This window comes from Homarus americanus, unplaced genomic scaffold (assembly GCF_018991925.1).
Source record: "Homarus americanus isolate GMGI-L3 unplaced genomic scaffold, GMGI_Hamer_2.0 scaffold32929, whole genome shotgun sequence".
In the NCBI taxonomy this organism is placed as follows: domain Eukaryota; kingdom Metazoa; phylum Arthropoda; class Malacostraca; order Decapoda; family Nephropidae; genus Homarus; species Homarus americanus.
Genome location: NW_024737097.1, coordinates 58,321 through 201,570, shown reverse-complemented (window position 1 = coordinate 201,570; position 143,250 = coordinate 58,321). Strand labels below are relative to the sequence as shown.

Sequence of the window (143,250 nt, the reverse complement as noted above, 5' to 3'; positions counted from 1 at the left end):
GACTCCTTTCTCTTGTCTTAGTTTGTAATTGGCCATCCTGTCATCCTGGCTAGGCCTGAAATAAAGAGTCCCGATGGTCACACACTTGTCTAGCAGGCGTGATTGAGACAGGTGGGATGTGCAAGTCATGAAATGTACTACAGACTGACCTCGCAAATTCTTGTCTTAGAAGTCTGTTTTACCACAAATCCATGCATTTTCATAAGCATTCCCCAATTACTGTGTTTATCGGTTGTCCATGCTCATTTAAGAAAAAAATATAATTGTTTTAAAATTCAAACGCTCATGAAAATACAGGGGCCCCCCAAATTCGCAGGGTTAGGTTCTCAAAATGGCTTTGAATCATCAAATCCGCGAATAACATTTGCTGACCGGTGGGGGAGGGGGGGGGTACATTTTTACTTGTGTACATTGAAATGTATATTCCCTTTGTGTTTGCCCTTAGGGCAATTACAGTGAACCCTCACTTTACACGGTTAATTCAACCCACGGCGGCCAGCGTAAAGTGAGACACGCGTAAAGTGAACAACATAACATATGGGATTAATTGAAAAAGAGACCAGGCCGACCTCCAAACTCCACTTTTTCAGACACAATACCTACGTTGTAGTAAAAATAACTTCTTAATTTTATGATGGTATGCACACACAATTAATAATTAAGAGAAATATCAATAATATTAGGTTTTTTAACACTTACATTAGTAGAAATGATGGCTGGGCACACAGGGATGGGGGGTTGGTTCCGAGGCAGAGGGCAGATTATTGGCCCTCACTTGTATCAATTGTATCACTATCCACCACAGAGGCTTGCAGGGCCTCTTTGTCAAACCACTCAAAGTCCATATAAGTCCATATCCTCACTATCATTATCACTATCACTGACTTGGGCCGGCTGTGGTGGGTGGCGGGTGAAGAACTCGGTAATGTTTTGATGACTGGGCGACCTTGTGAGCACCCTGCTCATGCCGCTCTCCGCGTAAAAGGGTACACACACCGCGGAAAGTGAGCATTCCGGTTTCGGCAGGGTACCGTTTGTAGAAACGCGCAAAGTGGGACCTTTTAAAGCAAGGGTTGACTGTATTTCTTTTACCTGTATTGTATATATGTTTGTGTGTGTGTGTGTAGACACACACATATAAATAAATAATAATGAGAAAATACTCTCACAAATAATCAGAAACAAATTTATTAAAAATGTGACATACCCAGAGTGACACCAACATTATCTGATGCGGCCAACGCTTGACCCACTCAGGTGTGAGGCGTCAGTTGTGTCTCAGCAGAATATAACTTGCATTGCTAGAATCCTTGCAAGACAGCGAATAATTTGAATATAGACATCATATATTTTGCGCAGGAGATAAAAATTTTAGTCCCATAGTGTAGTCCATTTATATTAACGTTTTTCAACTCATATTTTTGGGTTGATATATGTAACTTTCTTCATTTATTTTTACTCATTTACATGCACAAACCATCCTAAATTCATATTGTATTGTGAAAAAAGTAAAAGAAATAATGGACGAGTTGACGGTTCTGGGTAAACACAAAAATACACTCTGCCACGTTCGTACAGTGATACAGTATATATACAGTAGTACCCGATTTACGCGGTCAATTGAACCCACAGGGTACCACGGAAAGTGAAAACCGCGTAAAGTGAACAACAGAACATATGGGATTAATTCCAATAGAGACTGGCCCGACCCCAAACTCCACTTTTTCCGACACAGTACCTATGTTGTAGTAAAAATAACATCTTAATTTTATGATGGTATGCTCACACAATTAATATTTAAGAGAAATACAGTCACCAGGTTAATGTCCATTCAAATAATGGGCTCACTCCCCCCCCCCTCTTCCCAGCTCACTGGCTCCTACCTCTCTGAGAAATGTTTGGGTGAAAACACTAGATTTTAACGTTTAGTAATAAATAATACCTCAGACTAAAGTTAGGATAATATAATTGACATTTCTGGATTCCTTGCAGGTCAGGGAATATTTTGAATGTAAACTTCATATATTTTGCACAAAAGATAAATTATTTGCTTTGTGTAAACCAAATTATTACATTAGATCTAAAATTTGTATGTCTAATGCAAAATCCATGATGTTTATATTCAAAATGATCATCATATTGTAAGAATTCCAGCACTGTAAATTATATTCTGGCCGGGTAATTTGTATGAATTTTATGAGCTAAATAAAAAAATAATAATAAAAAAAAAATAATACTTCACGCGTATATGAGTAGATGCACCGCGAAAAGTGAAAGTCCGGTTCTGGCAAGGTACCGCGTAAATGAGAAATCGCGGAAAGTGAAACCGTGTAAAGCGGGGCAATACTGTGTGTGTATATATGTATATATATTGTCCCAATTATACACATGCAAATAATGAATACCATGATATATGTGGCCATCCTTCTCCCTCTTCTCATGTTTATTCACGAAACTTTTCGGGCTTCCACCCTGGGTTTTCTGATCACTCTCAGCATGCAGGACAGAGATAAGTTTTTTCTTCATAACTCTATTTTATTCATGTCCTCAGTTCAGCCTTTCCAGGCGAACTTTAGCGAGGCTGCTAGTCTTAGTGTTCCTTCCGGACGCTGACCTTCCGGTCTTACTAGCAATCTAGAGTTATGTTGAGATGAACCTTGTATCCTCAGTATGGGTTATATGAGAACCATTCAGGGGGGGAATTCTCAACCCAATACATCTTGCTCGAGTAATGGTGAACGATGTTAGCCAATGGAGCGCTATGGTAGCAGCTCAGCACTGTCAACCCTTCCGGGTGACTTGATGCTCACTCAGGCATTATCGCTCAAGCATGATTAATTTAAGTTGTGATGTCTGTGCACCGGGAGTAGCAACAAATAAAGAACTTGGTGATCCCTCAAAATATGAGGGACATTTGAGATAAGAGAAGGGAGAGGTGTATAATATACAGTAGGTTCTCAAATTTTGCGAGTTTTTAATTCAACGATTTTTAGTTGGACATAAAAAAACTACACAATTTAAATTTTGATGGCAGAAACTTGAATTTTGATGGGTTTGAGCGGCCCGCCAGTTAGTTCTTAGTTGTTTGTGGCGCTAGCAGCACCATTAGTTCCTTCCCGCCCACGCACTGAGACAGTCAGAACTTTATCTCTTGGTGATCTCGTGTTCAGACGCTCATTTCGCGGCATTGATATGGCAGATGTTGAACTAGTAGGTGGTGGGGGTCAACCTGGTGTGAATGGGAACCCTCCTAAGCACCCATAACCGCCAAAGGCAAAAATGGAGTACAGAGTTGGCAAGAAACATGCAAAATATAGTTTGGCTGACAAGGCAAAAATTGTGGAATATATCAAGGAAGGCATGAAGACCAGTGAAATTCGGCGACCAACAGGTGCACATGAAAGTACAATAAGAACACTGAAGCAAAAGAAAGGGACTATTAAACAACAAATGGACATTGGAAAGAAGTATTTTGCCACCCATGAACGAATGAGTGTAGACACAAGTGAATATCGCAAAATCATTGCAATAACCGAGGCGTACCTTAGCAAGTGGTTGAGCAGGAGAGTGAAGGAGGATGCCAGCGTGTCCGGGCCAGAGCTGCGTAAGAAGGCTAGAGTGATTTAAAGTGCAGTGTGCAAAAAGAAAAAAATTTCATCTCCCCCAAGTTTCAAGGCGTGTTGGCTGGCTTGCTAATTTTAAGAAGTGGTGTCAAGTGAAGTTGGCAAAGTATCGTGGTGAAATTGCCCCTGCAAGCATTAGTGGAGTTTACTCATTTCCAGTGATTGCAAAGCAGATTGTTGAAGATGGTGGTTATCCCTACAAACAAATATACAACTGTGACGGAACTGGTTTTTTCTGGAAAAAGTCCCCTACTACCACATACATGCACAAAACAGAGAAACAGCAAAAGGCACCAACTCGCAAGGGATAGATTCAGTATGTTATTCACTTGCAATGCGTCTGGTTCGCATAAAATGAAACCTCTTGTTATTCACAAGTATCAGAAACTGCATGCGTACAGGAATCAAGATATGAATAAGCTTAATGTGTAATGGGAGAAGACTACCAAAGGTTACATGGACAAAAATCTGTCAAAGAAGTGGTTTGAGAAGTATTTTATCCCTGACGCAAGGGCACATTGTAGACGTAAGAACCTAGATTTCAAGGTGTTGTTATTCATGAACAATGTGCCTGGTCATGCTAGGTATTTGGTAGACTTCCAGCCCAACGTACAACTGTGCTTCCTTCCAGCGCACACAACTTTAAAGGTACAGCTGTTGGATCAAGAACTGATAGCCAATGTTAAGCTCATGTACTACCACACCGTTCGCAACCAAATGCACCATGAAACTGACAGCCAAGTTGAACTGCTACAAATTGCTACAGTTAGTGATATTGAGAGTGAAGATGAGAACGAGTCTGCCACCCTTGAACCGTCTGCCACACCTGGACCATCTTCTGCCACCCATATCCTAACTGTTAAGCAATTTTGGAAAAATTTAATATTCGCAATGCTGTTGACACAATGGTTGATTCGTGTCTTGAGATCCATGTTCCAATAATCACACACGTTTGGACACCACTCTTCCCTCATTTCAAGGTGGAGGTGCCTCAGGTGTTCAGCAGCTAAACAACGGTTCACTGTTAGCAGAGACAGTTGAGTCAGTAAGGCGTGTAGGTGGTGAATTTGCTGAGGTCACTGAGGACACTGTTATGAACCTTGTGACTTTTAAGTCTGAGGAAAACATAACTGAGATGCTTGAAAATGATTCTGATTCTAGCTCAGACAAAGAAGGACAACCGGAAGTGATTGAAAAATTGACCACTGCCAAGCTGGCAAAGATTCTCGCAGAGTACAGTGACATGAAAGAATCACTTCAGAAATTCACTCAAGACGCCCCTGAACTACAAAATGCATTGCCTCACCTTGACAGTCTCAATGATATTCTCATGGCAATTTACTACTATAAATCAGGGAAAAACATCAGTCTGTGATAAGACTCTTCCGACACCGCCAGGATGTAGCCGACACAATCCAGAACATTTGCGTAATAGATGGGGCCGTGGATGCTGCAACGGCAGATGTTGAACCACTCAAGAATGACTTAGACTTTGAAGGATTTCTGGATGTGGCCCAGGATGGGCCCATATCCAACTAACCCACCTCTAGCCTCGGAATCAACCCACCATCCACTTAAGCCCATCATTGCTGTGTCTTCGTTTTTTTTTTAATAAACTTTTTCTGTGTTGTTTTTAGTTTTTATTTAAATTTATCTGTGTTATTTTCGTTGGTTTATTAGGATGTTGCTTTATTACAGTTAGTAAGTAGTAGGCACCTACCAAACAGGGTGGTACTATCGCCTGGGAAGATATTGGAAGGATAATGTGTTGTCTAATGGTAGACCCTGCTGCCATATGGCACCACGAAAATTGTGACCAAGTCCCAGGTTGCTGATCTGACTTTCTGCCTCATTTACACACAATTGCAGGGTCTCAATTGTTCCTCTTACTATTGACAACACAACATACATACAGTACAAGTACGTATATCGTTTCTCACGTTTGATCTTTTTTTTTCATTATTATTATTATTATTATTATTATTATTATTATTATTATTATTATTATTACAGAGTTATTATATCATTATTATTTAATTTTAAATTTTTTATTATCAATTTTGTTTACTATGAATTATTATTACTATTTTTATTATTTATTATTATTTATTATTATTTTTACATTTTCGCCCCCCAGGCCCCGATGTGGGTCAGTGACCTGTGCCCGGTGGGCTAATCCCCGTAAAAAAAAATAATAAATAAAATATCGCCCAAAAAGTAGGGTAAATAAGGCAAAATTTAACCAAACATCGAAAGTACCAGACTCAAATTAATTTTCTCCATAGGAAATTGTATTTAAATTTGGACGATTTGAATTTCATCAGGTTTTACAGTCTGAATACAGGTAGGTGTCCAAATATGAGAGCCTACTAGGTTATTGTTTATGATTGTCACACAGGTGACTCATATAACAATAAGAGATATTAAATGAAATAACTTATTAAATTATCACAGTTATGAGTAATATTGATTATGCTTGATTGAAAATTTAATCTCCCTTGTATTACTATTATGATACAATGTGATTCATGGTGTTCCTCCTAGTTTAGATGAGTGATGTGCAACTGGAGGATGAAGGACAGTTGTCTAAACAGCTATATGATGGAGGAGACCATGGAACTGTCCCTGGGGAACTAGTGTTGAGTGAGGAGCTACAAGGACTGGAGAGCTCAGCTCATACACTACATACAAGGAAATGTCCATCAGTAGAGGATGTGAATTCAGTAGTAGTAGTTTCACCCAGGACCCAAGGGGACCATACTACATGTAATTATCAAGGACGTAGAGCCACTTGGATTACCAAGTTAGATCCTCATTTGGCTTACATAATTCATAGCAGCTGTGTCTCAGACAACCTGTTTTCACCATTGGATTGTGCAGTTTGTTTGGATCAAATTTTTAAAATTAATCAAGCTGCAGGAGATAAGAAAGAATTATTGAAGATCCAAATTAAAAATAGATGGAATAAGGCCTTGAAGAGTAAATTTCTAAATGTAAAACACTGGAAAGATCCCAAGTTGGCAGAAAGTTTAGAATTATAGGTGATAGGTAAGAGATTTAATCCCCAGTTAGACCAACCTGCTTCTGCTAAGAAAAGTAGGTTATTGGATATTCTAGATAATGAGGCAGTAGAAAGATTACAAGAAGCTCTACCTAGTCAGCCCGATTTTAGTGGAATCCAGGATCAGGAAAAGGTTGCTGGCTCTAATCATAGTGTTCAGTTACCAGAGCAGGGAGAACCTGTTGAGACTGACTTCATTCTGTCCCCATTTTGGCAACCACATCCACCTGGAGCTAAAGTGTTGGTTGCTATGAGTGGAAACAGGCTGCTGTCGACTGCCACACAGCTGATGGATAACATTGAGTGTAAGGATGATCCAAACAGGCCTTGGGTAACATTGGTAAGATCTAAGTTTTCTTTGTTTTCAACCACATCTGAGTCTGTGGATTCCTTATTCAAGGTATTTTATGAAAATGTTTCCAAACTTCCTGATCTCTCAGCACTTACAAAGAGACGGGAAGGCCAAGCAACTGTGGGTCATTGTTTTTAGAAGGTTATACTACAATTTCTTCGCCTGATATTTGCCCCAAAATGATCTCTGAATTAGATGAAGTCTGGGCTAATATACTGAAAGACTTAACATTCATTCCTGCAGATAGGAATGCTCACAAATTTAGTTTTTTGAAGTTCCAATTTAATGACAAAAACAGTTCCTTATATGAACTTTCCCAGTATTTGTCGGCTCCAAAATAATGCTGATATAAGTTATGAAATAAATTTGAAACCAGTTGCTTCTGCACTGTTGCTTGAAGAGTTCAAATTTAGGAAGTTGGCAGCAGATATTTGGTCTGCAATTATGATGTGTCAGTTATTGACTCAGTTTGTGCTGGACTATGAGGACAGTTCAGAAGTAGACACATGTTTTGCTGCTGCTATACAAGGGAATCCATATTCCCTGTACAACTCATTTATCGAAATGTTGTTGAAAGCCCTAAAACTAAAAGCCCAGCTAAGGAAGCAAGCCACTAATAATGCTTCAAGTGGTAGTGCTTATTTATTGCTATGTTCTTCCCCTCTTTCTCCTGCCTTGTTTGATGAACAAACATTAGTTAATTATAGATCAGCTTTTGAGCAAGCTATTAATATTACTGTTCCCAGGAGTCCTAAGACCTTTCGGAAATTTTAAAGAGGAAGGTCTAACGGGAACAGGACCAGCTGCTAGGTTCAGTTATCAACCTAGAGGAAACTTTGGAGGAGGAAACAATTCAAGACGTAGTAAGGGTGGTGCTTGTTCAGAAGTGGAAGGAGACCACATCAGCGACCACTCCCTTCCAATGAAGCCAGACAGCTGGGTCGTCTAGGGGGTTGGGAAAAGAGGTGGACTTCTTCTATATGGACTTGGTTGAGGCGCCCTCCCCGAGTGTTACCAAAAAGGAGTAAAAAACCAACCCCCTTACTCACAGAATTTGTAATTCAATTGTTAAACAGAGGTGTGATAGAACTGTTGCAGTCAGAGAAATGTTTTATGTCTCTCCAGTTCCCAGTCCCCAAGAAAGGTAGCGACAAATTGAGGTGGATTTTAGATCTTTCTGTCCTGAACAAGTTCATTACCAAAACAAGTTTTAAAATGCTCACTTACTTTCATCTGAGGCATCTACTTCCGCCCAATGCTTGGATCTCGAAGATGCCTATTATCACGTGCCTGTTGCTCCCAGGTACAGAAAGTTTCTAGTGTTTGCATTGGGAGATGTAAGTTATCAATTCACAGTGATGCCATTCGGCCTGACAATTGCGCCAAAAGTGTTTACAAAACTGGCAAACATCCCCAGCGAGATCCTTGCGAAGGAGGGCGTAAGAACTTTTGCTTATCTAGATGATTGGCTGATAGTGGGAAACTCTTTCGAAGACTGTCAAAGGGCGACCCAACGTACACTAGTACTATTTCAAAACCTAGGATTAAAGATAAACCAGGTCAAATCCAATATCATACCATGTCAGAAATTGAGTTGGTTACGTCTCCATTGGGATACCAATCAGCAGTCAGTCAGTCTACCAGAAGCAAAAGTAACAGATGTGGTAAACCAAGTAGAAAACTTTTGTGTAAGGCAAGAGGTTTCTTGGCACGATTGGGAAAAACTACTGGTTCTATTGAATTTTGCCACCATAGTAGTTCCTTTGGGCAAGTTAAGGAAGAAGCAACTAACTCATCTGGGGTCGAAGTTCCTTCACAGAAGCAGAAATATTGCTTCTTCTCTCCCTATTCAGATCAAGAATCATCTGTCATGGTGGACAAATTTTGACAATCTAATCAGTTCATCTCCCTGGGTTCCCCTCAAGCAGACTTGGTCGTTTGTACGGACGCGTTCGAAATAGGATGGGGATACCATTCCTCAAAAGGAGAGTTCCATCAAGGGAAGTGGAGCAACTCCTTTTTGGGACAAACGCATAAACTTTAAAGAATTAGCAGTAGTCCTATTCTTTTTGTTTGCAAACCCAAATTTAAAAATCATGACCTTTCTGTTTGTCTTGGACAACAGAACGGCAGTGTTTTGTCTCAATCATCATGGCTCAAGTAGATTTTGGCCCCTTCTAAAACTGTCAGGAAATTTTTTCCAAGTTTGTGTAACACAAACACTTTACCTCAAAGCAACTCACATACCGGGAGTCCAAAACAATTGGGCAGATGCGTTGTCCCGTCTCAGGCCAGTATCGACAGAAACAGAATGGTCCCTAAAGATATCCAAGTTCAAGAGTCTAGTGAGGAGGTTTGGGACGCCACAAATAGATCTCTTTGCCTCACAAAACAATCACAAGATGCCAACTTAAGCATCTCTGGAACGATCGGAACCGTTGGAATTCAATCTATCTGTTCCCACCTGTGAAAATGTTGCCCAAAGTGGTTCACAAACTCAGATCCTTCCAAGGAAAGGTCCTTAATTCAACCAAACAGTCTCTTCTCGAATTACGACGGGGTTCTGGACCGACGACCAGGTCGTAAGTCGAATTGGTTGTAAGTCGAAAAGGCGAAAATAATACATAGAAAATCTAAAATGGGTGTCTCTTTTTCTTCTCAGCACCACGAGAACTCTCACTTTTACGCTTGCCAGCCATTTTAAAGGGAATTAAAAAAAAAAATTGTCCCTACACAGTGCGATCACTAACGTCGGGACTCGAAAATATATAATTTGAAAGATATTTTATACGACTGCGGCTGTCGTATGTCCGGGTGGTCATGAGTCGAGTAGGTCGCAAGTCGAGGAGTACCTGTATTTTATCCTATAACCGTGTAGTCTGGATCTGTTGGTCTGGTGTCCGCATCCACTACAATTGCAACAAGGATGTCCAGACCAGGTACTGCACCCTCAATTAGAGATATCCTTGGCACTTCACGCTTGGAGTTTCTCGAAAGATGTTTAAATAGATTGTTGAGTAATTCCAATATAGTTAACCAAGTGATAGCAGGTCATAGACCTCAAACTTCTATGCAATATGAGAAAGCTTGGAAACTTTTCCACAATTTATCATGTTAACGACTCCAATCACATTGTCGGAAACAGTGATGATAGAATTTTTAGATTTTCTGTTCAGAGTTAAAGGCCTTCAAGGATCTACAATTGTATCTTATAAATCAGCGTTGGTTGACCCTCTGGCGTGGGGTTTTATTATTACTTTGAACCCAAGAATTTATCAAATGCTCATATCATCCTCTTTCATTCAGAGACCCCCTCGGCCTAAGAGAATCCCACCTTGGTCTGTAGATACAGTTACTAAATTTCTTATGGGGCCTAATTACAATATAAATCTGAACCGGGACAGATTGCTGCAGAAGGCAGCCTTCCTTCTAGCAATAGCAACAGGTATGAGAATCAGTGAGCTGATTTCAATTTCCAATAATCTATCATTATTGGTATTTTCTGAGGAAGATGTCACCCTTTTTCCTTGGGAAAGCCTTAGAAAAAATGAAAGGGAGGATTTATGAGCTCAACCCATCAGGATAAAACGGCTGATGGAGGAGACAAGGGTTCCTCATATATTGTGCCCAGTTAGGAATCTTCAAGAATGGCTCAACCAGATTCCCTAATCGATGCCTGTGAGAGGTTTGAATAATAGACCAGGTTCTTTGTAGACTTTACTCTTGCAGCGTCAGACAGTGACTGGCAACCCAGCGCTGCCACAGACAAACTCCCGCCTCCACACATGGGAAAACATATCGTACGATGATACTCCATCTCACAATCTCGCATCTCCCCCCAAGTTAAAAGGAAATGACAATGCACATTTGAACTAACAAAAGGAAAACAATGTAGTCATAAAAAACAGTAATGCAAGAAAATCCAGTCAAACAAAGACACACACACAAAAAAAAACCTTTAAACTAATTTTACACCACATACATTACACCATGTAGTCAGCCAACCAACCCGGGGGCCTCCGGCCTCTCCCGGGCCTGGCTACACCCGACTGGGGAGGGGCCGGGGGTGCGAGCGAGGGTGAGGGTACGGAGGGCACCGCAGAAGGGGGGTCAGAAGGCATAGCGTGATGCACCACCGGAGTGGTAGGCACAGGGGTGGCGCCGCATCGCAGGTGGCGTCTGTTGCGGATGGACACCCTGCCACTGCCAGTCAACCTGACGGCATACTGCCTGTGAGGGCGGGCTTCCACCACTATGCCTGTCCTGTCCCAGAGCTTGGTAGCTGCGTCCTGCACATGCACCTGCGCGCCCACGGCTGGGGGAGCCAGCTGGTGGAACACTTCCCCCCACGACAGAGGGATCCTGTCCTGGGTTTCAGCCAAGCGCACCTCCCTCATACGATGTGCCAGCCGCCAGTGCTGGTCTACCTTATAGTGCTGTCTGGCCACGGGAATGCCGTCACGGAGCTGGCGGCCGGTGGCAAGTTGGGCAGGCGACTTGTGACTTGTGGGGGCGCCAGTCGCCCGCCAGCACCCTCGACACTAGAATCTGGTATACTGGGTCATCTGCAGCTGCTTTGCACACGGTGTCTTCGTCCATAGTGATGCACCCATCCTGATCCAGTTCTGCAATTGTGACCGCACACACTGCAGCGCACAGATCCTCCTCTTGGTCCATGTCCTCCGCGTCGGGTGCCGCCCTGAGGGAGGAGAAGAGGGATAGGGCGTCAGCTGCACAGTCCCACTTCCCTGGCAAGTACTTGACCTTGAACAGGAACTGCAGCGTCTTCCCCTTGAGCCTGAACAGACGCGGTTTCGCCACATCCGTGAGGGCTCTGTCCCCTAGCAAGCCAACTAAGGGGCGGTGGACCGTCACTAGAATGAGGTTCGGGCAGCCAAGGAGGAACAGCCTGGCCTTGCGCAGGCACCATACCACCACCAAAGCCTCTCCTTCTACTGCAGCGTAGCCGGCCTTGGCCGTGCTCAGATGTTGACTACCGCACAGAGCCAACCGCCACCCTCCCCGCACAGAGCCAACCACCACCCTCCCTTGCAGCAGAAGGGCGTCTCTGGAGAGGCACAGGCACAGTATTGCTGGAGGACGACGAAGCCGATGCCCTCCCTGCTCCAATCCGTGACAGCTGCCATAGGCCTGGGTTTGTCGTAGTACACCAAGCCATCCCTGGCCAACTGACAGATGGTGTCCTGGGCCTGGCGAAACTTGAGCCACAGCTGGTCGTCCCAATACACCCGCTTGCCCACTGGCTTCTTGAGGAGCTCACGGAAGGGCTCCATCACAGGTGCAGTGGCAAGGAAGGGAACCAACTGGTTAACCAGGCCATGCCAGGACCTGATGTCAGTGATTGATGGCTGATCAGGCATGGGAAAGTCCTTGATGGCTGACAGACGTTGGGCAGTAGGCTGATAGAGGTCCCACCCCAAGAGGAAACCCACAAACTCGGTTTCTTTCCTACAGAACAAGAATTGTTCTGGTTTCAGTGTGATGCCTGTGCGAGTGCAGGTCTCCAGAAAATCGTAGGTGTGCCAGGACGCCCCCTTCACACTGGAGTCATAGAGGAGAGTGTCATCCACGCACTTGTACTTGCGGGGCACATCCTGAATAGCATCGTCAAACCTCTTGGTGTAGGCATCTGACGCTGAACAATGTCCCATGGGCGTCCTGCAGTATCAAAAATGGCCCCACGGCATGATGAACATGGTCAGGCGTCTACTGTCCTCCTCCAACTCCACCTGATGAAATCCCCAGAAGGCTTCGGTAACGATTTTGAACGAGTGCACTGGCACCCCAGACACCAAGTCGAATGGTGCAGATGTGTGGTGCATCTCCCTCAGACAGCTTGCATTGAGGCGTTGGAAGTCTACAATGTGCCAGGCTGACCGTTTTTCTTGGCCACCATGACCATCCTGGTGCACTGCTCCGTAGCCTCACCAGCAAGCACTGACTGAATGACGCCTCTCCTGACATCCTCCTCCAACTGGGCCTTCACCTCCACTTCCCAGTGTTTCGGAATGGGAGCAGGTGTGTGACAGGTGTAGGGGGTCGTGCCGGGCGTCAGGTGGATATGGTGAGGGGGACCAGTCATGACTGGCAGTGGGGACCTGCTGGTGTTGAATGCGGTGGATGAAAAGTGCATGAGCAGCCATGCCTCCAACCTGGCCACATTCTCCTCCAAAGGAGGCAAGGGTATTTCAACTGGCCTAGGAGGGACACGACTGTTACCAGGTCCAGGGTTTGGAGGTAGGTCGTCGGCAGTGTGCTGCCCCCATCCATCGCCCACGGCAGCCACAGCACGCCTATGGAGAGGGAAGTCGACAGGCACCAAGTTGAGGCACTTGCAAGCCTCCAATAGGTAGAGGGCCTTGGTTGTCTGCACAAAGTAGACCTCCTGGATGGTGGTCCCCTCGCCCACACTGAGGCGGCAGGGGGCGGACCCCAGACACTTGAACTGTTTGTTCGCTACGTCCATCAGGCCATTACGGGCCCGAAGTTGCCCTGGACACAAACCGATGTCCTGAAGCAGGTATAGCCATTTCACACTCACCACAGCACCTGTGTTATGTCAGCCACAGCCAGCACAGGGGTGGTGGGGGAATTGCCCCCAGCCTGGGTCACAAACACTTGTAACCTGAGGTGGCGGGATAGCTGGGCTGTTGCCACTGTGACAGCACCTGACACATCCACAGAAGCGCTTAGGGCTGTCTTACTCCTACAACACCTTTTGAAGTGATCAACCTTAGAGCAATTGCGACATGTGGCCCCAGTAGCAGGGCAGTTGCTTTTTCCCGAGACATGTGTCATGCCGCAGTTCCCACAGTGCGCACGACTGCGGTGTCCAGGTTGGGCGGCAGCTACCTCAGACTCACCCGTGACGTCATCACCAACCACCGCTGCCTCTGTGGCTGTTCCCGCCACCTTGTTTGCTGTTGAAAAACTCGTTCCATTTCACAGCTTGGTTTGACAATTGAAGAACCACTCCACTGATGGTGTCTAGGGCTTCCTTGGGCGAGAGTTGCTCCCACTGACCGCTGGGATATCTCGAGTTAATCACCCCTTGGAGTGCAGGGACGCAGTTCAGGCGAATGTGGAGTGTGGCCACCAGTTGTGACCATCCGTTCAACATCACCCATGACTCCACGGACCACCTCCATGTCCTAAACGCCGCTGCTGGCATTTCTGCCTCGCACTTCTCTGGAGCGACCGCTGCTGAGGGCTTCATGACCGGCATAGGAGCATGACCGTGGCCACCAGTAGCTAGAGACTCCATCTGACCCATCAATGCACTCATGGTCTGCTGCTGGGCGCACGTGGTGTTCCCCGCCGGTGTAGAGATGCTCTGGCGCCCCCTTGAGGGAGTCGAGAATCGTGGATGTGTAGGGGCCATGTTGGCGTCCTCGTCAGGGCTGTTATGGCGTGTCGGGCCCTGGCATCCTACTCACTGCACCATGTGAGAGGTTTGAATAATTAATAGACCAGGTTCTTTGTAGACTTTACTCTTGCAGCGTCAGACAGTGACTGGCAACCCAGCGCTGCCACAGACAAACTCCCGCCTCCACACATGGGAAAACATATCATACGATGGTACGCCATCTCACAATCTCACAAGGCCCCTATGTATTCTCATCACAGGATGGTAAGAAATTGTCTCCTAGTCAAATGACAAAATATTTATCTCAGTTAGTGAGTAAAGCAGACCCTGGCAAGAAATTTTTGGCACATGACACCAGGAAATATGCAGGGTCTGTGGCCTTTCTGCCGCATATGAGCCTCAATCAGATCAAAGAAGTGGGCTTTTGGAATCTTCATAAACCTTTCAAAACAGCTATCTTTATCTATCTCTGAAAGATGCTTCACATGTGGTAGTACTGGGGTCCCCTCCCCCACCTAGTTAATCTCCACAACCAGGACCTTCTTCTTCCTCATCAGAATAAAGTGAGTATCCTAATTGGGATATGTAAATTAACATTTTACCTTCTGGTAAATGTTCCTAATATTGGAAAATATTCCAGAAAGTTTATACAGTGGGGTATGCTATAACGAACGGCTATATATAACAATTTACTAATTTATTGTTTTTTTATTACAAGTATTAATGATGTTCTTTATTTCAGGGGTTTAGATGCATATTTATGCACTTTTTTACAATTTTTGCAATTTTATATTATATTTTTCAGTGTTAAGTGGTTGTATTTGGGGGCCTGGAACGAATTAATCCTATAACGAACGAATGCTATAACGAACAAGGTTCTAGAACCAATTAGATTCGTTATAGCATACCCCACTGAAATTATAATCTGGACCTAAGCTAGCGGAGCCTTATACGCAATGTCACCTCCCTCTCCACCTCCTGCTCGAGTAATCACAGCTAGACGTCGTATTCTGGATTGAAGAAAAATACTTTTTTTCTAAAAACCAGTTTTTGTGATTAAGTCCAGAATGCGACATCGACATCCCACCCATGTTCACCCCTCGAGAGTTGACTTTTGTTTACTGCTCGCTCTTAGGTAAGAGATGACGGTAGCAATGCGTGTGATGGAAGGTGCGGAAGGGGGTTTTGAGAATTGCAATTAAATGCCAGGTAGCGACATGTCTTCCTAATATTACATATTAATTAATTATTAGATGTTTTAATTGCCTGTATTTTGGCCTGGCGAGTTAATGCTAGGTACTTATTAAGTGATTATAAATACAGTTGGTCCTCATATTACGCGGTTAATATAACCCGGAGGGTACCGCGGAAAGTGAGAAACGCGTAAAGTGAATAACATAACATATGGGATTAATTGAAATGGAGTCCGGGCCGATCCCCAAACTCCACTTTTTAACGACACACAACTATGTTGTAGTAAAAATATTATCTTAACTTTATGATGGCATGCACACACAATTAATAATTAAGAGAAATATCAATAATATTAGGTTTTTTAACACTTACATTAGTAGAAAAGATGGCTGGGCACACGGGGATGGGCGGTTGGTTCCGAGGCAGAGGGCAGATTATTGGCCCTCACCTGTATCACTTGTATCAATTGTATCACTATCCACCACAGAGGCTTGCAGGGCCTCTTTGTCAAACCCCCCAAAGTTCATATAAGTCCATATCCTCACTATAATTATCACTATCACTGACTTGGGCCGGCTGTAGTGGGTGGCGGGTGAAGAACTGGTCATGTTTTGATGACTGGGCGACCTTGTGCGCACCATTTTCGCGCCTCTTACACAACATGGCGGATGGCGGGAGGTTTGGATCCAAAAATGGCGCGGCTTGCCAGCCGCTCTCCGCGTAATGGGGTTCACGACCGCGGAATGTGAAAATGTTAGGTTCTGGCAAGGCACCGCGTTAACGGTGAAACGCGGAATGCGGGACCGCGTAATATGAGGACCAACTGTACACTACAATACTATTTATTAAGTGATGATAAATACTGTACACTACAATAGTATTTATTAAATAATGATGATAAATACACAACTGTACTGTACTAATTTACTCAGTGTTGAAGACAGACATTGTGGTAAGCCGATCAGCTGTTTGATCTTTGTAAACAAATGAGTATGAAGTGAGTCATGGTGTTTAGTGTGGGATTCTTTTTTTCAGGAAAGCTGATTCTCTTAGGATATAATTTTATCAACCTGACACCAAATGATCCTAAATTATATAAGAATTCTGGTGGAATTGCATAAAGATGTGTTAAAGGAATCATTAGGGAGAGAGGGAAGGAGCCACCCACCCCCTCTCCTCTCTGCCAGCTGCTCCCAGATAAACATTCGTCTTCCACATACAATATACTCTTACACTTATTTGTTCTTATTTTTATCTTTATAGTACTGTACAGTACAGGTTGTACCTCTCTAGTCCGGCATTCTGTGGTCCGGAAACTCCCGTGGTCCAGAACGATTTTAGTTTGTCCAATAGGTAGATAGGCAGTTTTTGTTTTTTTTTCCTTTTTTTTTTATAACTTATCTGAAGTATTATTATTATTATTATTACAAGAGTATTAAATTTTCGCCCGTCAGGCCCCAATGTGGGTCAGTGACCCATGCCCGGGTGGGCTAATCCCCTTAAAAAAAAAACAACAACAAAGCCACGGGAAATTAAAGTTTGTTTACATCTGGCAGTTCGGCTGCTCTCTTTCTCTCTCTCTCTCTCTCTCTCTGCTTGTCTATACAGAGTACAACATTTAACTCTTCAATATATATGAGCAGTAAATAAGTGTTGCTTTCATATTCTTATGTAGAGTAATGACGATATGTTTTCACATGTGCACACTTACATACACACAGTCTCACTTTTTTCTTTACCATTAATGGTTAGCTACTTAAATTGTTCCATTTATTAACATTAAATAACATTACTTCAAACAACCATATTAATTTTTTACATTAATTTTACTACAGCTACAATCAGGGTCTTATTTTCTTCAGTTTTATATGTAGAACCAATCAGTCACTGGTTTTGTAAGCGTTAACGAAAACAATGCCGACAGCCGTCTCGTCTCCTCGTGTGTTTTAATATTCCACGTATTATTATTAATGAATTGTATTGTTCATTTTGCACACAAACATTAATTCAATAAAAAATTCAGAAACATTAATTAAAACATATATGAATGGTAAATAAGTGTTGCTTTCATATTCTTATGTAGAGTAATGACGATATGTTTTCACGTGTGCACACTTACATACGCGATCTCTCTTTTTTTCTTTACCATTATCGTTAGCTACTTCTATTGTTCCATTTATTAACATTAAATAACATTACTTAAAACAACTATATTAATTTTACTACAGCTACAACCAGGGTCTTATTTTCTTCAGTTTTATATGTAGAACCAGTCAGTTACTGGTTTTGTAAACAACGAAAACAAAGCCGTCTCTTCTCATGTGTTTTAATATTCTACGTATTATTAATGAATTACACTGCTCATTTTGCACACATAAACATTAATTCAATCAAAAAGACATTCAGTAATAAACAATAATGAATCCTTTGTACATAAGAGAAATGACGCTGTTTACACGATTGTGCACGTCTGAACGTTGGTGAGCTGTTCAAACCTGTCGAAATTCGAGTTTCCGCCGTCAAAATTTTTAATTGTTTTTTGTGTGTTCCAATAAAAACGTTGAATTAAAAAGGCGCGAAATTTGAGAAGCTACTGTACGACATTTAACCCTTCAATATGTCTTCAAAGAGACCATGAAGCTGAGAAAGTGGTGCTAGTGCTTCCAAGCGTAAGCACAAGTCACTATCTATCCTGGAAACGGGTGAATTTCCATGGTCCGGAAATTTCCATGTACAGTTTTCTCCTTACTCATAAGACATATTTTGTGGTTACTTACATATAACACATTACAGTAAATAACAATCATCTCGGTGACAAAAATTGTTGACAACCAGATTTGCCGATATATGTCTGATTTTTAGCCCATATTTTTTTTATTGTTGATGTATTATTCTTTTAATAACTTTGTTATAAACTTAAAGACCTTATATGTTGAAGTGCAGTAATAACATAACAACAACTGATTTTCTTTAAACAGTTCATATAAGCAGTTTTATCTCCCTTCCTCCCCCCATATATTCACTTTTTTCGAACTTTCGCATTTTTTAGACTGGAGTCTGCCCCAAGTAGTCCAATTTATTCATGTTCTACTGTATTGACAAAATTCATTGTCCATTAGTCAAATGGGAGTGCAGTATTTTTTTTACTCATTTATTGGTTTTATTTTTATTTATTCCTTACACTTGTGGGTATATATTATTTTAAGAAAACTACTACAGTACTTTGCTGTCACTCAGAATCGAGTACAGTCAGTTCTGCTATAAAGCGATAGTTGTGTTCTTGTAAAACATCGTGTTATACAAATTCGCGTAATAGAAATAACAGGGCTTATGGAGAAACTAGGGTTAGGTGCAGATTACTACTCGAAATCGAAAAAAATTTAGTAGTTCGCCTAACACAAAGGTTAGCACAGTCTAAATAAATGTTACATTCATATCTAATAATGAAATCATACAGTAAATGTAACACTTTACCTTGAAAAAATATGAATAAAACTTGATGGGGGAGAAGGGTGATTTTGGGTTGATAACATTGAGCTTCTCTTCAAGTGTTATAGCCTTTCTTTTACGATCATCACCGGGAATGTGATCACCAGAACGCTTCTTGGAGATATTCTTCTTTACCATATTCACAGTTAATACCACAAAATTGGAGAAATAGTAAGCAAAAATCGCGTTACAGCAAACAAGCATTCGCGTTATACAAATATCGTTCCTCTATTCATAAATCGCGTTAGAGCCAATTCGCGTTGTCAAAATACGCGTTACAGCAGAACTCTCTGTATGACAATTATCCAGCTATGATAAAATTAAATGAGTTATTAAGGATGTCACCTTCTTTGGTGAGTTCTGAGGTGAATAGAGAGGCCGATACAGGACCAGCAGGGCTTTTCTCAGATGTTGCACATGTGCGGGAAGGGCGGCTGCAGCGTTTTTTTGGTGTTGGCGCTTGTCTGCCTCAGTGTGCAGTCGGGCCAACTCAAAAATATTGACACCTTCTCATGTGGTGATCCAACAAGCGTTTCGGTGTGGAGTAATCGTCTCCCATGTGAGGAGGTCGATTTGGCACTTTTTCAGGTTTGTCTTAAGACTATCCTTATACCTTTTCAGTTGCCCGCCAGCATTACGTTTACTATTCCTTAGGTGCCTGTAAAATAGCTGCTTTGGCAGTCTACTGTCGTCCATGTAGGTATCATGGCCAGTTGGTGTCAGCGAGAATACTGGTATTTGTTCTCTTGTCTTTCCAGCGAACTGGAAGGCTGGAACATAGACTACGATGGTGAAAGTTTTCAAGTGCGTGGTGCCTCTTGTATATAAACCATGTCTCGCTGCCATATAGCAGGGTGGGGAGGAAAACTGCTTGATATACGTGCAACTTTGTAGATAATTTCAGCTCCCTGCAGCAGATGACATGGGTACGGAGTCTGCCAAAGGATTGAAATGCACATCTCATCCGATGTTGAATCTCTTCATCGATGTCCACGGTGGTGTATAGGTGGGAGCTGAGATAACAAAAGTGGGTAACATTAGAGAGGGTAGTACCGTTAAGCTGGGTGGATGGTGGAGGTGTGGCTGAACCAGGGTAGGCTGAAAGAGAATGAGTCTTACATACATTCACCTCGAGGCCGAAGTGTGCATAAGCATCTACGTAGATGTTCAGGATCTCTTGTAGGTTGCATTCAGTGTGAGTGACAAGGGTGAGGTCGTCTGCATACTGAAGTTAAGTAATGGAAGCTGCGGACACCTTTGTTCCTGCCTGGAGTCGTCTTATGTTGAAAAGATCCTTCATCCGGTACTGGATGTCCACCCCGCGAGCTAAATTGGTACTGGCACAAGTAAAGAAGGTACCCAAGAAAATGGAAAATAAAGATGGTGCCAGTACACACCCCTGTTTGGTTGGGGAAAAATTCAGACTGGGTGCCATTGTACAGGACATTGCCATTCATGCCATTATGGAGTTGCCTCACAATGGCGATGAATTTTGGTGGGCAGCCAAAATGGCTGAGGGTCCGCTCTGTTGACTGAGTCGAAAGGCCTTGGTTAGGTCGATGAAATCCATGTACAGATCATGATGTTGTTCTCTGCACTTTTCCTGTATCTGGCGGGCAACAAAGATCATGTCAGTGGTGCCACGTGATGGTTTAAAGCCACATTGAGATTCTGGGAGGAAGTTTTCCACCTCAAGAAGAAGTCTGTTTAGGAGGACTCGGGCGATAAACTTGCCAGCTATGGACAGCAGCGAGATGGAGGCGTCTTTAAGATCTTGGGGGATTTCCTCCTTTTCCCATATATTCTCCAGGAGAGTGGAGACGGCTGGTAAGCAGAGGTCCTCCTGTTTTATACACCTCGGCTGGGATTCCATCAGGCTTTGTTACTTTTCATCTGTTTGATGACAGTAGCTACCTCAAAAAAGGATGGAGGATAGCTGAGATGGGTCAGCTGTGGATGCTGAGGGACCTGCTGGGTAGTCAGGATATCCACATCGGTGTTTCGGTTGAGCAGCGAATGGTAGTGTTCTTTTCAGCCCTGAAGGATACCTTCTTCATCTTTAATTAGGGAGTTACCGTCGGATGAGTGGAGGGGAGCTACACCATGAGTGATTGGCCCTTAAAATGTTTTAGTGGAATTTAAAAATTTTATCATCTTGTGTTGATCTGCAAGTTTTTTGCATTTTACATTCTTTATTTTTAAACCAGTCATTCTTTAGATTGTGGAGTTCGCGCTGGGCCGCTGCTTTCTTCTTGCGGAAGGTATCAGCTTTGGACCGAGAATGAGGATTGTTCTGCCAGTCAGTTAAAGCAACACATTTATCATTGACAAGTACATTGATTGCCAGGTTATTTTTATCAAACCAGTCCTGGCGTATTCTTTTGATCTGGCCAAGGGTCTCCCTGCAGGTTTTTGTCATGATAGTGACGAGAATACCCCATTCGGCTCTGGGATTTGGGTTGTTTACTGTCAATTTGTTTATCAGCCCTTGTCCGAGCTGCTCTCTGAATCTATGTGTTACCACTGGATCCTCCAGACACTTAGTGCAAAACCTCTTCTGGAGGTTTGTTGCCTTCGCCATTTTGGGGCGACGTGAAATGAGAGCTTGGCTCTGACGACCCGATGATCAGTGTCGCAGTGGGCTGAGCTACACAAGGCACGGGTGATGAGGACATCTCAGCGATCTCTTTCTCTGACAATAATAAAGTTAATGAGATGCCAGTGTTTGGATCGTGAGTGTTGACACGACCCTTGAACTTGTCGGCCTGCCTAAGCAAGGTATTGGTGATAGTTAGGCTGTGTGCAGCACACTTGCTGAGGAGGAGTAGACCATTGGGATTATAATTGCCTTGTCAATTTCTCCCTATGGTTCCCTGCCAAATGTCAGCATCTCTGCCAACTCTGACATTGAAGTCACCAAGGAGCACAGCCTTTTCTTCTCTATCATCCTCTGCATCCAGTGTTGGGGCGTATGCACTGATGAAAAAGGTATGATGTGAGTGATTCAGTGGGACTCTGAGCGTCATGAGGCGCTCATTGATCCCAACAGGCATTTCAGTTAGCCTATGTAGGATGTGTTGGCGGACGGCAAAGCCAACTCCATGAATGCTGTTTCTCCCCAGCAGGCTTACCCTTCTAGGAGAAGGTACCGTATAGCCAGACCCCTATTCTGTGAGTTGACTGTCGTCTGGGAGCCGAGACTCACTAATGGCTGCCATGTCTATGTTATACCTACCGTATATCTCGGCTTATAAGACGGAATTTGAACATTAAAAGAATCTGCCCAAAGTTAGGGGGTCGTCTTAATCACCAAGTACAGTTAACCCTCACTTTACGCGGTTAATGTAACCCGGAGGGTCCCGCGTAAAGTGAGAAACGCGTAAAGTGAATAACATAACATATGGGATTAATTGAAATGGAGTCCGGGCCGATCCCCAAACTCCACTTTTTGACGACACACAACTATGTTGTAGTAAAAATATTATCTTAACTTTATGATGGTATGCACACACAATTAATAATTAAGAGAAATATCAATAATATTAGGTTTTTTAACACTTACATTAGTAGAAAAAATGGCTGGGCACACGGGGATGGGCGGTTGGTTCCGAGGCAGAGGGCAGATTATTGGCCCTCACCTGTGTCACTTGTATCAATTGTATCACTATCCACCACAGAGGCTTGCAGGGCCTCTTTGTCAAACTCCCCAAAGTCCATATAAGTCCATATCCTCACCATAATTATCACTATCACTGACTTGGGCCGGCTGTGGCGGGTGAAGAACTGGTAATGTTTTGATGACTGGGCGACCTTGTGCGCACCATGTTAGCGCAGCTTACACAACATGGCGGATGGCGGGAGGTTTGGATCCAAAAATGGCGCGGCTCGCCAGCCGCTCTCCGCGTAAAGGGGTACACGCACTGCGGAATGTGAGCATCCTGGGTTTCGGCAGGGCACCGCGTAAACGTGGAAACGCGGAATGCGGGACCGCGTAAAGTGAGGGTTAACTGTATAAAATTCTTACCTCTTAAATATTGTGGTTTAGTGTGTCAAGAGTGGTGATGGAAACATCGTAAGCCACTCACAAGGTCCTGCCACTAATTATTTTATACTGAAACTTACGTTTGGCAAGCTGGATTCAAATTAAGATTACCGGTATATTAAAATAATAAAAATGTATTATAAACCTGTCTAACATACCGTAAAAGAACATTATACCCCTGTAATAAACACAGCTATCATCACACACCCCTCCCCACGCCCCCCCCATTTGCCGGTGAGGAGACAAGAAAGGGAAAGTGACCGCGAGATTGGGCTATTTTTAGCCGTGGAGGTGGTCAGTAATGCATATCTGTATATTTACTGATAATAATACTTATCTCCTATAAATAATTAATTTAAAATTTATTTTTTTACAAGGAATATTCAGTAAATGACTGCATTAATTCTTGAAACTACCGACAGTTAAATACAGACGCTTAAGTGACGTCACTAGTGTTTACACTACACCAGCTGGTAACATTTGATGCCATTACTTGAAGTGAATTGGCCTTATTTTAAGTAACTAACCATAAATAAATACAAAAAGTAAAAAAAAGATCAAAAGTGAGAAATAATATACTGTATGTATGTTGTGTTGTCAAAGTTAGAGGAACAATTGAAACTGCAATTGTGTGTAAATGAGGCAGAAAGTCAGGTCAGCGCTGAACCTGGGACTTGGTCACAATTTTTGTGATTCCATATGGCAGCAGGGTCTACCATTAGACAACACATTATGCTTCCAATATCTTCCCAGGCGGTAGTATCTACCTGTTTGGTAGCTGCCTACTACCTACACAATTTTTAGTAATATTACTTTGATACATGATAAATTAGACAAACAATGAAAATAAACATCAAATTTAATTACCAAGACGCTTCCCATTGGCAGCTGTAAGAAGAGGGGGAGATGGGCTATTTTTATCCCGTCTTTGTGTCTGAAGTGGCCAGTAATACCATATATTTACTAATCATAATACTTATCTCCTACAAATAATTAATTTAAAATTTATTTTTTACATAGAATATTCAGTAAATGACTTTTAAATAAATAAACAAATAATTCGGTAAATCTATTTCAAGTAAATGGAAAATAAGCAAACAAATGTTATTTACCACCACCCCTTCCCTCTGGCTCAGGGTGAGATGGAGGGGAGATAAAGAAGGCTATTTATAGCCCGTCTTGTGTCTGAAGTGGCCAGTACGCTAATGCACCATAAATAATTCATTTAACATTTATTTTTTGTACATATATTTTGTTATATACATACATACATATACATATATATATACATATACATATACATATATATATACATATACATATACATATATATATATATATATATATATATATATATATATATATATACTATATATATATATATATATATATATATATATATATATATATATATATATATATATATATATATATATATATATATATATGTATGTATGTATGTATGTATGTAATAATAATAATAAATAATATTTAACGGTTTATTGAAAAAATTCTGCAGCCCGAAGGCTGAAAATATACATTGGACATACATTGGTTGTTTAACAAAAGTCTTCATTTGAGAAAAGTAAAGGAACATACAGTGAACATACAGATTAATGTAGGTGTTGAACAGCAAACTCGTAGTGTAGTAACTCCCTCCCAGATGGTGTTAGGAGGAACTCACTTGGTGTAGTAATTCCCTCACAGATGGTGTTATGAGGGACCTCACGTGGTGTAGTAATTACCTCACAGATGGTGTTATGAGGGACATGTGGTGTAGTAATTCCCTCACAGATGGTGTTATATGAGTGAGGTTTGGTCTTAGGCCTTCCTATCGTAGACGGATTAACACATCGCTGGTTGTTGTTGGGTCTCACGGGCCGTTTTCACTGGGTACCTGGTTAACTTGGGTACGACTATTACTGTTGAGTTGTTCTCACTGGCTTAAGCACTGTTCACCACTGTTCACCTCTGTTTAACACTGGTTCCGATCCTTTCCTAAATGAAATTGTAACTTCTGGCGAGAACTTGTTGATATTCCGGTGGGGAGGAGGGGTTCAGGGGAGGGGGTTGGTATGGGCCAACTTAACAGTTGACCTGGCTGCTCCGAGAGGAGCGCCAGGTACGTCTTGACCCTTCGGTGGTCAAGGATGTAGTGTATGTAGTGTATGTATGTATGTATGTATGTATGTATGTATGTATGTATGTATGTATGTATGTATGTATGTATGTATGTATGTATGTATGTATGTATGTATGTATGTATGTATGTATGTATGTATATATATATATATATATATATATATATATATATATATATATATATATATATATATATATATATATATATATATATATATATATATATATACAAGTAAATCACTGCAGGTCGTGATCTGGGTATATGCTGATAACCACAAGGAAAAGAAACACAAGTTCCCACGCATAATTCACATCTCGTGAGTACAGACTATTTCACATATATATATATATATATATATATATATATATATATATATATATATATATATATATATATATATATATATATATATATATATATATATATATATATATATATATATATATATATATATATATATATATATATATATATATATATATATATATATATATATATATATATATATATATATACTAAGGCAGGTGAACAAAAAAAATCAGCCCAAAGTTAGGGGGTGGCCTTAACAAGAGATAAAATTTACCTCTTAAATTTTAAGGTTTAGCGGTCAAGAGTGGTGATGGAAACATGGTAAACCACTACAAGGTCCTACCACTAATTATTTTATACTGAAACTTACATTTGGCAAGCTGGATTAAAATGAAGATTACCGTATATTAAAATAATAAAATGTATTATAAACCAGTCTAACATACCGTAAAAAGAACAATATACCCCGGTAATAAACACATTGCTATCATCACCCCCATTTGCCAGACGAGAAAGGGAAAGCGACCTTGACAGTGACCGCGGGCTATTTTTAGCCGTCCTTGTTCGGAGGTGGTCAGTAATGCATATTCTGTATATTTACTGATCATAATACTTATCTCCTATAAATAATTAATTTAAAATTAATTTTACAAAAGAATATTCAGTAAATGATCATGCTAATTCTTGAAACTACCGACAGTGGTAAATTTAGGATGAGAATGATTAACAGAAGTCACGCCATGGATTCGGGAGTTTGGTCCTTAATGATCATAAATGTCTGTCAACTTCACCTACCAGGTATAATGGTAGCCTTCCTTTTTCATGAACAAGTATATAATTAAAAATACTTGCAGTGTGTTTAATGTATTACAATATATTATAGCTAAATAAATAAACAAATAAATGCAAAATCTATTTCAAGTAAATGGAAATATTTTACCACACCAACATTAGTTCCAGTTAAATAACTGACTCCATTAAGTAAGTAACTAGTGTACAAACACGGTAAAATTTGATGCCAATACTTGATGAATTGGCATTTTTTTAAATAAACCATAAATAAATGGAAAAAAGATCAAAGGTGAAACATTATATTGTATGTATGTTGTGTTGTCAAAGGAAGAGAAACAATTGAAACTCAGTAAATGAGCAGTAAGATAAATCAGCAACCTAAGACTTGGTCACAATTTTCGTGATGCCATATGGAAGTAGGTCTACCATTAGACAATACTGTACATTATGCTTCCAATATCTTCCCAGGCAGTAGAATCTCCCTGTTTGGTAGCTGCCTAAAACTTTTAGTAATACATTTTGATACAACATGATAAATTAGACAAACAATGAAAAATAAACAAACAAAAGTTATTTACCAAGACCTTCTCTCTGAGAAACAGAGAGAAGATAAGACGGCTATTTATAGCCCCGCCTTTGTGGAGGAAGACCACACTATAAATAATTCATTAAAATTTATATTTTTTACATAGAATATTCAGTACATGACTGCAATTATAAAATATTGTGAATATATATATATATATATATATATATATATATATATATATATATATATATATATATATATATATATTTTGTAATAAATGTATAAATTTTCACCAAATCCTAATGAAACACTATTGAATTAGAATAGCTCGCTGAAGCAAGCTTATAAATTAAAGAAAATACTTCCAGTGTGTTTAATATATTACAGTATGATATAAATAAACAAATAAATCGTAAATCATTTAAGTAAATGAAACAATTGATTTACAACACCACATTAGTTCAAGTTAAATAACAAACTTTTAAGTGAGTACTACTAGTGTTTCACTACATCAACTTGACAACGTTTGATGCCATTACTGAATTGGCTTTATTTTAAAAACCAAGGATATGTAAACAGCACTGGTCAATGGGATGGTTGGTAAGACTACTGGGTCAGTAAGCCCCAATGGTAAGTGTCTTTGGGTTACCGGTCTTATACAGCGAATAGGGCTCAAAAGCTACTTTTTAAATGGAAATTTTGGGGGCGGTCTTATACACCCGTCGCCTTGTAGGCAAGATATCGGATATATATATATATATATATATATATAATAATAATAAATGTATGTAGTAAAAATGCATTAATCTTTTTCACTCAAATCCTAATGAAACACCACAATTAGAATACGGTGGTAGCTGTTGTATAAACAGTGAACACAGTCCCCACAGAGGCAGGGCACTCACACCACCGATCGTCTCGATGCAAAGCAAGCGTATAAATTAAAGAAAATACTTGCAGTGTGTTTAATATGTTACAGTATATTATAAATAAATAAATAAACAAATAATTAGAAATCCATTTCAAGTAAATGGAAAAATTTTCTAAACACCGACATTAGTTCCAGTTACGATAGCAGAGCGCTTCAGTGACGTTACTAGTGTTTACACTACACCAGCGGGTAACATTTGATGACATTACTTGAAGTGAATTGGCCTTATTTTAAAAACCAAGGATGATTGGTAGAGGACTACTGAGTCAGTGGGTAAGTGTCACATTTGGTACTGGTCTTATATAGCTCAACTACTTTTTAAATGGAAATTTGGGGCGTCTTATACCCGACGCCTTATAGGCTGAGATATCGGTAGCCTTTTTTTTTTTTACGGGATTAGCCCACCTGGCACAGGTCACTGACCCACATCGGGGCCTGGGGGGCAAAAATATAATAATAATAATTATAAATACAAAACTGAAAAAAAGGTCAAGAGTGAGAAACGATATACAGTATGTATGTTGTGTTGTCAAAGTAAGAGAAACTATTGAGACCTTGTAGAAAAGCCCAGGTTGCTGCCCTGCAGAAAGTCAGATCAGCAACCTGGGTCTTGGTCACAATTTTCTTCATGCCATATGGCAGCAGGGTCTACCATTAGACAATACATTATGCTTCCAATATCTTCCCAAGAGGTAGTACCTCCCTGTTTGATAGCTGCCTCAAGGGCAGTTCTTCTTTTAGGATGCTCATTTGTGCCAGTATCCAGAAGGGTCCTGACATTCCAAGCAGCGACCATAAAAGGTTGTATATTTTTTTTTTGTGATTATGATTGTGTTTTTGACCGCATAGGGATCACCTTACTGGGTGCGGTTGTTCAGTCAAGTTGGTTCTTTAGGCAGGCTATGTTTAGGGCACCTTTTCTAGTCCCCTCCCCATGTGGGGTGAGCAGAGTGGATCCTCGAGAAGGCTGCTCAGTTACACAGAGAGGACCGGATTGCATTGCTGCCTAGACCCCAGTGCATAAATGACCATCTTATTTATGCCACCCACGCAGAAGTTGTGACTAGAGACTCCCGGCAGGCGGCAGCTATCTCTGCCTGTCCCCGTCAGCATTCGTCTGTCGCCATAGGACTTTTGGGGGTATAGGGGTTTCAATGATGAGGAGGAGTATGATGAACTACAGGAGGAAAATACACACAAAATTATTTCATATTCCCTGCTGAAATGGAGGGCATGTCTTATATGCCTGTACATTTATATGCTGTAAAATACAGTACTGTACTTATTTTGTTAAGTTATTTTTATTATCTCCTGTATGTACTGCACAGTATATGTACAGTATGTGCAAAATCATAAGATATGTGCTGTGATAGCTGGGAATGTTTACATTGGGTTTGTGGTTTAACTGGGGCTTTTGCCAGTTCACACGGCTGTGAGATAGCTGACAGCCCACTCTCATTCTCTCAGTATTTTCATGAGTGGTTTGTGACAGTATCCAAGAATGACATATGAATAGTTTGAGGAGCATCTAATATCATGTAAAGTAACCATTATATGTAATAATAGAGCTCTCCATAACACACTTCACCAGTCATCTGTGAGATAGCTATGCATGTTGCCATTTTTACTTGTAGTGAAACTATAAAAGTTGTGGAAAAATTATTTCAATACTTTAATGTGGCTTAGATTTTGTGTATAAAAAATATAATATAAAAATATAAAATAAGAAAATTAAGAACATGGATGTGTATGTAAGGAGAGTTAATGTATGTGTGGAAGCAGTAGGCATTTGTCAGTAGTGCATCTTGTGACTTATAGTTGAGCCTATTTCTGTTTAAACACATGCACCTCAAACTCACCTTTTATAAAAGTTAACTTTATCCTCTTCACCACTTATTGTCAAGTTAAGTTTAAGTTTAGCTCAAAATAACTATTTTCTTTTATAATGTCTGTATTGTTTGTTGCCTATGTGTCACTAGCCCAACTGGCTGCCTCCTCCCAATGTGACATCAGGGCGTATATACAGTGCATCAGACACTCGTTTGAGTCAGCTGGCTGGATGAACTGCTTGGTTCACTTTTCAGCATAAAATATATGCTTATGTATTTTATTATGTGCTCTGTATCATTTGTATTGTTTATTATAGCAGTTGTTTTTTTCATTTATGGTTCAAGCAAAATACATAAAAACGAAGGACTGGAACCTATTCCCAATTACTCCATATTAAATGATCTACCTCTGGCAACACAATTTCTTTTGTTTACTCGATAACTCTCCTTTCACTCAATGGATTTATATACAGTACTGTATTAGAGGTTCTTGGTTATAGTTCTGACTTAAGTGATTTTGGAGCTAAAACCCTTCACTCAGCTGATTTCAGGTAAAGCATTACAAAAAAAAATTCCACTCAATGGCTTTCATTGAAAGATTTTTATGTGTTACACTATTTCTAGTAGCTCTACTTAACATAGAAATACCTTTTACCAATAATTACAGGTATGCAAGAAATAGGCAGGCATGAATAATATTCAAAAATTAATTTCAGTATATCAACATGTAAGTCCAAAACTGGTTCGACTGCATAATAGTGGAAGTGGGGGTGACTTACCACCACCTGGTCCATACAACTGCCCCCCCAACGTGTCCCAGTCACAGCAGGAACATGACCCTGACCGGGTGGCCCTTATTGCTTTTCCTGATGAGGTAACTATTAATCTTCACCATTTTGTCACTGTAAACTCCCAATTTACAGTATACGTACAGTAGACCCTTGCCATTTGTGAGGGTTGGTTCCAAGAGGTGCGAATTGGCAAAACCGCGAATAGCCACTTATATAATACCTCAGTGCACTAATGTACGGGTATACCTATACTGTGTATGAGAATCTTAAGTCACATTACTGTACTTACATTCATATGTGGAAATCTGGAGCTTGATGAGGTGGTGCACTGTACATAGGGAGACATCTGGTTACTGAAGCACAGGTGGATCATCAGGATCACTGGTGGAAGAGGGTGATGCAGTGGTGGTTGGTGGAGAGGCAGGATGGAGTGGCGCGTTACCGGGAGGTGGCACATGGCCGGGAGGCAGGTGGTGGGTGGCTGGGATGAAGAGGAGGGTGGAGCAGCAGCGGTACTAGCTGGTTCTTTCTTGAAAAATATGGTAATTGGTAGTTGTTTCCTCTTGGCATTGAGTTCTTCAAGCATTTCCTGATAGGAAAACAATACCTGGTTGATTCCTTGGACCATCTTAAGGCTGCATTCCAAGCCAGGTTTAATCATGTGGCCAGCTGCACTGCCACAGAAGATGAGCGTCACTCTGTCCTTGGTTGCCTTAAACCGAGGGGCACGTCTCTCCTGTTTGTTTATATATGTTCTACAAGGCATTTTTTTCCCAATATAAAACAGATTCATCGGAATTAAACACTTGCTCTGGTCTATAGCCTTTCTCTTCTATTATTTTCTTTAACTTGGCGGGAAATGCACCTGCGGCTGTGTGGTATGCTAATGCTGCCTCTCCAGTCAGCTTCACATTATTGAGAGAGAATCTTTTCTTAAAATTCTCAAACCAACCTTTACTGGCACTAAAAATTGGTTCAGTAGCCGAACTAGCCCCTCATAAAAATACGCATAAAGGCTTTTAGCCTTTTCCCAAATCACGCTGCTGTTGATCGGAACATTTTTACGGTGATGATCCTCAATCCAAATGTTCAGTGCTTTCTCAGTTTTCACTACAGCCTCGACTATTTAATTCTACTCGACTTACAATTACTCGCACTTCATTAACGCTCCTCAGTCGCACTCAAAATTTTGTCAAATTACTTATTTTTGAGTCCCAACGTCAGTACACAGACAAAATTTTTGTTTGTAATTCACTTTAAAATGGCTGACAAGCTTAAAAGTGAGAGTTTTGTGGTGCTGAGAAGAAAAAGAGACAACCATTTTAGAGTTTCTATGTATTATTTAAGCATTTTTTACTTACTACCATTTCGACTTACGACCTGGATTTGGGTCCCTAACCCCGTCGTAAGTTGGGGAGGAGCTGTATATTCTTGTCATGAACAACCTGCGCCACTTTAGTACTTGCAGGAGCACTCATTGAACAGAATGACAAATTGCTTGTTCATCTTTTTTATATACCTCACTGTGGATTCTTTCACATCAAACAACCGACCAACCGCAGCAGCACTCATACCCTCCTTTAACTTGTCTAATAATTAAATTTTCTTTGTCAGGGTCATCACTGACTTTTCCCTTTATGTTTCACTCCACTAGCATCACTAGCACTGACACTAGGCAGTCTTTTAGGGGCCATTTTCACAAAGAAACACGAAAGTTTTGAGATTATGACACGAGATGCTTGGTCATGGGTACTGGGTGAAGGCAAACAGAGCGAGATGAGAGGCCATGGGCGCGTGGGGTGACTCGTTGCGCTGCGGGAGAAGGCTCGCACGTTAGCTACCCGAGCCACCAGGTGCCCTGCGAATCGTAAACCCGCGAATGGGAAGGGTCTACTGTACTGTACTCTCAATTTAGCAGAAGTCATTTTTAAAATATTTTTTCGCTCGATTTAGTCAACTAGTTCACTAATCAAAATTAATTCTGTTAATAAGCTTACGCCTACGGAGACACCTCATACACATGATATATTAAAACCTACTTCAGCTTACAGTGAATGTACTAAATGTATAAAAACAATAAATAATGATATAAAGCAATTACCGGAAAATCTGAGAAAATAGCGAGAAAATCACTCCTAACCTTTTACCTCCTGGCCTGGGAACAAAGGTTCCTGCCGTTATGAAAAATTGCATCATGTTTAGCCACATCCTCACATGGTTGGTGCATAGGTGAAAAGACCAACAGCTTGGGTAACGTTGGATTTTTCTGCTCTGGCTCTATTTATAATTGCTGTGCAAACATAAATACAGTAATACCCCGATTTCGCGGTTTCGCTTTACGCGATTCTACGTTTACCGTCGGAGACAAGACGTGCCCCGCGCTCGGTTTTAGCAGCCAGGCCGAGTCTGTTTGGCCCTGCCCCCCTCCCTGCTACTATATCCGCGCCCTACCAGCCTTACTACACGGGATCTATTCAGCAAAACATTCTAGTGATTGATGAGCGATTGATTACCGAGCAGTGTTCTATAGTGCATAAGGAAAAAGCACCGCTTTTAGCAGTGTAATGCTGAAGTGTGTGACTGGACCCGACCCTAACTGACGGGACTTTCTCCAGCAAAAACATTCAAGTCATCAGTGCAATAAAGTGATTATCATACAGTGCTCGATATATGAGTACCCCAAGGAAAAGAATCCAGACAGTGGGCACTTTATGGGGTCACCTTCAAAGTGCCAAGACAAGGACCACCGCGGTGTTTACATATATCATTGAAAACTTTGTGTGGCGACCCCCAAGCACCAGGGACAAAGACCCACGGTCTTTCACGACTGACAAATATTAACAGCTATCTACCGGTGTCCAGTGGCCCTCAAAAGTGCCGTCGGTGACTTTATAGCCACGGAGACAAACTTTACTTCGTCCGCCCACAACAGATATCAACAGATGGCCACCAATCACTTACTCTGACGCCTCTGTACCATCTAAAGCGTGGGAAGGTTATCTGATGGCAGTGTTATCGGCGACTCAAAGTCACTGAACGCATATTCCACATGGCGTAGCCGTAGACAGGACAGTCATACATAAGCCCGTGGGACCGTAACACTCCTTTGAAACCCGGAGAAACCCACTGACAGACCATACTACGCAAAGTTCCACCGGATATGGTATGATCTCCGTCTCTACTGCTATCAGCGTCACTTCCCTAGCTAACAAGTTTGTGGCGAGCTACAACAACTACAGTCAGGTCAGCCGCTTGTGGCGTCGTTGCCATATGTGAGGCTTGACAAATTTATTGCCTGGCGTGTCATATTGGGGATATCTAACTCTTTCATCACCTTCGTTCACATAGGCAGCGGAGAGTGCCCTCTTCTGTCAAAGATGACCCTAAACCCGTCCGCCTGGATGTTCAAGTCAGCAGATGTGGAAAAGCATTATAGATGCGTGTTGTGCCGCAGGCCACCAGCGCCACACTACTTCCATCATGTCTGTTGTACCATCCGCCTGCTCACCACCGAGATATAACTCACTTATCAATCATCTCATTACCACCTCAGACCACCTCAGACCACCTCAGGTTAGGTACCCATGTGCCAAGTTAGTATTATGTGGGGATTATAATGAAATTAACACCACTGATATCCAGGACCATGTCCTGCTATCACAAGTTGTGAACTTTCCACTACCGGTCAAATACACTTGACCTTATCTTAACTGACTTAAGCGGTTCAGTACCAACCACCTCAGCAATGCCTCTAGCGGAATTTGCTTTTACACACTTATCAGTGCTCTGATTCACAGCTACATCACCTCAGTGCCTATCCAGCCTACAGGCCGATTACTGACTCTGCAGTGCGCCTCTTCGGGCAGTGGATAGTTCACCATCCTGGACTGGAAATTATGGCGTGGATAGCGTGGAAACCAAATGGATAAATTATGCCAACACCACCGCGAGCTCACCACCACTTCTTCGAGAAGTCGTCAGATCTCACCCAGCTGACTTGCCCTGGATCACCTCGGATCAAAAGACTTATGCAACAGAGAGACAGAGCCTTTCATCCTCAATGGCCACATCCGCTACAAGGTCCCTTACGCCTTGGCGAGTCATCCATGAAATCACTTTCTGAAAGTCCACTACTAACTAAAGAACTCTGTGGACCTAAACAATAAAGACACACCCCTCCCTTCCTAGCCATCTCACTAATGTTGGCGCGGCGAGCAGTGAAATAGCATTTCGCTACTATATACCCAGACCTCCCCCAGCTTGACACAACCACTCTCCTGCTTACCTACAGCCCCCCTTCCCACTGACAGTAGAAAAAAATTTGAAGTAACAAAACGCCTGGACAAACTAAAATTAAAGCGCTCTGCCACCCCCATTGACTTCAATAGAAAACTCTTCAAGGAGTTCTCCCCAGACTTAACTATTTACTATCTTCCATCATCAGTAGCCTTCTCTCGGTCAAGCCAGATGCCCAGCTGACTGGAAGACCTCTTATGTATCACCAGTGCCCAATCAACATACGATCCTTAAATCAACTCACGACCCTATTGCAATCACCCCCAATACCCAACCTAATCTGTAGAAAGTTTTTGTGTTCGACTGGGCTTATATACTGATATTGCAGAAGTCCGTGAACCCTCGACAATTGTAATATGAAAAACTTCCTCCACCACTCACTGTCTTGTCAGCTTTCGATTACATATACCTGCATCTCGAGAAACGAAAAATGTCTGTAGCTATGCTTCATTGACCTCAGAGCTGGAGAAGTCTTGCCAACCTGAACTTCTCAGCTGTGAGCTCAAGCTGTCTCTTCCTTCCGAGGGGCTGTCTCCACCTTTCAGTCACACCTGTGGCGTCCCCAAAGGCACACCAAGATGGGACCCACTCTGCTTCCTTATGCTCATCAATAATGCCCTAAAGAGGCTTCCTGTTTCGCTGGAAATATGTCTTGACTCCACCATTGGGATAAACGTCCAACAATTCTGCTCCACGACTATACACGCCCTTCAGGATTTATTGAACAGTCTCCCAAAAACTGGGCCACCAACAACCATGTCACCATCAGCCATACCAAGACCATGGTTATGCACATCAACCTCTCCGACATTGTCTCTCCCTTCCATTACTTTAGGTCCAGAACACACTCAGGTTGTAGATTCCACCGAGGCTCCTCGGCGTGCGCCGCAGACAACAAACTCATTGGAAACCGTCAGTGAAGTTGTCAAATCCTCCAGTTTCCGTCTCCACACTCTCTGACTCAAGTCCCTGAGGGGTTCCTGCACCCGGAAGCTCCCTCAGTGTTTACACAACATTCCATACTTCCCAAGCTCACCTATGCCTCCCTACCTGGTCTTCCTCCTAAATGCCACACAACGTAAACACCTAGAAAAAGTGCAAAGAGGGCACTTTGAGATTATTCTCTCCTTCCTACTCATGTCAGAAAGCGCTCAACACACTGACACCTTTCGACTGTCACTGACCATCACCACGACCTCATCTGCAAATTTGGTAAGCTTCTACCATCCTCAACACCCGGCTCTACTACCACCTGAGATCCTTAGCCGAGAATTGCTGTTCGACACCACAGCATCCAGCCCATGCGTTGCGAACTGATGCAGCTATAAGAACAGCCCAGTCCCCGGCCATTGCCTTAAAAATTATCAATAACTTGTAATAAACCAGTGTTCACTCTGATAAATACTACTTCTTGCATCTTTATGTTCAGGGAATGCACTGCTGGTTTGAGCTTTTCCCCATCTAGTTATTATATATCTTATTTGTATCACTTATGTTACTTGTATATTATTTGTAATTCGAAACCCCAAGTAATATAGAAGAAAGAGGTTAGAGTTAGGAAAATAAAAAGGTTATCATAGGAAAAATAAAAGGGTTAGGTTAGGAAAACTAAAAGTTATGTGGAACACTTCGTTGGCAGAAGAGATGGGTCAGCTTATCTCACGGGGATGGAGGCTGGTTCCAGGCAGGGCAGATTACTGGCCCTCAGGTGAATCACCATTACTAGGTATGAATCACCATCACTGTCACTACAATTGTCAAGGCTTCCTGACAAATCCTCAAAAGTCATCTTCACTGTCACTATCACTGGCTTGGGCTGGCGCTGTGGCGGGTTGCTGGCGAAGAACTTCGGTTATGCTTTTTGGCCGGCTGGTGTTTATGTTGTCTTGATACACCGTGATGTACGGCTCCATAGCCTGCCGGCGGATATGGAAGACTTCATAAGGTGTAGTCGTGTCTGGGGCCGGAAGGAAGGACTTGTTTTCTCTGCACACTCCATGGCACCCATAATATCACTATAAGGGATTAAACTGTGTTCTTGAGAATGGCAGCACCTTCTTCCTCCTCTTCACTGTGATCTTCCAACATCTAAGTCGGCAGTCACTTCAGGATCTCCTGATCACCTCCAGGATGTCGTCGTTGGTGGTCTCGGGAGAAGCCTGGAACTGTAACAGTCTGCACCCCAGCTTCTCTGGCAGGGTCCACTGCTACTGCAACAGTCTGAACCTCACCAGTCACAGATTCAGCTCCTGCCTCTCACCTGTGGTATTCCATGCAACATGTCTCCATGCGTGACGAATTGTAGCAATGGACAGCGAATCCCCATGACTCTACCAAGAAGTCCACAGCTTTCTTGATGTTAAATACTCTCAGAAATTGTTTGAACAGTATTTTTGCTGTGCCAACTGTTGATCCTCATCTTCTTCGCTCTTGCTTTACTCGGTGGTGGTGTCACTGGAGTTCGCAACTCTTCCTAGTGTTGGTGTAGTCTTTCAGGAGTTTGAACTTTTTCGTAGAGAATGCTGGCTTTTACATTACAGATTAACTCTCTTGGTCCATAGACTTGTAATATAGGCGTAGTGTTGGGAGGAAGGAAGACCCTTTTCGTTGGGGTGGCGATCTAACAGTAAGGCGAGTGTCTGGTGCGTTGTCAGCAACAACAAAATCTTAGATAACATTTGTAAACTCACGAAATTTCTTTACATCGAGAACAAAACAGTCATCAAACCAGAGAGGACAGTGTAGAGAACATCCGCCTTCACGTCACGGTCAGCCAGTGGACATTTAGCTTGGTCATGTCCATGGTTTTGTGGCGTCGCGGCTTTGCGTGCTGTGTGGATCACCGATAACCCAGGCTTACAGGTGCGGAGGCATTGGTGGTAAACAGGGGCGGTGATGCGTTCCTTCTGCATCTTCGGCCCCAGATCACATAGCATTCTTTGGCGAAGGACTTGGAAGGTAGCTTTCCAGAAAAAGACCAGATTCGTCCATGTTAAGCCTGGTCGTCACTGTACTGTCCTTCATCCATAATCTCACGTAAAAACGGAGAAATTCTAACCCGCCTTTGCGTTCAGCACTGGCTTCTTCACCACCAATGTTTATATTGGTGATCTTTATTCGAGATCTTAAACCTCTGTAACCACCCAGAGGAAGCATTAAAAGGGTTTGGGCTCTGTAATTCCCATCTTTCGTGCCACTCACGGTGTACAGTTCACGTGCGTGATCCTTAACAAGCGGCGTGTCGACCCGCCATGTTCGTCTGGCCTGGCCTTTCAATCACCTCTAGTAATTTTCTGTCTTGAGAAGCACCTGGTTGTGGAAATAAACGATGTGGGAAGCACCTGTAGACTTTGTGATCTTCATGTGCTCCTTTATCTTGGCTGCATCCTTCTTAATTGTTCAGATATTGAATTGATTCACACCATGCTGGCGGCCATATCAGCCTGCCTTGTTCCTTTCTCAACTCTTGGATGATGGTATACTTCACCTCGTGAGCAAGGAGCGTCGTGTGTTCTTTGGCCCAGTGCGCTGGGTCCAGGTAAGAAGGTTTCTCTCTGGTTGTATGGTGGTCTGGAAGCCATTTTAGAAGGAGCAATGGATGCACGTTTACTGCGGTCTGGCGTGGAGGGATGAAACTTGGCGGCGACTGGAGTCAGGGATGATGCTTTCCTCCCTCCCTCCCTCCCGGAGTGGACCACGTCCATAATACTTTAAGCCAATTACAGCTAGCAGCAGAAGGGGGTAGGGATGCTGGCTGTCTACAGTCCGATCGTCGCCTTGACGTCGGTGATAACATAACAAAGACACACACTGCGCGTAACCTTGCAGCGAAAACGCCCAGCGGAGGAGGAGAAGCGAGGAGCACAGGCAGGCGAAGTTGGGACGAATCTAAAAATAATGGCGTGGCGGCGGACCTCTCCCGTAATGGGGGTTCCGCGTGCGGCGTAATGTGAGCTCGTTAGGTTCTGGCAGGCACGGCACCGGCATAGCGTGGAAACGCGGAATGTGGGACCGCGTAAAGTGAGGGTTAACTGTATTATATTATCAATGGTAAAACAAACACCATAGGAAGCTGATCATAAGAGAATATACAGGGTGAGCATGAACTCTTTCCCTGATTATGAAAAATCATATCTCGAAGACCATTCTAGATAGAAACATGAATGTTGTAGCATTGTGTACACGAATTCATAGATTTTTTTATGCATATTTTAAGCTGCAAAAAACTGTATGTTTGTACCTAGCATATGTTTTGTGTAATAAACGTTTGTAATCAGGGAAAGACTTTATGCTCACCCTGCATAATAATAAATGTTGGAGGGTTTGTATTGGTGGTGCTGGAGGATGTGTGTTAGTGGTGTTGGAGGGTGTGTGTCGGTGGTGTTGTATGGTGTTTGTTGGAGGGTGTGTGTTGGTGTTGTTGGAGGGTGTGTCGGTGGTGTTGAAGGGTTTGTGTTGGTGGTGTTGGAGGGTGTGTTGGTGGTGTTGAAGGGTTTGTGTTGGTGGTGTTGGAGGGTGTGGATTGGTGGTGTTGGAGAGTGTGTGTTGGAAGGTGTGTGTTGGTGGTGTTGGAGAGTGTGTGTGTTGGTGGTGATGGAGGGTGTGGGTTGGTGGTGTTTGAAGTGTGTGTTGGTGGTGTTGGAGGGTGGGTGTTGGAAGGTGTGTGTTGGTGTTGGAGGGTGTGTGTAGGTGGTGTTGGAGGGTGTGTGTTGGTGGTGTTGGAAGTGTGTGTTGGTGGTATTGGAGGGCGTGTGTTTGTGGTGTTGAAGGATGTGTGTTGGTGGTGTTGGAGAGTGTGTGTTGGTGGTGTTGGAAGTGTGTGTTGGTGGTGTTGGAGGGCGTGTGTTTGTGGTGTTGGAGGGCGTGTGTTTGTGGTGTTGGAGGGTGTGTGTTGGTGGTGTTGTAGGGTTGAAACGGTTGGTTAATTCCCAATTAATCAGGATGGTTCACATGCAGTATATTTTATTGGGCTTTAGTGCGAAACCCAATTGAAGTTTCTTGTTTTATTAGAAAAGTATTATGTTTATATAATTCCTGAGTGTAGATCAACTGTAAGTTCCACTATTTGTGAGTGTGATGAAAGGAAGGCGTTTATGTAATATAAACGTGAATCAACGTCCGTTCAATATTAGTTGGTGTGAGTGACTGCCTGAAGGCGTCGCCTTGGTGTGCACTTACATAGATGCTGACATATGGGCTTCACCCTCTAGGGAAAGCTACCGTTTACGTGTTCAGTTCATGTCCTCACTGATAGTGGAAAATTACAGGGGGTGAATCTGAATATAAATCAGATGTAAATAACCCATTTATATAATCCTTCTGTTGATGAGACAGGGGCCATTACAGGGTGTGTGTTGGAGGGTGTGTGATGGTGGAGGTGTTAGGTTGTGTGTTGGTGATGTTGAATGGTGTGTGTTGGCGGTGTTGAAGGGTGTGTGTTGGTGGTGTTGGAGGGTGTGTGTTGGTGGTGTTGGAGGGTGTGTGTTGGTGGTGTTGGAGGGTGTGTGTTGATGGTGTTGAAGGGAGTGTGTTGGTGGTGTCAGAGGGTGTGTGTTGGTTGTGTTGGAGGGTGTGTGTTGGTGGTGTTGGAGGTATGTGTTGATGGTGTTGAAGGGTGTGTGTTGGTGGTGTTGGAGGGTGTGTGTGGTGTTGAAAGGTGTGTGTTGGTGGTGTTGGAGGGTGTGTGTTGGTGGTTTTGGAGGGTGTGTGTTGGTGGTGTTGGAGGTGTTCGTTGGTGGTGGTGGAGGGTGTTTAAGGTTGGGTGTTGGTGGTGTTGAAGGTGTGAGTTGGTGGTGTTGGAAGGGGTGTGAGTTGGTGGTGTTGGAGGGTGTGGTGGTGATTTTGGAGGGTGTTGTTGGTGGTGTTGGAGGGTGTACGTTGGTGGTGATGGAGGGTGTTTAAGGTTGTGTGTTGGTGGGTGTGTGTTGGTGGTTTTGGAGGGTGTGTGTTGGTGGTTTTGGAGGGTGTGTGTTGCTGGTTTGGAGGGTGTGTGTTGGTGATTTTGGAGGGTGTGTGTTTATGGTGTTGGTGGTGTTGGAGGGTGTGTGTTGGTGGTTTTGGAGGATGTGTTGGTGGTTTGGAGGGTGTGTGTTGGTGATTTTGGAGGATGTGTGTTGGTGGTTTTGGAGGGTGTATGTTGGTGATTTTGGAGGGTGTGTTTATGGTGTTGGTGGTGGTGGAGGGTGTGTGTGTTGTTGATTTTGGAGGGTGTGTGTTTGTGATTTTGGAGGTGTGTGTTGGTGATTTTGGAGGTGTGTGTTTATGGTGTTGGTGGTGGTGGAGGGTGTGTGTTTGTGATTTTGGAGGGTGTGTGTTTATGGTGTTGGTGGTGGTGGAGGTGTGTTGGTGATTTTGGGAGGTGTGTGTTGGTGATTTTGGAGGGTGTGTGTTAGTGATTTTGGAGGGTGTGTGTTTGTGATTTTGGAGGTGTGTGTTTATGGTGTTGGTGGTGGTGGAGGGTGTGTGTTGGTGATTTTGGAGGGTGTGTGTTGGTGATTTTGGAGGTGTGTTAGTGATTTTGGAGGGTGTGTGTTTGTGATTTTGGAGGGTGTGTGTTTATGGTGTTGGTGGTGGTGGAGGGTGTGTGTTGGTGATTTTTGGAGGGTGTGTGTTGGTGATTTTGGAGGGTGTGTGTTATGATTTTGGAGGGTGTGTGTTTGTGATTTTGGAGGGTGTGTGTTTATGGTGTTGGTGGTGGTGGAGGGTGTGTGTTGGTGATTTTGGAGGTGTGTGTTGGTGATTTTGGAGGAGGTGTGTGTTAGTGATTTTGGAGGGTGTGTTTGTGATTTTTGGAGGGTGTGTGTTTATGGTGTTGGTGGTGGTGGAGGGTGTGTGTTGGTGATTTTGGAGGGTGTGTGTTGGTGGTTTTGGAGGGTGTGTGTTGGTGATTTTGGGTGTGTGTATGGTTTTGGAGGTGTGTGTTGGTGATTTTGGAGGGTGTGTGTTGGTGTTGGAGGTGTGTGTGTTGGTGATGGTGGGGTGTGTGTTGGTGATTTTGGAGGGTGTGTGTTGGTGATTTTGGAGGGTGTGTGTTTGTGATTTTGGAGGTGTGTGTTTATGGTGTTGGTGGTGGTGGAGGGTGTGTGTTGGTGGTTTTGGAGGGTGTGTGTTGGTGATTTTGGAGGGTGTGTGTTGGTGGTTTTGGAGGGTGTGTTGGTGATTTTGGAGGGGTGTGTTGTGGTGGTGTTGGAGGGTGTGTGTTGGTGATGGTGGAGGGTGTGTGTTGGTGGTGTTGAAGGGGTGTGTTGGTGGTGTTGAAGGGTGTGTGGTGGTGTTGAAGGGTGTGTTGGTGGTGTTGGCGGACAGTGTGTTTGTGGTGTTGGTGGGTGGGTGAAGGGTGTGTGTTGGTGGTGGTGAAGGGTGTGTGTTGGTGGTGGTGGTGAAGGTGTGTGTTGGTGGTGTTGGTGGTTTTGGGTGTGTGTGTTGGTGGTGTTGAAGGGTGTGTGTTGGTGGTGTTGAAGGGTGTGTGTTGGTGGTGTTGAAGGGGTGTGTTGGTGGTGTTGGAGAAGGGTGTGTGTTGGTGGTGTTGAAGGGTGTGTGTTAGTGATTTTAGAGGGTGTGTGTTTATGGTGTTGGTGGTGTTGGAGGGTGTGTGTTGGTGGTGCTGAAGGGTGTGTTGGTGGTGTTGGAGGGTGTGTGCTGGTGGTGCTGAAGGTGTGCTGGTGGTGTTGAAGGGTGTGTGTTGGTGGTGTTGAAGGGTGTGTTGGTGGTGTTGGTGGACGGTGTGTTTGTGGTGTTGGTGGGTGTGTGTGTTGGTGGTGTTGTAGGTGTGTGTTGGTGGTGTTGAAGGGTGTGTGCTGGTGGTGTTGAAGGGTGTGTGTTGGTGGTGTTGGAGGGTGTGTGTTGGTGGTGTTGGAGGGTGTGTGTTGGTGATTTTGGAGGGTGTGTTGGTGGATTTTTGGAGGGTGTGTGGTGGTGGTGTTGAGGGTGTGTGTGTTGGTACCTTGGAGGGTGTGTGCTGGTGGTGCTGGTGGTGTTGAGGGTGTGTTGGTGGTGTTGGAGGGTATGTGTTGGTGGTATTGAGGGTGTGTGTTGGTGGTGTTGAAGGGTATAGATGGGTGTCTGTTGGTAAAGATTTTGGAGGGTGTGTTGGTGGTTTTGGGAGGGTGTGTGTGTTGGTGGTGTTGAAGGGGTGTGTGTTGGTGATTTTGGAGGTGTGGTTGGTGGTGTTGGAGGGTGTGTGTTGGTGGTGTTGGAGGGTGTGTTGGTGGTGTTGGAGGGTGTGTGTTGTGGTGTTGAGGGTGTGTTGGTGATTTTGGAGGGTGTGTGTGCTGGTGGTGTTGGAGGGTGTGTTTTGGTGGTGTTGAGGGTGTGTGTTGGTGGTGTTGAGGGTGTGTGTTGGTGGTGTTGAAGGGTGAGTTGGTGGTGTTGGAGGGTGTGTGTTGGTGGTGTTGGAGGTGTTGGTGATTTTGAGGGTGTGTGTTGGTGATTTGGAGGGTGTGTGGTGGTGGTGTTGGAGGGTGTGTGTTGGTGATTTTGGAGGGTGTGTGTTGGTGGTGTTGGTGGTGTTGAGGGTGTGTTGCGGTGTTGGAGTGGGTATGTGTTGGTGGTGTTGGAGGGCATGTGTTGGTGGTGTTGGAGGGTGTGTTGGTGATTTTGGAGGGTGTGTGTTGGTGGTGTTGGAGGGTGTGTGCTGGTGGTGTTTGGCAGGGTGTGTGTTGGTGGTGTTGGAGGATGCGGTTGGTGGTGTTGAAGGGTGTGAGTTGGTGGTGCTTGGAGGGTGTGTGCTGGTGGTGTTGGAGGTGTGTTGGTGATTTTGGAGGGTGTGTAAGCAGGATTTTGAGGGTGTGGTGGCTGGGTGTTGAGGTGTGTTGGGTGATTTTATGCGTGTTGGTGGTGTTGAGGGTGTGTGTTGGTGGTGTTGAGGGTATGTGTTGGTGGTGTTGAGGCAAGGTGGTGGTGGTGCTGGAGGGTGTGTGTTGGTGATTTTGGAGGGTGTGTGTTGGTGGTGTTGGAGGGTATGTGTTGGTGGTGTTGAGGGTATGTGGTGGTGGTGTTGAGGGTGTGTGTTGGTGATTTGAGGGTGTGTGTTGGTGATTTTGGAGGGTGTGTGTGTGGTGGTGGTGTTGGAGGGTGTGTGTTGGTGATTTTGGAGGGTGTGTGTGTTGGCTGTGTTGGAGGGTATGGTGGTGGTGTTGAGGGTGTGGGTGGTTTGGAGAGTTTGTGTTGGTGGTGTTGGAGGAGGGTGTGTCTTGGTAGTGTTGGAGGGTGTGTGATGGTGGTGTTGGAAGGATGTGTGTTGGTGGTGTTGGAGGGTATGTGTTGGTGGGTGTTGGAGGGTGTGTGTTGGTGGTGTTGGAGGGTGTGTTGGTGGTGTTGGAGGTGTGTGTGGTGTGTTGGAGGTGTGTGGTGGTGGTTTTGGAGAGTTTGTGTTGTAGTGTTGGAGGTGTGTCTTGGTAGTGTTGGAGGGTGTGTGATGGTGGTGTTGGGGATGTGTTGGTGGTGTTGGAGGGTGTGTGGTGTTGGAGGTCTATGTTGGTGTTGTTGGATGGTGTGTGGTGGTGTTGGAGGTGTGTGTTGGTGGTGTTGGAGGTGTGTGTTGGTAGTGTTGGAGGGTGTGTGTTGGTGGTGTTGGGGATGTTTGTTGGAGGGTGTGTGTTGGTGGTGTTGGAGGAGGGTGTGTGGTGTTGGAGGTGTGTGTTGGTGGTGTTGGAGGGTGTGTGTTGTTGGTGTTGGAGGTGTGTGTTTGTGGTGCTGTAGGGTGTGTTGGTGGTGTTGGAGGTGTGTGTGTTGAGGTGTTGGAGGGTGTGTGTTGGTGGTGTTGGAGGGTGTGTGTGTTGGTGGTGTTGGAGGTGTATTTTGGTGGTGTGGAGGTGTGTGTTGGTGGTGTTGGAGGTGTGTGTTGGTGGTGTTGGGGGTGTTTGTTGGGTGTGTGTTGGTGGTGTTGGAGGTGTGTGGTGTTGGAGGGTGTGTGGTGTTGGAGGGGGTGTGTGTTGGTGTTGGGTGTGTGTGTTGGTGTTGGATGGTGTGTGTTTGTGGTGCTGTAGGGTGTGTTGGTGGTGTTGGAGGGTGTGTGTGTTGGTGGTGTTGGAGGGTGTGTTTTGGTGGTGTTGGAGGTGTGTGTTGGAGGGTGTGTGTTGGTGGTGTGTGTGTGTTTGATCTTGAGGTGTGTTCCTCACACACACATACACACGGGAATTCGAACAACACACATCCAGTGGGGTTTTTGTTGTGTGACTGCCTGGAGGTGAGATAAACATCAGCTGTTGAGTAGATTATAACTCGGCAACACTGGTGCATGTTACCACTCCTTTCCACTCCAGCTCTCTAATCACCCACACCTTCTCTTTCTCACTCCATATTTTAAAATGTTATGTAATATATTTGTGATGTTGAAGGGATACAACTTTGCTCATTTAAACTTATACTTATCGCAATCTCCCAAAAATACTTTAGGTTTAGTCTTTATTCAAGACATCTTCAGGTCATGAGACCCACTAATCCCCCACCCAAGAAAGAGTGACCTGACATTCCATCCCTGTAAATTCAGTTGCCTCTGAAGATGCCTTGAGTAAAGATGAAGGTTAAGGCGCTCCATTGTAGTTAGTTGATCGAGAGGTAGCAGTGAACAACACACGCAGTGGTGGCAGGACACAGACTGAGTGGATGTAAAGATCGATTTAGCGGTAATTTCGAACTAACGAACAGAGGTGGCTCGAATTAGTTCATTAAATCAAGAAAGTACTGTATATAACTGTATTAAGAAAAAAAAAGTTCCCAGATTGCTTTGAAAGATTGTGGGACACAAGTATAAGTTGCATAGTATAGTTATTTGAAGTGTATGCTGATTGATGGTTGGTAAATGAATGTTTATTTTAGAGCAGTTGAAGGCAGAGAATGAAAAAGAAATTCACATAGGAGTTGAATTGTAGTAGTATTGAAGATATTCAGGTTAAAGAGTGTGTTGGGGGGAAATGCCAATAATACGTCAGGAAACTGCACACATTGAGAAGAGTTGTGGAATAGCAAATGGAAATGGAAGTTTTGCTGCCAAATTACTAAGTGACCAAAGTGTGCACAGTAACACCTAACATAACTAGATCCTTAAAGTAAATGAAAGGTGAAAAAAGTTCATTTGGGCAATGCATAAGAAAAAACTGTCGAAAATTGAAAAATGAGCACTGCTAGTTCAGGAATGCAGAAAAAATACCCATGGACCTTTGGCCTGTAACTCCCATGCTAACCCGTCAAAGTCGTCCTTGACCTCGATCCAACTAGCAATAGCCATGTCCTTTGATGTGTTATTACTTGGATTGATTCTACTTCCCCCTAAAGATTATATTATCCTTAAGGTTCTTTGATCAATATATATATATTTTGGAAAATATTGATTTAGTTGTAGAACTTGTTTGGGAATAACATAGTTGTGTATGAATTTCAACATTACACCATATATCATGTATAGAGCCAAAATTATCATTCAAACACGGATAATCCCGAGATTTGATTGTTCAAAGTTCGTTCAATTCGCCTATTTGACAAATATCAATTACTACTTAGTGTCCTAGTTTCGACTGGACAAACTCACCAATTCAGCAGTGTGTTACCCGGTCGAGGTACTAGGTACAGTAAGCCAAAGTTCCATCGACCCCACCCTGGGTCTCTTACTCTCAATTTTACCTGGTAATACTTGGTAAAATAAGGCTTTATGTAATGAGGATTGTGATTGGTGGATCTATTTTTGGCTGTATCACTGTCATAATAAATATTAAATAATCCAAAATTATCATTTTTATAATAATGAGCTGTTTGTAATCACTCATAGGAGCGATTTTGGTTTGCTCCGGACAATAAGACCCTTGTCGTTGATGCGATGAGTATAATTCGGTCAAAACCTGTTGAATACAATTCAGATATAACAACTACAGTAGGCTCTCTCCAATAACGACTTCCACAATAACGTTTTCGACAATAACGGTAAGTTACAATAGATACCCATTTTCGATCTGGATTCTCTTGAATAACGGAGATTTTGCCGGAAGCGTCCGTGCGCATCAATGATAGTGTTTGTTTGCCGCCATGTTGATGACGTATTTGTCCGCTCCGCCTCACTCTCACACACGCTCCGTGTAATACAGCGCTGCGCCTACGTGTGAGATTTTCGCCTCTGTAATCAGTGGTTGCTAGGGTCGGTGATCAATAATGGCTTCTGCATTTTTGCCTGTGGGGGTTAGGGGAGGTGGTGGAGGGAGTGATTTGCCGCCTGAATGCCCGGGAACTTTTAAAGTGAATGAGAAAAGACCCCAAAACTAAGAGACAAAGCCACAAGAAGCGTGCCTACTCGGTCAAGGATAAAGAACAGATTGTTGAGCTCATTGAAAGTGGTGCACGGAACATTGATATTGTGAGGAAATTGAACTGTCCTGAGTCTACAGTGTGAAATATTAAGAGGAACTTAGAGGAGACCAAGAAGAGTATTGCACTGGCTAAGAAATATTTCGGTAGTGATGGAAATGCGAGGCAAGCTATGAATGATAAAACTGATAGAAGCAGGTTGATAGTGATACCAGAGCATTTTCTTGTGAAATGGTTAGCTTGTAGAATGAAAAACAGTGCAAGTATTAGTGGCCGTCAGATATGGAACATTCATCACACCAAGCACCTCAAAAACTCCCCCAAGCTAAGTTTTATATTACTCAAACTCTTTATTTTGATGATTGAATAACAAATCTTTTTATTTCAGCTAACAAAAAGTGTTAGGCAGGGCTTCAAAGGGGAAAAAATGGGTGAAATTCCTGGGGCGGCGGCACCAATAAACCCTTTTTACATGTATTTTAATGTCACACGAATAACGCTTTCGCTAAAACGGCTTTTTTCAGGCACCTATTAAACATTATTGGTGAGAGCCTACTGTACAGTGGTCCCTCGGTTAACGAACACAATTCGTTCCAGAGGGTCGTTCGTTAACCGAATCCATTATTTCAATGGGATATTGGTTAATTGGTTCCAGCTTATGTAAGTCCTATCTTCAAGAAGGGCGATCGTCACTCCACGAACAACTATAGACCGGTGAGCCTGACCAGCATAATATGTAAAGTATTGAGAGTATTATCAGAGATGCCGCGATGGAACATCTACTACGAAACAACCTTGTAAAAGATTGCCAACACGGTTTTATGTCGGGGCGCTCTTGCTTAACACAATTGCTCAAGGTATTGGATATTTGGACCCATATTCTGGAACGGGGTGGTAATATCGACAATATTTACCTAGATTTTGCCAAGGCTTTCGACAGTGTACCCCACGAAAGGCTGAAAATCAAACTGGAAGGGTACGGAATTCGGGGAAATGTCTTAGCGTGGATAGAAGACTTTCTGCATGACCGCAAGCAGTGTGTGGTGATTAATGGCACGAAATCGTCATCTGTACCTGTAACAAGTGGGGTACCACAGGGCACTGTATTGGGCCCGCTGTTGTTTGTTTGTTTCATAAATGACATGCCTGACGTTGTACACTCCTCCATACAAATGTTTGCCGATGATGCCAAGTTATTACGGGAAATTAAGAACCAAGCGGACTGTGAAGAGCTGCAGAAGGACCTCTGTGGGCTCCAGGAATGGTCCAAGAAATGGCTGCTGAGATTCAATGTCACGAAGTGTAAGAGGATGCACCTGGGGCGTACCAACGGTAAGGAGGCGTATCATATGTCCCAACGGGATGAAGAAACTGCACTAGTTGAGACTGTGTGTGAGAAGGACCTATGTGTGTATGTTGACAATGAGCTGAAGTTCTCGGGCCTTTGTGAGAAAAAGGTAAATCAGGCAAATAAATTATTGGGTCTTATAAGGTCGTTCAGATATCTAGACGGTCCATCCCTCGTAACGATCTTCAGGAGTGACGTGCTTCCCCATCTGGAGTACTGTCACCCCATCTGGTCCCAGAGATATGCTAGGGACTGTCAGTTGGTTGAAAATGTTCAAAGGAGGGCCACCAGACTGGTGCCTGCACTTCGGCACCTCAGCTACCCTGAGAGATTGGAGCGCCTGAACTTGCCTAGCTTATACTACAGACGGGCAAGGGGGGACCTAGTTGAGGTATATAAGCATCTCGGGGGCACTACTCAGTCGAGTGTCCTTACTTGGAGCTGGCGGACGCTCGCCCCACAAGGGGTCACAGCTCAAGTTTGAAGAAGCCGCAAATCCAGAAAACCGTGAGGGCAAACTTTTTCAGAGTGAGGGTTGTAAACTCTTGGAACAATCTACCAGAGAGTGTTGTGACGGCACCGAGTGTGAGCTCTTTCAAGACAAGACTTGACCAACACTGGAGTGGGTTCAGGTATATTCAGGAGCCGGTGCATGCCCAGTATTTGCCAACAGTGCGTGACAGAGACGTGACCGATCGCCCGGGCGGCTAGCGAGCCGATCTTTTGGTGAAGAATATAAATGAAAAGAGACATGACCGATCGCCCAAGCGGCTAACAAGACGATCAGTGGCGAAGAGGATAAAAGAAAAAAGAAAAGTACATACAATGTAAAGCCAAAAACGCATAAAGTCAGAAACACCCCTAAATCGCCCATATATATATATATATATATATATATATATATATATATATATATATATATATATATATATATATATATATATATATATATATATATATATATATATATATATATATATACAGATATATATATATATATATATATATATATATATATATATATATATATATATATATATATATATATATATATATATTATATATATATATATATATATATATATATATATATATATATATATATATATATATATATATATATATATATATATATATATATATATATATATATATATATATATATATATAAATCACTGTAGGTGGCGTGATCTAGGTATATGCTGATACCCACAAGGAAGAAGAAAACAAAGTTCCCTAAGCGCTTTCGTGACAGTATTACCCCCTTCTTGGTTTTTCATATGACGTTTACATATCGCGGTGCCTTTTCATAAAACGGATTTTTTTTCCACATATCGCCCGTGAAGTGTCGGCTCAAGATGCTATTTTAGATTTTGCCCATGGCGCCACCCGCCCGCCCGCCTGCTGCCACCTCTCCCTCCTCCCTCCCTCCCCCTTGGGCAAGCTTGGCGGTAAGGTTGCGCAATTAATGTGTGTTGTTCGTTATCACCTGGCGTCATATGACGTGTCGGACTGTGATTGGCCATCCCTACCCCCTCTGCTGCTAGCTGTAATTGGCAAAGTATTATATGGCGTGACCACCCGGGGGAGGGAGGAGGGAGGAGAGCGGCGCTTGACCTAACGCGTGATTTCATCCCTCAAGGAGACCACCCGGGTTATAGCGCGCCCTCCATTGTTCCCGTAAAATGGCTTCATGTGGTCTACCACCGCCCCCAGAGAGGGGCCTATTTTTCCTTACCTGGACCCGGCACTAAAGCCAAAAGAAACCTGACGTTCATTAAGTTCACGAGATGAAGTACCAAATTGTTCAAGATTTGGAGAAAGGAGAAAACTGACAAGTTGATCTCGCGTAGCATGGCGTCCGCCCGAATCTACGATTAGCGATCAAGAAAAGTGCAGCCAAGATCAAAGAACATAAGAAAATCACAAAAGTCTGCAGGTGCTTCATCTATCTGGTGTTGCCAGAACAGGGTGCTGGCAAAGAGAGTAGAAAAATTGCTGGTGAGTTATTTGGTCGTCGGCGCGGCATAACGCGTAAAGCGGTGGACAGCGCTCTCAGTGCGAAATGCGCCGTGAGCTATACGCCTTGATGACACGTAAACTGGGAATTGCAGAGCCCGACCCTTCAATGCTTCCTCTGGTTGGCTGCATAGGTTTAGAAGAGAACAAGATCACCAACATCAACATTGGTGGTGAGGAAGCGAAATTGCTGACCGTGTGGGCGGCTAAGAGATTTTCCTCCGTTTTTCACGTGAGATTATGGAGGAAGGACAGTACAGTGGCGACCAGGTGTTTAACATGGACGAATCTGGTCTTTTCTGGAAAAAGTTACCTTCAAGACCTTAGTTGCCCAGTCTGCCAGCAAAGGTAAGTGCGGAAGTTGCAGAAGAGCATATCACCGTCCTGTTTACCACCAATGCCTCATTGCCTGTAAGCCAAAGTTATCGGTGATTCACAAAGCCCATAAACCTTGCGCCTACAAGAATATGGACATGAACAAGCTTAATGTCCACTGGCTAACACCGTAAAGGCGTGGATATTCTCTTCTCATCCTCTTCTGGTTTGGCCGACTGTTTTGTTCCTGACGTGCAGAGATTCTCAGAATGTTCATTCAATATTTTGCATTATCATGAATAGCAACACCTGGACACTCGCCCCTACTTATGGATCGTCACCCCAGCGTAAAAGTGGTCTTCCCTTCCTCCCCAACTTTTCGTCATTAATCCAGCCCATGGACCAGGAGTTGAATCTGCAATGTGGCTTGGTACTCTGCAAAGTTCAAGCTCTGGCAGAACTCTACCCAACACCAGGATGAGTTCGTAAGCTGGGTGACGCAGCAGCGGAGCAAAGCGGCGAGGACAAGGAACAAGAGGCGGCGACTCAAGAACTTCTCGTCCAAACAATTTTTGCTGGAAGAAGTTTAGATTAAACAAGCTGTAGACTTCTTGGTGGAGGCATGGGATCTGCTGACTATTACTCTGGTAGATTACGCATGGAGACATGTGTTGCATGGCATACCAGGTGAGAAGGAGAGTGAACCTGCTTGACTGGTCAGGTTCAGACTGTTGCAGTAGCAGTGGACCTTGCCAGAAGAAGCTGCACTCAATATTACAGCTGAAGGCTTCTCCGAGACCTGTGAGAACTCTGGGTGATCAAAGATCCTGGAAGTGACTGCCGGCGAGATGTTGGAAGAAAGAACCGCCAGTGAAGAGGAGGAAGAAGGTCGTCATTCACCCGAAGAACCTAGTTTAAGTCATTGTGATATTAAGTGTGTCATAGAGTTTACAGAAAAAATTAAATTAAAATCCCTTTCCCGCGACAATGACGATGAGCAGCTATGAAGTCTTCCATACCCGACTGGTGCAGGCTATGGAGCCGTACATCAAGGTGTATCACGATAACATCAACACCAGCGTCAGCAAAAGCATAACCCCGAGGTTCTTCCGCCCGCGGCCTACAGCCAGCCCAAGCCAGTGATGGTGAAAGTGAAAGTTGACTTTGAGGGATTTGTCAGGGAAGCCCTGACAGCTGTAAGTGACAGTGATGTTGATTCACCTAGGAATGAGTGATTCACCTGAGGCCAGTAATCTGCCCTCTGCCTCAAGACGGCCTCCATCACGATATGCCGACCCATCTCTTCTACTACCGTAAGTGTTCCACCTTTTAGTTTCTCTTAGGTAACCTTCATTTTCCTATGTTAACCTTTATCTTTCCTCTTTAGTTTTTCTAACCTAACCTTTATTTTTCCTATGTTAACCTTTATTTTCCTAACCTAACCTCTTCTATATTACTTGTTTTTTCATACCATCATAAAGTTAAGATAAAATTTTTACTACAACATAGTTGTGTGTCGCCAAAAGTGGAGTTTGGGGGTTCGAGCCGGACTCTATTTAATTAATCCCATATGTTATGTTATTCACTATCGCGTTTTCACTTTAGGGACCTCTGGGGTTCAATTAACCGTAGTAGTAAAGGGTTATCAGCATATATATATATATATATATATATATATATATATATATATATATATATATATATATATATATATATATATATATATATATATATATATATATATATATATATATATATATATATATATATATATATATATATATATATATATATATATATATATATATATATATATATATATATATATATATATATATATATATATATATATATATATATATATATATATATATATATATATATATATATATATATATATATATATATATATATATATATATATATATATATATGGAATATTCAAGATCCATTGTGAGTGATGTTTAAAGCTTCAACTGTCTTTATGGTTGGTAAAACTTGTCAAGTCTGTCAGTCTGAATGCCAGGTGTGAGGCCTTGTGTTTGTACAACCGCTAAATATATAAATATATAATGTTATGGTAATTATCAGAAACACACATAGACATGACGATGTTTATTACAAAGTGATGAAAAGGATACTGTATAGTGGGTAGTCCACAAAACGTGTGCTAGCCATGTCTCTTTATTTGAGTGCCCCGTCATAGGAGTCTGTTTTTTCTCGATTCAAGGCCGCCTGAGTCGTCCGTTTTCTCTTAATCTTAAGAGTGCACCAGGGACTACTGTTTTATTTTTTAATGATGACACAGAATTTGATATTGCAACTGGGGTTTCAATTGTTGAGGCAACTTAGGTATGTCTGATTACAGATGGAATATTCAAGATCCATTGTGAGTGATGTTTAAAGCTTCAACTGTCTCTATGGTTGGTAAAACTTGTCAAGTCTGTCAGTCTGAATGGCATGTGTGAGGCCTTGTGTTTGTTAAAATTTACCCTAATTTCCGTAAGGGCAGATTTACGGGTCGTAACGCGAAATTATTGGTCATAATTTACAAATTCCGTAAGAGCGAAATTCCGTAACCCGGGCTTCCGTAACGATGGGGATGCCTGTATATATATATATATATATATATATATATATATATATATATATATATATATATATATATATATATATATATATATATATATATATATATATATATATATATATATATATATATATATATATATATATATATATATATATATATATATATATATATATATATATATATATATACTTACTCTTAAATCACTACTGTAATGTGTGACATATGATTAATTTTATCTCTTTTGCAAAATATATGATGTTTATATTCAAATTATTCACTGTCTTGCAAGGATTCCAGCAATGCAAATTATATTCTCCTAACTTTAGTCTGTGATATTATATAAGATAAAAACTTAAAGCCTACTGTATAACCCCCAAACCCTTGCTGGGAGGGGGGGGGAGGGAGGGGTGACAGTGACATGTTTGACAGTTTGCGCCAAGGTCTAGTGAAGTATTTATTTGTTTATTTATGTCCTTCAGATGGAGTTTTTGTTTTTTGCTTATAAAATTTCATAGAAGTGACCGGGGAGAATATAATTTACATTGCTGAAATTCTCATAAGACAGTGATTAATTTGAATGTAAACATGCAATAGTTTGCACTAGACTAAAATTTTAGTAATTCTTTTGTACATTCTTTTCATTACATGTACAGTACAGCTTTGCCCTTAGGACAGTGTGTGCATGTAAATGAGTTTCAATAAATGAATAAAGATACATATATTGAGCCAAAAATAATAGTTGAGAAACTTTACGTAGACAGAGCTTGGATGGCTAAATTTTAGAAAGACCAATAATTTTAATACGTATATAAAATGCACAAATATTAAAAAGCACAATTTTCTTGATATTTACTCCACTGGAAACGAATGTAAACATAGAACAGATTACTGAATTACTGAATTGGCAGACTAGCCCATCAGCTGATGCTCACAACAACACGTGATGTTCGTAAGGATTTCGTTAATCAAATTTTTTTTCATAAACCGAATTGAAGATTCGAAGGTGTTAGTAGTACCTCGCTAACGCGGTCAATAAAACCCACAGGGCACCGTATAAGTGAAACTGCTGCTATGAACAACAGAACATATGGGATTAATTCCACAGAACTGGCTCCGATCTCAAACCCACTTCTTTCCCGCATACAATACCTAAGGTTCTAAAAATAACATCTTAATTTTAAGGGATGGTACATGCACACAATTACTTAAGAACAGAATACAGTCGCTAAGTTAATGTCCATTCAAATAATGTGGACTCAACTCCTCCCCTCTGCTCACACTACACTGCTGGCTCTTCCCTCTCTGAGAAATTTTTTGGGGAAAACCACTAAATTTTAATAAATAATACCTCAAACTAAAGTTAGGATAATACAATTGACATTGCTGGATTCCTTGTAAGACCAGGAATATTTTGAATATAAATGTCATATATTTTGCACAAAAGATAACATATTTACTGAGAGTAAACATTATATCTAAAATTTGTATGTCTAATGCAAAATCTATGATGTTTATATTCAAAATGATCACCAAATTGTAAGAATTCCAGCAATGTAAATTATATTCTGGCCGGGTAATTTGTATGAATTTTATGAGCTAAAACAAATATCTTCAGTTAATAAAAAAAAAAATATTCTTCAAGACACTATCTGTCAATCAAAGTACCCCACCTTGCCTCCCCCCTCTTCCAACCGCGGGGTCAGTCCCAACCCTCCCCCCCACCCCCCACCAATCCTCCCTTCAAGAGATGTTGGGTGAAAAAACTAAATTTTAACATTTTGTATTAAATAATACCTCAGATTAAAGTTAGGATAATATAATTGACATTGCTGGATTCCTTGTAAGACCAGGAATATTTTGAATACAAATGTCATATATTTTGCACACAAAAATAACATATTTACTCAGAGTAAACATTATATCTAAAATTTGTATGTCAAATGCAAAATCTATGATGTTTATATTCAAAATGATCACCAAATTGTAAGAATTCCAGCAATGTAAATTATATTCTGACCAGGTAATTTGTATGAATTTTATGAGCTAAAACAAATATCTTCAGTTAATAAAAAGAAAAAATATTCTTCACACAGTAACAGATGGTCGGTCCCTTCCTCCCCCACCAACCTTGTCCCTACCAGATGTGTGGGAAAACCAGAATATTTACCTTTTTAGTAATAAATAATACCTCAAACTAAAGTTAGGATAATATAATTAACATTGCTGGATTCCTTGTAAGACCAGGAATATTTTGAATACAAATGTCATATGTTTTGCACAAAAGATAACATATTTACTCAGAGTAAACATTATATCTAAAATTTGTATGTCTTATGCAAAATCTATGATGTTTATATTCAAAATGATCATCATATTGTAAGAATTCCAGCAATGTAAATTATATTCTGGCCGGGTAATTTGTATGAATTTTATGAGCTAAAACAGGCAGTCAGGCAGGGTGGCGGGTGGGGGGTGGGGCGAATCTAAAAATAGCTCTCCAGCCGACACTCACTGCGTATATGTGGAAAAAACCGCGTTAAGTGAAAGTTAGGCTCTGGCCAGGCACCGCGTATACGGTAAAACGCGCTAAGCGAAACCGCGTTAAGCGGGGTAATACTGTAATTCGTTAACCGAACCATTCGTTAACCGAGGGACAACTGTACTGGTACATCAGTACGCAGTTTGAATAATACGATCAATATACAGCACATAATTACACTTATTAAAGTTATTTAGAGTTCTCAGAGGATTCAACAGTTCAGAATCACACTCACAGTTTGACCAACAAGAACAAATATAATGTCCTGCAGGAAGATGTTGGCAGATGAGAATCAAGATGTTGCCTCTACAGTAAAAGGCGATAGTCTGTCCCTCAGGCAGTCACACAGCTGCTACCAGCTCTATCTCTCTTAGAAAGCTATTCTGAGTTGTAAACAGTTTCTTTACTTAACATGTGGTCGGCGCACACAATTGTGCATGGCGATAACACTGTTCATCGTAATTTAAAATCATGACAAGTTTCCAAATATTTTTATGTTTGCTTAAATAATGAAGAAATTATATCAATGAATTGGCAACGCAGCTACAACCAGGGCTGCCACGCGATTCTCACATAAAATTTCAAGAATATATGTTCCACATTTAAACTTGAGTGTTTCATGAAGGCATTAATTGTCTTTACAATATGAGCATTATATAATATAACTTGACATAAGTTAGAGAGCAGACACTGTAATAGACTCAACTGACACAATAATGGCATCCCTGCACCTGAGCCGCACGGATATGTGGAGAAGGGAAAACACTGAAGTGGTCATTTTGGTGTTCTACTAACTGCATTTGATGGTATTATTATTAATAACTCAGTGAATGAGAGAGAGAAAAAGAGAGAGAGATAGACAGACAGAGTGTCATTCAAAGTCAGAGTATAGTACTTATAAAGAGTTGGTGAGGACTCAGAGAGGGGTTGAATAGTTCCCAGTTATAATGTAGGTTTTTAGTTCCTCACTTTTTTATTTCCTTTTGAATCATATTGCAACTGGCTTTATTGTCATTGTATAATTTAAATTTAAGGTTTATAATATATTTCTTTCTTTCAAGGATTAAAATATAGACAGGTGTATTATTTACAGTACAGTGAGTTCTGCTATAACGCGTGTTTTGACAACGCGAATTTGCTCTAACGCGATTTATGAATTGAGGAACGATATTTGTAAAACGCGAACTCGTTTGCTCTAACGCGATTCCACTCGAACGGTTGTTATGGCTTCAGTTCACGTTCGACATCACATGTTCAATTGAGTTATGTGTTTTGTTTGTGAAGAATTGCAGAAATAATTTATGTAATATTTATGTATACAGTACAGTGACCCCTCGGTTAACGAACTCAATCCGTTCCAGAAGGTCGTTCGTTAACCGAAAAGTTCATTAACCGAAACCATTGTTTCAATGGGTTTTTGGGTAATTGGTTCCAGCTCACCAAAAATTTCCTAAATTCAACAAAAATGGTAGAAAAGTTCACTTACTTTGAGGTGTGTATGTAGAAGGCTCCTGGATGATGATGATGATGATGATGGGAATTACAATGGGGGTGGAGGAGAAGGAAGAAGAGAAGGCATTGGGGTGGAAGAGAAGTCACCCCATGGCAGCATTTCACCCATAAAATTTTAGTTCTCTTGGTGTATTTCAAGATTTTTTTCTTTAAATCAACACTGTACTGCATTATATATTGTCAATATGTAAAATATATTTCAAAATGACCAATAATTTGCTTGGAAACACAGAAAAAAGCGTTTAGTTAAAGAGTCTCAAGCAAGATGTTACCTCCAGTGAAAACAGAGAGACTAACGCCTGTTTGCTGTGTTAAGAGGCTGGATGCTGCGCTTTAAACTAGTCACTTTACCTTCAATTATGTTCAATAATTGTTAAAATGACTAAAAAATTTAATATTAAACTTTTAAAATTATTGAATAGTATAAACTTCTTGATATTTACTAAAATAGTTAGGAATTTAAGCCCTAGAACCGATTAATGTATTGGCGGACTGATACTAAAGCTGGTTGCCCGGCCAGTGCAAGCAAAAACATGTTGAGGTCGGTTCGTAAGAAATTCGTTAACCGAATTTTTGTTCGTTAACCGAATTGAAGATCCTTATGGAAGGCAGTTCGTTAACCGAAATTTCGTTAATCGAGGCGTTCGTTAAACGAGGGGTCACTGTATACAGTCAACCCTCACTTTACGCGGTCCCACATTCCACGTTTACGCGGTGCCCTGCCAGAACCCAGGATGCTCACATCCGCGGTGGGTGTACCCCTTTACACGGGTGAAGTATAATTTTTTTAATTTAGCTCATAAAATTCATACAAATTATCCGGCCAAAATATAATTTACATTGCTGGAATTCTTACAATTTGATGATCATTTTGAATATAAACATCATAGATTTTGCATTAGACATACAAATTTTAGATGTAATGTTTACTCTTGAGTAAATATGTTACCTTTTGTGCAAAATATATGATATTTATATTAAAAATATTCCTGGTCTTACAAGGAATCCAGCAATGTCAATTATATTATCCTAACTTTAGTTTGAGGTATTATTTATTACTATACCTGGTTTTCCCCAAAAAATTTCTCAGAGGGAAGAGCCAGCAGTGTAGTGTGAGAAGAGGGGGAGGGAGTCGTGTCCATTATTTGAATGGACATTAACTTGGCGACTGTATTTCTCTATTTCTCTTAAGTATTAATTGTGTGCATGTACCATCATAAAATTAAGATGTTATTTTTACTACAACATAGTTATGTGTCGTCAAAACGTGGAGTTTGGGGATCGGCCTGGACTCCATTTCAATTAATCCCATATGTTATGTTATTCACTTTACGTGTTTCTCGCTTTCCGCGGTACCCTCCGGGTTACATTAACCGCGTAAAGTGAGGGTTAACTGTACCTGTACAGTATATGTAAAATGTAAAATTTTAAATAAGAGAAAAACAAAATACATAGCGTTTTAGACCCGCGCGCTCTGTTTACTCCACACTTTGTTTGAAACACGTGTGAAGTTTTTAAGTGTCCTCAGTGAATTCTGATTACTGTTTCTCCAATTTTGTGACTATGGAAAAGAAGAATATCTCTGGGAAGCACTCTGGTGATCGCATTTCCGGTGGTGATTGTAAAAGAAAGGCTATAACACTTGAAGAAAAGCTTGATGTTTCATGACTCCTCAGCCTCAACATCAACCTTCTCCCCCATCAAGTTATATTCATATTTTTTCAAGGTAAAGTGTAACATTTACTGTATGATTTCATTATTAGATATGAATGTAACATTTATTTAGACTGTGCTATCCTTTGTGTTAGGCTAACTACGAAATTTTTTTTCGATTTGGAGTAATCTGCACCTAACCCTATTTTCTCCATAAGCCCTGTTATTTCTATTACACGAATTTCTATAACACGATGTTTTACAAGAACACAACTATCGCGTTATAGCAGAACCACCTGTACTGTATATTGTTTAATAATGGGTCCATCCATCCTCCTTATCAATTACAGCTTGCAGCCTCCACTGCATAGAAGATACGATGTTTGTAAAAAGCTCAGGTTTGTTTCTAAAAATCTCCCACTGTCTTGTCATGTGGTCGAACAGCTGGTTTGGCGTCCTCTCGTACACGGGCTCCCAGGAATTGACGATACTTTTCCAGATATTTTCAATTAGATTCATGTTGCATCCCTTGCTCGGCAATTCCAAGAGCCTGAGCTGTTGTTGCCCGTCAAACACTGACGCCCTGCTCTGGCCGTGTGGATGGGGCATTTATCATGAATAAAAGTGATTGGTCCAGCAGGGAATGGGAAATTACATTCCTGAATTGAAGGGAGGAACTGATTCCACAAGATGTCTAGGTATTTATTTGCCATAAATCTCCCCTTAATTTGGAAAACGTCTCCCATACCGTGCAGGGATATGTAGCACCGCACGTTCAGCATCACATGCCCACTTCTAGCCACCTCGTATATGTGGGCCCTGTCGTATCTGCAGGAACGGAAAATACGATACAAATATAAATATATTGGCCTAATTAAGCTATCACATTTTATATTAAGTTTGTAGTATAATACTTGAAAAGAAATTTTAATGTTATGCAATAATGTTAAAGACATTTATTTGAAAATGTATAATGAGCTGTTTGATGTTTTTCGTCTATACAATATCGACAATTACGGTCTAAATCTTATTTTAATCATTATGGACTTGTTAATATGTTAAGTTTACTTACCTCGTGCGATTTGGCCACCACAAATGAATTTTACCGTGGTTAGTACTGGCAAAAGTCTTCTCATCCGTGAAGACTACTCGTGACCAAAACTCCAGGTCCTCGCCCCCATATTGCTGGGCAAACTGAAGGCGACCAGTGAGGTGTTGTTCAGTTAGCATTTCCTTTATGGCAGGGACTCTGTGATGCATGCCTGCCTCATGCAAACGTGACCTGACAGTCTGTGCACAGATGTCTTAAGTGTAACGCCTCTCTGATGGCAACAGCGTTGGAGAATGGATGGTTTTGGATTCCTTCTAGTATGGCGGCATCCTCATCCCTAGTAGTCAGTCGGGGGCGTGGTCTTCTTTCTGAAAATAGACACAATATTGTTTTTGGATCTCCTGTGTTATAACCTGGTATGCCATTAATGCTATGGTATACACTCATAACCTTTAACAAAAAATCATAACATTTACATTATATTATTTGCATTATCATACCATTTATATAAAAATTAATATCTCGGCTATTGTTTATATCTCGGTTCAGTCTGAAATTTTCATACATACCCAAATCAGTTAAAATACCCGATTTGGCATATCTCCTGATCCACCTCTTCACAGTTGAAGTCAAAACAGCAAGTCGGTCTGCGATGGCACGCACCGTAAGGCCTCCTTCTAGGAGGGTGATAATTTGGCCGCAAGTAGCTAACCCTTAAGCCCCGGATTAGGGTGCTGCTGGCAGTACCCCCCACGGGGGGTTAAATCGAGAAAAAAATCAACATTTCCAAAAAAAAAAAAAAAAAAAGACGGGCAAATAGGCGGACGTTCTGGAACGTCACCAGGGACCTAAGGATTAAGTGCTGTTGTATCATGTTCATGGCGACATAAGTAATCCCTACTGTTGATCCCGTATTCACAACAACACTTCGGTCAAGCTCTTATTGGCTGATTAGACCATGCCAAGTGATATGTGATTGGTGGGCGTAAAACCTGATGCTGACGTCATAAATAAGATGGGTAACTTTTGAAAATGTTGTTATCCAACAATGAGTACACAGACTTTTGCCGAACAATTGTCGATTTTTGGTTGGACAAAGGGGAACCATATATTAAACTCCATACATCAGCTGCCACTTGCATACTTCATTTTCCCAATAGCACACATTTCACATATAATTCGTGATATAATTGCCATAATTACCAATGTAATTTATTTACACACACACACACACACTGACTGATAACTAGAATATACGAAGATACAATGTTGTGACTGACAAGTGAGTCTATCACACACTGTCCTCTACCTTACGTCAAATTATATGATATAATGCCTTACATTGCAAACACAATTAATTCCTTCATGAAACACTCAAGATTAGATGTGGAACATATATTCTTGAAATTTTATGTGAGAATCTCGTGGCAGCCCTGGTTGTAATTGTGTTACCAATTCATTAATATAATTTTTTCATTATTTAAGCAAATACAGTAATATCTCCGTTAGCCAGAATCCCTCAAACCCGGAAATCTCCGATAGCTGGAATTTGAAAAAAATCCTTTGAGGAAAAATTTTCCGAGGTTGAAAATCGAGAGAATTTTCAGAAAATGTCTTGAATAAAGATGAAAGTTAAAGTATTCTTTTTTTGGGGGAGGGGGACTTGACCTGACTTTGCCTGACTCAATGTCATGTGGAGTTAAGGTAGGGGATTAGTGGTCTCATATTACTGACTTTCTGATGGAATGTCAGGTCACCCTTTCTTGGGTGGGATATTAGTGGGTCTCATGACCCGAAGATGTCTTGAATAAACACGAATCCTAAATTAAGTATAAATATAAATGAGCAAAGTTGGATCCCTTCAACATTACATAACATTTTAAAATATGGAGTGAGAAGCAGAAAGGTGTGGGTGATTAGAGAGATGGGGTGGAAAGGAGTGGTCACATGCACCAGTGTTGCCAAGCAATAACTTCCTAAACAGCTGATCTATTAATTCGCCTCCATGCAGTCACACAACAAGACCCTCACTGGATGCTTGTTGTCTTAATTCCCATGTGTGTGTGTGTGTGTATACTCAAATGTATTAAGTTAATTACTAAAATTATTAATCTTCTTGGAAATGTTTTGTAGTAGATAGTAGGCAGCTACCAAACAGGGAGGTACTACCGCCTGGGAAGATATTGGAAGCATAATGTGTTGTCTAATGGTAGACTCTGCTGCCATATGACATTATGAAAATTGTGACTAAGTCCCAGGTTGCTGATCTGACTTTCTGCCTCATTTACACACAATTGCAGGGTCTCATCTGTCTCTCTTATTATTGACAACACAACAAATATAACCGTACTCATTCTTGATCTGTTTTATTCATTCTATTTTATTCTCCTATGTCACTTGATATTAATATTGATGCGGGGCCTTCTCGGATGGGTCCCACTGGTTGGGAAGGTTGTGGACCCCAGGGCCAACCTGATCATCATCAAGCTACTGGGGCCTCGACTGACGCCACCACGGTTGCTGGAGGATCGGCTATTTTCACTTCATTTTTCCAACATTCGCGGCCTGAGATCCAATTTTCCTTCTGTGGAACACCATCTATTAACCTATTCCCCTGACCTCTTACTACTTTCCGAACTTCAACTGTCCAAATCAGCTTCACGCAAATCTTTTCAAGTCTCCAACTACAACCTTTATACCTCCTTCCGTTCTAAGGGAGGTGTATGCGCCTACTGCAACACACCTACACCTATAGCTCAGCTCACGGATCTTGAATCTTCCCTTTATGATGTCATCTGGCTCAAAATATCTCTACCAACTGTGTCTATTTTTCTTTGTTTCCTATACTGATCTCCCAACTCAACCAACTATTTCGAACTCTTTGACTATCTCACTTTTTGCCATGAGTCATTGCTATCCACACACCCTAACACCGAGATCCTCTACCTTGGGGATTTCAATGTACATGTACATCACAGAGAGTAGCTTGGCTCTGCAATGGATGACCCAGCTGGAGCTGAGGCACTCTCTTTTTCCCTACTTAATGATTTGGAACAAATAATCAAATACCCTACACGTGTTCCTGATCGACACGATCAACTTGCTAACATTCTTGATCTTTGTTTTACCTCTAACCCCTAACACTATTCATACTCAATTTCTGCCCCCTTAGGGCATGACCACCACCCCCACCCCCCTCTAAACGTCAACTATGGCACTATCGGAGGGCAAGCTGGCAATCCTTGCGAGAATTCTTCACTGACTTTCCTTGGGATGAATGTTGCTTTTCCCCTCGGGACGCCTCGTTATGTGCTGACAGCATTGCTGGGGGTTATACAGGGCGGTATGAGTGCATTTATCCCGTCTTCTACCAAAACTTTCACATTACAATCATGATTTGATCGCTCCTGCTCATATGCTTGCAGGGTGAGAGATCGGGCATATCGAGCTATAAAACTATCTCCTCCTTTTACCCACACTTCTTTCATTACTTCTAGGAATTGTTGTAAGGCTATTCTTCGTAGGGCCAAGCAGAATTTTATAAAAGGAAAGACCGCTGTCCTGACTAATTCTTCCTCTAGTAAATCCTTCTGGTCCTTAACCAAAAACATCTGTAACAACTTCTGCACTCCTTTTCCTCCTCTCTTCCGACCTGATAACTCTATAGCCAACTCTCCCCCTGACAAAGCCAATCTCTTTGGCACCTTTTTCTCCTCTAATTCCACCTTAGACAATTCCCACTCTATCGCTCCTACCCCTGCACCTCCTACTGAACCTATGCACTTTCCTATAATCTCCACTCGCAGGGTTGCCGGTGTGTTATCCAGGTTGGATGTGAGTAAGGCACATGGACCGGACGGAATACCCTCTCGTGTTCTGAGGGAGTGTGCTGAAGCTCTGGCCCCTGTACTTGCTTGCCTATTTTGCCTCTGCCTTAAAACCCAAACTTTTCCTTCTTCTTGGAAGCATGCCTTTGTTCAGCCCATCCTGAAGAAGGGTGACCATTCTAATCCCTCTAACTATTGCCCCATTGCCCTAACTTCATCCCTCTTTAAAGATTTTCGAAAATATCTCTCTCTCTTTTGTCGAATCACCAGTATAGCTTTCGCCAGGTGAGATCTACTGGTAATCTGCTCTCCTATTGCACCCATCTTTGGTCATCCTCTCTTAGGGATTATGGGGAAACTTTCGTCATGGCCGTCGACATCTCCAAAGCATATGACAGGGTATGGCACAAGTCTTTGCGATCTAAACTTCCCTCTTTTGGTTTCTCTCCCCCACTTTGTTTTCTCAGCTCTAGCTTCTTTGAGAACCGATCCATGGCAGTTGTTGTCGAGGGATCGATCTCTCGCTCTTTTTCTACCAATAGTGATGTCCCACAGAGTTCTTTTCTTTCACCTACTCTTTTCCTTTTTTTTATCAATGATTTACTTCACACTACAACTAATTCTATCCATTCCTATGCTGATGATTCTACTCTTCACTCTTCTTCTTATTTTCCCCTTCCTCCTAACTCTCAAACTAGATCTGTTTCTAGAGCTGATATCATTACTTCTATCAATGCGGATCTGTGCAGCATCTCTGAATGGGGAGGTACAAACTTGGTTAAATTTAAGAGTAATAAAACTCAATATCTATCAATTACACTTTCTAAATTGAACTGTTCTAGGCCTGTTAACTGCTCATTCTGTCTAGTTTAAGGAGGCCGGAACATTTATATTATATAGGGTTTTAGTACCGAAACCCAATTGTCTGTTATCCATTTATTCAGGAACTATCTAGGATATAGTTCCAAGTGTAGATCACCGTAACTTATCACTGTATCTATGAGTGTTAAGAGAAGGACGGAGGCTATGTAAATAGACCTGCTAAATACGTCCGTTCGGTGTGAGGAGTTGAGTAACTATGCCGCAGGCTGCCGGCCTTTTAATGCTGACTTTAACAGTAACTAAGCCACGCCTCAAGGAACCTGCCCATCACGTGATATGATCATGTCACCTCATAGCCAGTGGAAAGTTACAGGGGGTGATATGGTTATATAAAGACAATGTACTGCCCTGACATTTATATAAAGACTAAGGGGCTGATACAGGACGATCTCCCACCAATTACATTTCAGGACGCTATCATTCTGCCAAATTCTGAAAAAAATATGTTAGGCCTCACCATTTCCTCCAATATGTCCTGGAAATCACACATCCTTAATACAGTATAGCTAAAGCTGCCTCCCGAAAGTTGGGAATGCTGTACAGATGCCGTAGCTACTTCACTCCTGAGCAGTTGCTCCAAGTATATAAGGGATTCATTCGTCCTAACTTGGAGTACTGCTCTCATACCTGGGGTGGCTCTTCTTCTGTCCAACTGCTAGATAGGGTGGAATCAAAGGCATTTTGTCTTATTAATTCTCCTCCTTTAGTCGTCAATCTCTCTTCCCTTTCTCTTCGCTGCAATGTTGCTTCACTCTCTTTTACAGGTACTTTAACGGGCAATGTTTGGTGCATTTGGCATCCTGTGTACCGCCGGCAAGGCCTTGGGCTCGTAACACACGTCTTGCCCGCGGTGCTCACCGTTTCTCTGTGGATGTCGGTCACATCCCGTTACAGTGCCTCCTTCTTACCTCACACAGCCAAACTGTGGAATGCTGTGCTTTCTTCTGTGTTTCCATACTTATACATTCTGTCTCACTTTAAAAAGCTGGTTTTCCTGCATTTTCGTGATGTAGATTAACACAGTACAGTATAACCTTTTTCTTCTCTATATTCAATTTCTTTCTCTTCTTATTTTTTCGCCCCCCAGGCCCCGTTGTGGGTCTTTTTACCTGTGCCCGGGTGGAGTAATTCCCGTAAAAAAAAAAAAAAAAAATTAAGGATCATTACGGCATCAAATTCATCTTCCTGTCACAATTAACCACGCTTGAGTGAGAGGAGGGAGGGGGAGACTGACCATGCGACCCTACCCCTTCTACACATCACACACAAACACACCCTCCAACACCCCCCACACCACTCACACACCCCTGTGCGTGTGCTCTGTAGTATATTTTCAGTCTCCTGTTTCCAGAGTGATAACAGCTGATTAGTCCTGCTGACCCTCACTCCCTAATAGTGTTGCCAACACTCACCATCTCTCAAACACTATTGTTGTCACTGCTCAAGAGGGTTGGTGCCTTCCACAGGATCGGTCTTGAGCAGTTAGTAAATAATATTGTAGCATATTTATTAGAACTTAATAAATATTATTGTAGTGTATATTGTTGCTCCATTTGTCCTGGTTTATTCACTGATCAGTTGTCTAATTGCAAAAGCAGCCAAATCAAGCTATCATGTATTAATTAATTTTAAAATTATAAATTAAAATGTGTAAGTGCTTTGTCACATCATGTCACCTACTGCCTCCTCACCTTCTGCCTCGTCTCATCACCCCTCGCAAAGTCAGCTCACCTCTCAGTGTTAAGTTTATTTATTCCTGTATTATTTACTTTATTATTACTGTATGTAGATTGAGAAAATATTTTTGTTTGTACAGTAAATATAAATAGATTATTTTATGTGGCAGCCAGGGCAAGGCACAAAAACTGAACAGAAAACGAATAAATAATTATAGTAACGGCTCATGGCCTGACTGGGGTGAGGTTGGGTTTTGAATGAGATTCGTCCAGTATTTCGCGACAATGTTTATTCGGTCATACCTGGAAATACATGTCCCACTATCAGTTGCAAATACCAAACACACAAAAAATATCCATCATACACGTACCTCGTATTTATCTCATATCTAATAATAATAATAGCAATCAAGTGATTAACTTCTCAAGTTGACTGAATACAATTGCTCAAACTCACTTGTGACGGTTCTGTTGTTATGACACGCATAAGAACAGTAGCAGACGATTTTGGGTGAGTTATCACCATACACTAAACTCTGTAGCTGGGTCACTGACGCTAGATATTGGTTAGAAGTCGGCTCCGGACATGTAACCAGACCACCTCGTGTGCTCACTGCATCTCACACATACACTGCCCTCCTATGCCTCGTCTGCTCACTGTCCTCACACAGTGTCATCCTTTAGCTAAAACCCACAACTGGCCTCCACATCTCATTCTCGTATCGAGTAGCTAATGGACTTGTCGCTGACGCTTCAAAATACAACCTTCATCTCTTTCTCCTCTCTCCCTCTCCCCTTCTCCTCCTACTGCATCTCATGTCCCATAAGATGCGGTAACAATTATCGAACACAAAAATTCGGAAATCGTCGGTAATTTGAGTGACCCAGAGCCCCGTTTTTGTCGAATTAACGAGGGTATAGTGTTGTCTTGTGTTGAAGAAGAAAAACCAAACAGTCCCCCACTTCCATAAATATATTTGTAATCACCTCTACATTATGACTCATCTCTTTGGAAATGGAAGCAATGCAGCAGTTTGTGTAAGTAAACAATTAAGCTTTCTTTACCCTATACCTGTTTTTCATTTAATTTTCTTATAATAATTGCTTATGCAATGTTATATTGATTTTCTAGCAGCCCAGAGTGCTTTAGAGTTACTGTGGGGTGTATAACAGGGTTGGAGGTTATGGGAGTGGTAGCTCCCTCAAGGCTGTAATCACCCATGGTTCTGCAAATTCGGTGATCTGGCATCGATCTGGCCCCGATGGTGCCTGAAAATCAGTGGTCGACCTGTATATTGCATTTATCGACAGAAAGCCTGCAACTCACTGCTGAATTCTACTGAACATACTGAAAGCCTGGAACATTCTGCTGAATTCCACTGAATATACTGAGGTAGTCACTTTTTTCTTCTCCACCAACTTTTCTGTAGTGTTATTATACCATGTTAAAAGGGTGGTCCCTTATAATAGCAATACAGTACGTATAATAATTTTATAATATAATGTAAAAACATGTGATAAATTGGCCAGGTACAAGATGTAAAGAAAGATGCTTATTATACAATTGCACTCATACAATTACAGGTTGACAATCCCTTATCCGAAATCCTTGGGGTCAGGGGCATTTAGGATTTCGGAATTTTTCGGTTTTCAGAATTTTTTTTTTTTTTTTTTTTAAGCTCACCCGGGCATAGATGACTGACCCACTTCAGGTCCTGGGGGGCGAAAATATAATAAAAATTATAATAATAATAATAATTCATAGGTCTAGGTCGTGTTTCTCACTTTTGATCTTTTTTTCATTCTTGTATTTCTTTATTATTATTATTATTTTATTATTACAGTATTATTATTATTATTTTTTTTTTATTATATTTTATTATTATTGTTATTATTGTTTTTATTATTTTATTTTGGTGTATTTTTATTAAAATTTTTATTTACTATGAATAATTATTATTATTATACCGTATATCTCGGCCTATAAGGCGTCGGGGTGCATAAGACGGCCCCCCCAAATTTCCATTTAAAAAGTAGCTTTTGAGCTCTATTCGCTGTATAAGACCAGTACCCCAAATGTGACACTTACCCACTGACTCAGTAGTCCTTTACCAACCATCCTTGGTTTTTTAAAATAAGGCCAATTCACTTCAAGTAATGTCATCAAATGTTACCCGCTGGTGTAGTGTAAACACTAGTGACGTCACTGAAGCGTCTGCTATTTACCGGTAACTGGAACTAATGTATATATATATATATATATATATATATATATATATATATATATATATATATATATATATATATATATATATATATATATATATATATATATATATATATATATATATATATATATATATATATATATATATATATATATATATATATACAACAAAATATATGTACAAAAAATAAATGTTAAATGAATTATTTATGGTGCATTAGGGTACTGGTCACTTCAGACACAAAGACGGGCTATAAATAGCCTTCTTTATCTCCCCTCCATCTCACCCTGAGCCAGAGGGAAGGGTCGTGGTAAATAACATTTGTTTGCTTATTTTCCATTTACTTGAAATAGATTTACCGAATTATTTGTTTATTTATTTAAAAGTCATTTACTGAATATTCTATGGAAAAAATTAATTTTAAATTAATAATTTATACGAGATAAGTATTATGATCAGTAAATATATGGTATTACTGGCCACTTCAGACACAAAGACGGGATAAAAATAGCCCATCTCCTCCTCTTCTTACAGCTGCCAATGGGAAGCGTCTTGGTAATTAAATTTGATGTTTATTTTCATTGTCTAATTTATCATGTATCAAAGTACAGCTTGTACCTCTCTAGTCCGGCAACCTCGGGACCTGACCGGTGCCGGACCATGGAAATTGCCGGACCATGGAAATTCACTCTTTTCCTGGTTAGATAGTGACTTGTGCTTATGCCTGGAAGCACTAGCACCACTTTCTCTGCGTCATGGTCTCTTTGAAGACATATTGAAGGGTTAAATGTCGTATAGTAGCTTCTCAAATTTCGCGAGTTTTTAATTCTTAACGTATTTTATTGGAACACACACAAAAATAAATAAATAAAATTTTGACAGCGGAAACATGAATTTCGACGGGTTTGAACGGCCCTCCAACGTGCAGACGACGTGCATAATCGTGTAAACAGGGTCATTTCTCTTATGTACAAAAGATTCATTATTGTTTATTACTGAATGTCTTTTTTATTGAATTAATGTTTATATGTGCAAAATGAGCAATACAATTCATTAATAATACGTAGAACATTAAAACACATGAGGAAATGACACCGCATTGTTTTCGTTGATTACAAAACCAGTGACTGACTGGTTCTACATATAAAACTGAAGAAAATGACTGACTGGTTCTACATATAAAACTGAAGAAAATAAGACCTTGGTTGTAGCTCTAGTAAAATTAATATGGTTGTTTTAAGTAATGTTATTTAATGTTAATAAATGGAACAATAGAAGTAGCTAACGATAATGGTAAAGAAAAAGAGAGATCGCATATGTAAGTGCGCATGCGCACACGTGAAAACATATCGTCATTACTTTACATAAGAATATGAAAGCAACACTTATTTACTGTTCATATATATTTTAATTAATGTTTCTGAATTTGTTTTTATTGAATTAATGTACGTGTGTGCAAAATTAACAATACAATTTATTAATAATACGTGGAATATTAGAGGAGACGAGACGGCTGCCGGCATTGTTTATGTTAAAGCTTACGAAACCAGTGACTGATTGGTTCTACATATAAAACTGAAGAAAATAAGACCCTGAGTTTAGCTGTAGTAAAATTAATGTAAAGAATGAATATGGTTGCTTGAAGTACCTGTAATGTTATTTAATGTTAATAAATGGAACAATATAAGTAGCTAACCATTAATGGTAAAAAAAAAGTGAGACTGCTCGAATGTAAGTGCGCACATGTGAAAATATATCGTCATTACTCTACATAAGAATATGAAAGCAACACTTATTTACTGCTCATATATATTGAAGGGTTAAATGTTGTACTCTGTATAGACAAGCCGAGAGAGAGAGAGAGAGAGCAGCCGAACTGCCGGATGTAAACAAACCTTAATTTCCCGTGGCTTTTTTTTTTTAAGAGGATTAGCCCACCCAGGCATAGGTCACTGACCCACATTGGGGCCTGAGGAGCAAAAATTTAATACTCCTGTAATAATAATAATAATTCAGATAAAAAAAAAAGCAAGCTGCCTATCTACCTATTGGACAAACTAGAATTGTTCCGGACCACGGGAGTTTCCGGACCACAGAATGCCGGACTAGAGAGGTACAACCTGTAATATTACTAAAAATTGTGTAGGTAGTAGGCAGCTACCAAACAGGTAGATACTACTGCCTGGGAAGATATTGGAAGCATAATGTGTTGTTTAATGGTAGACCCTGCTGCTATATGGCATCACGAAAATTGTGACCAAGTCCCAGGTTCAGCGCTGACCTGACTTTCTGCCTCATTTACACACAATTGCAGTTCAATTGTTCCTCTAACTTTGACAACACAACATACATACAGTATATTATTTCTCACTTTTGATCTTTTTTTTACTTTTTGTATTTATTTATGGTTAGTTACTTAAAATAAGGCCAATTCACTTCAAGTAATGGCATCAAATGTTACCAGCTGGTGTAGTGTAAACACTAGTGACTTCACTTAAGCGTCTGTATTTAACTGTCAGTAGTTTCAAGAATTAATGCAGTCATTTACTGAATATTCCTTGTAAAAAATAAATTTTAAATTAATTATTTATAGGAGATACCGTAAGTATTATTATCAGTAAATATACCGATATGCATTACTGACCACCTCCATGGCTAAAAATAGCCCAATCTCGCGGTCACTTTTCCTTTCTTGTCTCCTCACTGGCAAATGGGGGGGGGGCGTGGGGAGGGGTGTGTGATGATAGCTGTGTTTATTACAGGGGTATAATTCTCTTTTACGGTATGTTAGACAGGTTTATAATACATTTTTATTATTTTAATATACCGGTAATCTTAATTTGAATCCAGCTTGCCAAACGTAAGTTTCAGTATAAAATAATTACTGGTAGGACTTTGTGAGTGGCTTACGATGTTTCCATCACCACTCTTGACACACTAAACCACAATATTTAAGAGGTAAGAATTTTATACTTGGTGGTTTCGACAACCCCCTAACTTTGGGCAGATTTTTTTAATGTTCAAATTCCGTCTTATAAGCCGAGATATACGGTAATTGGTTTTAATTATTATTACATTTTCGCCCCCCAGGCCCTGATGTGGGTCAGTGATCTATGCCCGGGTGGGCTAATCCCTGTTTAAAAAAATATATATATAAAAATAATAAATAAAATTATGCCCCACAAAAAAAACTTTCGGTTTTCAGAGCTTTTCGGTTTTCGGAATTTCGGATAAAGGGTTGTCAACCTGTACTGGTAAATGACTAAATGGTATTATAGTCTGAATTTTGATAATGACAAAGAGTATGACATTGGGAGATTTATTGGTGTTAAAGTTGATGATGCTACGAAAGAGAAGTTGTTGCAGTCCCCATGGACACCTACTCGTTCTTATAAGTTTTCAGTGGACCCCAAGAAACAGTTGAAGTTTTACTTGGTGTGGTTGGAAAGGTTTCTCTGGCTAGCTTATTCTAAAAACTTGAAGGTGGTTTTTGTAAGAGATGTGACCTTTTTGGTAAAGAGTTTTTAGGCAAAGGTATTCATCAGCATGTTTTTGTTTAAAATGTACTGGTTATTTTCTGCTAAAAATTATTCACCTTTAATGCCACAATAAAATGCATATACGGGTAATTAAATTATTTTTGTTTTTATATATTGGGGAGTAAATGTCTCGAGCCACTGTTTAATCCTCTGATCCCCCCTGAACATAATTTCTAGATACGTCCTTGGACTAGTGGGCCATCACACGTCTTTATCAAGAATTTGCCAATAGTCAAATAAGAGGTGAGGCTTGATTGTGAAACCATAAAGAAACAAACCCCTGCCTCTAGTGGTCACAACATGCAGGGTAAACACTATAATGACTCTAATATCATATCCACCAGGTTCTTAATAAGCCTCAGCTTAAATCAAAATATATGTATACATATTGAGGAGGAATCATACACTGCATAATTTCTTAATATAATAAATCTAGGGAACATATTAACAAAGACAAGTAAAAGAACAATTGAAATACAAACAACCACAGCTTAAATTAACCTAAACCCTTGCCTCAGCATTACCATACACGTGAACAGTACAAAAGTATAAACCACTTATCTCCATATACACCTGTACATATATCCTGAGTCCAGACCAACTGCACCACACTTGGAGCACACCCTCACACCAGCCAGACTATATTCTTGAGTTAAGAAATAAATGTTCTTCTATTGATATTTTTCATTAGGTGGCAAGTTAACCCAGGTTACTGTCTTTAAACATTACTGTCTTGGCTTTAGTCAGAGTTCTCATCCCCCTAGGGTTAACTTTTGTCATGTAAGATGCAGAGTGAGTTTTGGAGACATTATTTGTGAAAAAAGTTCACCTTATAAGGCAGAAAATAAGGTACAATACAGTAGAGGCAAGTACTGAGATTTGACCATAATTCATTCCTGAATAGGCAGTCAAACCTCGAACTGTTGAACATTTAACTAATTTTCCCCATAAGAAATATGGTATTTACCAGTGATTCCTGACCCCCCCCCCCCTCCCACAGACATAGTATGGAGACTGTATAACTGTAGAGAAAATATTGATATGGTACTCACCAGACACCTTCTGTGACCACCTTCACTTATTTTCTTTTAATTTGGTCTTTCTGCTTCGCGTAAGTTGATAATAGAGGCGCCGAGTGTGACAAGGTACCAAGCGCAAAATATCACAATTGAGAAAAATGCTCTTAAAGTTTGGAAAAGTTCAGAATAATGTAACTTTTAAACCAATGAAGATATTGAGTTCATTCAAGTGGCAGTGTGTAAAGCTCTTAAAGCTGGTTTTGTAGATAATAAAGTCATATTAATTGAAAAGATTGTTTATTGTAGAAATTGCAATGTTTTTGATGGGTAGTTTGCATTTTCATTGATATATATTGTTGAGGTATAATTTTCATAACATGGAAGCAAACTGCAGGTACTTAAGTCTTAGTTACTATTATAAAAAATACAGTAAACAATGACCTGTATTATCAATATTGCCACCCACCCTTGCTCCCAGCCGCCTCCTCCTCCCTCTGTTTCCCTCCTACTGGTGTGATAAAACTTGTCACTCGGACAGGAACATAACACGCCACATCCCACCAGCCCTCGCTCCAACCCTCCTTGCTCTCCCTTCTCTCTGTTTTGTTTATTTTTCTCTCAATGACCCTCACTACCTCCTTTCTGCCAGTTGGAAAAAAAAGTTCAAGTGTTATTACAGAGCATTCCTGTGACATTTTTGGGAAACATAGACTCTCATTAGCCAAGAAACCGCTATGAGCGAGAGAGGATACGATTGAGGCCCACGGGTTCTTGTCCCCCTCGTGATGCTCTCCGATCTCTGAGGCAGGCTTCTAGAATTCCTATTGTATTTGTTCCATGATCGTGGCCACACGATGGCGATGATCTCTTGTCATCTGGTGGCCCTCGTGGACCCTTCTTCTTTGTGTTCCAAATCACCTTAGATTGAGGCTTATTAGAATTGGTCAGGCTGGAGTTCTGTCTGAGTTGCCCAGAACATAACTCCCTCTGTCCTTGTTCGACTGCTCGCATTGCACTCTCACTGAGACACATTTTTAAGGCAGTGGACCCAGGCAAATTACCACAAGCTCATAAAATGCTCCATTTTGCTACATTTCTCATTTCATTGGACACACTCTTTGGAATGCGTGCTGGAGATGGGCCAGTGGCAATGAACCGTGTTCTTTTGTGAGAGGTATTTAACCCTCCTTGTCTGTTGATGTCCCATGTGTGTCAGGTTAGCCAGTGTTTGGTCCATGGCTTCCCTGTTCTTGTATATTATGTTATGGATTTATGGTAAGATAGTTTATCATAACGAATCAGTCATTACCTTTAGTAATAAATAAGATAGGAATCACATATACAGGCAGACAATTGCACTTACATTTATTTGGCAAGGTTCCTTACACTGATTTACAATTTGCATGGATAAATTAGTCATTCACATTCATGCCACAATAAAAGTAATTTTATAAGGGGGAAGGGGTGGGGGGAGGTTGTCAGCCTGGGGGAATTAACCGCTTAGAATTACAAGGCTGGCCTGGATTGCTCTTATAGCAACAGGCCTTCACCAGTGATTCCTTTTCTTCACGGGGAATAATTAACTTAACTAAAGTCTTTGGGGTTTGCACACACACAGTCTTGTATCACTGACAGTCCTAGCTTCAGCTCTGCTGGAATAAAACGACGTCGCGGTAGGAGGACTACATAAGCACCCTGTTTCTTAAGTCTATGGAGCAGGAGGTCTTAACTAATCCACAGTCTAGGACCTACTGGCTAAAATGTGGTTGTGGTGGGTGTGAGACATGATGACCAATACAGCACTGTCATACTGGGCCCCTTAGTCTGGCTCACATACCTCGCTAATGAAATCTGACAACATCGTCACGCCCCGTCTGATGTCTTATCTTCTGTAAAACAAACATTTGAGTCAGGTTGCCTGGGCAGGCCTAACGCAACCCATGACATAACAATTGTAATGTACGTATTAATTATTTTTCTACTCGTAATTTTGTGATACACCAAAAAAATCTCATTTACATACACACACAATCCTACATACAGAAAGTGCAAACAAAAATGAAATAAATAATTTTCATAAGGTATAAAGATTTAAGTATATACAGTAGTACCCTGATTTACGCGGTCAATTGAACCCACAGGGTACCGCGGAAAGTGAAAACCGCGCAAAGTGAACAACAGAACATATGGGATTAATTCCAATAGAGACTGGCCCGACCCCCAAACTCCACTTTTTCCTACACAATACCTATGTTGTAGGAAAATTAACATCTAAATTTTATGATGGTATGCTCACACAATGAATATTTAAGAGAAATACAGTCGCCAGGTTAATGTCCATTCCAATAATGGACCCAAATCCCCCTCTTCCCAGCTCACTGGCCCCTACCTCTCTGAGAAATGATTGGGTGAAACACTAGATTTTAATGTTTAGTAATAAATAATACCTCAGACTAAAGTTAGGATAATATAATTGACATTTCTGGATTCCTTGCAGGTCAGGGAATATTTTGAATGTAAACTTCATATATTTTGCACAAAAGATAAAGTACAGGTTGTACCTCTCTAGTCCGGCATTCTGTGGTCCGGAAACTCCCGTGGTCCGGAACGATTTTAGTTTGTCCAATAGGTAGATAGGCAGCTTTTTTTTACTTATCTGAATTATTATTATTATTACAGGAGTATTAAATTTTTGCCCCTCAGGCCCCAATGTGGGTCAGTGACCTATGCCCGGGTGGGCTAATCCCCTTAAAAAAAAAAAAGCCGCGGGAAATTAAGGTTTGTTTACATCCGGCAGTTCGGCTGCTCTCTCTCTCTCTCTCTGCTTGTCTATACAGAGTACAACATTTAACCCTTCAATATATATGAGCAGTAAATAAGTGTTGCTTTCATATTCTTATGTAGAGTAATGACGATATATTTTCACATGTGCGCACTTACATACGAGCAGTCTCACTTTTTTTTTTACCATTAATGGTTAGCTACTTATATTGTTCCATTTATTAACATTAAATAACATTACAGGTACTTCAAGCAACCATATTCATTTTTTACATAAATTTTACTACAGCTAAACTCAGGGTCTTATTTTCTTCAGTTTTATATGTAGAACCAATCAGTCACTGGTTTCGTAAGCTTTAACATAAACAATGCCGGCAGCCGTCTCATCTCCTCTAATATTCCACGTATTATTAATAAATTGTATTGTTAATTTTGCACACACGTACATTGATTCAATAAAAACAAATTCAGAAACATTAATTAAAATATATATGAAAGTAAATAAGAGTTGCTTTCATATTCTTATGTAAAGTAATGACGATATGTTTTCACGTGTGCGCATGCGCATTTACATATGCGATCTCTCTTTTTCTTTACCATTATCGTTAGCTACTTCTATTGTTCCATTTATTAACATTAAATAACATTACTTAAAACAACCATATTAATTTTACTACAGCTACAACCAAGGTCTTATTTTCTTCAGTTTTATATGTAGAACCAGTCAGTCACTGGTTTTGTAATCAACGAAAACAATGCTGTGTCATTTCCTCGTGTGTTTTAATATTCTACGTATTATTAATGAATTCTATTGCTCATTTTGCACACATAAACATTAATTTAATAAAAAAGACATTCAGTAATAAACAACAATGAATCTTTTGTACATAAGAGAAATGACGCTGTTTACACGATTATGCACGTCGTCTGCACGTTGGCGGGCCGTTCAAACCCGTCGAAATTCAAGTTTCCGCCGTCAAAATTTTTATTTATTTATTTTTTTGTGTGTTCCAATAAAATACGTTAAGAATTAAAAACTCGCGAAATTTGAGAAGCTACTATACGACATTTAACCCTTCAATATGTCTTCAAAGAGACCATGACGCAGAGAAAGTGGTGCTAGTGCTTCCAGGCATAAGCACAAGTCACTATCTATCCAGGAAAAGGGTGAATTTCCATGGTCCGGCAATTTCCATGGTCCGGCACCGGTCAGGTCCCGAGGTTGCCGGACTAGAGAGGTACAACCTGTACTTGCTTTGTGTAAATCAAATTATTACATTAGATCTAAAATTTGTAAGTCTAATGCAAAATCCATGATGTTTATATTCAAAATGATCATCATATTGTAAGAATTCCAGCAATGTAAATTATATTCTGGTCCAGTAATTTGTATGAATTTTATGAGCAAAAACAAATATCTTCAGTTAATAAAAAAAAAAATATTCTTCACGACACTATCTGTCAATCAAAGTACTGTACCCCAACTTGCCTCCCCCCTCTTCCAACCGCGCCAGATGGTCGGTCGGTCCCAACCCTTCCCCCCACCCCCCACCTTCCCTCCCTACCAGAGAAATGTTGGGTGAAAAAACTATTTTTTAACTTTTAGTAATAAATAATACCTCAGACTAAAGTTAGGATAATATAATTGACATTTCTGGATTCCTTGCAGGTCAGGGAATATTTTGAATGTAAACGTCATATATTTTGCACTAAAGATAAAATATTTGCTTTGTGTAAACCAAATTATTACATTAGATCTAAAATTTGTATGTCTAATGCAAAATCCATGATGTTTATATTCAAAATGATCATCATATTGTAAGAATTCCAGCAATGTAAATTATATTCTGGCCGGGTAACTTATATGAATTTTATGAGCTAAAAAAAATAAATTATACTTCACGCGTATATGAGTAGATGCACCGCGGAAAGTGAAAGTCCGGTTCTGGCAAGGTACCGCGTAAATGAGAAATCGCGGAAAGTGAAACCGTGTAAAGCCGGGTAATACTGTATTAGTTTTCACCATGAAGCTGTGTGGTGAGTGTGTGGAGGTAGGAGGGTCCACGGTGCGAAGCTCCATTGCTAGGGGTGATTGCAAAGCAGTTTGTACACTAACTTGCATGATTCTTTCTCATTTTATGCTTTCATTACAGTATTGCTATTTATATGCCTTTGTTATTACTGTTTATATGCCAACAATTTTAAATTTTAATGTTACAGTGTACAATTAAAGCTACTTTTTGGGCTGAATCTAGTGATCTGAACTGAGTCTTCACAGCCAGCTACAGAGAGTTTACTGTACATTTGGTTCATTTTAGGCCTGTAGCTCCAAATTAAAAAAAAAACCCTATCAGGCAATCCCCAGGTTCCAAGCATATCATGCCTGTACTTAGTACAATTTTACATGAAAGAAATTCTTTCTTGAATGGTTAGTTTGAATTCCAGTATACAAGATTTACTTCCTTCTACTAGGGTGTGCCACCCACATATGAAGAGGCTGTAAGGCACCGACCAGCAATCATGTTTGAGCCTCATGGAGGAAACTCAGGAGGTCGATACACACCACACAGCCATCGAAGTAGAGGACACAGGGTGGTGGTGCCGGGTGTACGGCGATCACGTCACAGAGACAACCCAGACAACATCTCTTACCAGTCTATTGGATCAGCTCGTCAATCTTCCAGGTTTGATGAAAAGATTTTTAGTTTTTAAAATCTTTTCTTCCCTGTTAGCATGGCAGATTTGTGTAAAAACCGTGGGTTTTGTGGGAAAGCACCAAAATGATTTCAGAAAGGCTCTTATCCCCTTCTATTCGCGAGGGTTACTTCCTTGGAAATCGTCGCAAATCATGAATTCACCTTTTGGAAAAAATAGGGTATGGTACCATGGCTACCAAGATTATCAATTTTGTCATAATATTTGGGGTTAGAAATGATAAATGTTTCAGAGATGGTGTTGATGTTTATATGGAGTAAGTTTTATTATAAAGATTAATAAATTTAAACAAAAATAATTGTTTTCTCTTCGCATAATTCTAAGTCTGAGTATGTAAATAATCGTATGACTTATATCACTCAGGATGTTGTGGTCCACCCTTGTAAAATTGTTTTCTTTAATACAGAGCAAAAGAGTAAACTTACGATACTGTACTCGAATGTGGCTTAGAAATAAAAAATAATAATAATATAAAACTATAAAATAAGAAAATGAGCATTTGTGTGTGGGTGTGAGGGGGGGGGGATGGTGAACGGATGTATGGAAGCAGTGAGCTGTACTGCATAGCCGACTCACCCATGTCCCTCCCCCAATGTGACTTCACAGCATAGACACATAAACACACACACGTCTCACTCAGCTGGCTGAACTGTGTGAAGATGCCCAGATGATCAGTGCCGGAATTAGACCTGTGGAGGCCCACGGGCAGCCTCTTTGTGGAGGCCCCCCTCATTATAACTACCCAAGAGGGTGGGGTGGCGAGTGAAGCGGGAATATTTAGAAATTTGAACACTTCTTTGGAGAATTTTGAAGCCATATGCAGTTATATTGAGGAAATTAGAGCATTGAGAAAATTTTAATTAATTGTATATTTATTGATAGTGTACAAATTCCCAACACACACACACACACAAAAGTGACAGATAAACATGAATTTTAAAGAATGAAAATAAAAATAATCCAAATGAATAAACAAATAAATAAAATATTGTAATATGTGGAGGCCCCCAGATTGTGGAGGCCCCTGGGCAGCTGCCCACTTTGCCCATTCCTGAATCCGGCCCTGCAGATGATGGTTTGAGTCTTGGAGGAGCTAGCTTTTGTACATAAAATATATGATGTGTTATGTATCAATTTTATTGTTTATCATAGCATTTTTTAATGCAGTTATAGCACAACTGGTGGCAGACACAAATGAATGACTTCAGTTGTGTTTGGATTGTTGGATTAAATAAGAAATTTTACTGAACAGGAACAAAGGAGACAAAGTTCAGATATCTGGAATTTGGATAAATAGAATTGCACTGGAAATTAAATAAAGTCTACAACATTGAATTTACCATAAAAGTGGAGACATTCTGCATACAGTGGCCTGACATGAATGGAGGAGGTTGTTGGGTGTTACTGGGTCAGTATCCTAGATACTCTGTGGTGCAATGTATTGTACCTTATACCCAAAATATTGGGGTGCTACACTAACCTCCCTTCCCATGTCCATGTACTGGGTGTAGTGAGAAGGGGAGGACGGTGTGGCACACACGACTTGGAGTGCGTGCGTGCGTGCGTGCGTGCGTATATGCGTGCGTGTGTGTGTGTGTGTGTGTGTGTGTGTGTGTGTGTGTGTGTGTGTGTGTGTGTGTGTGTGTGTGTGTGTGTGTGTGTGTGTGTGTGTGTGTTGGTCCTTTTTTTATATATATATATCACACACAAATATATATATTAGTTCTGGAACTAGTAAGTGCTGGGCTGAAGTAAACACTTTGCTGTTTTTTCTTTATTGTGTTAAAATATAGTTTCACAGGTACTTCTCTACTAGGGGAAGTGTCTTGAGTGCACTTTTTTATGAGAACACTTACCTTATTTACTTGTGTGTAGTTCGAGTTTTTAAGACCAAATTTTTAGGCAAAAAATTGGGGGTTGATCTCTATATGGGTAATAGTTTTGTTAGGTTGAATCCGTGCATGATGGGAAGGGCGAGGAGCAACTTTTAGCTTTAGACATGAAAAATATTTACCATTTACTGCCAGTAAACAATGGAAACGTAAAATATGTACCAATTAGTAATGAAAAGCTGTGCAGTGCCTTCAGCAGATGAAGGTCGCCAACTTACAATAAGCTAACTTACCTTACAACGTGCTTTCAGTAGTCTATGCTGAAGTTCTTAGCACGAGCTTATCATATCATATATACAGTATCACAGTACCCATTGATCTACAAAAAATACCGGTAATAAAACCTTTTCAATATTTCACACTTAATAGTAATGCCCGGTAATCCACCTCAACCTCATATTGTTTACAACGATGCACGACGCACCACCAGCTGTTGAGTATCAGCTAGACGGTACACATGTTTTTTTAATCGTTTTCAGTTAAAAAACTGTTACATCACAGGTATATTTTACCTTAAGTGTGCCTGAATGAATATATTCTCGGAAATAAATAGTAGTTTTGCTGAAATGTGATGTATTTCAATGTAAAATAGGATAAAATACATGACGAAAACAAAAGACTTTACCTAACCTTCCGATGATCAAGAGATGTTACTCGTTTTTTTTAATAGTTTTCGGTTAAAATACTGTTATATTACAATGATGTTCTATTCATACTGTGGTTGATATAATACATTCACGGAAATGTTATATTTTTGCTGAAATGACGTACGTATTACAGTGGAAAGTGGGATAAAACCATGACAAAAACAATCGACTTTCGCTTTCTTTCGTTGTTTAAAAGATGTTACCCTAATCGCTTTTTGAATGGTTTTCAGTTAAAAAAAAAGTTGTATTACAATAATATTCCCGCCTAATTGACTTGAATAAATACTTGAATGGAATATACAATATTTTTGCTGAAACTACCCGCATTTCAGTGTAAAGTGCCGTAATAATGGTAAACAATTTGCCTTTGGCGCTCAGTGTTTCAGGCACGGCGACCCTCAGTTTAAAGAACATAGTGTTTTTAGTGAAGGTTTTGCTGTTCCATTACCCTCAAAAACTTGGGTCGACCTATAAACGAGGCATATCATAAATTAATGATTTCTTGATCAAAAAATCAGAGTCGACCTATAAACGAGGTAGAATTATAGACGAGTATATACGTGTAAGTGAGGTGTTCACTGGGTAACAAGTGATTTGAGTCTACCTGCTCTCTCCTCTCACTCACAGCGTGAGAGTCAAGGAGGAGCGGGCGAGGTATTTGCTAAATCAGCTTGACCTGGCTCAACCTCTGATGAAGTTATAGACCTCAGCATGTATGACATGAACAACTACTGAGTTATTGTTGAATAACTTAGTGAATAACAACTGAGTCATTGTTGAATAGCTTAGTGAATAATTTGGTATTATACATTTAAGTACAGTGACCCCTCCGTTAACGAACTCAATCCGTTCCAGAAGGTCGTTCGTTAACCGAAACCATTGTTTCAGTGGGTTTTTGGGTAATTGGTTCCAGCTCACCGAAAATTTCCTAAATTCAACAAAAATGGTAGAAAAGTTCACTTACTTTGAGGTGTGTATGTAGAAGGCTCCTGGATGATGATGATGATGATGATGATGATGGGATTTAGAATGGGGGTGGAGGAGAAGGAAGAAGAGAAGGCATTGGGGTGGAAGAGAAGTCACCCCATGGCGCCATTTCACCCATAAAATTTTAGCTCTATTGGTGTAATTCAAGATTATTTTCTCTAAATCAACACTGCACTGCATTATATATTGTCAGTATGTAAAATATATTTCAAAATGACCAATAATTTGCTTGGAAACACAGAAAAAAAGCGTTTAGTAGAAGAGAGTCTCAAGCAAGATGTTACCTCCAGTGAAAACAGAGAGACTAACTCCTGTTTGCTGTGTTAAGAGGCTGGATGCCGCGCATTAAACTAGTCACTTTACCTTCAATTATGTTCAATAATTGTTAAAATGACTAAAAAATTGAATATTAAACTTTTAAAATTATTGAATAGTATAAACTTCTTGATATTTACTAAAATAGTTAGGAATTTAAGTCCTAGAACCGATTAATGTATTGGCGGACTGATACTAAAGCTGGTTGCCCGGTCAGTGCAAGCGAAAACATGTTGAGGTCGGTTCGTAAGAACTTCGTTAACCGAATTTTTTTTCGTTAACCGAATTGAAGATCCTTATGGAAGGCAGTTCGTTAATCGAAATTACGTTAACCGAGGTGTTCGTTAAACGAGGGGTCACTGTACTGTATTATACATTTGGGTGAATATTTATATCATACAAGTGGTGCTGTTACACCACTCGGCCACCTCCAACTGAGACCTCACCGTTTAAATCCTAGGTGTACCGAAGAAAGTGTGCTTTAGCTAAACTTTTTCTTCTTGCACATACTTTTGCAATTCCTTTCAAAAAGTATTCTTAAAAAACTATTGTGTACCTAGAAGAAATCTTCCTGTAACAAATTATCATAACAATCAAGGAAATGATAAATATGATGGTAGGTATAATGAAACCAGGTAGGATTATACAGGAAGATAAATATAAAGGAAGAGAATCCTGTAAGTCCGGAAACTGTCTCATTAATATAAGATAGAAGTTTAAGCTTATCAGAAACAATATGAAGATTACTGAAATTTATATTAAGGGAAAATGGTATGGGAACCAGTTCAAAAGTAATGTTTGTGACAAATGCAAGGTGATGGTGAGTAGGCAAGGTTGTGATTGCGTTACTGCTAATTTCACAATAGTCCGGTGCTATATGATAACCTTCTACTACTAAATGTTTGCCTACATCCTGACATATGGATCACACTGATTTGATTTGGGAAATAATAATATTGCACATTGTTGACATGTGCGTGAAACACTGAACTATGTGGTATTGGAGTGTATACACATTGTTGTAGAGCTGTAGAGGCATTAGTTTGTACTATAGCCAATTCACATGTAGCTTCTGCAGCACGTTTGAAAGTGAAAGCATACGCAGGACAAACATGCAAGTGTAAATATGTTGACTTATAATGATTTAGGACTTCATGCTTAGTCACAGCTAATGAAAAATCTTCTGATACTACTACAATAAAACCTCGATTCACCGACCACATATGGGGGGAAGAGGCCGACGGATAATCCAAAAGGTCGGTTAATACAGTTAACCCTCAATTTACGCGGTTAATGTAACCCGGAGGGTACCGCGGAAAGCGAGAAACGCGTAAAGTGAATAACATAACATATGGGATTAATTGAAATGGAGTCCAGGCCGATCCCCAAACTCCACTTTTTGACGACACATAACTATGTTGCAGTAAAAATAACATCTTGATTTTATGATGGTACATGCACACAATTAATACTTAAGAGAAATAGAGAAATACAGTCGCCAAGTTAATGTCCATTCAAATAATGGACACGACTCCCTCCCCCTCTCACACTACACTGCCGGCTCTTCCCTCTCTGAGAAATTTTTGGGGGAAAACCAGGTATAGTAATAAATAATACCTCAAACTAAAGTTAGGATAACATAATTGACATTGCTGGATTCCTTGTAAGACCAGGAATATTTTGAATATAAACGTCATATATTTTGCACAAAAGATAACATACTTACTCAGATTAAACATTTTATCTAAAAATTTTATGTCTAATGCAAAATATATGATGTTTATATTCAAAATGATCACCAAATTGTAAGAATTCCAGCAATGTAAATTATATTCTGGCCGAGTAATTTGTATGAATTTTATGAGCTAAATAAAAATTTTCAGTTAATAAAAAAAAAAAATTCTTCACACGGTAACAGATGGTCGGTCGCCGGTCCCTCCCTCCCTCCCTCCCCCCCACCCCCCACCAACGCCCCTACTAGATAAATGTGTGGGAATACCAGACTGTTTACCTTTTTAGTAATAAATAATAAATCAGACTAAAGTTAGGATAATATAATTGACATTGCTGGATTCCTTGTAAGACCAGGAATATTTTGAATATAAATATCATATATTTTGCACAAACGATAACATATTTACTCAAGAGTAAACATTATATCTAAAATTTGTATGTCTAATGCAAAATCTATGATGTTTATCAAAATGATCATCAAATTGTAAGAATTCCAGCAATGTAAATTATATTCTGGCCGGATAATTTGTATGAATTTTATGAGCTAAATTAAAAAAAATTATACTTCACCGTGTAAAGGGGTACACCCACCGCGGAATGTGAGCATCCTGGGTTCTGGCAGGGCACCGCGTAAACGTGGAAACGCGGAATGTGGGACCGCGTAAAGTGAGGGTTGACTGTAGTAAATAAAGTCTACGGAAATAAAACATACCTTTTTAAAGTACCTATACCTAACCTACTTCATTTAAGTCCCTCTTTTCATTTTTGTTCATTTGCCATTCATATTTCAATAGCATTTCTTTAAAACATTAACCACATTAGTAAATAAATATGAAACAGCACAGAAACCGTGAATAAAAAAAGGAAAAGTCAAAGAACATATGGCATCACGAAAATTGTGACCAAGTCCCAGGTTGCTGATCTGACTTCCTGCCTCATTTACACACAATTGCAGGGTCTCAATTGTTTCACTTACGATTGACAACACAACATACATACAGTAGAAGTCCAAAAATCCGGACTGCTTGGGGATTGGGTTGGTCCGGATTTTCGGATTTTCCGGATTCTCAGGCAGTATTTTTAAAATTCAAATTTAAGGAGGAATAAAGAAGAGATGAACAGGTACATTTTGATAGTTTATTCATGAGCAAATATAGCATGCTTCATTTATCAAAACGAGCAGTTTTAAGGAAAAAGCTGTGAATTCTAGAATTTTATTCTTTGCCTCTTTTATATCATAAATTGTAGACTTTCCAATGCCTTATGTTTCCATGAGAACAGTATTGCTCACACCATGTTCTAGTTTCTTAATTATTTCAAGTTTGTCACTCAATTTCAATGTGTTCTTCTTTCTCTTCACACAACGAAGTTTATCTACTTTAGGAGCCATTATTATGGGCTTGTACAGTACAGTACTCTGTAAATGAAAAGAGTAGGACTCAAAATTACATACGTTGTCACAGATTGATTGCTCTTTTTAAAGTGGCGGCCGCATGGTTGCTTGTTGTAGCTGTGCAGCTGTGGCACTCACGCATGCGCACATACACACAAAAACCCGCTAAAAAAAATAAAATAAATCCCTAAAAGTCCGGATTTCTGGCATCCGGACTTTTGCTGTATATTGTTTCTCACTTGATTTTTTTCATTTTTGCATTTCTTTATGGTTCTTTATTATTATTATTATTATTATTATTATTATTATTATTATTATTATTATTATTATTATTATTATTATCATCATCATCATCAAATTTTTGCCCCCCAGGCCCCGATGCGGGTTAGTGACCTGTGCCCAGGTGGTCGAATCCCCGTAAAAAAAAATATTATTTTAGGGGTCCGGGATCAGCAGTTAATCCGAAAGTCGGTTAATCGAGGTTTTACTGTATTAGTTCAGTTTGTTTGTTCAGAATTAATAGTCCCTCATTCGCTTTCAATGGAAATGGTTCCAAATGCCATGCATCAAAATTTTTTTGTGATTTTAGTGGAATGTGTATTAGTATTTCCTTATGTGTTAAGGTTGCCTCTAATAAGGGGTAATAATATTCCACTTCATGTTCCTGAAAGATCGGAGTTAGATGGTAGTTAGTTTCAGCTATATGTAAAGCGGCAATTAGTTGACCAAATGGCAACAACTGTGCATCAACATGACCTAACCCTACATTTACTAGATCAGCTATGAGCCTACTGTTGGTTTCTATGAAAGCCTGTACCGAGGCCTCAGCTGCATGCATATATGCATCCTTGACCACCGATGGGTCAAGACGGGTCAGACGCACCTGGCGCTGCTCAACAGCAGCCACGTCAACTGTTATGTTGGCCCATACCAACTCCCTCCTCTGAACCCTCCTCCCCACCGGAATATCAACAAGTTCTCGCCAGAAGTTACTATTTCATTTGGGAAAGGAATGGAACCAGTGTTGAATAGTGCTAAAGTCAGTGAAAAACAACTCGGCAGTTGAGTCTTACCCAATCTAACCTTCACATAGTGAGGTCCCAGGTACCCAGTGATAATTCCCCTGAGACTCCACGATAGAGAGGCCTGAGTGAGTGAAGTCCTGTGACAACAGACCACATTATTATTATTATATTATATTATTAACGGTTTATTGAAAAAGTTCTGCAGCCCGAAGGCTGAAAATATACATTGGACATAAATGACTTATTACATACATTGGTGGTTTAACAAGAGCCTTCATTAGAGAAAGGTAAAGGAACATACAGTGAACATACAGATTAATGTAGGTGTTGAACAGCAAACTCGTAGTGTAGTAACACTCTCCCAGATAGTGTTAGGAGGGACCTCACTTGGTGTAGTAGTTCCCTCAGATGGTGTTATGAGGGACCTGACGTGGTGTAGTAATTCCCTCACAGATGGTGTTATGAGGGACCACGTGGTGTAGTAATTCCCTCACAGATGGTGTTATGAGGGACTTGACGTGGTGTAGTAATTCCCTCACAGATGGTGTTATGAGGGACCTGACGTGGTGTAGTAATTCCCTCACAGATGGTGTTATGAGGGACCTGGCGTGGTGTAGTAATTCCTCACAGATGGTGTTATATGAGTGAGGTGTGGTCGCTTTCCTATCGTGAAGCGGATCACATCACTGGTTGCTGTTGGGTCGGCCCGTTATCACTGGGTACCTGGGACCTCACTGTGTGAAGGTTAACTTGGGTATGACTGTTACTGTTGAGTTGTTCTCACTGACTTAAGCACTGTTCACCACTATTCACCTGTTTAACACTGGTTCCATTCCTTTTCTTAAATTGTAACTTCTGGCGAGAACTTGTCGATATTCCGGTGGGAGGAGGGTTCAGGGAGGTGGTATGAATAACAGTTAACCTGGCTGCTCGAGAGGCGCCAGATGCGTCTTGACCCTTGATTGGTCAAGGATGTAGTCCCATGATCTCGACTGGCATGAGTAGGTAGTGCTACAGCATCATGTGAAGTTCCTCATTAACACCAACTGTGAGGAATTACTACACTACGTGATGCCCTTCATAACACCATCTGTGAGGAATTACTATGCCATGTGATGCCCTCATAACACCATCTGTGAGGTACCACCATCAGTCCCTCATACACCATCTGTGAGGGAATACTACACCACATCAGGCCCCTCATAACACCATCTGTGAGGAATTACTACATCATTATGCCCCTCATACACCATCTGTGAGGTAACTACTACATCATCGGCCCCTCGTAACACCATCTGTGAGGGAATGACTACACCATGTCAAGCCTCATAACACCATCTGTGAGGGAACTAGTACTCACGTACCCTCTAATGCCATCTGTGTGGGGATTACTACACTACGTGTCTGCTGTTCAACACCTCAGCTCACATGATCTACGTGTATAAACATTAATCTGTATGTTCACTGTATGTTCCTTCACCTTTCTCTAATGAAGGCTTTTGTTAAACCACCAATGTATGTAATAAATCATTTGTGTCCAATGTATATTTTCAGCCTTCGGGCTGCAAACTTTTTCAATAAACTGTTTATTATTATTATTATTATTATTTATATTCTGTGAAACAGATTAACCATTCCAGTGTAGATTCTGACCGTGTGAATCCCTGGACAATGCATGTTAGTTGATTAGTTTTGTCAACAATAGCATTCATGTGAGAGGTCAGAGTTTGTACTGCCTTGTAGGACTGTGCAATGGCTATTTTTGTTTCTTAACCGCCTCTGAAACTGCATTCATTTTATTCCCTAGTTTAGCTACATCTTCTTGACAGTACCAAACAAGGTGTTACTTATTAACCCTACAAAGTTAAACAGACCACATTTTTGGCACCGCTGAGAATGTACAGTCTTCCCGGTGTCCTCAGGAGATAGGGAGCTTTCCTGAAGTGATTGAGTAGACTATTCATACGGTAGTGTTGAAGAGATGGTCTGACGGAGTGTTGTAGAGATTATAGATTGTTGTTCGAGATCTTGCAAAATTTGCATAGCTGTTTCAAGGTGGACAGCTATTGACCTCAGATACACTGGCATGCGCATTAAGTCATCGAGCTTGTACTTGACAGTTACATCTTGTACTACCAGTACTTTGCCTAGTGGGGCAACTAAAGCTCCTGGTTTGACCACGTCTGCTTGGGATGCGGCTGATGTCACCACACTCCAGACCAGCAGTAGTAGTGATATCCAAGCCATGTCTGAAAGAGGCGAGGATATTTAATGTTTTTGTTTTTGACGATATGTATTGTTTATCTTTATATTTTGTTGAGCAACTGTTGCAGTAGAAGTAGGATGTTCCTGACTGTCATTTGGGATCCCTACTAAGTCTCTGCTGCCTTTTTTCATTCTATCTACATGTACTATATCTGTGACATTTGTCATTGGCTCATCTACTGTCTCTCCTCGACTTACAACATATTCAACTTACGACAACCCGGATATACGACCGCCATGGTCATATAAAATATTTTTCACATTACGTATTTTCGAGTCCCGAAGTTGGTCGTGTCTTGACACCGTACGATAGCTTGGGCTGTGCCGCCTCGTGGTGTACAGCATCCATGCCGTATCCCGCCCAGTTGGTGTTTGGCCATCGTTGTTGTTGTTAGTGATCATGCTGTGTACTGACAAAATTTTCGTTTGTAATTCCCTTTAAAATGGCTGGCAAGAGTAAAGTAAGAGTTCTCGTGGTGCTGAAGAAAAAAGACAGTCATTTTACTTTTTGCGATGAAAATTAAAATAATAATGCAATATGAAAATGAAAAATCGGTAGCAACCATTTCACGCGACCTTGGCTTCTCTCACTCCAGATATCCACAATTTTGAAGGACAAGGAACGAATTCGTGAGGTAGTGAAAGGATCAGCACCCATAAAGGGAACAATAATAACAAAATTACTTGTGATGTGGATGGAAGATCAGATACAAAAGTGTTATCCCTTAAGCCTTCTAACCATACAGGCTAAGGCAAGAAGCCTTTCAGCCTGAAAGAGCAGGCAGGAGAGAGTGACGACCAAAACTTCACAGCAAGTCATGGATGGTTCCAAGATTTAAGAAATGTTACAATTTGCACAGTGTAAAGGTGAGTGGAGGCAGCAAGTGCTGATGTGGGTGTTGCTGAAGCTTGGAGGAGCTAGATCGTGTCATCGTGGAAGTATTTGCCTGAGCAAATATTTAATGTGGATGAAAATGGTTTATTCTGGAAGCACATGCCAGAACGGACATACATCACAAAGAGGCAAAAACCATGCTGGGTTCAAGGCATTCAAGGACTGAATCACACTTCTGTGGGTTGGGGGATGTAGCTGGTTTCAAGGTAAAACCTTCATGATATACCATTCACAGAACCCAAGGGCTTTTAAAAATGTCAGCAAGCACACACTGCCAGTGTTTTATCATAGTAATAAGAAAGCATGGATGACCCTAGCAATGTTTGAGGATTGGTTCCTGAGTTGTTTCATTCCACAAGCCAGAGAGTATTGTCTGCAACAAGGGTTTGCCTTCAAGATTTGATTAATTTTAGATAATGCTCCGGGACACCCACCACACCTGGACGACCTGCACCCTGATGTTAAGGTAGTCCACCTTCCACCTAACACTACCTCTAACATCCAACCCATGGATCAAGGATTTGCTTTTAAAATAATTATTTACATAACCTTCGCTCAGGCTGTTGCTGCTGCTGAAGGTGAGAAAACACTCAGAGACTTTTTAGAAGGACTACTGCAATGTACAAGAACATAGCTGCAGCACGGGATGAGGTTACAGGTCAATGCATGAATGGAATATGGAAGAAGGTCTAACAAGATATGTGAACATTTTCAAAAAGATTTAATGAAGATGAAGCAATTTCTGATTAGTAACAAGATAGTGCAGATGGGTAAACAGCTGGAGTTAGAAATTGATAATGATGATGTTGAGCAGTTGGTGGAAATTGTAGGAGAAGAGCCAAATAGCAGGTATTATTGAACTGGATGCACAGAAATTTGCAGAGGAAGAAGTAGACAAATGTAAAAGAAGAACTGCACCCCAAAAAGTTTTCAGTGAAACAAATGGCAGAGGCATTTGCTACTATTAATAAGGAGATGCAAATGTTTGAAGAAATGGATAAGAATGTTGGCGTTTTGCAAAGTTGACAGAATGATCCAAGATGCACTTGCTTCCTACAGGGAGATTTACAATGAAAAGAAAAACGCTGTGCAGTCTAAATTGGACATATTTTAGAAGTCCCCACTGCTGTCTCCTCACGCACCACTGCTGCCTCTTCACTCCCTAAAATGATCCAATACCTTCAACAAGCAATCACTATATATATATACAGCTACACCCGACTTCGGTTGCTTCGACTTAAGATGCCGGGACTTAAGACCGCCGAAGTTGTGACCATTTTTTTTTTCAATTTTTTTTCTTCAAATGACCGATTTTCTATACCGAAACGTTTCCAGTTAATGTAGTCTCCATGTATAATTAGAAAATTATGGGGCCCCCATATGTGCATTCAGCTGACTACATTAAAGGTAAGTGCTCAGTCACACTGTGTCCATTCCTCATTATTTATTACTTTCACTGTACTGTATCCATTCCTCATTATTTATTACTTTTACTGTACTGTATTTCATTGTAGATTTTTTTTATCTATGTCGGGACTTAACCATTAGATTTCACACCATTTGGACTTCTACGGCCTGGATTTGGTACACTAACCCCGTCGTAAGTCGGGGTCTAGCTGTTATATATATATATATATATATATATATATATATATATATATATATATATATATATATATATATATATATATATATATATATATATATATATATATATATATATATATATATATATATATATATATATATATATATATATATATATATATATATATATATATATATATATATATATGCAAGTAACGGCATGTACAAGCTGGACAATTTTGTAATTAAGAAGATTTGTGATCAGGTGAGAAGGCCGGTCACTTGACCATCTGACCTGACCACCAACCTGTGTGCTATTTAAAGATTAGTAGGGTCATTACCTAATACCTGACCATTGTGGACCTGGTCTCACCCTCTCTGTATATATACACCTTGATTTGACATTTCTAGTCTGTACTCACCCCTGAAGATGTGAATTACAGCGCTTGGGAACTTCGTGTTTTCTTCTTTTTCCTTGTGGTTATCAGCATATATATATATATATATATATATATATATATATATATATATATATATATATATATATATATATATATATATATATATATATATTTTCATGTAAATCCACAATGAAACGTGATAATTATTACGGGGAAAAAACAGCGGAGTACTCCGTTGTTTCCATTTTCTTGATATATATATATATATATATATATATATATATATATATATATATATATATATATATATATATATATATATATATATATATATATATATATATATATATATATATATATATATATATATATATATATATATATATATATATATACACACAGTATTGACTACCTAACGCGGTTTCACTTTAACGCTGCTTTATCATATAATGCCGGTGCCTCGCCAGAGCTGAACTTTCACTTACCACGGATTTTTTTCCATATACGCTGTGAGTGTCCGGCTCGAGACGCTATTTTTAGATTTGCCCCACCCACCACCCTGCCTGACTGCCTGTTTTAGCTCATAAAATTCATACAAATTGCCCGGTCAGAATATAATTTACATTGCTGGAATTCTTATAATTTGGTGATCATTTTGAATATAAACATCATATATTTTGCATTAGACATACAAATTTTAGATAAAAATTTTTCTCAGAGTAACTATGTTATCTTTTGTGCAAAATATATGACATTTATATTCAAAATATTCCTGGTCTTACAAGGAATCCAGCAATGTCAATTGTATTATCCTAACTTTAGTTTGAGGTATTATTTATTAAAATTTAGTGGTTTTCCCCCAAAAATTTCTCAGAGGGAAGAGCCGGCAGTGTAGTGTGAGAAGAGGGGGAGGGAGTTGAGTCCATTATTTGAATGGACATTAACTTGGCGACTGTACTTCTCTATTTCTCTTAAGTATTAATTGTGTGCATGTACCATCATAAAATTAAGATGTTATTTTTACTACAACATAGGTATGTGCCTTCAAAAAGTGGAGTTTGGGGGTCGGGCCGGTTTCTATTGGAATTTATCCCATATGTTCTGTTGTTCACTTAACGCGGATTTCACTTAACACGGGACCCTCTGGGTTCTATTGACCGCGTTAAGTGGGGTACAACTGTATGTATATATATGTATATATATATGTATAAATATGTATAAATATGTATATATATGTATATATATATATATATATATATATATATATATATATATATATATATATATATATATATATATATATATATATATATATATATATATATATATATATATATATATATATATGCAAGTAAATCACTGTAGGTGCGCGTGATCTAGGTATATGCTGATAACCACAAGGAAAGAAGAAAACACGAAGTTCCTAAGCGCTTTCGTGTAATTCACATCTTCAGGGGTGAGAACAGACTAGAGAGAGAAATACAAATCAAGGTGTATATATACAGAGAAGGGTGAGACCAGGTCCACAATGGTCAGGTATTAGGTAATGACCCTACTAATCTTTAAATAGCACACAACGGTTGGTGGTCAGGTGAGATGGTCAGGTGACCCGGCCTTCTCACCTGGTCACAAATCTTCTTAATTACAAAATTGTCCAGCTTGTACATGCCGTTACTCAAATTCATGTTGAATGCTTCGGTATGTTTAATAAGACTAGATTCTATGATGTTCCTACTATCAATTGAATTACATGGTAATATTGAGGAGGCATTATCCCAGTCAATGCAATGCTTGTTATCCCACAAATGAACAAACAGAGCATTGGATTCCAGCCTGTCCTAACACTGTATTTGTTTTGTTTAATTCTAGTTACAAGATCTTTACCAGTCTGGCCTAAGTAAAACATATTACATTCCTTGCAAGGAACTTTATAAATGCAACCAAAAGTTCCTTGCAAGGAATGTAATATATATATATATATATATATATATATATATATATATATATATATATATATATATATATATATATATATATATATATATATATATATATATATATATATATATAAATATATATATATATATATATATATATATATATATATATATATATATATATATATATATATATATATATATATATATATATATATATATATATATATATATATATATATATATATATATATATATATATATATATTGAACCCTCGCTTTACACAGTTTCACTTTACGCGTTTCTACATTTACGCGGTACCCTGCCAGAACCGGAATTCCCACTTTACGCGGTGCATCTACTCATATACGCGGGTGAAGTATAATTTTTTCATTTAGCTCATAAAATTCATACAAATTATCCGGCCAGGGTATAATTTACATTGCTGGAATTCTTACAATTTGATGATCATTTTGAATATAAGCATCATAGATTTTGCATTAGACATACAAATTTTAGATCTAATGCAAGTATTTTGTTTACTCAGAGCAAATATGTTATCTTTTGTGCAAAATATATGAAGTGTATATTCAAAATATTCCTGGTCTTGCAAGGAATCCAGTAATGTCAATTATATTATCCTAACTTTAGTCTGAGGTATTATTTATTACTGAAAATGTAAATATACTGTTATAACCCAATCATTTCTCTGGTAGGGAGGGAAGGTGGGAGGGAGGGGTAGGGAGGGAGGGAGGGACCCAGGGAGCAGGTGGGAAGAGGGGGGGGAGGTGGGGTATTTTCATTGACAGATAGTATTTCGGAAAGTATATTTTGTTTATTTATTGAATATATTTGTTTTCGCTCATAAAATTCATACAAATTACCCGGCCAGTATATAATTTACATTGCTGGAGTTCTTACAATTTGATGATCATTTTGAATATAAACATCATAGATTTTGCATTAGACATGCAAATTTTAGATCTACTTTAAATATTTTGTTTACTCTGAGTAAATATGTTATCTTTTGTGCAAAATATATGACATTTATATTCAAAATATTCCTGGTCTTACAAGGAATCCAGCAATGTCAATTATATTATGATGGGGGAGGGAGTTGAGTCCATTATTTCAATGGACATTAACTTGGCGACTGTATTTCTCTATTTCTCTTAAGTATTAATTGTGTGCATGTATCATCATAAAATTAAGATGTTATTTTTACTAGAACATAGGTATTGTGTCGGAAAACGTGGAGTTTGGGGGTCAGCCGGTCTCTATTTCATTTATTCCCATATGTTATGTTGTTCATTTTACGCGTTTCTCGCTTTACGCTGGCCTCCGTGGGTTCAATTGACTGCATAAAGTGAGGGTTCACTGTATATGTGTGTGTGTGTGTATATATATATATATATATATATATATATATATATATATATATATATATATATATATATATATATATATATATATATATATATATATATATATATATATATATATATATATATATATATATATATATATATATATATATATATATATATATATATATATATATATATATATATACACAGTATTACCCGCTTTACGCGGTGCGATTCTCATTTACGCGGTACCTCGCCAGAACCTGACTTTCACTTCCACAGTGCATCTACTCATATACGCGGGAGAAGTATAATTTTTTATTTAGCTCATGGAATTCATACAAATTACCTGGCCAGAATATAATTTACATTGCTGGAATTCTTACAATATGATGATTCTTTTGAATATAAACATCATGGATTTTGCATTAGACATACAAATTTTAGATCTAATATAATAATTTAGTTTACACAAAGCAAGTATTTTATCGTTTGTGCAAAATATATGAAGTTTACATTCAAAATATTCCCTGACCTGCAAGGAATCCAAAAATGTCAATTATATTATCCTAACTTTAGCCTGAGGTATTATTTATTACTAACCGTTAGAATCTAGAGTTTTCACCCACACATTTATCTGGTAGGGAGGGAAGGTGGGGGGGAGGGTTGGGACCTTTTTTTCTTATTAACTGAAGATATTTGTTTTAGCTCATAAAATTCATACAAATTACCCGGTCAGAATATAATTTACATTGCTGGAATTCTTACAATATGATGATCATTTTGAATATAAACATCATGGATTTTGCATTAGACATACAAATTTTAGATCTAATGTAATAATTTGGTTTACACAAAGCAAATATTTTATCTTTTGTCCAAAATATATGAAGTTTACATTCAAAATATTCCCTGACCTGCAAGGAATCCAGAAATGTCAATTATATTATCCTAACTTTAGTCTGAGGTATTATTTATTACTAAACGTTAAAATCTAGTGTTTCACCCAATCATTTCTCAGAGAGGTAGGGGCCAGTGAGCTGGGAAGAGGGGGGGGGGGGGATTTGAGTCCATTATTTGAATGGACATTAACCTGGCGACTGTATTTCTCTTAAATATTAATTGTGTGAGCATACCATCATAAATTTAGATGTTATTTTTACTACAACATAGGTATTGTGTCGGAAAAAGTAGAGTTTGGGGGTCGGGCCAGTCTCTATTGGAATTAATCCCATATGTTCTGTTGTTCACTTTACGCGGTTTTCACTTTCATGGTACCTGAGTATTATTTACTAGCGTTAAAATCTAGTGTTCTCATAATGGATTTCTCAGAGGTAGGAATAATAGGCTGGGAAGAGGATTTGAGTCCATTATTTGAATGGACATAAACCTGGCGACTGTATTTCTCTTAAATATTTATTGTGTGAGCATACCATCATAAAATTTAGATGTTATTTTTACTACAACATAGGTATTGTGTCGGAAAAAGTGGAGTTTAGGGGTCGGGCCAGTCTCTATTGGAATTAATCCCATATGCTCTGTTGTTCACTTTACGCGGTTTTCACTTTCCGCGGTACTCTATGGGTTCAATTGACCGCGTAAATCGGGGTACTACAGCATATATATATATTCTACAATGAAATACAGTACGGTACAGTAAAAGTAATAAATAATGAGGAATGGATGCAGTGTGACTGAGCACTTACCTTTAATGTAGTCAGCTGAATGCACACGGGGCCCCATAATTTTCTATTTACAGGTATACATGGAGACTATATTAATTGGATGAAGCAGTGGAGGAGACAGGGCTAGGTGGGTCATCAATGTCTCTTTCTTCAGACAGGTTTATGTACAGTGGAAACTTGCTGGTTGAAGGTATTGGATCATCTTGAGGGAGTGAAGAGGCAGCACTGCTGGGGCGCGAGGAGACAGCACTGGGGGACTTCTTAAAATAGATGTCCAATTTAGACTGCACAGTTTGCTTTTCCTTTTCATTATGAATTTCTCTGTAGCAAGCAAGTGCATCTTGGACCATTCTGTCAACTTTGGCAAAATACTCATAATTTTGATCCATTCCACCAAACATTTGCATCACTTTATTAATTGTAGCATATGCCTCTGCCATTTGCTTCACTAAAAATGTTTTAGGGGGTGCAGGTCCTTCTTCTACATTTAGACTCGCTTCTTTCTCTGCATCTTTGTGTGCTTCCAGTTCGATGAGATCTTCGTTACTTAGCTCTTCTGCTACACTTTCAACCAACTGTTCAACATCTTCATTATCAATATCTAACTGAAGCTGTTTACCTAACTCCACTATCTTGTTACTAATCTCCGAAATAACTTCATTTTCATTAAATCCTCTAAAACTGTTCACATATGTTTTCAGGACTTTCTTCCATATTCCATTCATGCAATGTTTTGTAACCTGATCCCATGCTGCACTAATGCTCTTTATACATGACAAAACTTTGTACTCCTTCCAAAACTCTCTGAGCGTTTTCTCACCTTCAGTAGCAGCAACAGCCTGAGCGAAGGTCGTATGTAAATAATACGCTTTAAAGGCAGCAATAGCACCTTGATCCATGGGTTGGATGACAGAGGTAGTGTTTGGTGGAATGTACACTACCTTAACATGAGAGTGCATTTTCGTCTCAGGTGTGGTGGGTGTCCCGGAGCATTATGCAAAATCAGCAAAATCTTGAATGGAATCCATTGTTGCAGACAATACTCCTTGGCTCGTGGAATGAAACAATTCATGAACCAATCCTCAGACAGTACAATGGTCATCCAGGCTTTCTTGTTACTGCAATAAAACACTGGCAGTGGGTGCTTGCTGACATGTTTAAAAGCCTTGGGGTTCTCTGAATGAGAGATCATGAAGGGCTTGATCTTGAAACCAGCAACATTCCCCCCCAACAGAAGTGTAATTCTCTCCATGGATGCCTTGAATCCTGGCATTGTTTTCGCCTCTTTGTGGATGTATGTCCGCTCAGGCATGCGCTTCCACAATAATCCAGTCTCATCCACTTTGAATATTTGCTCAGGCAAATAATTTCCTTCCACACTCACATGATCTAACTCCTCCTTAAAAGCTACGGCAGCACCAACATCAACACTAGCTACCTCTCCACTCACCTTAACGTGATGTAAACTGTAGCGTTTCTTAAATCTGTTAAACCACCCATGACTTGCTGTGAAGGTTTGGTCGCACTCATCTCCTGCCTGCTCCTTCAGGCTTCGGAACAGGCTTCTTGCTTTAGCCTGTAAGGTTAGAAGGCTTAAGGGTACACGCTTCTGTATTTGGTCTTCTATCCATATCACCAATAATTTTTCCGTATTGTGAATAGGTCCTTGTCTTTTCTTTGATATTATAGTTCCCTTTATAGGTGTTGTTCCTTTCACTATATCACGAATACGTTCCTTGTCCTTCAGAATAGTGGATATGGTCGAGTGCGAGAAACCTAGGTCGCGTGAGATTGTTGCTACAGTTTTTCCATTCTTATACTGCATTATTATCTTCATTTTCATCTCAAAAGTAATTGCCTGTCTCCTTTTCTTCTGAGCACCACCAGCACTCTCACTTGTACGCTTTCCAGTCATTATGAAGTCAATTAAATACGATAATAACGTAAGTACACAGTGCGATCAGTATAGGATAAGATAGCCAAACTCCAACTAAGCACTCTACTGAGTGGGAGCTGTACCCACGCGGTGACCCAAGCCACGCTCTCACCCAGGACAGAAACGTTTCGGTATAGAAAATGAGTGCGTCATTTGAAATTTTTTTTCGTCCGACTGCGCGGTCGTATGTGCGTACGGTCAGAGCAGGTCGTAAGTGCGGATGGACGTAGGTCGAGTCAGTCGTAAGTTGGGGAGTACTTGTATATATAATAATTACTTAATAAGTAATATAATTTGCATTGCTGGAATTTTTATAAGATAGTGATTAATTTGAATGTAAACATGCCATAGTTTGCACTAGACAAAAATTTTAGTAATCATTTTGTACATTATTCTGATTACATGTACAGTTGAGCTTTGCCCTTAGGACAGTGTATGCACGTAAATGAGTTTCAATAAATGAATAAAGTTACATATATCGAGCCAAAAATAATAGTTGAAAAACTTTATGTAGACAGAGCTTGGATGGCTAAATTTAGAATGACCAATAATTTTGATATTGTATAAAAAAATGCACAAATATTAAAGAGCACAATTTTCTTGATATTTACTCCATTGGAAACGAATGTAAACATAGAAGAGATTACTGAATTGGCTTACAAAAATCACGTTTTGTTTTGAACATCAGCTGATAAGCTGAGGAGGTACTCAGCCAATTCAGTAATCTCTTCTATGTTTACATTCAAATTAATCACTATCTTATAAGAATTCCAGCAATGCAAATTAAATTCACCCCGGTCACTTCTATAAAAGCAAAAAAACAAAAAACTCAATCTAAAGGACAAAATTAACAATTAAATACTTCACACCACAGGCACCAACTGTCAAACATGTCACTGTCACCCCTCCCTCCCTCCATTACTCCCTACCCCCCACCTTCCTGAGAAATGTTTGGGGATTTTCACTGGGCTTACTGTTTTAATCATACAGTATTACCCCGCTTTACACGGTTTCACTTTCCGCGATTTCTCATTTACGCGGTACCTTGCCAGAACCAGACTTTCACTTTCCGCGGTGCATCTACTCATATACGCGGTGAAGTATAATTTTTTTTTTTTTATTTAGCTCATAAAATTCATACAAATTACCCGGCCAGAATATAATTTACATTGCTGGAATTCTTACAATATGATGATCATTTTGAATATAAACATCATGATTTTGCATTAGACATACAAATTTTAGATCTAAAGTAATAATTTGGTTTACACAAAGCAAATATTTTATCTTTTGTGCAAAATATATGAAGTTTACATTCAAAATATTCCCTGACCTGCAAGGAATCCAGAAATGTCAATTATATTATCCTAACTTTAGTCTGAGGTATTATTTATTACTAAACATTAAAATCTAGAGTTTTCACCCACACATTTATCTGGTAGGGAGGGAAGGTGGGAGGGAGGGTTGGGGGACCCAGCTGGCATGAGTGTGAGGAGGGGGGGAGGCAAGGTGGGGTACTTTGATTGAGAGATAGTGTCGTGAAGAATTTTTTTTTTTTATTGACTGAATATATTTGTTTTAGCTCATAAAATTCATACAAATTACTAGACCAGAATATAATTTACATTGCTGGAATTCTTACAATATGATGATCATTTTGAATACCTATAAACATCATGGATTTTGCATTAGACATACAAATTTTAGATCTAAAGTAATAAATTGGTTTACACAAAGCAAATATTTTATCTTTTGTGCAAAATATATGAAGTTTACATTCAAAATATTCCCTGACCTGCAAGGAATCTAGAAATGTCAATTATATTATCCTAACTTTAGTCTGGGGTATTATTTATTACTAAACGTTAAAATCTAGAGTTTTCACCCAAACATTAATCAGAGAGGTAGGAGCTAGTGAGCTGGGAAGAGGGGGGGGGGGGTATTTGAGTCCATTATTTGAATGGACATTAACCTGGCGACTGTATTTCTCTTAAATATTAATTGTGTGAGCATACCATCATAAAATTTAGATGTTATTTTTACTACAACATAGGTTATTGTGTCGGAAAAAGTGGAGTTTGGGGGTCGGGCCAGTCTCTATTGGAATTAATCCCATATGTTCTGTTGTTCACTTTACGCGGTTTTCACTTAACGCGGTACCCTGTGGGTTCAATTGACCGCGTAAATCGGGGTACTACTGTATATAATTATCTCAGACTAAAGTTAGGAGAATATAATTTGTATTGCTGGAATCCTTGCAAGACAGCGAATAATTTGAATATAAACGTCATATATTTTTGCAGAAGAGATCAAAAATTTTGCTCTCTGTAACAAAAATCGTAAATTAGACCTAAAATTTGTATGTCTAATGCAAGCTACAGCATATTTATATTCAAATTAATCACTATCATTTAAAGAATCCAGCAATGTTAATTATATTCTCCCATGTCAGTTTAGTGACATTTTATAAGAGAAAAACTTAGTCACTCTTGAGGACAGATAAAAAAATAAGCACTAGACCTTGGCATCAACTGTCAAACATATCACCTCACTTTTCACCCCCCCCCCATCTTCCCAGCCAGTAAACAGACCATTTCGCATCCCATAATTTTAGCTGTGTTGATTTATGAGTTTGTTTTAACATAATACTACAAAAAACAATGTTTTGTTTATTCTAGGAGATGGGCTGAGGTGCATCTGGGTAGACTGTCAGTCTTTTTAATATTTTGTGTTTCTCTCAAGTACCAAACTAAATTATTCCATTGACACAACACTTCGATTTAGTGCAAATTCGGTTTAAAGCGACCTCTCTTGGAACGTATCTCGCGTTATATCGACATTCTACTGTAGTGAATTATTGTTTATGATTGTCACACTGGTGACTCCTATAACAATAAGAGATATTAAATGAAATAACTTATTAAATTATCACAGTTATGAGTCATATTGATTATGTTTGGGAGAAAATTTAATCTCCCTTGTATTATTATGATGATACAATGTGACTCATGGTGTTCCTCGTAGTTTAGATGAGTGATGTGCAACTGGAGGATGAAGGACAGTTGTCTAAACAGCTAGATGATGGAGGAGACCATGAAACTGTCCCTGGGGAACTAGTGTTGAGTGAGGAGCTACAAGGACTGGAGAGCTCAGCTCATACACTACATACAAGGAAATGTCCATCAGTAGAGGATGTGAATTCATTAGTAGTAGTTTCACCCAGGACCCAAGGGGACCATACTACATGTAATTATCAAGGACGTAGAGCCACTTGGATTACCAAGTTAGATCCTCATTTGGCTTGCATAATTCATAGCAGCTGTGTCTCAGACAACCTGTTTTCACCATTGGATTGTGCAGTTTGTTTGGATCAAATTTTTAAAATTAATCAAGCTGCAGGAGATAAGAAAGAATTATTGAAGATCCAAATTAAAAATAGATGGAATAAGGCCTTGAAGAGTAAATTTCTAAATGTAAAACACTGGAAAGATCCCAAGTTGGCAGAAAGTTTAGAATTATGGGTGATAGGTAAGAGACTTAATCCCCGCTTAGACCAACCTGCTTCTGCTATGAAAAGTAGGTTATTGGATATTCTAGATACTGAGGCAGTAGGAAGATTACAAGAACCTCTACCTAGTCAGCCCGATTTTAGTGGATTCCAGGATCAGGATGAGGAGGCTGGCTCTAATCATATTGTTCAGTTACTAGAGCAGGGAGAACCTGTTGAGACTGACTTCATCCTGTCCCCATTTTGGCAACCTCTTCCACTTGGGGCAAAAGTGTTGGTTGCTATGAGTGGAAACAGGCTGCTGTCGACTGCCACACAGCTGATGGATAACATTGAGTGTAAGGATGATCCAAACAGGCCTTGGGTAACATTGGTAAGATCTAAGTTTTCTTTGTTTTCAACCACATCTGAGTCTGTGGATTCCTTATTCAAGGTATTTTATGAAAATGTTTCTAAACTTCCTGATCTCTCGGCACTTACAACAGAGACAGGAAGGCCAAGCAACTGTGGGTCATTATTCATTGTACTTAGAAGGTGATACTACAATTTCTTGGCCTGATGTTTGCCCCTAAATTATCTCTAAAATATATGAAGTCTGGGCTAATACAGTGGGGTATGCTATAACGAATGTAATTGGTTCTAGAACCTTCTTCGTTATAGCATTCGTTCGTTATAGGATTAATCCGTTCCAGGCCCCCAAATACAACTACTTAACACTGAAAAATATAATATAAAATTGTAAAAATTGTAAAAAGTGCATAAATATGCATCTAAACCCCTGAAATAAAGAATATCATTAATACTTGTAATAAAAAACAATAAATTAGTAAAAAAAAAAAATAATAAAATTAAATAATGTTCGTTGTAGGAGTTTCGTTCGTTATAGCATTCTCAATTTTATAGGTAAAACCGTTCGTTATAGGAATATTCGTAGTAGGATCCGTTCGTTATAGCATACCCCACTTATTGAAAGACTTAACATTTATTCCCTCAAATAGGAATGCTCACAAGTTTAGTTTTTCAAGCTCCAATTTAATGACAAAAACAGTTCCTTATATGAACTTTCCCAGTATTTGTCAGCTCCAAAATATGCTGATATAAGTTATGAAATAAATTTGAAACCAGTTGCTTCTGCACTGTTGCTTGAAGAGTTCAAATCTAGGGAGTTGGCAGTGGATATTTGGTCTGCAATTATGATGTGTCAGTTATTGATTAAGTTGGTGCTGGACTATGAGGACAGTTCAGAAGTAGACAGATGTTTTGCTGCTGCTGTACAAGAGATTCCATATTCCCTGTACAACTCATTTATCGAAATGTTGTTGGAAGCCCTAAAACTAAAAGCCCAGCTAAGGAAGCAAGCCACTAATAATGCTTCAAGTGGTAGTGCTTATTTATTGCTATGTTCTTCCCCTCTTTCTCCTGCCTTGTTTGATGAACAAACATTAGTTAAGTATAGATCAGCTTTTGAGCAAGCTATTCATATTACTCTTCCCAGGAGTCCTAAGACCTTTTGGAAATTTAAAAGAGGAAGGTCTAATAGGGGAACAGGACCAGCTGCTAGAGGAAACTTTAGAGGAGGAAACAATTCAAGACGAAGTAAGGGTGGCCGTTTGTTCAGAAGTGGAAGGAGACCTTATTCCACCACATCAGCGACCATTCCCTTCCAATGAAGCCAGACAGCTGGGTGGTCTAAGAGGTTGGGAAAACAAGTGGACTTCTCCCATTTGGGCGTACAGTAGAACATCGATATAACGCAAGATACACGTTCCAAAAGAGGTCGCTTTAAACCGAAATCGCACTAAATTGAAGTGTTGTTTCAATAGAATAATTTAGTTTGGTACTTGAGAGAAACATAAAACACTAAACAGACTGACAGTTTACCCAGATGCACCTCAGCCCATCTCCTAGAATAAAGAAAATATTGTTTTTTGTAGTAGTGCAACCTCGAAAATTCGAATTGCATGGGCTCATGAAGTATACGAATTTTAGATGTATGGAAGCGCCAGAGCAAATTGTTGTATTAAAACATGCTACAAAAATTATTTACACGTCTAAAAACTGTCAATAAGCAATAGGTATAATAAATTAAAAGTATTACTGTACAGTAATACCTCGGTTTTCGCGGTTCTCGTTTACGCGTTTCCACATTTACGCGGTCCCCGCCAGAACGGAATGCCCAATTTACGCTGTGCATCTACTCATATACGCGGGTAAAGAATAATTTTTTTATTTAGCTCATAAAATTCATACAAATTACCCGGCCAGAATATAATTTACATTGCTGGAATTCTTACAATATGATGATCATTTTAAATATAAACATCATAGATTTTGCATTAGACATACAAATTTTAGATCTAATGTAAGAATTTTGTTTACACAGAGCAAATATGTTATCTTTTGTGCAAAATATATGACGTGTATATTCAAAATATTCCTGGTCTTGCAATGAATCCAGCAATGTCAATGATATTATCCTAACTTTAGTCTGAGGTATTATTTATTACTATACCTTAAAATCTAGTGTTTTCACCCAAACATTTCTCAGAGAGGGAGGAGCTAGCGAGCATGGGAAGATGAGGGGGGGGGGGGAGTTGAGTCCATTATTTGAATGGACATTAACCTGGCGACTGTATTTCTCTTAAATATTAATTGTGTGTGTGTACCATCATAAAATTAAGATGTTATTTTTTCTAGAACATTGGTATTGTGTCGTAAAAAGTGAAGTTTGGGAGTCGGCCCAGTCTCTATTTCAATTAAATTAATCCCATATGTTCTGTTATTCCATTTACGCGTTTCTCGTTTTACGCAGACCTCCGCGGGTTCAATTGACCGCGTAAATCGGGGTATTACTGTATTTATATTCAACAACATTTATGCTAATATATTTAGAACATTATAGATACAGTGGTCTCCATGTAATCCTGCCAGTCTCCAGTCCAGTCTCCAAATACTGTACTGTACAACACTCCGTCTCCATCCACCCTCACTGTACTGGATACAATGCGTGACCTAGCACGTCTTGGAACCCGGTTGCACTTGTCGTGCTCAGCATTATGTTCGCATTTGAAAGCTTGAATTATTATGGCGATATTTTCAAATTCGAAACCTAAAATTTGGGCACTTATTTTTAATCAGATACAATTTGAATTTTAGATGTATCCAAATTTTTGAGGTTCAAATTTTACAGGTTTCACTGTATTATGTTAAAACAAACACTCATAAATCAACACAGCTAAAATTAAGGGATGGGAAATAGTCTGTTTACTGGCTGGAAAGATGGAGTGGGGGAGGTGAGGTGATAATTATGTTTGACAGTTGATGCCAAGGTCTAGTGCTTATTTATTTATCTGTCCTTAAGAGTGACTTTAAATTTTTCTCATATAAAATGTCACTAAACTGACTTGGAAGAATATAATTTTCATTGCTGGAATTCTTATAAGATAGTGATTAGTTTCAATATAAAGATGCTATAGTTCACATTAGACATACAAATTTTATTTCTAATTACAAATGGCTAAAAAAAAATTCTTTTGTGCAAAATATATGACGTTTATATTCAAATTATTCACTGTCTTGTAAGGATTCCAGCAATGCAAATTATATTCTCCTAACTTTAGTCTGTAATATTATATAAGATAAAAACTTAAAGCCTAGTATAACCACCAAACCCTGGCTGGGAGGGGGGAAGGGAGGGAGGGAGGTGACAGTGACATGTTTGACAGTTGGTACTGAAAGTCTAGTGAAGTATAAATTTGTTTATTTACGTCCCTTAGATTGAGTTTCTGTTTTTTGTTTATAAAACGTCACAGAAATGACCAGGGAAAAGCCGTTTTTTTTCTAAAAACCAGTTTTTGTGATATAGTCCAGAATGCAACGCCGAGCTTATACCTAGGTATCTTAATGCCTAGCAATAACTTGCCAGGCCAACATACAGGCAATTAAAACATCTAATAATTACTTAATAAGTAATATACAGTGATCCCTCGGTTAATGAGCGCCTCAGTTAACGAGATTTTGGTTAACGATTTACCTTCCATAACATTCTTAACTTCGGTTAACGAGCAATACCTCGATTAACGAGATTTTTACGAGCCGACTTCAACATGTTTTCGCTTGCATTTGGCGGTCCACCAGCTGTAGTATTAGTCCGCCAATACAGTAATCGGTTTTAGGGCTTAAATTCCTTACTATTTTAGTAAATAGCAAGAAGTTTATACTATTCAATAATTTTAAAAGTTTAATATTAACTTTTTTAGTCATTTTAACAATTATTGAACATAATTGAAGGTAAAGAAACTAGTTTCTGGCGTGCCATCCAGCCTGTTAACACACCAGACAGGCGTTAGTATCTCTCTGTTTTCAGTGGAGGTAACATCTTGCTTGAGACTCTTTTCAACTAAATGCTTTTTTTCTGTGTTTCCAAGCAAATTATTGGTCATTTTGAAATTTATTTTACATATTGACAATATATAATGCAGTGTAGTGTTGATTTAAAGAAAATAATCTTGAATTACACCAAGAGAACTAAAATTTTATGGGTGAAATGGTGCCATGGGGTGACTTCTCTTCCACCCCAATGCCTTCTCTTCTCCATTCTCCTCCACCCCCATTCTAATTCACATCATCATCATCCAGGAGCCTTCTACGTACACACCTCAAAGTAAGTGTACTTTTCTACCTTTTTTGTTGAATTTAGGCAATTTTCGGTGAGCTGGAACCAATTACCCAAAAACCCATTGAAACAATGGTTTCGGTTAACGAGTTTTTCGGTTAACGAGCAACCTCCTGGAACGAATTGTGCTCGTTAACCGAGGGACCACTGTAATTTACATTGCTGGAAGTCTTATAAAATAGTGATTAATTTGAATATAATCATGCTATAGTTTGCACTAGACAAAAATTTTAGTAATCATTTAGTACATTATTTTGAGTACATGTACAGTACAGCTTTGCCCTTAAGACAGTGTAGCGTGCTCAGAGAAACATTAACCGCAAATTTTAAATACGATGCTCCAGATTGACTCGTGCAAAATAGGAAAGATTCTCTTTAAACTAAAACAGTGTCCTTAATTGTAGGTGTCGCTTCAAATCAATACTCTTAAATTGAGTCGTTTAAATCGATGTTCTACTGTACTAGACAATCAAAGGGGGCCTCACATGAACTAGGTTGAGGTGCCCTCCCCTAGTGTTAGCAAAAAGGGGTCAGAAACCAACCCCCTTGCTCACACAATTTGTAATTCAACTGTTAAACAGAGGTGTGATAGAACTGTTGCAGTCAGAGAAATGTTTCATTTCTCACCTATTCCCAGTCCCCAAGAAAGGCAGCGACAAACTGAGGTGGATTTTAGATCTTTCCATCCTGAACAAGTTCATTACCAAAACAAGTTTCAAGATGCTCACTTACGATCATCTGAGGCATCTACTTCCATCCAATGCTTGAATCTCAAAAGTGGATCTTGAAGATGCCTATTATCACGTGCCTGTTGCTCTCAGTTAAAGAAAGTTTCTAGTATTCGCAGTGGGGGATGTAAGTTATCAATTCACAGTGATACCATTCGGCCTGACAATTGCGCCAAAAGTGTTTACAAAACTGGCAAACATCCCCAGAGAGATCTTGCGAAGGAGGGCATAAGAACTTTTGCTTATCTAGACAATTGGCTGATAGTGGGAAACTCTTTCGAAGACTGTCAAAGGGCGACCCAACGTACATTAGTACTATTTCAAAACCTAGGATTAAAGATAAACCTTGTCAAATCAAATCTCATACCATGTCAGAAATTGGATTGGTTAAGTCTCTATTGGGATACCAATCAGCAGTCAGTCAGTCTACCAGAAGGAAAAGTAACATGTGATGAACCAAGTAGAAGCCTTTTGTGTAAAGCAAGAGGTTTCTTGGTATGCTTGGGAAAAACTACTGGGTCTGTAGAATTTTGCCACCATAGTAGTTCCTTTGGGCAAGTTAAAGAAGAAGCAACTAACTCATCTGGGGTCGAAGTTGCTTCACAGAAATGGAAATATTGCTGCTTCTCTCCCTATTCAGATCAAGAATCATCTGTCATGGTGGAAAAATTTGGACAATCTAATCAGTTCATCTCCCTGGGTTCCCCTCAAACAGATTTGGTCGTTTGTACGGATGCGTCCGAAATAGGATGGGGATACTATTCCTCAAAAGAGGAATTCAGTCAAGGGAAGTGGAGCAACTCCCTTTGGGACAAACACATAAACGTAAAAGAATTAGCAGTAGTCCTATTCTTGTTGTCGGCAAACCCAAATTTAAAAAATATGACGATCCTGTTTGCCATGGACAACAAAACGGCAGTGTTTTGTCTCAATCATCAAGGATTCAACCAGATTTTGGCCTCTTCTAAAACTGTCAGAAATTTTTTTCAAAGTTTGTGTAACACAAACACTTTACCTCAAAGCAACTCACATACCGGGAGTACAAAACAATTGGGCAGATGCGTTGTCCCGTCTCAGGCCAGTATCGACGGAAACAGAATGGTCCATAAAGGTATCAGCGTTCAAGAGTCTAGTGAGGAAGTTTGGAACTCCAACGATAGATCTCTTTGCCTCCCTAAAAAATCACAAGATGCCACTTTATGCATCTCTGGAGCGATCGAACCTTTTAGGAAATGCTCTACTCATATATTGGAACATTTGGAATTCAATCTATCTGTTCCCATCTGTGAAAATATTGCCCAAAGTGGTTCTCTAACTCCGATCCTTCCAAGGCAAGGTCCTCTTAATTGCACCATATTGGATCCTACAACCTTGGTGCCTGCATCCACTATAATTGCAACAAGGATGTCTAGACCAGGTACTGCATTCTCAGTTCGAGATATCCTTGGCACTTCACGCTTGGAGTTTCTCAAAAGGAGTTTACATAGATTGTTGGGTAATTCCTATATAGTTAACCAAGTATTAGCAGGTCATAGACCCCAAACTTCTATGCGATATGAGAAAGCTTGGAAACTTTTTCAACAATTTATCAAGTTAGCGACTCCAGACACATTGTCGGAAACAGTTGTGTTAGAATTTTTAGAATTTCTGTTCATAGCAAAGGCCTTCAAGGATCGACAATTGCATCTTATAAATCAGCATTGGTTGACCGCTGTCATGGGGTTTTATTATTACTTTGAACCCAAGGATTTATCAAATGCTCAGATCGTCCTTTTTCATTCAGAGACCCCCTCGGCCGAAGAGAATCCCACCTTGGTCTCTAGAAAAAGTTACTAAATTTCTTATGGGGCCTAATTACATTATAAATCTGAACCGGGAGGCAGCCTTCCTTCTAGCAATAGCAACAGGTATGAGAATCAGTGAACTGATTTCAATTTCCAACAATCCATCATTATTGATATCTTTTGAGGAAGATGTCACCCTTTTTCTTACGGAGATCCTAAGAAAAAATGAAAGGGAGGATTTTCAAGCTCAACCTATTAGGATAAAATGGCTAATGGATGAGACAAGGGTTCCTCATATATTGTGCACAGTTAAAAATCTTCAGGAATGGTTAACCAGATTCCCTAATCGAGGCCCCTATGTTTTCTCGTCCCGGGATGGTAAGAAATTGTCTCCTAGTCAAATGACAAAATATTTATCCCAGTTAGTGAATCAAGCAGACCCTGGCAAGAAATTTTTGGCACATGACACCAAGAAATATGCAGGGTCTGTCGCCTTTCTGCGGCATGTGAGCCTCAGTCAGATCAGAGAAGTGGGCTTTTGGAAATCTTCAAAAACTTTTCAAAACAGCTATCTTCATCTGTCTCTGAAAGATGCTTCACATGTGGTGGTGCTGGGGCCCCCTCCCCCACCTAGTTAATCTCCACAACCAGGACCTTCTTCCTCATCAGAATAAAGTGAGTATCCTCATTGACATATATAAATTAACATTTTACCTTCCGGTAAATGTTCCTAATATTGGAAAATATTCCAAACGGTTTATAATCATAATCTGGACCTAAGCTAGCGGAGCCTTGTATGCAACGTCACCTCCCTCTCCACCTCCTGCTTGGGTATTCAAAGCTAGGCGGCGCACTCGGGATTGAACAAAAATCCGCTTTTCTCTAAAAACCAGTATTTGTGATATAGTCAAGAATGCGACGCCGATAACCCACCCATCTCCACCCCTCGAGAGTTGACTTTTGTTCACTGCTCGCTCTAAGGCAAGAGATGACGGTGGCAGTGAGTGTTATAGAGGGTGCAGAAGGGGGTTTTGAGAATTGCAATTAAATGCCAGGTAGCGACGTGTCCTCCTAATATTACTTATAAAGTAATTATTAGATGTTTTAATTGCCTGTATGTTGGCCTGGCGAGTTATTGCTAGGCATTAACATACCTAGGTATAAAGCTAGGCGTCTCATTCTGGACTACAGTCAACCCTCACTTTACGCGGTTAATACAACCCACAGGGTAGCGCGGAAAGTGAGAAACGCGTAACGTGAACAACATATCATATGGGATTAATTGAAATAGAGACCGGGCCGACCCCCAAACTCCACTTTTTGACGACACACAACTATGTTGTAGTAAAAATTTTATCTTAACTTTATGATGGTATGCACACACAATTAATATAGAAGAGGTTAGGTTAGGAAAAATAAAGGTTAAGTTAGGAAAAATAAAGGTTAGGTTAGGAAAACTAAAAGTTAGGTTTAACACTTACGTTAGTAGAAGAGATGGGTCGGCATACGGGAATGGAGGCTGGTTCCGAGGCAGAGTGCAGGCTACTGGCCCTCAGGTGAGTCACCATCACTGTCATCCACACTTGTCAGGGCCTCCCTGACAAATCCCTCAAAGTCATCTTCACTGTCTCTACCTCTGTCACTATCACTGGCTTGGGCTGGCTGTGGTGGGTTGCGGGCGAAGAACTCTGTTATGCTTTGCGGTGTTCTTCTTGGGATGACGCACCACCTGCCTCTTCAATGACGTCATCATCATCTACCATCTCGTCAGTAGTCACATCAGGATCCCTTATCACCTCCTGGATGTCGTCGTTGGTGGTCTCAGAGAAGCCTGCAGCTGTAACACTCTGCGCAGCTTCTCTGGCAAGGTCCACTGCTACTCCAACAGTCTGAACCTCACCAGTCACAGATTTACTCTGCCTAACGGCCGGAATGCCTTGCAACACATGTCTCTATGCGTGACGAACAGTTGCTACAGACAGCTGATCCCATGCCTCCACCAAGAAGTCCACAGCTTTCTTGATGTTGAATATTCTCCAGAATTGTTTGAAAAGTACTTGTTGCTCTGCCAACTGTTGATCCTCGTCGTCTTCGCTCTTGCTATCGGTGGTGGTGTCACTCAGGTTACACAACTCTTCCTTGGTGTTGGTGTAGTCGTTCAGGAGCTTGATTTTTTTAGTTGAGAATGCAGCTTTTACATTACAGATTAACTCTTGGTCCATGGGCTGTAATATAGACGTAGTGTTGGGAGGAAGGAAGACCACTTTTACATTGGGATGACGATCTAGCAGTAGGGGTGAGTGTCCTGGTGCGTTGTCCAGCAGCAACAAAATCTTGAATGACACATTCTGTTGCTCACAGAATTTCTTTACATCGGGAACGAAACAGTCATCAAACCAGGAAAGGGACAGTGTAGAGAACATCCACGCCTTACGTGCGGTCAGCCAGTGGACATTTAGCTTGGTCATGTCCATGCTCTTGTAGGCGTGCGGCTTGTGTGCTGTGTGGATCACCGATAACTTGAGCTTACAGGTACCGGAGGCATTGGTGGTAAACAGGACGGTGTTGCGCTCCTTCTGCAACTTCCGGCCCCGAATCTTGCTGGCATTCTTCACAACGAAGGTCTTGGAAGGTAGCTTTTTCCAAAAAAGACCAGATTCGTCCATGTTAAACACCTGGTCGTCGGTGTACTGTCCTTCCTCCATAATCTCACGTAAAAACGGAGGAAATTCCCTAGCCGCAACACGGTCAGCACTAGCTTCTTCACCACCAATGTTGATATTGGTGATCTTGTTCCTCATCTTAAACCTCTGTAACCACCCAGAGGAAGCATTAAAGGGTTTGGGCTCTGTAATTCCCATCTTTCGTGACACTGCAGCATACAGTTCACATGTGTACTCCTTAACAGAGCGCGTGTCCACCACCATGTTCCGTCGCGCCTGACGCACTAAGTAGCTCACAAGTAATTTTTCCGTCTTGAGAAGCACCTGGTTGTGGAAATACTTGATCATAGAAGCACCTGTAGACTTTGTGATCTTCATGTGCTCCTTTATCTTGGCTGCATCCTTCTTTATTGTCCGGATCGTAGATTCGTTCACACCATGCTGGCATGCCAAATCAACCTGTCTTGTTCCTTTCTCTAACTCTTGGATGATCTTGTGCTTCACCTCGTAGCTTAAGGAACGTCGTGTCTTCTTTGGCTTAGGGCGGCTGGGTCCAGGCAAGGAAAGGTTTCTCTCTCGGGGCGGTGGTCCGGCGGAAGCCATTTTACAGAACAATGGATGCACGATTACACGGTGTGGCCTAGAGGGATGAAACTGCCGCGGCTAGGTCAAGCGTCGTCTTTCCTCCCTCCCTCCCTCCCCCCCCCCGGGTGGACACGTCATATTACTTTAAACCAATTACAGCTAGCAGCGGAGGGAGGTAGGGATGCATGGCCAATCACAGTCCGATACGTCATATGACGTCAGTGATAACGCAACAGAGACATGCACTGCGCAACCTTACTGCGCGGCTTGCCCAGGCGGAGGCGGGAGGGGCGAATCTAAAAATAGCGTCGAGCCGGACACTCTCCGCGTAAAGGGGTACATGCACCGCGGAATATGAGCCTCCCGGGTTTCGGCAGGGTACCGCACGAACGTGGAAACGCGGAATGTGGGACCGCGTAAAGTGAGGGTTGACTGTATATCACAAAACCTGGTTTTTAGAAAAAAGGCTTTTTTCTAAAAAACAGTTTTTGTTATATACTGTACAGTACTGTAGTCCACAATGTGACGTCAACATCCCACTCATCTCCACCTCTCGAGAGTTGACATTTGTTTACTGCTTGCTCTATGGCAAGAGATGACGGTAGCAATGCGTGTGATGGAGGGTGTGGGAGGGGGTTTTGAGAATTGCAATTCAATGCCAGGTAGCGAATTGTCCTCCTAATATTACGTACTTAAGTAATTATTAGATGTTTTAATTTCTTGTATGTTGGCCTGGCGAGTTAATGCTAGGCATTAACATACCTAGGTATAAAGCTAGACGTCGCATTCTGGACTATATCACAAATTTTTTTTTTTTTTCTCGAAAAAAAAACGCCTTTTTTTCAGCAAAGAAAAAATAGCAAACACTCTGTACCTCAAGCTGTACATTATAGGATGTTAGGTATGTCTCTCAGGGGTCACTTCCCTTAGCCTCTTATTTCTTACTTCACCAGCCCTTGACAACCATGGTGTTGAAAACCACAGGACAATTCTATAATATAACCCCACAGATGGCAAGGGATTAAAGTATGCAGTACTGTACAGTCAAAGCTCAAAAATCTGAAATTCAAGAATCCATAATGCTCAGAAATCTGCATAATTTCATATTTAAAGTGGATGCCAAGATTTGAGTGTCATTTTGGCAGTTTAACTGTTCTAAATTGTGTGCTCTGCCACACATGCAGTCTTTGTCTTGTGGTTTATTGCATCATATTGTTGGTTATGATTGTGACTACAAACTTTTTAAAATCAGAAATTCTACCTTAACAATGACCAAGAAAAGACCAAGTGATAGTGATGCTTACATTAGGGCGAAGAGGAAGCATGTAACTCTTAATATCATTCAAAAGGCTGAAATACTAGACATAGGTGTTTCTGCATTACAAATTTGTTGGTCAGCAAATATAAACCATTGCATGATGCAAGGTCAAGAGTGCTTGCCACTGTGGTGCATGTGTGGTGTAAGGAATGGAGAAGAGACCGGGTCCTTTTGTGTGAAAAAGCCAGACAGTTACAACAGAATTTGAAAATTAATCCATAATGAGGACACAGTGGCAGCACTCACATAATCATGACCTCTTACCTTGTAATAAAACATTTATTATCAATGTTATTTTATTTCATTTATCTATCTTAGTGTTATCTTTATAATTATTACATACAAAGCCATTTAAAATATATTTTTTTTATGTAAAACCACAATCTTGCCTCCATACCACTCAAAAATACATAATTTTCAGAATCCACACACTGCTTGGTCCCAAGGTGTTTGAATTTCTGGACAGAAAATAATTGTTATAATATGGGTGACTTAAATTTACTAGTTAAGTGATCAGTAAACATTAGAGCATAAATAATTTTGCATGAATGATTTACCACTTAATTTTTTTATTATTAATTGGTGGTTTAGAATAATGTAATATGTTATTGATGTTGAAAGTGTTCAGTAAAGATAACATTTTGTTATACAGTATTACAAATTTATTTTTTCAAATACTCTCCATCACAGCACATCTCGCTCCATGAGCATGCGCAGCTGGTCAGCATGTGACAGCCTGGGGTCAACTGACACTGTTGCAGTTAGTGACTCGACAAATGTGACAGTTGATACTCAGAGCTCTGGAGGACCCAGTAGTGGCACCTCACAAGCTCCCTCTTGTCGTGCCTTAGCTGGCTCACTGGCATCGTTTGACACATCTTCTCTTGTTAATAATGAAGGTATGATCTAGAGTCCAATAAGTGGAGGCTCCTAGTCTTATGAATTGGAAAAAAAAAATGTTTACATTGACTCTGAACAGTTGTAGAGTTATAATTCTTAAGATGAAAAGGTTTAGCTTATGTGAGGGCCAATAATACGTCAAATGGGCAACTCAGTGCCCACCTTAGGAAGTGATACCTTTCAAAACCTGCCTGACTATGAAGGTGAACTCTCATCTCATTGGTAGGAACACCAGAATTGGTTTAGACACAATACATATAAAGCATTGGCTGTTAAAATATCACAAGAGTATTGTTAACATATGACTTGTCTCTTTCCTTCTGCCATAGAGTATATATATTTTTTTTTAGTTCTTGAGATTTGGGTTCTTCAACTTTTTTTATATAGTACAGTACAGTATGCATTTTTTCTATCTTTGGAATAAGAATATTTTGTGGAGGCTGATGATTTATAAATAAAATGCAAATAAAATATCTTAAATATTTGGGAGATTATGGATTGGCTGCATTAGATTTTTTCCTTCTCGGGTAAGAAAAATTCTCAGTCATACGTTTTTTAAAATATGATTAACATACTTCTGGAATCAGAGATGAAAACCCTGAATGTTTTTATTTCTACTGCTTAGGCAGTGTTTGGGTGTGAGGTCATTTGTTGAGTTGACCTGTGTATTTTTATGCTGAATGAAACAAGTGCTTTCTTATGTTGCATGCATGCATACTTATTAAGGTCACATTCATTACAAGTACAGTACTGTACTGCACAGTATTGGTAATAGAGTGTCAGTGTTTTTCAGCAGATGACCATACTTATTATCCCATTCACATATACTGAACTTATGATAAGTTTTTCTGCTGGAACTTGGCATGTACATTATGCTCCCTTTATGCATGAAGTCCTTCAGGCTTATTTTTTTTTAGCATGGGTGTTCACACCAAAATATAGTTATTTTCTCTTCAGTTTGACAGTACAGTACTGTATTGGCTTCAGAATCATTAGGTTGTCACATAAGCTAAAGAAAAATAGAAATATAATTACAGTGCAATATGTTCTCCTATAACATGTTAGTTGCATTCTTGAAAAACACCACATTATAGAAAATTATATTGTCATAACAATTGTTTCAATGGGAATTAAGGAGTAGTAGGTTCGAGAGCACCAACTTAACTGACAACTGACCAATATGGGACACCACTTTCACACTCTTATTAGGTTTTATGTGTTCTTTTATGATAACTGTGTTTTAGTTTAATACGTAATATCATTCATTAATAGAATAAAAACATGACAAGTGGGAAGAATGCCTGTGACAGTGAGTTAGTGTAGTTGCTACGCAACTAGAAAATGGAGCTGTGAAAGAGGGTGCAAAACAAATACACTGTATGTTGAAATAATACGGGAGTGTGACCCTCTTAGCAGTTTTTAATGATATAACCTTTTAAAAAAAATTTTTAACCATAGCAAATGTAAATGAACTATAAAAAAATGTTTTAACACTCACCACAAGAAGAGAAGACGTTTATTTGAGATGAGTGGTGGAGGAGCACATGAGGGCTCATCCCACTTTATCACATCTAATTTGTATTCTAAAGTTATAGCTTTTCTTTTTTTACTTCACTTCCACTGCCACCACTACCAGAATACTTTACACCCTTGCCACATATTGTAATTAAAAGCAGTTAAGTTGATAATACTGAACTGTACTTTTACTAAGATAAAGCACAGTCCTCGATAACAAATGTCCAATAAGTGTGGAAGATAAACAATGACTACGGGGTGGCGCAACGCTTTTTGTGATGTTAAACCAAGGCGACACTGTAACAGCTGACTGTATTCCTACTTTGAGTGACATAATTCCATTTACTCAATCGTGTTATATCCAAATCGCATCTGCCATGTCCATGTTATAGAAAATGTGTTCCCTAATACATTCCTTGTGTTATGTTGGGTCTTGAAGAAAACAGCAGGATTTTGTATGGTTTAATGAATCTAGAGAAAATGTAAGCAAAAAGTCATTGAGGCCTCAACTGCCCTTGACAGCCACTGGTGCCTGACCCCACCACCCAATATGTAGTACAGCTCGACATCCTCTCTCTAGTCCGGCAACCTCGGGACCTGACCATGGAAATTCACCCTTTTCCTGGATAGATAGTGACTTGTGCTTATGCTTGGAAGCACTAGCACCACTTTCTCTGCATCATGGTCTCTTTGAAGACATATTGAAGGGTTAAATGTCGTATAGTAGCTTCTCAAATTTCGAGAGTTTTTAATTCTTAACGTATTTTATTGGAACACAAAAATAAATAAAACAAAAAAAATTTTGACGGCAAAAACTTGAATTTCGAGGGGTTCGAACGGCCCGCCAACGTGCAGACGACGTGCATAATCGTGTAAACAGCGTCATTTCTCTTATGTACAAAAGATTCATTATTGTTTATTACTGAATGTCTTTTTTATTGAATTAATGTTTATGTGTGCAAAATGAGCAATACAATTCATTAATAATACGTAGAATATTAAAACACACGAGGAAATGACACAGCATTGTTTTCGTTGATTACAAAACCAGTGACTGACTGGTTCTACATATAAAACTGAAGAAAATAAGACCCTGATTTTAGCTGTAGTAAAATTAATGTAAAAAAATTAATATGGTTGTTTGAAGTACCTGTAATGTTATTTAATGTTAATAAATGGAACAATATAAGTAGCTAACCATTTATGGTAAAAAAAAAAGTGAGACAGCGCATATGTAAGTGCGCACATGTGAAAACATATCATCATTACTCTACATAAGAATATGAAAGCAACACTTATTTACTGCTCATATATATTGAAAGGTTAAATGTTGTACTCTGTATAGACAAGCAGAGAGAGAGAGAGAGAGAGCGAGAGCAGCCGAACTGCCGGATGTAAACAAACCTTAATTTCCCGCAGCTTTGTTTGTTTTTGTTTTTTTTAAGGGGATTAGCCCACCCGGGCATAGGTAACTGACCCACATTGGGGCCTGCGGGGCAATAATTTAATACTCCTGTAATAATAATAACAATTCAGATAAGTAAAAAAAAAAAAAACTGCCTATCTACCTATTGGACAAACTAAAATCGTTCCGGACCACGGAAGTTTCCGGACCACAGGAGTTTCCGGACCACAGGAATTTCCGGACCACAGAATGCCATACTAGAGAGGTACAACCTGTATAACCAAATTGTGCTATGAAAACACGTATTACACTTATCCCTCCCGTATTTGTGGACTCCATATTTGCGAAGTCAATTTTTCACAAAATATTATTAGTGACCCTTTATTCAAGATTCACGATCGAAAATCAGCGATGCTCGAGGCTGTTAAAATTTTTCTGACAGACCATTGGCAGATGCACATCTTCCACACACACTCCGAGGTTAGTCAGTTCTCTCATGTGTGCTGCACCGTCCTCCCCTTCACACCCCATAGGGAGAGTACTGTAGGACCCCAATATTTTGGGTATTGCACCACAGAGTATTTAGGGCACCAGAATTAATATTCAGCACCCTCTGGTAAAATTTGATTCCCGTAATGACACGGTAACACCTAACAACCTCCACCATTCAAGTCGGGCTACTATATGCAAAAAGTCTCCACTTTTAATGTAAATCCAGTGTCGTATACTTTATTTTATTTACAGGGCAATCCATTTTATCCAAGTTTCAACTACAGTTGTACCCCACTTAACGCGGTCAATTGAACCCAGAGGGTCCCGCGTTAAGTGAAAACCGCGTTAAGTGAATAACAGAACATATGGGATTAATTCCAATAGAACCCAGCCCGACCCCCAAACTCCACTTTTTGACGACAAATAACTATGTTGTAGTAAAAATTCTATCTTAACTTTATGGTGGCATGAAAAACAAGTAATATAGAAGAGGTTAGGTTAGGAAAGATAAAGGTTAACATAGGAAAAATAAAGAATAGGTTAAAAAACGAAAATTTTTGAGGAACACTCACGGTAGTAGAAGAGATGGGTCGGCATACGGGGATGGAGGCTGGTTCCGAGGCAGAGGGCAGATTACTGCCCCTCAGGTGAATCACCATTACTAGGTGAATCACCATTACTAGGTGAATCAATATCACTGTCACTTACAGTTGTTATGGCTTCCCTGACAAATCCCTCAAAATCAACTTCACTATCACTATCACTGGCTTGGGCTGGCTGTGGTGGGTTGCGGGCGAAGAACTCGGTTATGCTTTGCTGACGGCTGGCTTTGATGTTGTCATGATACACCGTGATGTACGGCTCCATAGCCTGCACCAGTCGGGTATGGAAGACGTCATGGCGTTCATCGTCAGTGTCGCGGGAAACGATGGACTTAATTTTTTCTGTTAACTCTATGACACACTTAATATCACTATGACTTAAACTAGGTTCTTCGGAGAATGACGCACCTTCTTCCTCCTCTTCACTGGCGGGTTCTTCTTCCAACATCTCGTCGGCAGTCACTTCAGGATCTCTGATCACCTCCATGATGTCTTCGTTGGTGGTCTCGGAGAAGCCTTCAGCTGTAATACTGAGCGCAGCTTCTCTGGCAAGGTCCACTGCTACTGCAACAGTCTGAACCTGACCAGTCACAGGTTCACTCCTCCTCTCACCTGGTATGCCATGCAACACATGTCTCCATGCGTGACGAATCGTAGCAATAGACAGCAGATCCCATGCCTCCACCAAGAAGTCTACAGCTTGTTTGACGTTAAACTTCTTCCAAAATTGTTTGACGAGAAGTTCTTGAGTCGCCGCCTCTTGTTCCTTGTCCTCGTCGCTTTTACTCTCGCTGTCGGTGTCACCCAGCTTACGCAACTCATCCTTGGTGTTGGTAGAGTCGTTCAGGAGCTTGAATTTCTTTGCCGAGTATGCAGCTTTAACATTGCAGATTAACTCCTGGTCCATGGGCTGGATTAATGACGTAGTGTTGGGAGGAAGGAAGACCACTTTTACGTTGGGGTGACGATCCATAAGTAGGGGCGAGTGTCCAGGTGCGTTGTCAAGGAGCAACAAAATATTGAAAGGAACATTCTGTTGCTCGCAGAATTTCTGCACGTCAGGAACAAAACAGTTGTCAAACCAGAAGAGGGACAGAGAAGAGGACATCCACGCCTTACGTGCGGTTAGCCAGTGGACATTAAGCTTGTTCATGTCCATATTCTTGTAGGCGTGCGGCTTGCGGGCTTTGTGAATCACCGATAACTTTGGTTTACAGGTACCGGAGGCATTGGTGGTAAACAGGACGGTGATGCGTTCCTTCTGCATCTTCCGGCCCCTTACCTTGCTCGCAGACTGGACAACGAAGGTCTTGGAAGGTAACTTTTTCCAGAAAAGACCAGATTCGTCCATGTTAAACACCTGGTCGTCACTGTACTGTCCTTCCTCCATAATCTCACGTAAAAACGGAGGAAAATCTCTAGCCGCCGCACGGTCAGCACTCGCTTCCTCACCAACAATGCTGATGTTGGTGACCTTGTTCCTCCTCTTAAACCTATGCAGCCAACCATGGGAAGCATTGAAGGGTTTGGGCTCTGCAATTCCCAGTTTACGTGTCACTGCTGCGTATAGCTCACTTGCGTATTCCTGCACTGAGCGCGTGTCCACCGCCATGTTGCGTCGCGCCTGACGCACCAAATAACTCACCAGCAAAGTTTCCACTTTTGCCAGCACCCTGTTCTGGCAATACCTGATAGATGAAGCACCTGCAGACCTTGTGATCTTCATGTGCTCCTTTATCTTGGCTGCATCCTTCTTTATTGTACGAATCGTAGATTCGTTGACGCCATGCTGGCGCGCGAGATCAACTTGGCGTCTTCCTTTCTCCAAATCTTGAACAATTTGGTACTTCAGCTCGTAGCTTAATGAACGTCGTGTCTTCTTTGGTTTAGTGCCACTGGGTCCAGGTAAGGAAAGGTTTCTCTCTGGGGGTGGTGGTCCGGCGGAAGCCATTTTACGGAACAATGGATGCGCGTTAACCCGGCGTGGCCTTGAGGGATGAAACTGCCGCGGCTAGGTCAAGCGTCGTCTCTCCTCCCTCCCTCCCTCCCCGGGGTAGTCACGTCATAATACTTTAAGCCAATTACAGCTAGCAGCAGAGGGGGGTAGGGCTGCATGGCCAATCACAGTCCGAGACGTCATATGACGTCAGTGATAACGCAACAAAGACACACACTGCGCAACCTTACCGCGCCGCTTACCCAAGCGGAGGGAGGAGGAGGGAGAGGCAGGCAGGCAGGCGGGCGGGTGGGTGGCGCGTGGCGCGTGGTCAAAATCTAAAAATAGCATCCGAGCCGGACACTCACCGCGTAGCTGTGGAAAAACCCGCGTTAAGTGAAAGTTCAGCTTTGGCAAGGCACCGCGTATATGCGAAAACGCGTTAAGTGAAAGCGCGTTAAGCGGGGTAAAACTGTATCTGAATCTTCCAGGTATCTCAACTTTATCCCCTTTGGTCCTGTTCAGTAAAAATTCTAATTTAGTCCAACAAGCCAAATGCAACTGAAGTCATTTACAGGGTATTTGTGTGTCTGCCACCAGTAGTGCTTTAACAACTTTGTTAACAAAATTACTATGATAAACAATAAAAATAATGTTTGGCATATCATAAAATACAATAGCACATATTTTATGTAAAAAAATACCTCCTTCTACACTCAAACCATCATCTAAGTGATGCCACAGTTCAGCCAGGCAGTCAATCACCTGACTGAGACGTGTGTGAGCGTGCGTGCGTGCGTGTGTGCGTGTGTGTGTCTCGTTGGTTATGACGGACAGCTGTAAGCAAGTAAGTGTGTATGTGTGTAGCTTTGCAACAGGTAGACATGCTTACAGAGCTCCAACAAGACTCCAACGGCAGTATAGGCAGAAGAGGTGACCACCATGGGAATCCAACGACTACACCAGTGGATGAAGGCAATGCATGATGGACAGGCTACTAAGATGAAACCCAACAAACTGGGCTATCTGCAGTCCATTACAACTCTCCCTCTCCCCAGTTGTTAAAACACTTGCACCACAGGATCAGGAAAAGGGAGAGCAAAGATGTGTGGTTGCAGCCTGCGCTCCTGCCTCACCACATAAATCAACTCACAAGCAGCCATCATCCAGCTCATCATACTTCTCATCATCACCAAAACCCCTATACTCCCGAAAGTCCTATGGCGACAGATTAGAGGTGACAGGGACAGGTAGAGATGACTGCTGGGAATCTCTAGTCACAACTCTGCACATGGGCAGCATAGATAAGATGGTAATTTATGCACTGGGATCTAGGCAGCAGTGCAATCCGGTCCTGTCTGTGTGACTGAGAAGCCCTTTCGAGGAGCCACTCTGCTCACCCTACATGGGGAGGGGGCTAGAAAAGGTGCCCTAAACATAGCCTGCCTAAAGAACCAACCTTACTGGGCAACCGCACCGAGGAAGGTCATCCAAATGCGGTCAAAAACACAATCATAATCACAGATCAAAGCAAAAACAAACTATACAACCTCTTATGGTCACTGCATGGAATGTCAGGACCTTTCTGGATACTGGCACAAATGAGTGTCCTGAAAGAAGAACTGCCCTTGTGGCAAAAGAGCTGGCTATGTATAACATCATAGCAGCCATTAGTGAGTCCCGGCTCCCAGAGAAACCGCATTTATAGAATTTACTTTGCCTTTCGCCAATCCATCCTACATAGGCTAACTGAAATGCCTGTTGGGATCAATGAGCGTCTCATGAAACTCCGAGTCCCACTGAATCACTCATGTCATGCCTTTTTCATCAATGTATATGCCCTAACACTGGATGCAGAGGATGACGTCAAGGAGGCCTTTTGCACCGACCTTGGCAGAGTGCTAATCTCTATCCCCAGAGGAGATAAGGTTGTGCTCCTTGGTGACTTCAATGCCAGAGTTGTCAGCGATGCTAATATTTGGCAGGGAACTATCGGGAGAAATGGAAGAGGCAAGTGTAATCCCAACGGCCTACTCCTCTGCAAGTGTGCTGCACACAACCTCACTATCACCAACACCTTGTTTAGGCAGGCCAACCAGGGTTGCCAGATGTATAACAAGCTTCACGCCATCTTACGGCCAAATCAGCCAAAATTCGGCCAAAACTTTTTGGATGGGAAGCACATGGCTATTTTTGCAATCCACACAAAATAAAAGTATCCCCTACAATATCCACTTAAAATGTAATAAAACCAAATTTTCACTTAGAATTGAGAGCCCAATAATTACATAAAATAATATCTATAATCTACAGTGAAGATTTACCTTAATCTGAAATGGTGGTGGAGCATGTTAATGGTGGAGAACTTGATAACACTAGCTGGCGTAAGCAAAAAGTCTAGTTCGTCATCATTCCCTGGCTTGTTATATTTTCTACCACTGTCGTAGGACCCTTTCCATTTACTAGTGGACATTTTGAAAACTAGCACTCGGAATTTCAGAAAGTAATTCAGATGGCTTTGTAAGCTCTGAAGCTTAACCCATATGCTGGACACGTTCAGCCTGAACAACTCAAATATGAGAACTAACAACTAAGGTAGTAACTAGAAAGATCAGTCAGCTCAGTAGGTCACGTAAACATGTGAAGAGGTGAGGTCACTGATTAGGTGAGGTCATGACAAGGTGAGGTCACTGAGCCAGCATTTTCATTGTGAAATTTGAAAATCTGCTAGACTTTTCTTCAAATTCCACTAGATGAGGAAGTAATATGTGTTTTACAAAATTCGGCCAAACTACGGCCAAATAGTTTGGCCGTGACCATCCATTTTTTCACGGCCAGGCGAAGTGTTTTACAGCCTAATTAGAGAAATTTGGCCGTGGAAACGGCCATCTGGCAACCCTGAGGCCAACAGGTTCAAGGGTTTGTGGTAACACCCACCATCCAAACACTGGCATCTCATTGACTACATCATTATCAGAGAAAGAGACCACCGAGATGTCCTTATCACCTGTGCCATGTGTGGCTGAGACCACTGTGACACTGATCACCGGCTCATCAGAGCCAAACTCTTACTTCACATCTCCCCAAAATGACAAAGGCAGCAAGCCTCTAGAAGAGGTATTAACACAAAGTGCCTGGAGGATCCAGCAGTAACACATGCTTTCAGAGAGCAGCTTGAACATGAGCTGATAAACAACCCGACAACAAATAACCCAAATCCCAGTGCCGAATGGGTTTTCTCGACACTGCCATAACAAAAACCTGTAGAGAAACCCTCAGCCAGATCAAAAGAATACATCAGGACTGGTTTGATGAAAATGACCTGAAAATAAACATTCTCATCGATGATAAAGGTGCTGCTTTAACTGATTGGCAGAACAACCCTCAGTTTCGGATCAAAGCTGATATCTTCCACAAGAAGAAAGCGGTGGCCCAGCACGAACTTCGCAATCTAAAGAATGACTGGTTGAAAAATAAAGCATGTGAAATGCAAAGCCTTGCAGATCAACACAAGATGCACTAAACTTTCCACTAAAACATTTTATGGGCCAATCACTCATGGCGCAGCCCCCCTCCACTAATCGACGGTAAGTCCCTAATTAAAGATGAAGAAGGCATCCTTTAGTGCTGGAAAGAGCACTACCATTCACTGCTCAACCTTAACACTGATGTGGATGTCCTGATTACCCAGCAGGTCCATCAACACCCAGAGCTGACTCATCAAACAAATGAAAATTAAAAAAGCCTCAGGGCCTGTTGGAATCCCAGGCGAGGTATATAAAGTAGGAGGACCTCTGCTTACCAGCCATCTCCACTCTCTCCTGGAGAATATATGGGAAAAGGAAGAAATCCCCCAAGCTCCTAAAGACGCCTCCATCGTCAATATTTATAAGAACAAGAGAGACTGTTCAGACTTTGGCAACTACTGTGGAATCTCATTGATCTCCATAGCTATCAAGATTAATTGCCCGAGTCCCCCTAAACAGACTTCTTCCTGAGAAAGGAAAACTTCCTCCCAGAATCTTAATGTGGCTTTAGACGATCACATGGCACCACTGACATGATCTTTGCTGCCCGCCAGTTAAAGGAAAAGTGCAAAAGACAGCATCATGACTTGTACATGGCCTTCATCGACTTAACCAAGGCCTTCAACTCGGTCAACAGGGGAGCCCTCTGGTGGACCCTCAGCCGTTTTGGCTGCCCACCAAAATTCATTGCCACTGTGAGGCAACTCCATGAATGGCAGTGTCCTGTACAATGGTACCTAGTCTGAATTCTTCCCTATCCAAAGGGGGGGTAAAACAAGGATGTGTACTGGCACCAACTCTTTTTCCATTTTCTTGGCTACCTTCCTTACTCGTGCCAGTCCCAATTTAACCGGTGGGGTGGACATCCAGTAGCGGATGAAGTGGCTTTTCAACATAAGACGACTCTAGGCAGAAACAAAGCTGTCGGCAGCTTTCATTAATAAACTTCAGTGTGCAGATGACCTCACACTGAACGCGACCTCCAGGAGATCCTGAACACCTATGGAGATGTGTATGCACACTTCGGCCTTGAGGTGAATGTACTTAAAACTCAAATTATCTTTCAACCTGCCCCTGGTTCAGACACACCTCTACCATCCATCCAGCTTAACGGTACTACCCTCTCTAAAGTTACCCACTTTCAGTATCTCGGCTCCCACCTGACCACCACCGCGGACATTGATGAAGTGATTCAACATCAGATCAGCTATGCATCTCAAACCTTTGTCAGACTCAGTACCCGTGTTTTCAGCTGTAGGGTGCTGAAATTATCTACAAAGTTACACGTATATTAAACAGTGGTCCTCCCCACCCTGCTATATGGCAGTGAGACATGGGTTACATACAGGAGGTGCCTCAAGGCACTTGAAAACTTTCACCTATGTAGTCTATGTTCCATCCTTTGAGTTCGCTGGGAAGACAAGAGAACAAATGCCAGTATTCTCGCTGACACCAACTGTAGGAGTATCGAGGCTTCCATTATCCATGAACAACTATGTTGGACTGGCCATGTTACCCGGATGGACGACAGTAGATTGCCAAAGCAGCTATTTTACAGTCACCTAACGAATGGTAACATAACGCCGGCGGACAACGGAAAAGGTATAAGGATAGTATTAAGACAAACCTGAAAAACTGCCAAATCTACCCCTCACCTGGGAGACGATCACTCCACACCGCAACACTTGGAGGAACACCACACAAGGTGTCAATACTTTTGATTAGCCCGACTGCATACCGAGGCAGTTGGAAAGACGCTGCCGCCTCCCCTCCCATACTAGATGTAGCCCTCCACACATGCAACATCTTTGGACGACCCTGTCGGTCCCATATCAGCCTCTCGAGTCAGCTCAGAGCTCACCAACGAAGGTGACATCCTTTATAACTCATATCATTATATCATAGCTGGATGATCGTCCTACTCAATTCCGAGTGACAGCAAAGTAGTAGCAGTAGTACTATGTGTGAGTGCGTGCATGCCGTGAGAAGGGACATCAGCAATTCGGCGGTCCTCGGTGATGCAGTACAGCTCATTGCCTCCACACATACACACCTATACTCATCATTTATCTTATTTTATAGTTTTGTATTATTTTTTCTTTATTTTTAAGCCATATTAGAGTACACTACAGTATTACAATTTTTACTCCTTTACTGTGTATTAAAGAAAACCATTTTACAAGGGTATACTATAATATCCTGAGTGATATAAGTTACATGATTATTTACATACTCAGACTTGAATTATGCAAAGAGAAAACAATTATTTTTGTTGAAATTTATTAATTCATATTACAAAAACTCACTCCATATTTAAGGTAGCCATGGTACCATACCCTATTTTTTCCAAGAGTTACAGGCATCCCTCTGGTTACAGAAGGGTTTCATTCCTGAAAATCCTTCCGTAATATCTTTTTAATTCATATTATGCTACATAACATTCAAATCCACCACGCGTGTAGAGAGTCACAGAAAATGGTTGAAATTGGGAAACTTTGGTGAGGGATAACTCACATACTGTATGTTGTTTTATACGAATTGTACCAATGTACGGGCATATAATATTAAGAATATGTACTGATAGTATTAAGGAGAACTCAAGGTATCTATAGGATGATTGGGAAGGTCCAATTGATACGCACTAGTGTACTATACGGGATAAGTGTAACCGTGTGTAGACTGTGTCTGAAGGTTATAATATTTACGTCTGTGAACGATTAGTAAACATAGCTACCTCAAGTATCAGATGAAAATATATGAGAACAATGATCTGGAAAAAGGATAAATGTATCAGAAGTATTGGAAGTGATCCAGAAACTATGCTTCAAAGAAAATATCTTGTATACCTCGGTGTGAGCTTAATACACATCTTTAACCCATATGACGAATAACCACGAACAGTGCAATGATCAGAGAATCTTATGAATGTGTTCAATGATCAGAGAATCTTATGAATGTGTTCAATGATTGCAACTTGTGAGGGGAGGATCCCTAAATACAGATTGAAGGGACGTGGATATACCCACGTCAAGAAAACACGAGCCTAGGCCTTTGTTCTATAATGGCGCCCAAGACTCTTCCTTTAGTATGTAATTTAGAATTAAGATATGTAATTATAAGGCATAAATCACAATAGATGAGAAAGTGTATCGGTGAGAAACAGAATAATGTCAGAGTGAAATTTAAAGTTTGGAAACTGTAGGCCTAGTTCAGGGCGAGACTCCACGACATAGTATCAGTCGGGCGTCTCTTCTCACCTACACAGGTGTACTGTATGTAGGCCCGAGGGAGCCAGAGAAATGCACGGCCCACCCGTCATCGTCCTCCTCTGAGGCACTCACGTGTTACTGTGGGGAACGCGGCTGGCCACCCTACAATCTCCCTTAAGGCCCCTGGACATCTCACATATCACCATCTAGGACAGAAGACAATGATTGTCTTATATGGAATGATTCGCGGTCGCCACTTAAGCGACCCCATGATACCGGACGCTGGAATAGCCCTGGTATGATTACCGGGGAATTATCCCATCTATCTAGCAAGAGTAGAGTGTGAGCCGGGTACCAATCACGTGTATCTTGGTGCTACAAGGAAGAATGGTGCTGTAAATTTGGGTGCTACGAAGTATTTTTGGGTGATTATATAAAAATTGTCCTGGGTAAGGAGGTCAATGATTTGTTATGAAGAATGCAGATTTTAATTAGTTAATTTGGAGAAGGTCGTGCATTGGTGTGAAGTGTAATGAACCTAATAGTAGTTATTTTGATGAAGGTCAACTGTTTTTTGTATTGTAACTGACTGCACTATTTTTTTTTTATTAGGAAATAAATTAGTTAAGCCATGAATAATGTTTCACCCTTACTCCCACCTTTGGTTTCATGAATGCAAACATACACCCATGCCTGGCTTGATCTGCCAGCTACCTAACAAGCTACATACTGTCCAGGGGGTCTGGTGGTAGCGACATTAAAATTAAGAGTAGAGTTAAGTTATCCCCTTAGAATTAGTGATCCCAGAATGGACAGTATAGTACAGGCATCCCTCTGGTTGTAGAAGGGTTCCATTCCTGATAATCCTTCCATAATGCAAAACCATTTTTCCCATTGACTCACATTATGTAAGTGTAGATGTATTCCTACAGAATTTTTTGAGGCTCAGAAATATTACGCAAGCACATATGTGTATGAAAATATACAGTTTTAAATTGTCTAATGTGATGTGTCGTTGACAGTGCAATTTTTGAGTGTACAGTTCCTTGTAGCCCCTCATGGCAATCTCCAATTCTCTGGCACACTTGAGGCTGCATTCAAGATCTGGATTGTTAGTCTCAAAGGGTTGAATCAGATCTACCATTTGAGTAATCCATTTAGCCATAACCTTTGTTGTCAGTTCACGGGTGGTGGTTGGAACTTCTATATCTTCCTCTTCACCAGCAGCTCGTTCCTGTTCCATCAACATTGGACAGATCCTTTCTGTGTGACTCTCAACAGCTCAACCACACCATCGTGATACATGTCCTTGAACCCTGCACCATTTGCCAGAGTTAAAATTTCCTGTTGCAACTCATTTAAGGTCTGAACCTGGGGAAAACCTTGGAAATCTTGGATGAATTCTGGCCAGATGTTCTTCCACTCCATTCACTTTTTTGCATTTGACCTCATCCCAGGACTCGGCAGTGTTTTCTATGGTATTCATGATGTTAAATTTCCTCCCCAAATCTCAGACTGATTACTGAGCCTCACCAGCAATTGCAGCTATAAGTTGTTTAAATGTCCTACGTAAATGGTACTGTACGCCTTAAAGTTGGCAATCACACCTTGATCCATATGCTGTATCAAGGCAGGTATTCAACCCTGATATTACTGGAAAGGTCATTAAGGTTAATAGGGTGGCTGGGAGCATTATTTAACAGTAATAAAGCAGCCTTGTTGTAAATATTTCATTGGTTACTGTACCTTTCTGCTGCTTGACAAAAACAGTTTGTGAACCAATCTTGGAAGAGGCTGGCAGTTCTCCATGATTTCCTATTGGAGCACCATATCACTGGATTTGAATTGAATTGAATTGAAACAGTTTATTTAGCCAGAAAAACACAGATACAGAGTGGATAATAATAACAGTATTAACATGGCTGAGCCAGTTGAGAACCTGAGCTCTCTTTTAGGCATCTGATGTATACTATACATTTATCTCAAGGAAGTATTATGTAACAGTTAGTATCATCTGGAATATTACAATAGCATGGTGGTAATAAGAACATCTCATAATGTTACCACAGTTATCACTTCAATATTTATTAATTTTATTTATTTATGACAGTACAGTAATACCCCGCTTTACGCGGTTTCACTTTACGCGATTCTACATTTACGTGGTACCTCGCCAGAACCGGACTTTCACTTTACGCGATGCATCTACACATATACGCGTAGAGTGTCTGGCGCGACGCTATTTTTAGATTCGACCCTCCCGCCTTCTCCCGCTTGGGCAAGCTGCGCAGTAAGGTTACGCAGTGGATGTCTCTGTTGCGTTATCAGTGACGTCATATGACGTATCGGACTGTGATTGGGCCGTGCATCCTTACCTCCCTCCGCTGCTAGCTGTGATTGGTTTAAAGTAATATGACATGTCCACCTGCGGGATGGAGGAAAGACGACGCTTGACCTAGCCGCGTCAGTTGCATCCCTCCAGGCCACACCGTGTAAACCAGTATCCATTGTTCTGTAAAATGGCTTCTGCCAGACCACCGCCCCCAGAGAGAAACCTTGCCTTACCTGGACCCAGCCGCCCTAAGCCAAAGAAGATACTGTACGACATTCCCTAAGCTACGAAGTGAAATACAAGATCATTCAAGAGTTGGAGAAAGGAACACGTCAAGCTGATCTCGCGCGCCAGCATGGAGTCAACGAATCTACGATTCGTACTATTAAGAAGGATGCAGCCAAGATCAAAGAACACATGAGAATCACAAAGTCTGCAGGTGCTTCAATGATCAAGTATTGCCAGAACAAGGTGCTGCTAAAGGTTGAAAATTTGCTGGTGAGTTACTTGATTCGTCAGGAGCGACACAACATGGCGGTGGACACGCGATCCATTCAAGAGTACGCCCGTGAACTGAACGCAGCAGTGTCACGTAAGATGGGAATTGCAGAGCCCAAACCCTTCAATGCTTCCTCTGGTTGGCTGCATAGGTTTAAGAAGAGGAACAAGATCACCAACATCAACATTGGTGGTGAAGAAGCGAGTGCTGACCGTGTGGCGGCTAGAGATTTTCCTCCGTTCTTACGTGAGGTTATGGAGGAAGGACATTACACCGACGACCAGGTGTTCAACATGGACGAATCCGGTCTATTTTGGAAGAAGCTGCCTACCAAGACCTTCGTTGTCCAGTCTGCCAGCAAGATTCGGGACCAGAAGTTGCAGAAGGAGCGCATCACCGTCCCCTTTACCACCAATGCCTCCGTTACCTGTAAACTCAAGTTATCGGTGATCCACACAGTCCGCAAGCCGCACGCCTACAAGATTAATGTCCACTGGCTGACCTCACGTAAGGCGTGGATTTTCTCTGCTCTGTCACTCTCCTGGTTTGATGACTGTTTTGTCCCCAACGTGAAGAAATTCTGCGAGCAACAGAATGTTCCATTCAACATTCTGTTGCTCCTTGACAACGCACCAGGACACTCGCCACTACTTATGGATCATCACCCCAACTTAAAAGTGGTCTTCCTTCCTCCCAACACTACGACATTAATCCAGCCCATGGACCAGGAGTTGATATGCAATGTGAAAGCTGCATACTCTGCAAAGAAATTTAAGCTCCTGAATGACTGTACCAACACCAAGGATGAGTTGCGTAAGCTGGGTGACACCGATAGCGAGAGCAAAAGCGACGAGAACGAGGACAAAGAACAACAGGTGGTGAATCAAGAAGTTCTTGTCAAACAGTTTTGGAAAAAATTTAACGTAAAACAAGCTGTGGACTTCTTGGTGGACGCACTGGATCAGCTGTCTGTAGCTACGATTCGTCACGCATGGAGGCATGTGTTGCATGGTGTCCCAGGTGAGAGGCGGAGTCAACCTGTGACTGGTGAGGTTCAGTCTGTTACAGTGGCATTGGACCTTGCAAGAGAAGCTGCGCACTGTATTGCAGCTGAAGGCTTCTCCGAGACCACCAACGAAGACATCCTGGAGGTGATCAGAGATCCTGAAATGACTGCCGACGAGATGTTGGAAGATGATCACATCAATGAAGAGGCAGGTGGTGCGTCAACCCCAGAAGAACACAAGTTAACGCATAGTAATATTAAGGGTGCCATCGAGTGTGCAGAGAAACTGAAGTTCTTCCTTTCCAACGACCATAACGATGACCGCTATGAAGTCCTCCATACCCGGCTGGTGCAGGCTATGGAGCCGTACATCAAGGTGTATCAAGACAACATCAACACTAGCCGTCAAAAAAGCATTACCGAGTTCTTCGCCCGCAACCCACCACAGCCAGGCCGAGCCAGTGATAGTGACAGTGACAGTGAAGGTGACTTTGAGGGATTTGTCAGGGAGGCTCTGACAACTATGGTGGATAGTGATGGTGATTCACCGAAAGCCAGTAATCTGCCCTCTGCCTCGGAACCAGCCTCCATCCCCGTATGCCGACCCATCTCTTCTACTAACTTAAGTGTCAAACCTAACCTTTATTTTTCCTAACCTAACCTCTTCTGTATTATGTGTGCGTGCATACCATCATAAAGTTAAGATAATATTTTTACTACAACATAGTTTTGTGTCGTCAAAAAGTGGAGTTTGGGGGTCGGGCCAGTCTCTATTGGAATTAATCCCATATGTTCTGTTGTTCACTTTACGCGGTTTTCACTTTCCGCGGTACCCTGTGGGTTCAATTGACCACGTAAATCGGGGTACTACTGTATAGTCTGGATTTACGCGGATTTTGTTCATGCATTTGGTCATTTACGCGGTGCCTTGCCAGAATGAAATGTTTTAATTACTCGGTAAATTTCATCATTTACGCGGGAAGCGTTGCAGGCAGGGTGCGCACAAGGTTGCCCAGTCATCAAAACATTACCCGCCTCCCACCACAGCCGGCCCAAGTCAGTGATAGTGATAGTGAGGATATGGACTTTGAGGGGTTTGTCAAAGAGGCCCTGCAAGCCTCTGTGGTGGATAGTGATACAATTGATACAAGTGATACAGGTGAGGGCCAATAATTATCTGCCCTCTGCCTCGGAACCAACCCCCCATCCCCATGTGCCCAGCCATCTTTTCTACTAACGTAAATGTTAAAAAACCTAATATTATTGATATTTCTCTTAAATATTAATTGTGTGTGCATACCATCATAAAATTAAGATGTTATTTTTACTACAAAGTACGTATTGTGTTGGAAAAAGTGTAGTTTGGGGGTCGGCTCAGTCTCTATCTCAATTAATCCCATATGTTCTGTTATTTCGTAAATGCAGACAAATACTGCATTTTTTTTTTTTTTTTATATAAACAGGTGCTCCCCGACTTACGACAGGGTTAGGGACCCAATCCAGGTCATAAATCCGACATGGTCGTAAGTCCGACATAAAAAAAAAAAAAAAAAATCTACAATGAAATACAGTAAGTACACTAAACGTAATAAATAATGAGGAATGGATGCAGTACAGTAAAAGTAATAAATAATGAGGAATGGATACAGTGTGACTGAGCACTTACCTTAAATGTAGTCAGCTGAATGCACACGGGGCCCCCATAATTTTCTATTTACAGGATACATGGAGACTATATTAATTGGATGAAGCAGTGGAGGAGACAGGGCTGGGTGGGTCATCAATGTCGCATTCTTCAGACAGGTTTATGTGCTGTGGAAACTTGCTGGTTGAAGGTATTGGATCATCTTGAGGGAGTGAATAGGCAGCACTGGTGGGGCATGAGGAGACAGCACTGGGGGACTTCTTGAAATAGATGTCCAATTTAGACTGCACAGTTTGCTTTTTCTTTTCATTATAAATCTCCCTGTAGCAAGCTAGTGACTCTTGGACCATTCTGTCAACTTTGGCATAACGCTCATAGTTTTAATCCATGCCATCAAACATTTGCATTCCTTTATTAATTGTAGCAAATGCCTCTGCCATATGTTTCACTGAAACTTTTTGGGGGGTGCAGGTTCTTCTACATTTTGTCTCTCATTTTCCTCTGCAATTTTCTGTGCGTCTAGTTCAATAAGATCCTTGTTACTGAGCTCTTCTGCTACACTTTCAACCAACTGTCCAACATCTTCATTATCAATTTCTAACTCCAGCTGTTTACCTAACTCCACTATCTTGTTACTAATATCCGATATAACTTCATTTTCATTAACTCCTTTGAAACAGTATGTCTGCTCAGGCATGCGCTTCCACAATAATCCAGTCTCATCTACATTGAATATTTGCTCAGGCAAATAATTCCCTTCCACAATCACTTCATCTAACTCCTCCTTAAAAGCTTCGGCAGCACCAACATCGGCACTAGCTGCCTCTCCACTCACCTTAACATCGTGTAGACTGTAGCGTTTTTTAAATCTATCAAACCACTCATGACTTCCTGTAAAGGTTTGATCACATTCATCTCCTGCCTGCTCCTTCAGGCTTTGGAACAGGCTTCTTGCTTTAGCCTGTGTGGTTAGAAGGCTTAAGGGTACACGCTTCTGTATCTGGTCTTCTATCCATATCACCAATAATTTTTCCATATCGTGAATAGGACCTTGTCTTCTCTTTGATATTATAGTTCCCTTTATAGGTGTTGTTCCTTTCACTATTTCATGAATACATTCCTTGTCCTTCAGAATAGTGGATATAGTCGAGTGTGAGAAACCTAGGTCGCGTGAGATTGTTGCTACTGTTTTTCCATTCTCATACTGTGTTATTATCTTCATTTTCATCTCAAAAGTAATTGCCTGTCTCCTTTTCTTTGGAACACCACCAGCACTCTCTCTTGTATGCTTTCCAGTCATTATAAAGTCAATTAAATACGATAATAACGAAAGTTCACAGCGCGATCAGTAAAGGATACGATAGCCAAGCACTAACTAAGCGCTCCACTGAGTGAGTGTACCCACGAGGCGACCCGAGACGCGCCACCCTCTTGCCCCGGACGGAAACGTTTCGGTATAGAAAATGCGCGCGTCATTTGAAAATATTTTTGGTCACGACTGCAACGGTCGTGTGTCCCGACGGACGTACGGTCAGAGCAGGTCGTAAGTACCAATGGACGTAAGTCCATATGGTCGTAAGTCGGGGACTACCTGTATACATAAAAAACAGTGGAATTGAAAAACATAAGTATAATGGGGAGCAGTACAACATGGGTTGTACAGTAATAAGGTTGAACAAGAAGATAGAGCACAGGATTATGTCTAGTTGGCAATTATATTTATTGCAATGGTAATTACTTATCTATTTACATGATAATTTCCAATAAAACGGTTTTGATGGTATACAAGTACAATAAAAGCAGGTACTGTAAATATAGTAAGTGTTGCAAGAAATATTAATACTTAGACAATAGATATTTTTTAAGAGATGATTTAAAGGAAGGGAGCGTAGTCTTTGCTCGGATGGATGGGGGTAAGTTGTTCCACACCTTCACACCGTGATATTTTATGGAGGTCTGGGACTGAGAGGAGCGCATGGGGGGTTGTCTTAGTAGCTCTGGGTGCCTTAAGTTGTATCTCTGATTATTCCGGAACAGGAAATAATTATTGTCAAGCAAGTGATTGATAGATTTGTAAACAGAGAGGGCACAGCAGTAGGTGTTAATATCTTTGAATTTTAAAATTTTCAATATAGCAAATGATCTGTTTTTTCAAGTAGGTCATAGTCCGTACAACTCTCTTTTGTGCAGTAACCAGAGATTGTGTTTTTGAAGAGCCAGAGGCCCCCATAGTATGTGACAGTGTATCAGGTGTTGGTAAACAAGATCATGATAGATTTCTTTCATTGCTGTGAGAGTGAGTGACTGTCGAGTGTGATACATGATACAGCATTGTTTATCGACTTTACTGTGAATGGCTTGTATGTGGTTTCTCCAGTTAAGTTTCTCATCAACAATAACTCCGAGGAATTTAGTATTTTGTTCGCATTCGAGGACTGTATTACCAAGGTACAGGGGGTCCAAGTCTGGGGGTAAGTTTTTCCTTCTGTGAAAGATCGTGTAGTGGGTTTTCTCAAGGTTTAAGGTCAGTTTATTACGTATTACCCAGGCCCTGACTTTAGTTAATTCAGCGTTCATAGTTCTCATCAAGGAATGGAGGTCTGAGTTGCTGGCATAGAGATTACTATCATCTGCAAATAAGTTGTATTTTATGAGTGGGCTGGCATGGACTATGTCGTTTATGTACAACAAAAACAGTACTAAACCGAGAATGGAACCTTGGGGGACGCCATACAAGATTGGTGAGGAGTCAGATTGGTGATTATTATAGCAGACATACTGCATCCTGTTGGACAGATATGAGGTAAACCAATTGTGGGACAGGCCCCTAACGCCATAATGTTCAAGCTTTGAAAGGAGGATGGTATGGTCGACAGTATCGAAGGCTTTTGAGAGGTCCAAGAATATACCGACTGTGAACTGACTGTCATCAAAGGAATTTAAGATGTCATTAGTAAAGGATAGCAGAGCACTCTTCAGTCGACCTTCTAGCTCTAAATCCAAACTGGGAATCTGTAAAGATGCTATTGGCACACAAACATGGGCTTTAACTTAAAATCTCCTGCAACATTGCCCCCTAACAGAAGAGTTACACGATCCTTGGAAACCTTGAAAACGGAGCTGTCTTCTCTTCTGTTGAAATAAATGTCTGGGCATGCATGTACTTCAAGAACAGGCTGGTTTCATCTACATTGTACACTTATCGTGGTGTGTATCCATCAGCCTTAATGATTGCCTCTCGTTCGACTGGGTGTCGCCTTGCAGTCTCAGTATCAGCTCTGGCTGCTTCACCTACCATCTTAAAGTTATGGAGGTTTAGGCATTTCTTAAAATGTTCAAACCTTTGCTGGCATTAAAGGGTTTAACTAGCACCTTGTTCCTTAACCAAATCTTTGTGCAGACGCTTAACCTTTTTCTGAATAACCATGGTGTTAATGGGCACATTTTGCTTGGTCTGGTCCTCAAGCCACACACTCAGTAAGCATACCATACTTATCATAACATCACTAAGGTGAAAATACAGTGTACAGGCTAACAATGGAGTAGCAACTTTAGCACTAGCCCTAATTTTGTCTTGTTATCACTCATGGTTCTGACAGTGGCGGTAACAAGGCCCAATGTTTTGGCAATGTAACCCACTTTTTCCCTCATCAAACCTCTTTAACACGTATAATATTGCTTCCAATGTAATGCACATTCGTGGTCTCTTACCACCACTGCATGCTGTTGCACTTAAGGGCCTATTTCCACTCATCTTGAATAAGAAAACACAGTAGTAGTACAGTCCTGAAGAGGCAAAGCTGAATTCAAACTGACTGAAACTGCTGTTGTTGTTGTTGTGGTGGGGTTGCAACCATGGTTACCACAGAGAATCCACACAAAATAAATTCTACAATTTTGATAAAAATTTGGGCTAAAATTTTATTTTATTTTTATTTTTTTTTACAGGCATTTACCCAAACTCAATAAGGGTGAGTTTTTTGTCCATATCCCATTTTTTTTTAAACGGTGAGGGCCAATTTACGTAACTTTGAAATCTGTAATGCGGGGATGCCTGTATTAAATTCAGTATTTGTGAATTCACGATTCGCAATGATTTCCAAGAATTTTACCCTCACGATTATGGGGGGATAAGTGTATAGGAGAAACTACTGTACAAAACAATTTTTTTTTCTACTCTGATTGAAAAAATAATAATAATACAAGTATGTCTTTTTTTACTTTTATCTTCTTCGCCACTGATTGGCTTGTTAGCCGCTTGGGCGATCGGTCACGTCTCTGATTACTTTTCCTTTTCATATAACTTCTTCACCAAAAGATCGGCTCGCTAGCCGCCCGGGCGATCGGTCACGTCTCTATCACGTACTGTTGGCAAATACTGGGCATACACCGGCTCCTGAATGTACCTGAACCTGCTCCAGTGATGGTCAAGTCTTGTCTTGAAAGAGCTCACACTCGGTGCCGTCACAACACTCTCTGGTAGATTGTTCCAAGAGTTTACAACCCTCACTCCGAAAAAGTTTGCCCTCACGGTTTTCTGGACTTGCGGCTTCTTCAATCTCGAGCTGTGACCCCTTGTGGGGCGAGTGTCCGCCAGCTCCAAGTAAGGACACTCAACTGAGTAGTGCCCCCTGAGATGCTTATACACCTCAACTAGGTCCCCCCTTGCCTGTCTGTAGTATAAGCTAGGCAAGTTCAGGCACTCCAATCTCTCAGGATAGCTGAGGTGCTGAAGTGCAGGCACCAGTCTGGTGGCCCTCCTTTGAACATTTTCAACCAACTGACAGTCCCTAGCATATCTCGGGGACCAGACGGGGTGACAGTACTCCAGATGGGGAAGCACTTCACTCCTGAAGATCGTTACGAGGGACGGACCGTCTAGATATCTGAACGACCTTCTTATAAGACCCAATAATTTATTTGCCTGATTTACCTTCTTCTCGCAATGGCCCGAGAACTTCAGCTCATTGTCAACATACACACCTAGGTCCTTCTCACACACAGTCTCAACTAGTGCAGTTTCTTCAACCCGGTGGGACATATGATACGCCTCCTTACCGTTGGTATGCCCCAGGTGCATCCTCTTACACTTCGTGACATTGAATCTCAGCAGCCATTTCTTCGACCATTCCTGGAGCCCACAGAGGTCCTTCTGCAGTTCTTCACAGTCCGCTTGGTTCTTAATCTCTCGAAATAACTTGGCGTCATCGGCAAACATTTGTATGGAGGAGTCAAATGGGTAAGGTTTGTAAAGTGGATTTTCGTATAATGAATAAAATAATAGAACATATGGGAAAAATAAGGTTCGTTACTCCAATAACAAGAAAACCCTAATATCATACCCCAAAAACATGAAATCAGTTCACGAACAACAAAACAGCCTACCCACTAATGATAAATATTACACAACTACTGTAATATACTATCTAACACATTAAAAATATAAATAAAATATTATCAAGATCAAAATATGCAGCTAAAACCATTAAAGCAAATCTAAGTGAAAATATAACACAACCACTATACAGTATGCATAAGACACAGCTGCAGGCCTCAAGCCTCGCCATAGTAACCGGCCCCACTGGGGACACGTCCTCTGCCGACCCTAAACAATGCTCTCCCTCAAACTCTCACACACAAAGAAATGTTTATTCCCTCGATGTTTTGGGTCTGAGGTTAGTTTTTTTCACATTCTGTACTGTATGTACGATTGTGTGTGCATAAAATTGAATAAAAAATATAAAGAAAGGTTTGCACTGAATGATACAGTGAAACAATTCATAAGGCACAGTGGCACATCACACATGAAAAACTCATAGCATGTGCCCCACCTTCTCACATGCCTCACATAGCACAAACAACAATATAAACCCTTTTTGTCTGTGATCTGGAGATCATGTGTGCGAGTGAAACATCAAGGTGGCCCTTTCCCTTCTTTTTGCTTTAATGCCACGGTGGCCAGTTGCAGTCTTGGTAGTCTGGGTTGTGGGCAGGCAGTGGTGGCAAGAGTAGCAGCTGCAGGAGTGGCAGTGGTGGCAAGAGTACCAGCTGCAGGAGTGGCAGTGGTGGCAAGAGTACCAGCTGCAGGAGTGGCAGTGGTGGCAATAGTAGCAGCTACAGGAGTGGCAGTGGTGGCAAAGAGGCAGCTGCAGGGTGCAGTGCAGGAGTGGCAGTGGTGCGAGCTCTGAGCACCAGCTGCAGGAGTGGCAGTGGCAAGAGCAGCAGCTGCAGGAGTGGCAGTGGTGGCAAAGTAGCAGCTGCAGGAGTCAAGAGTACCAGCTGCTGGCAGCTGCAGTGGTGGCAAGAGCAGCTGCAGGAGTGGCAGTGGTGCAGTAGCAGCTGGCAAGAGTACCAGCTGGCCAGCCAAGAGTGCTGCACAGTGGTGCAGCTGCAGGAGTGGCAGTGGTGGCAAGAGTAGCAGCAGCTGCAGGAGGCAGTGGCAAGAGTAGCAGCTGCAGGAGGCAGAGTAGCTGCAGGAGTGGCAGTGGTGCAGCTGCAGGAGGACAGGCAGGCAGCTGCAGGAGTGACTGTGGTAAGAGTAGCAGAGTGCAGTGGTGGTGAGAGTAGCAGCTGCAGGAGTGGCAGTGGTGGCAGCAGCTGCAGGAGTGGCAGTGGTGGCGCAGCAGCTGCAGGAGTGACAGTGGTGGCGAGAGTAGCAGCTGCAGGAGTAGCAGTGGTGGCAAGAGTAGCAGCTGCAGGAGTGACAGTGGTGGCAAAGTAGCAGCTGCAGGAGTGGCAGTGGTGGCAAGTAGCAGCTGCAGGAGTGGCAGTGGTGGCAAAGTAGCACCTGGGAGTAGCAGTGGTGGCAGAGTAGCAGCTGCAGGAGTGACAGTGGTGGCAAAAGCAGCAGCTGCAGGAGTGGCAGTGGTGGCAAAGGCAGCTGCAGGAGTGGCAGTGGTGGCAAGAGTACCAGCTGCAGGAGTGACAGTGGTGGCAAAGTAGCAGCTGCAGGAGTGGCAGTGGTGGCAAAGTAGCAACTGCAGGAGTGACAGTGGTGTGAGAGTAGCAGCCAAGAGTACCAGCTGCAGGAGTGACAGTGGTGGCGAGAGTAGCAGCTGCAGGAGGCAGTGGTGGCAAGAGTAGCAGCTGCAGGAGGACAGTGGTGGCAGCAAAGTAGCAGCTGCAGGAGTGGCAGTGGTGGCAGTAGCAGCTGCAGGGTGGCAGTAGTAGCAGCTGCAGGAGTGGCAGTGGTGGCAAGAGCAGCAGCTGCAGGAGTGACAGTGATGGCAAAAGCAGCAGCTGCAGGAGTGGCAGGTGGCAAAAGTAGCAGCTGCAGGAGTGACAGTGGTGGTAAGAGTAACAGGCAGGAGTAGTGGTGGCAAGAGCAGCAGCTGCAGGAGTGACAGTGGTGGCGTAGTAGCTGCAGGAGTGGCAGTGGTGGCAAGAGCAGCTGCAGTGACAGTGGCAAGAGTAACAGCTGGTGGTAAAAGTAGCTGCAGGAGGACAGTGGTGGCAAGAGTAACAGCTGCAGGAGTAGCAGTGGTGGCAAGAGTAGCAGCTGCAGGAGTGGCAGTGGTGGCAAGAGCACCAGCTGCAGGAGGCAGCAGCTGCAGGAGTGGCAGTGGTGGCAAGTGCAGCAGCTGCAGGAGGACAGGTGGCAAGAGTAACAGCTGCAGGAGTAGCAGTGGTGGCAAGAGTAGCTGCAGGAGTGACAGTGGTGGCAAGAGTACCAGCTGCAGGAGGGACAGTGGTGGCAAGACAGCTGCAGGAGTGGCAGTGGTGGCAAGAGTACCAGCTGCAGGAGTGGCAGTGGTGGCAAAGTAGCAGCTGCAGGAGTGACAGTGGTGGCAAGAGTAACAGCTGCAGCAGTGGGCAAGAGCAGCAGCTGCAGGAGTGGCAGTGGTGGCAAGAAGCAGCTGCAGGAGTGACAGTGGTGGCAGAGTAGCAGCTGCAGGAGTGGCAGTGGTGGCGAGAGAGCAGCTGGGGGCAGTGGTGGCAAGAGTAGCAGCTGCAGGAGTGGCAGTGGCAAGAGTACCAGCTGCAGGTGTGGCAAGAGTAGCAGCTGCAGTGGTGGCAAGAGTGCCAGAGGAATGGCAGTGGTGGCAAGAGTAGCAGCTGCAGGAGTGGCAGTGGTGGCAAGAGTACCAGCTGCAGTGGCAGTGGTGGCAGAGGCAGCTGCAGGGTGGCAAGAGTACCAGCTGCAGGAGTGGCAGTGGTGGCAAGAGTACCAGCTGCAGGAGTGGCAGTGGTGGCAAGAGTAACAGCTGCAGGAGTGGCAGTGGTGGCAAGAATAACAGCTGCAGGAGTGCCAGTGGTGGCAAGAGCAGCTGCAGGAGTGCCAATGGTGTCAAGAGTAGCAGCTGCAGGAGTGGCAGTGGTGGCAAGAGTAGCAGCTGTGGAGTGGCAGTGGTGCAAGAGCAGCAGCTGCAGGAGTGCAGTGGCGAGAGTACCAGCTGCAGGAGTGGCAGTGGTGGCAAGAGTACCAGCTGCAGCTGCAGGAGTGGCAGTGGTGGCAAGAGTAGCTGCAGGAGTGCCAGTGGTGGCAAGAGTACCAGCTGCCAGTGGTGGCAAGAGTACCAGCTGCAGGAGTGGCAGTGGTGGCAAGAGTACCAGCTGCAGGAGTGGCAGTGGTGGCAAGAGTACCAGCTGCAGGAGTGCCAGTGGTGGCAAGAGTAGCAGCTGCAGGAGTGCCAGTGGTGGCAAGAGTACCAGCTGCAGGAGTGCCAGTGGTGGCAAGAGTAGCAGCTGCAGGAGTGCCAGTGGTGGCAAGAGTAATGTTCTGTCAGATACTTTTTCCAGGGCATACTGTTCTGCTTTCAGTTCTAATATGTTGATCAAGATACTCTCTTTGCCATCCTGGAATCACACGAATGGTTCACTTTGTTAGAACACGAAACCTCCCTTTCTCGGTAGACTATGTAAGGAAGGTTACTTCTTCCTGCTCCATTTGTGCTGTGTGCAAGCCGAGGTTCTATCAGCCAGAAACTTCTCATTTGGTCAAAGCTACACATCCGTTTGAGAGGCTCAGTATCGACTTCAAAGGACCACTGACATCATCGTGTTCTAATCGATACTTGCTGACAGTGATAGATGAGTTCTCTCCTTTCCCTGTCGCTTTTCCTTGTACTGATATGACGGCCCACACTGTAATCAAATGCCTCTTCCAGCTGTTCGCTATCTTTGGCATGCCTGTTTTTATACACCCAGACAGAGTCACCTCCTTTATGTCCTCAAAAGTTCGTGACTTTTTACATAGCCACAGGATTTCTACCAGCTGAACCAATCCCTACAATCCTCAAGGAAATGGCTACTGTGACTGCTACAATGGGGTAATTTGGAAGGCTGTGACTCTTGCACTCAAAACTCAACACTTATCCATCACCCTCTGGGAATGTGTCCTACAAGATACACATACATTACTGTCAACTGCGACAAATGCCACACCACACGAACGTTTATTGAACTTCCAGCGTCATTCAACTAGTGGATGCTCCATTCTAACTTGGCTTTCTTCACTGGGACCTTTTCGTGTAAGGCGTCATGTCAAACAGTCTAAGTACGATCCTGCTGTCGATGAGGCAGAGCTTCTTGAAGCAAACCCTCAGTATGTTCGCATGCGCTTTGCTGATGGCAAAGAAACAACTGTATCAATTCGAGATCTAGCTCCGAGAGGGGACTTGCCAGGTGTGTCTGCGGAAACTAAAGATCATGCTCTGTAGGTTCCTAACAGCTCTGAGGCACCACTTAGCCAGATCGACAAGAGTGGTCCAGCGACTCAGACCATAAGACCCGGATTTGCTGATGTGCCTGTAGTAAAACCACAGTTACCACATCAGCCTGTTGCTCATTCTCCAGAGAGTAGGTCGCCTCTACGCAGGTCTGAGTGTCTTAAGAAACCACCTAATTTTCTGAATCTCTAATTGCTGTGTGTGGTTTAGCTATGCAGATGCAACATGTATTTTTATTCATTGCTATTATGTATTTTTCTTTTAGTTGCTCAGTTGATCTTACTTAGCAGAGCAGATTGTGATGATTTTCTTAATGGGTTACATGTATCATTTTAATGTTAATTTCGTTTTAGTGATGTTTCCTGTAACTGATAAGTTATTGAGTTTGATGAGTTATGTATACAATAAAATCTCGATGATACAAGTA

At 40.9% G+C, this 143,250-nt stretch overlaps 2 protein-coding genes across 2 annotated transcripts; one reads left to right on the top strand and one right to left on the bottom strand.

Annotated features, from left to right (window-relative positions):
• The first annotated feature begins 30,403 nt into the window (after nt 1–30,403).
• LOC121873144 lies at nt 30,404–117,170 on the top strand. Its single transcript, XM_042376461.1, has 3 exons — nt 30,404–30,555; nt 78,517–78,728; nt 114,778–117,170. Exons 2-3 carry the CDS (start codon nt 78,565–78,567, stop codon nt 114,995–114,997), a joined length of 384 nt encoding a protein of 127 aa, XP_042232395.1. The 5' UTR covers nt 30,404–30,555; nt 78,517–78,564; the 3' UTR covers nt 114,998–117,170.
• A 21,899-nt stretch (nt 117,171–139,069) lies between these two features.
• On the bottom strand, nt 139,070–142,282 carry LOC121873352 (ice-structuring glycoprotein-like). The gene is made up of 4 exons (XM_042376902.1): nt 142,148–142,282; nt 141,291–141,951; nt 139,432–141,157; nt 139,070–139,301 (listed from the first exon to the last, which is right to left on the bottom strand). Exons 1-4 carry the CDS (start codon nt 142,280–142,282, stop codon nt 139,070–139,072), a joined length of 2,754 nt encoding a protein of 917 aa, XP_042232836.1.
• Between the last annotated feature and the right edge of the window lie 968 nt (nt 142,283–143,250).

Excerpts from the sequence above, each read along its gene's own strand:
- LOC121873144 (XM_042376461.1), top strand. The coding sequence starts at position 78,565 with ATGTTTGAGCCTCATGGAGGAAACTCAGGAGGTCGATACACACCACAC. Across the intron at positions 78,729-114,777 it reads TCAGCTCGTCAATCTTCCAG|CACATCTCGCTCCATGAGCA; the intron begins GTTTGATGAAAA and ends TCTCCATCACAG.
- LOC121873352 (XM_042376902.1), bottom strand. The coding sequence starts at position 142,282 with ATGCCAAAGATAGCGAACAGCTGGAAGAGGCATTTGATTACAGTGTGG. Across the intron at positions 141,158-141,290 it reads CACTGCCACTCCTGCAGCTG|CTGCTACTCTTGCCACACCT; the intron begins GTACTCTTGCCA and ends CCACCACTGCAG. Across the intron at positions 139,302-139,431 it reads ACTGCAGCTGCCAGCAGCTG|CTGCCTCTTTGCCACCACTG; the intron begins GTACTCTTGACT and ends TGCACCCTGCAG.